Genomic DNA, 139,822 nt, shown 5'->3' with positions numbered 1-139,822 from the left:
GAGGAGGTCGCCAACGACCCTCGGTTGCGGCGACTGCAGAACCGCATCACTGAGGACGTGGAGGAGCGGTGAGTGCTGATATCTGGGGGCCGTGCTCTTCCTCGTGTTCCCCTACCTTTGCCTTTCTGGATTCAGGGAAGGTGCACAGAAGGAGTTTGTCTTTTCTTCATATCCTTTGTGGTCACAAGTCTTTCTACAGTCTCATTAAAAACAGATCACAAAAATTTCTCGTATTCTCCTTGTGTTCAGAGCATCATAGTTGAATGGACGTTTGTTTCAGGCTGGCAAGGCACCGCAAAATTGTGGAGCCTGAAGTGGTTGGAGAGAGTGATTCTGAGGTAGAAGGTGAAGCATGGCGTGTGGAGCGAGAGGACACCAGTGAAGAGGAAGAAGAAGAGATTGATGATGAGGTATGTTTGTAGTGCTGAACAGATGGGGCCTGAGGAAGTCCCCTAAGGCCGTATCTGGAATTGACTTTTGCAGAAACCTGTGAACATTGATGGGACTGGGTGAATGTTGGGACTTGAGTCACAGCCAGCTGTCGTGTGACCCCAACTTATGGGTTATGGGGCACTGGGGAGGTCACCTCCATGATGAGGTGTGGGCTTATAACCAGTGAGCTCACCAACACGCTTTCTGTATGGAAAAAAGAGGGAAGCAGAAGTGGGGCGGTTGGCTGAGTCTGTGTTTGATGTGTCTCCACCAGGAGATTGAGCGTCGGCGTGGGATGATGCGTCAGAGAGCACAGGAGAGGAAAACCGAGGAGCTAGAAGTGATGGAGCTGGAAGATGAGGGCAGATCTGGAGAAGAATCTGAGTCAGAGTCTGAGTACGAGGAGTACACAGACAGCGAGGATGAAATGGAGCCACGTCTCAAACCTGTCTTCATCCGCAAGTAGGTGACACAGCCGCGTGGGCCAGGTAGTGCACAGCAGTCACTGCTCCAGCTCCTGCATCAGGGCAGGGCACGGCTGGGTCTGAGTGGCAGCAGAGTTCCAGCTGGGGACTTTGGGCAGGTGCAGCACAACAGGAACCAGGCAGTGTGCTCCAATGTGTTCCACGGCCAGTGGCAGGGTCTCGCAATCGCCTTTGTGCATGTTTGGGGATTGAGTATGGTGGCTCTTGCATGGGCAGCATCAGAGAGGAGAGAGAGCCCCTGTACTTGGCCCTGCCATGCGGGGCGTAAAGGCAAAAGAGGCTGCAGTGCGGCAGCAGAAGTCTGCAATGGCTTATGGAAAGGCTGAAAGCTTTTGTGGTCCCTGCTCACAGGAAGGACCGGATCACAGTTCAGGAGCGAGAAGCAGAAGCCTTGAAGCAGAAGGAGCTAGAACAGGAGGCAAAGAGATTAGCAGAGGAGAGGCGCAAGTACACACTCAAGGTACGGTGGGGCGGGCTGGGGCCGTGCTGGGACAGCCGCTGCAGTGAGCTGAGCTTGGTCTCGGCTTCAGATCGTGGAAGAGGAAGCGAAGAAGGAGCTGGAGGAGAATAAGCGCTCGCTGGCAGCACTTGATGCTCTTGATACAGATGATGAGAATGATGAGGAGGAATACGAGGCTTGGAAAGTGCGCGAGCTGAAGCGCATCAAGCGGGATCGCGAAGAACGAGAAGCGTAAGTACTGCCTGCTGAAGGCAGGAGAGTCCCTGCAGTCCCAGGTCCTGCAGGGCAGTGGACAGCTGAGGCATTCTTTCTCGGGCTTTGTTTTGGTTGCATCAGGAACCTTTCTTGAGAAACCATCCTCGAGGCGCTTTACTCCATTAGGGAGTCAGTAGGCGCATTCCCTCAGAAGGCTCTGGGTGGCAGCAACTGCTCCATGCTGGGAGGGCACTGGGGGATTGCAGGGGCTCAGGGTTTCTCTCTTGCCCAGCATGGAGAAGGAGAAGGCAGAGATCGAGCGGATGCGGAACCTGACGGAGGAGGAGCGCCGTGCTGAGCTGCGAGCCAACGGCAAGGTCATCACCAACAAGGCAGTGAAGGGCAAATACAAGTTTCTGCAGAAGTACTACCACCGTGGCGCCTTCTTCATGGTGAGTGCTGTGGACAGGCCTGGGGCTGCGTGGGGCCACGTGCCTGCTTTGGGGAGCTTTCCCTAATGATATCCAGATAAGGGCTGGCCCTAGCAGCCACTGTGCTGCAGAAGTGACCGCAGTGATCTGAGATGCCTGTCAGGTCTGGTGGGCAGGGTGAGTAAAGACATGAGTGCAGTTGGTCAGGGACTTGCTGCAAGGAGCAGCTGTTCCAGAGCAGTTGGTTCTTGGTAGCTCTTCCCCACTTGTCTGCTACTGACACTTGCTGGAAACTTGCAAGTCAAGCAGCTGTGTCCTTCTTCTGCAGGATGAAGATGAGGAGGTGTACAAGCGGGACTTCAGCGCCCCGACCCTTGAGGACCACTTCAACAAAACTATCCTGCCCAAAGTCATGCAGGTAGGCGTGTGGCAGGTCTGTGTGTTGCCCCAGCTCCGCCAGTGCTGCGCAGCTGGGGCTCGTGCATGCCAAAGGAAGGAGCAGTGACATGACAGGGTCCCCACATCTTACCCAAATGCGTGCTCACAAATCCTTCCTGCCTCCCAGGTCAAGAACTTTGGGCGCTCAGGACGGACGAAGTACACGCACTTGGTAGACCAGGATACCACCTCGTTTGACTCTGCCTGGGGCCAAGAAAGCGCGCAAAACACTAAATTCTTCAAGCAGAAAGCAGCAGGTGTGAGGGATGTCTTTGAGAGACCCTCAGCCAAGAAGCGGAAGACCACTTAAGGGAGCACACAGGAGGGCACCCTGTGGCTGCCTACTGGGCAGAGAGGCACTGCTTTGTCAGCTGCCCAAGAGCCTGGGCAGGAACAGCAGGGACAAAACACCGCACCAGGACTCGTGCCACAATAAGCTGTTCCTCCATGTCCCTGCACTACGTCCTCCCTGTCGATTTGGTGGCATGACTCTCGACCTGCACTTCAGAGACTCAGCAGACTCCATCACTGGCTCTTGTGAAAGATGACTTCCAGCTATGCTGAGCAGCCTCATAGTCATGTCCCCATCCCACCTGCCTGCAAAAGCTTCAGCAGCACCAGACCAGCTGTACAGAAGCACAGCACCCCCTGCTCCAGCATCCCCACCTTCAGAGGAAGTAGCAGACACTTATCCCTGTCTGGCCCATACTATCTCTTCCTCCTACCTTTCCCCATTGTCATTTTGGATCTTCCTTTGGTTGGGAACAGCTGTGACACTGTCTCCTAATCCTGTTTCTGCAGGGCTTGGCTTTTCTACCTGTACAGGGGGATGGGATTGTTTTGATTAAAGCAATTGTTTTCTTACAAATTCTGGTAGTGGTGTCTGTGGCAGAGCAGGCCAGGCACTCAGCCACCCTGCTCTGGCCAAGTGCTTCTCACCTCAACAGAGCAGCAGCCCCCCCGTACTAGCAGCAGTGGACTTGACAAAGGTGTCCCAAGGGTGACACATCACTGAAAATCAGGGTTTCTGCCCACACTCAAGAGGTGGGCAAAGGCAGCAGGTCATTTCCAGCTGATCTGCCCAGCCTCCTGTGTAGGGACCAAAAGTCTGTCTTGGAGTAGCCCGACAACCCAGAAAAACCTGGGCAAGCTCACTGATGTGCAGGCAGGGACCGGCAGTCATCCTCTAATGCAGGAAACCTGGTTATCAATACCCTGAAGCCACGCATTGTCCCCACATTGTCCCCATCACCAGGTGCCCTCTGGCATTTGCCCAGCAGGGGAAATGCTCTGTGCTGCATGAACCACAGGGAGCCCATTCCCACTGGTGCCTTTATTCAATAAGTTAACATACATCATCTCCAGCCAAGGTCACGTTGCTGTTCTCGGAACAAGGGAGCACAGAGCCAGGGCAGCTCCACAGCCCACGCTCAGTTGGTGAGGGTGATCAGTGCTTCCACCACGTTGCCCATATGCTCCCGCAGACTGCGCTCTGCAGCTGCCCGCGAGATCTCCATCTCATTCATCTGCAGGAAACAGCCACAGCTCAATACAGCTCCGTACACAAAACCACCCTGCAAGCCAGGGTGGAAGGGGAGGCTCAGCTCAGCAGGGGACACCCCGCTGCGCACTTCTGCGCCATGGCTGTTTGCCAGGGAAGTGCCAGGCACTGGCTGCCCCTGGGATGTGCTGGCACCAACTCAGCTTCCTGCCCTTACTTACAATCAGCTCCAGATCTTCTTTTTTGATGGTGACTTTGGCCAATTCCTTCTCCCTGTAACCAGAGGCAGAACCAACCACCAGTGAGGGGCAGCTCCATTCAACCCCAAACCACAGCAGAATTGACTCCATGGAGGAGCACCGCACACAGCCCCTGGACCTCCACCCAGGGCAGACGTGCCGTGGCTGCGGAGGGGCAGCAGGAAACCGAGGCCGAGCCTAGAGCCGGGCGGGTGCAGGCGGCGGGGCCGCCTCCGGAGCCACGTGCGGGGAGCGCGGTTACCTCTCCTGCTTTGCCTTCTGCTCGCGGGACCGCCGGTCTCCAATCACCGACATGGCCTGGTGGAACGAGCACAGTCACCTCGGTGCGCCGAACCCGGCGCGTTCCCGAGCAGCCCTCCCCGAGCAGCGCCCGGCCCGCACCGTCTCCAAGTTGGAGCTCTGGATCTCCTTCTCCTCCGCGTAGTCCGTCACCCTTTCCAGGTCCGCCGCTCCGCTGTCATGTTTCCGCGGCTTCTCGGCCGCCCTTCCTCCCGCCCCATCGCTGCCTCCGCCAGAACCGTTGGGCTCAGTCTCCAACTCCAGCTCCACGTCTCCTTCTGCCGCCATTACACCTCCTCCGCGCCTCACTTCCGGCGGAACCAGCGAGAGCGGGGGGCTGCGCGGGCTAGAGCGGCAACCCCTGCGCCCGTGAGGAGGACAGAGCGCCCCGCTGCGGTCACCCGGGCCTACGCGCGGCCCCCAAGGCCTTGTGTTCCCACAGCCGCCGCACCAGGAGGCCCGGCACCGCCTCAGCTCCCCTCGGCTGCGGCTCCACGCTTCGCCCTGCCCCGTGCAAGGCGGCACCGCCCGTGGCCGGGGGGATGACCAGTTGTCAGCCTCTCCGCAGCGAGCAGATGGCGGGGCGGGTCAAGCTGACAATCCCCTTAATCCCATCAGGGCCCGGCCGAGACAGGACGGGTCATGGCGGGCACCAGAGTGCGCGGCCTCCTGCACTCATTCCCGAGCCAGGTGGGAGCTGGGGCTGGGGGCACTGGGGCGGGGGGCTCGCTTTGGTGCTGACCGTGTTCCCTCCAGCTGTGCTGTGGCTGCGGCCCTGGCAGAGGGCTGCGCGCCTCCACAGGCACCCGCATCCTCTACACCCTCCTGCACGTCCTGGCCTCTGCCGTGTGCTGCCTCATGCTGTCCCGCACTGTGGCTCAGGCTGTCAAGGAGAAGGTGAGCAGAGGAGCGGCAGGGGATGCGGGCCGCTGGGGCCGCTCGGGGGGTCGATGGGTGTGCTGGAGGTGCTGCCACACCCCCCATCCCAACCCCTTGCTGCTGTGCCCACAGATGCCGTTCTCAGGGGTCCTGTGCCAACACCTGCCCGGCGGCACGGACTGCACGCAGCTCGTGGGCTCCTCGGCCGTCTATCGCGTCTGCTTCGGCACCGCCTGCTTCCACCTGGCGCAGGCCGCCCTGCTCCTCAATGTGCGCTCCAGCGCTGACTGCCGCGCTCGGCTCCACAATGGGTGCGGGCTGGGATGGGGCCGGGAGCTGCGTGTGCTCTGTGGGGTTGTGGGGTGACACAGAGCTGTGTCTCCCTGACACCTGCTGCCCTGCAGGTTCTGGTTCCTGAAGCTGCTAGTGCTGGTGGGGCTCTGCGCCGCCAGCTTCTTCCTGCCTGAGGAGAGCTTCATCCAAGGTGTGACCCCTACCCTGCCCGGGCCAGTGCCCACCCGTGGTCCCATGGCCCCAGCTTCATGCTAGCATCATCACTGCCTTTTCCCCTGTAGCGTGGCACTATACAGGTGTCTGCGGTGGCTTTGCTTTCATTCTCATCCAGCTGGTGCTGATCACTGCCTTTGCACACACCTGGAATAAGAACTGGTGAGTGCCAGGGTGGGTGGGTGGGCACCTGCATGCTGCCAGCTCTGACCACTTTCCCGGCAGGCTGACGGGCGCAGCACAGGACAAGCGCTGGTACCTGGCTGTGCTGCTGGCCACCACTGCCTTCTACACCCTCGCCTCTGCTGCCTTCTCCTTCCTCTACAAGTACTACACCCACCCAGCCGCCTGCCGGCTCAACAAGGCACTGCTCACTGTCAACGGCAGCCTCTGCAGCATCATGTCCTTCATCTCCATCACACCCTGCGTGCGGCTCAGTGAGTACCACATAACATGGCATGGCATGGCGTAGCGTGTTGCCTGCTGCACTGAAGGGCTGGCTGCATCTCGGGGTCAGGAGGGTGGCTGTAGGCTCCCAGCTCAGCAGAAGCCATGGGCATGTAGGGTGTACGCAGCTCCCTGAGGCTCCCTCTGGCCCTGGGCTGTGCCCTGGTGCAGGGCTTTGGGCATGGGATCTGCTGAAGGGGATGCCTGGAACCCACACAGAGCCTCTGACCCCTCTCCTTGCAGAGCAGCCGCGGTCAGGGCTGCTACAGTCCTCAATCATCAGCTGCTACGTGATGTACCTCACTTTCTCTGCATTGTCCAGCCGTCCCCCAGAGAGAGGTGAGTGCTCCCACTGCCACAGGCAGCCAGCTGCTGAAGTGTGAGCCCGCTCTCACCTCAGCCTCCCTGCAGTGCTCTACAAGGGGCAGAACCTCACCGTCTGCTTCCCGGGCGTCCAGCAAGATGAACTGCAAACAGAGGACACCACGGTCGCCATCCTGGGGGCTGCCATCATGTACGCCTGCGTGCTCTTCGCATGGTGCGTGCGCCCACAGCGTGGGGGGCAAGGGTAGTTGGCTTGTCACAGCGCTGACCCTTTCTTGGCTCAGCCTTCCTTGCATGCACCCCATGGGGACTCTGTCCCTAGCCCATGGCATGGACAGCTGAGCTGGGGATGTGCCCAATGGCATGTGTAGATCGGCAGCCTGATGTCCCCAGGCCCAGCACAGCAGATCTGCTGCTGATGTAATGATCCCAGGTGCCAGATCCAAGGGTGGGCAGGGGACCTGGCGCAGATCCTTGTGTTACAGTTTTTCATGTCTCTCTCATGCACAGTAATGAAGCCTCCTATCTTGCTGAGGTCTTTGGGCCCCTCTGGATGGTCAAAGTCTACAGCTTTGAGTTTAAAGTGAGTACCCCCATCTGTGGCCCCTCCTGCCACAGACACCCAGATGCAGCACCCAGAGTCCTCCTGAGCCCCAGGTCCAGCCCAGGGCCAGGGTTTGTCCAGCCAAGCTAGGGACTTTTCTGTGCACAGCCCATCTATGCTACCCCCCTGCAGCGAGACAGCCCTGGCTCAGTTCAGATGCTGTGGTGCTGCCCAAGCAGGGGCTGTAGTGGGGATGAGTGTCATGGGTCACTGCCTTATCTCCTTTCACCAACTTGTTTCCCTGTCTGTCTCTGCAGAAACCCTCTTGCTGCTTCTGCTGCCCAGAGAAGATGGAGGAGGAGCTGAGAGGTGAGTAGAGGATGGGTGCCAGCAGGTCAGGGGGAGGCTGTAGTGACACACGGCCTTGGGTACCCGTGTCAGATGCCAGAGGCGTTGATGAGGGCAGTGTGCAAGAGCTGCAGCTGCCATCACCCTGCACTCCCTCAGGTGCTACTCAGGAACAGACACGTGAGCAAGAGGAGGAGCCTGCTGGAGGACAGTGTGTTTTCCAGGATGAGCGAGACCATGTGGTCTACAGCTACTCAGCCTTCCACTTTGTCTTCTTCCTCGCCTCGCTTTATGTCATGATGACGCTCACCAACTGGTTCAGGTAGGGCCTACGCTGCTGGCCACCCCACTGTCCTTGCTCTGTTTCCCTGTTGCTTATGTGGCACCCGCCACAGGCTGTCCCTGCTCTGTCACACAGCCAGGTCTGACCTGCTCCCTGTGTGGCTGCAGCCATGTCACCAGAGCAGACCAATGTCTCTGACGTGGCCATGTGCTGGGTGAGCCCTGCGCTCACAGGCCTGCACCGCCTCACCCAACGGTGCTGCCGCACGACGGGCTAAGGTCTGTGGGGCTGGGGTCCCCAGAGCAGGCAGGACATGGCCAAAGACATGCAGCTGCTGGGGCTGGGGGAACCTGCCAGATGCAGGTGATGCTGCATCCCACACATACCAGTATCTCCCCAGTACTCAGTGGCTGCCTCTCCCTGCAGCTACGAGACCGCAGTGCTGGAGACCACCTTCACACATGGCAGCTGGTCGACGTTCTGGGTGAAGGTGGCCTCGTGCTGGGCCTGCGTCCTGCTCTACCTGTGGCTGCTGCTGAGCCCTCTCTGCCTCCGTGGCTCCCCACAGCATCGGCGGAACAGCCCAGCCCTGCGCATCGTGCGGCGGCGACGCGCCCCACACCGCATCAGTGTCTCCACGTAGTCACTGCTGGGAGGGACTGTGCTTGGCCCTGTGCTTGGCCCTTGCCGTGCCGTGTGCCTGGGTCTTGGCCTCACCGGCCCCCTTGACTGCTCCTCACCCCATGGCTGAGGAAAAGATGTCATCTGAGCACAGGAGGAGGACCTAGGATGTGGAAGCTCTGCTGCACCAGCTCCAGGGACACATCCTGCACTGAGCTGGAGCCATCGAGGGGCCATCCCGAGCCTGCCCAGATGGCAAGCGCTCAGCTTCTGCTGCTGCACTCCCCTCCAGCCATGAAGGCAGCTCCTGCCTGTCTGCCACCCCTCGGTCACAGCCCAAGGCCGGCAGGGAGCAGCGCTCTGGTCCGTCTGCTGTCTGTCAGCTCACCTACCGGCAGCGTGGGTATTGTAAATAGCTCCATAAATACGTTTTTTAACATAAATCGCTGATCTGACTCTGTGCCGCCTGCTCCACACGCATGCAGCAGCCGTGGGACTGCGCACGGCCATTGCCAGCAACACCCCGGCGCCAGCCCCAGTTGTTGCAGCAGCCGCAGCTCCCGGGACCGCAGCCTCACCGCGCCGGGCAGGACCCTGCCTTCGCCCCTTCGGGTGTGACCGAGCGCAGCCCCGCGGAGCACGGACGGACACGTCCCATGGCAGCCGCTCGTGCCCAGAGCGAGTCGAGCGGGGCTGGGGCGCGGGGGGCCGTTGGGCCGCGGTATCAGCACGGCCGCAGGAATGCGGGCCGGCCCCGGGCCCCCGCCCCGCCCGCAGAGCAAACACGGCGGGGCCCGGCGGTACCGCGCGGTGCTGCGCCCGACGGGGGCCCCGTGCGGCGGCAGATCGGCCGGGTTTGGCCGCCTGTAGGCAGCGCTACGGGGAGGGCCCGACAGCGCAGCCCCGTTTCCCCGGAGCGGCGGTGTGGGCGGCTGTCCCGTTTCCCCTGGCCATGAAGGGGCGCGGACGGGATGCGGGCGTCGCGCGGCTGCAGCAGCGGCTCGGGGACGCCGCGCAGGTAGGGGTGCGGGGTTGGGGGAGGCTGCGGGCCGTGCCGGCGGAGCCAAAGGGACTCTCCCCCCCAGGAGAACGCGCGGCTGCGACTCAGCGTGCTGCGCTCCGAGGCCGGACAGTCCCAGCTGCGGGCGGAGCTGGAGCGGCTGCGGGAGGACCTCCATCGGCGGGCACAGCGACGCAGAAGGTGGCATTGCGGGCGGGGGGCGAGGAGAAGACCCCGGCCCTGGGCTGTGCTCCGGCCCTGCCCCGCCCCGGGGCGCCCACGGATGCCCGCCCAGGGACGGCCCTCGGCTGTCCCGAGGTCCAAGGAGGGCTCCGCCGGGAAGCGCTGCCCGCTCCGCCGTGCCGCGAGCGCCGGCAGCCGTCGGGAAGCCCACGCGGAGCCGCTGGCACGGCCCTCCCGGCCCGCTGCTACCCTCCCCCGCCCCCTCCACTCTTCGGTGACAGCGCGCGTCCCGGAGCTGCTCCAGCGCTTCCGGCACCCCGAAATGGGGGAACACGTGGGGCGGGAAGGACGTGGGCAGCCCCCGGTGCCGGCCCTGCCGTGAGGATGCCGTTTCTCCGCAGAGAGCAGCAGGCGCTGCGGGAGCTGGCGGAGGAAAACCTGGCCTTCACCAGCTACATCAGGATGCTGCAGTAGGTCGGGTGTGCAGGGCGGGAGGCGGCGCGAGGATCGGGCAGGACACGCTCCTCCCCCGGTGCCGACCCGGCCTTAGGCCGCCGCTCTGGGCAGGTCGACGAATAGGAGACTACGGGAGAGCAACGGCAGCCTGCGCTCAGCCCTGTTGCTGGGCGCCTCCGGGGGCCCCAGAGCGGTGAGCACGGCGGGGGGGGAGGGAACGGGACGGGACGGCGGGGACGGTGCCGGCGGGACCCCTCCCACAACCTGCCCTGCAGCTCGGGGGGCTGCAGCCGGGGACCTCCGGAGCCCCGAGTGTCGGCAGCGGCAGAGCCCCCCGGGAGCCCGTCAATGCTGACACCCCAACCCCGCCAGCCCAAGCCCCTGTTCGGCCCCGCAGCCCCCTCCCACAGCCTCCCCAAGTGTGCTCACAGCAGGTGAGAAGTAAACGCACAGGTGAGGGATCAGCTGCAGCCACCCCTCCCCGAGTACCATGCTGGGCACGGGTCCGGTGGACGGCTCCTTGTGCCCCCAGCAGAGCTCAGCCTGCAGCGAGGACTCGACGTCATCCAGTGACGCCGGTTGCCGGAGCTCAGAGGATGCGCGTTCTGCCAGCCCTGCTCAGGACACACAGGTGCAGGCCCTGCCCGCTGCCCCACCCGACCCACAGACTCGGGTGCCTCACTGTGAGATCTGCCACTCTGCAGGTCCCCCAGGCCGGTGAGGTAGAAGGCTGCTGCCATCCTGCACAACGCTGCTGCAAGAGGAAGCTCTCTGCCTTTGCACCGGAGGTACACAGCAAGTCCCCATCCGGCTCACACGGCCCGGCTGGAAGGGGAAGTGGGGACCCCCCCGGCACTGACGGTCTAACAACTCGCTCCATCTCCCAGGGGTCTGGCACGGGGGAGCAGCCCGTGGCCCCCAGCCCCGTATACCGGCTGGTGCTGGCAGGGGACAGCGGTGCAGGCAAGTCCAGCTTCCTGCTGCGCCTCTGCAGAAACGAGTTCAGAGGTGACATCTCCTCCACGTTAGGTACCAGGGCTGGGACAGAGGGGCTGGGACAGAGGGGCTGGGATAAGTGGGCTGGGGCCTGATGGCTGCCCCGGGCAGGGGTGGACTTCCAGGTGAAGGAGCTGCTGGTGGATGGGGAGCAAACCACACTGCAGATCTGGGACACTGCCGGGCAGGAGAGGTGAGGAGGGCAGCAGTGTCCTCAGCGCAGCCAGGTCTCTGCTGCAGGCCTGGCCCCGCATGGCCCTCACGCGGGCGGTGACACCCCGGCTCCAGGTACCGCAGCATCTCCCGCTCCTACTTCCGTAAGGCCCACGGCGTGCTGCTCCTGTACGACATCAGCTCCCAGAGCAGCTTCCTCAGCGTCCGCCGGTGGATCGAGGACATCGAGGTAACAGGAGGGATCCAACGGCTCCCAGAGCAGGGCCGAGCCTCAGGGCGGGCAGCTTTCAGTAGAACGGCAGGACCCCAAGCCACCCTTCGCTGTCGCAGGGCGCCGGGACCGCACTGCCGCTCATGCTGGTGGGTAATAAGAGCGACCTGCGGGCCGCGCTGCCGGAGACGGCGGGGGTCCACACGGCCCACGGACAGAGGCTGGCCACGGTGAGTAGCTGCTGCTGGGGGCGACCCCCGGAGCTGCTCCCCCGGCCTCCGATTCCAGCCGCTCTCTCTCCAGGCCCATAACTGCCTGTTCTGCGAGACCAGCGCCAAGGACGGCACGAACGTGGTGGAAGCCGTGCTGCACCTCGCCCGGTGAGCGGCGACCAGGGGAGTGGGGACCGCGCGGGCCGAGGGCGGAGCGCCGGGCTGACGCCGCGCCTCGGCCCGCAGAGCAGTGAAGAGGACGGCGGTCTCGGGCAGCGGCGCCCGCCTGGATCTCAGCATCCCCGCCCCGCGGGCCGCCGCGGGCTGCTGCAGGGCCTGACGCGGGAGCGTCGCCTTCGCGTGTCACCCCCCCCCATCCTCCCGCCGCTGTTCCAGGCTCTCACTACAGCCGCTTCCCACTGCATCCGCAGCGCTCCGCTGCCTTCATTCCGCCGGGCTCCCGCAGCAGCTCGCAGATCCGGCGCCGCGGAGGCCCCGCGGCACCGACCGTCCCCGTCGCGGGGCTCACCGCGAGGACGCCGACCCCCCGCCCCCCCCCCGCCGCCGGGCACACGTAGGAGGCCGGGCCTGCAGGTCTCCACGAGCTACTTTAATGGGAGAGCGGCGCTGCCGGGGAGCCCGGCGGGGCGGGGCGGCCCCGGGGCCGCGCAGGGCATCGCTGAGCACCGCCCGCGGGGCACCGCCGCTACTTGTTGCCCTCCTTCTTCTCGTCAGCCTTCTTCTGCTTCTGCTGCATTATCTCCGAGTCCCTGCGGAGAGCGCGGCGCGGCTCACACCGGTGCCCGGCGGGGCCCGCGGGGCGGTGCTGCCGGCACTCACCTCTGCTTGCGGGCGGCGGCCGAGAGCCCGTCGTCGCGCCGTTTGCCCTTGCCCGAATCGCTCTGCTTCTTCAGGTTCTTCTGCCGCGCCAGCTCGCGTTGGTTCCCGCCTGCACGGCGCGGCCCTCAGCTCGGCACGGGTGCCGGGCCCAGGAAAAGGCCCCGCTCCCCCCGCCCACCCCCAGCCCCGCGGTAGTAGAACGCGCAGCCGCCCCCGCTCCGGCCCCGCTCCCACCCCCGCCCCCCGGCGGCGCTGCGCCGCTCCCGGCCCGGCCCGCACTCACGGGTCATGGTGCCGCTCCCTCCCGCCCTCCGCTCCGCCGCCACGTCCCGCACTGCCCCCCCTTCGCCCCGCCCCCGCAGCGCTCTTTAAGGGAGCGCCGCGGCCAATCGCCGCGCCGCGCCCGCCCCCCGCCGCCCTCCCATTGGCGCGCGGTGACGGCCCGGCCCCGCCTGATTGGCCGCGGGCTACGGCCGCCGTTCCGCCGGCGGGGGCGATAACGCCGGGAGCTGCGGCGCAGGCGCGAGGAGCCGCGGGGCCGCGCCCGTGGGCCCGGAGGGCGGGGAGCGCTGCGGTCGCTCCTCCTCCGTGCGCGCGGGGGCGGCGCGGAGCCCCGGTCGCTCGGAGCGCGGTTCCTCGGGCGGGGCCGTTCCCTCTCTGCGGGCAGAGCGGCCGTGAGCGCGGCGCGGAGCCGGGCGGCGCGGCGCGGGTTCGGCCCCACACGCACCCGGAGCTCGGCGGTGGCCGCGGACGGTCGCGGGGCTCCTCGGCGGTGCGGGCGCGGCGCTTGGCCAGGCGGGAGAGCTCCGCGTGCACGGGCTGCGGGAGAGCCGCGGGGCTGCAGCGTCGCTGCGGGAGCGCTTCCGCGGTCCCGCCCCGCCCCGCCCCGCACCTTGCTGGCCGGGTCCAGCTCCAGCGCCCGCCGCAGCACGCGCGCCGCCTCCTCGTCGCGGCCCTCCTCGGCCAGCAGCTGCGGGGGGACAACGGGAGCCGTGCGCGGGGCGGCGGGAAGCGGCGGGGGGAGCCGCGGGGTCGCGGACGCACCTGTCCCCGCCGCAGCAGCGCGGTGCCGTTATCCGGGCTGAGGCGCAGCGCCTCCTCCACGGCCGCCAACGCCTCCGCGCCCCTCTGCAGCCGCCGCGCCGCCGCCGCGCAGTTGTTGAGGCACTTCACGCGCTGCTCCCGCAGCTCCTCTTCGTGCGGCCCGGGCGGGGACGCGGGGCGGCGGTCGACGCCCGTCCCGTCCCGCCGCTCCTCGCCGGACCCTTCGAGGGCGCTCAGTGCCAGGCGGTACGACAGCAGCGCCGCCGCGAAGTCGCCCCGCGCGAAGTGGACGTTTCCGCGCTCCCGTTTCTGCGCGCCCAGGCGGAGGCGGGCGGCGGGCGGCAGCCGCTGCGGGTCGGGGCCGTCGCGCACCTCCAGCAGCGTCACCTCGAAGACCAGCGGCGCCTCGGGGGGCACGTCGGGCTCCCTGCGGGACCGACACCCGCTGTCCCCGCGCCCCCGTCCCGTTGGCCACCCCGGCCCTCCGGTCCTACCTGCCCGCGCGGCCGTAGCCGTAGGAAGAGGCGGCGAGGAAGAAGCAGACCTCCCCGGCCCGCATGGTGGGGACGCCGAGTTCCAGCGCCTGCGGGCACGGAGCACGGGCTGTGCTCGCCGGGCTCTCCGCGCCCCGCGCCCTGCCACCTGCGCTGCCGACCTGCAAGACGTCGCCCTGGCCCGGCACGAAACTGAGCCGCGGGTCCCGCTCCACCAGACCGCCGTCCTCCAGCGCTCCCAGCAATTTCACCGACACCTCCTGGCCTGGCTGCGGCGCGCCTCCCCGCCCGTCCCGCACCACGCGCTTCCGCAGCAGCCGATCCTCTACGGGCAGCATCCCGTGAGAGCCGCTCCGGCCGCGCCGCAGCCCCGCACCCGCCGCCCGGCGCTCACCCGTCACTTCGCTCCAGCCCTCGGCGGCGAAGAGCGGCGCGAAGCCGTCGGGTCCCAGCGCCCCGAGCGCGTCCAGGCGCCGGTAGAAGAGCTGCTCCTCGTCGCGGCACGACGGCACCGCGATGGTGGTGTGCGGCATACGGAACCGGACGCGCCTGCCCCGGCCCGGCCCCCGCAGCCGCTCACCGGCCCCCGCCTCCCCCTCCGGGGAGCCGCCGGCCGAGGCTCCTTGCATGCCCGCCCGTCGCCCCGCCGCCTGCCCGCCGCCGCGAGCCGACCCCGGGCCGGGCGGGCCCGCGCTGCCCGCGTCTCGGCGGCGGCCGCCCGCAGCCCCCAGCCCGCTCCGGGCGCGTCGCCTCCGGCCCTGCAGAGCCGCGACTGCCCGGGGCCGCCCAGAGTCGGGGGCGCCGCCGAGCGCATCCCGCCGCGCCGTTACCTAACGCCGGGAAGCCGCTAAGGGGATTAGCGGTGACGGCAGCGCGTCGCGACGGCAAAAATAGCCGCTTCGGGACGAGCTCCGCCGCGGGAGTCCCGCCGGAACCGGGCAGGTACCGCCTCGGGGCCGCCCCGTCCCGCGCGGCGCCGGCAGCCACGGGGTGAGTGCGGCTGCGGCCGGCGGTATCGGCCCGGGGGTTTCGAGGGTATCGGGTCATCCAGGGCAGGCAGGAGCAGCCGCTCGGGGCGTCGGGACGGGGTAACGCGCCGGCAGGGGTCGGGGGGGCGTTTCTCGTTCCCTGGACTTGTGCCGGTAGGACGGCCTCGCGGGAGGGAGAGGCTCAGCGAGACGCGGCCCGGGCGGGGGATTCCCGCTGGCAGCGCCCGCCGGCGCCGGGAGTCCTCCTGGTTCTCCACTTTCCTCTTCGCGCCGCAGCCGCCACGATCCGCGCCCCGGTGAGCCCCTCGCTGCCGAGCCGGGGGTCAGGGGGTCGCCATGCCCCCCGGGCTTCCGTTGCTGCCCCTCTCGCACTCCGCACTGTGCCGGTGGCATCACGTCAGCGCCCGCTCTGGTGCTGCTGGCGGTTCTGCGATGGCTGCCTGGACGCCTGCAGGGAAGCTGCTCGGCAGAGGGGTTGCACTCGCTCTCTTGAGAGCCTCTCCAACCCCCGCGATTCTGTGATTCCAGAGTCCCAAATCTGCACCCCCACAGCACGGCATAGCAGGAAAATTCTCGTTACTCATTAGCTGGAGAAAAGCCAAGCTGAACATCGAGAACAAGGCCCTGAAGGCTCACTGAAGGAAACCAGACTCACAGTAGGAGGGTGTTGTTCAGCGAGCATCAGCCTGATGTTATGTTTAATGAATTTCCCAAGGACAGGCGATACTTTGGTTTAAGGGGGTCATTTTATTGTTTCACTTCTCCAAATGTACAAAAAAAAAAATTAGAAAATAACCCTACCCCCCACCCCCTCCCAAACCAGAAAACAAACCAGTCTGGAGAGCCCCACAGCAGTGCAGCTAAGAGGCAACAGGAAATTAAACAGAAGTAGACACAGCAGCTGGAGCCCCTCAGCCCTCATAGTCACTGGCTCTCCACAATCCAGAACTGGCCCCAGTCTGCCCAGTGCTTCCCCAATTCACACAGAGCACATCCTGACAAGACGGTGAGTGGGAACTTTACAAATCCTCCTTCGCCTTCTTCTTGGATTTCTTGGCTTTATCTTCCTCCTGCAGCACAGGAGTGCTGGTTGCCTCCCGCTTCAAGTAGCTGATGAAGTCACTCACTTCTCTGCCACCCTGCAGAACACACAAGGCAGTAAGACAGAGCCTGTCCTCACTGTGGACTTTGCCTTTGCTAGGGGAGAGTTTGGGTGCCAGCCAGGAGACCAAGCTAACTGCAAGCAGAGCTCTCTCTTGTGGGTCTGCAGCAGCACAGTCCCAGCAGGGACCACCACGTGTTCCCTGGGTAATGGGACAGAGTGCCAGGCACAACTCCAGAGAGACTCCACGTTATTTGGGCACCTGGATTCTACCTCATCACTTCACAAAGCCCCAGGAGTTGCATGCATGACACTCACCTCATACTTCTTTGGACTCTGCTTCTTGCCAGCTGGAGCAAAATAGATGGTGGGGAAGCTGGGGAAGAGAGAACAGGTGTCTGAGCTCATGATGTGCTGCTTTTTTCAGGCCCTGTCCTTCAGACCACCACTGAAAGGACCTGCACCCTTGCTCTAGTTTTACATGGCAACAAGAAAACCAGCTCTTAAGCCAGTGTATATGGCATCCAAAAGCCTTATCTGCACAGCTGGCTGAGCACAACTACAGTCAGGTTTGCTAGCTTTCAGAAAAGCAATTCCAGTGTTATTTTTGCACCACCAAGACCAGAATCACAGCAAATTCAAGAGAAAGGCTCAGTGAGACAAGCTTATAGGTATGGCAAGGACACCATAGGAGCAGAACAGATGTATGCAATTCCCTGTCCATACCCCCCTTCTCCCCAGGAACCTCCATCAGATCAGCAGAGGATGCTGGTCAGAGACAGAAGCCTGAACCCGTGTCTGCTGACACAGCGGTCCAACAGAAGCAGCACCTACCCTCTGACTTCATATGGAGAAGGCACATCGTTGGCTGTAGCATCCATTTTGGCAATGACAATATTGGGGTCTTTACTGAGCTGTTGGGAAAGCACATTAATAACCAACCTGCAGCAGTTAACAGCAAAACTATCGACATGTAAGGTAGGATTTCACAGGACAGCATGTACCGTGCACAAACAGTTGAATAAAATTTATTCTAAAGAGTTTTCTTCTGCTTCAGCAGGGGCACAGGGAACTAAGCTCCTCCTCATTCACTTGTATGCAGCACAGATCTCCCAAAGAATACCAGACTAAGTCAGTAGCTGCAACTCCTAAGGAATGCTGACCCCAGAGGCACTGTGTGCCACGAATCTTTGAGAAAGCAAACTGTGAGTGTAAGCAGTGCCCAAGTAGGAAGGGTACCTGACAGCCACACAGGAAAAAGTTGGTCAGATCTGCAAAGACGTGTTTACACCTGCACTGAAAGCATCATCTGATGGAAGGACAGCAGTGTCATGCAGTCCATAGTCATACCACAGTCAGAGCAAAAAGCCCAAAAAGGAACTTCTCCACCCAAGGACTAAATAAGGCAACACTGACAAAATATTACCACCAAGCCAGCCACCACAAAACCAGCTCAGTTACTGCCACGCTCCAGATCCTGCTCATGCACTTCTGCATCTACAGGAGATGGCAAACAGTGAAGTCCTCAGGAAGGCACAGTTATACCATTACAGTGTCAAGCTTGGAGAGACACAATATGCAGAACTCTTTAGTGCTGCAAAGCTGTCACGTACACTTGCAATAGAGACTCCGACCTACCTTCTCTCCCAGCTCTTTGTATTTGGGCTCCAGATTCTTGCAGTGGCCACACCAGGGTGCATAAAACTCTATCAGGACATCTTTGTCTTCTGCATTAACAATTTCATCAAAGTTCTCAGCAACCACCACCTGAAAGGGTTTGATCACACAAAGTTTGGACTTCTAAGTCAACAGTGAGGCTGTACCACGACATGCTATGGCCCAGAAAGCCTGGCCTCCCACTGCACTAGGCTGTGCACTTTGTCTACATAGCGAGCACCAGGCCGACCAAACTCACAGCTCTTCACCAAGCAGCATCTTGAGCAAGCAGGCAACAGCCTGTGGTAAGATACTGGCACCGCCTGCAAGTGAGTTTTGGACACTGTAACACCGCAGGAGAAAGGCAGAATAATTCATTTCTTAATCCCAGCAGGCTCCAGGCTAAAGAATGAGTTTAGCTGTATTTGCTGAGGTCATCCCAACCCATACACAAATAAGCAGTGCAGCTTCACTCCATTTAAGACCCTCATCTGATTGTAAAGCCACGGGAATGCTTTCCTTAGGGCAGATTCCAGTGGGATGAACAAGCAGTAGGAATTAAACCCTTCTCTTAAGCTGATGAGATGAACACGTAAGACCTTAGGAACTGAGCTGTTGTGACCGGCTTCAAAGCCGTTCCATGGGGGAGGCACAAGTCAAGATAACAGAACCCCTGTAAATCTCAATGATCCTGCACTTGCAGAGAGCATCCCGAGTGGGCTCGTGCAGGACTAACTATGCTGAGAGGAAAGCATGGAACCAAAACTGCAAGCTGAGTTTCTTCAGCTCAGAAGTGCAACATAGAAGGGAATGAATTCTTTTTCTATACCACACCACAGACTTCAAGGTGCCACAGCAGTGCACGTGCAGCAAGGTATGCTGGCATACAACTGGAAGCTGCTGCTGAGGTGTTTTTCATCACTGGCAGCGGCTTTCGCCTCCCTTGGTACAACACTCACCTTCACAGGGCCATCATTGTTTTCAGGGACAGGCTCTGATTTCAGGTACTTTTTCAAGTTGCCATCAAAGTAATCTTGCAAGAATCTCTCCAGAGCCTTTCCGTCACGGCTGAAAGCAAAGTGACATTTTATAGCCACCATGACACACACGGGATGAGAGGAAAACCTTCAGGGCTGATTTAACCTCCTTCCACCCACATAACAGATGCCACCTGCATCTGTGAGAGCACCACCCTGGGGCCAGCTTAGAACAAGCACAACAGACACCACTAGACTCTTGGCAGGAGCCTAGGTGCACATCTCAGTCTAGGTTTCAGGCCTTCAGAGCACCCTTAGATTTCTTCTTTTCCAAAGGAATGTACAGCTGTTCCCACCCGTGCCCTGTACCAAATCTTAATTCCTAGGCAGACATTACATAAAGTTACAGAATTAAGCTGAAGACATTTAAAGACAGGACAGGCTCCAGAGGGCAAGAAAGCACACTGGACAACTAAGAACCTTTCTGACCCAGCAGTCATTTCTTCCAGCAGGAAGATCCAGCTTTCCTATTTCCTCCAAGCTAATGAACAATTCCTTGGTCACAGCCTCCCCGAGTCTATCAAGCAAGAGGCAACACTGCTAACATGCAAAAACTTACGAGAATTCTTCCTGCATGACATATTTATCTCCTTTAGCTGTTCTGATGGCAACAACAGGAGCCTCACCCACGCTGTTGTCTAGACCGAATTCTGACAGCTCGTGGCCAAAAGTTTTCCGGCCAGCAACAGCAAATGACAGTTTGTGACCAGCATCCAAGAACTTCTTTGCAATCATCATAACTCTGAAGAAAAAAAAAGGAGACAAAAAGCAGAAAACAAAGCATGATTCCTTGGAACATTATCTCCCACATGAGATCACACCTTTCAAGTTGAGGAACACACCAGACAAGGAGTTCAATGGTGTGAGTGAAGCAATGCATTCCACACAGGAAAGTCCTCTAGGAACAGCGTTAAGAAGCAAAGCTCGTTTATTCTGAACACAGCCTGAGAAAACGTCAGGTGTACTTTTCTTTTTTTTAAACCCATCAGCTTGATCACTAAAGAATACAAAGGGTAGAATGCCACATAATCTTACCAAGGAAATTTCAGTTTAAAATAGATAATCCACTAGACATCCAAAAACAAGTCTCCGGGTTCTCAAACCAATGCCTTGAGCAGCAAGCACAGTACTCTCAGTTAGAAACCCAGCGGGGATTTTTCCACGGCAGAATAATTGCCAGGAGTGTAAGGAGCTCTAAGCTGAGCCACAGACCACCACCAGCACAGGGATCGAGCGAGAGCAGCCCCACGCCGCCCAGCCCCACGTACCGGTTGCGCCAGTAGTTGGAGCCCTTTGCATTCTTCTCATAATCCACATCGTAGTAGGCCACCAACAGATCTCTCCCCTGGATCAAGTCCTTGTTGTCTTCAGTCATGTGTGGACAGATACCAAAGCTATCAATGAGACAGAGGTCAGCAGCTTTGACTTCGCTCTCCGGATCCCATCACCTCCACAGTGGCCCCAATACAGCGCGCTCGACTCCCACCAACAGTGCTTAATATCAGTCACCACCATGACTGACACATTTTGCCCACTCACACACCGTATTATTTCCAGTCAAATCTCCATCTCTAGCCACAGCTTCAATTAACGCACCTGATCTAAGGTTTAAGACTTCTCAGGAAGTATGTATTTCTTTTGAACAGAAGCCTGGTTGCTTCAACAGAGAGAACAGATATCACCAACCCACCAGTATTTCCAGAAAGGAGGGAGACAGCCCAAAGGGAACGGTGTAAGCAAGACAGCCCTTCTGGACGCTAAGCACAAGTAGCAGCTAAGCTTGGTAGAGAAAATGAGCTCTGAAAAGGATGGAACCCAATTTGGGATGGACTCTAGCCTGCCCTGTCGTCCAGCAAGGAACCACTCACATGTTCTCCTGGATAAACTTCTTGATCTTTGCACTGGTGATTTTGTCTTCAGTGTAGCTGACAGTGCTCTCCTCAAACTTGTTTGCCAGCCGTGAAGGTCGGAACAGGACCACACCCCTGAGAGGAAGCAGATAGCATGAGGCCATTCAAAGCATTCCTGGGATGTCAAGGGGCAGCAGCAAGAAGAGATGAGGATTCAGCCTCCACTGACCACCCTCATTAACACCCACAGGCACGGCAAAGCAGACTGCTTCCTTGGTAGCACTACTGCACCAGATGTGCCTGCCAGGCTGTTTCTCATTATTCAGACAGGCCATGGCCTCCAGCAACAAGAAACTAGAAAGAACAAGCAGTGGGGATGCAAAACACCTGTTGAGATACTTCCCATGTGGAGGGGAACACTAATCCTCTGGATCCTGCAACCGTTCTATCACACCCAAACTCTTGCCAACGCGCCGCCGGCAGCTGGGAAAGCAGCAATACCTGACAGCATGCTCAGAAGGTTATTAACTGGAATTATTTTGTTCCAGTTGCCTTAAGAAAAAAATCTTTAAGAACTTACTCTCCATCTTCCTCGTACTTCTGCACCAACTGCTCCTCACTGGTGTGTGCAAAACGGTAGTTGTCTCTCAAGTTGTTGGCAGCTTTCATGAATTCAGAATAAGCGTCGCCAGAAGCATCTCTAAAGAAGCCTGCAGCAGAAAGGCAGATGGGGACCTCAAACCAACTCAGCAGCAGTTCCCGTGCAGCTCATCATGTCTCTACAGTGCACCAAAAGCTGTGTGCTGAACCAAGGTCCTCAGTGCACATCCAGGCCTCGGTCCATTCTTAGTGGAACACTTACACACTGCTTGCCTTCCACCAGCAGCGAGCTGCTCAACAATGAGAAATTCAGCTAAAGGAGAGCTACCTGCTGAGCACTGCAACTTCCATCTGCAGTCATATGTGACACTGTTAGTGGCAGCACTCGTAGCCAGTGGTACGTAACAGAAATAAGCTCAGGAGTGCTGCTCGATACTCGGCCCGCTCCATTTGTATGATGATGCCTGACCCGCACGAAGGAGAGCTGCTATTGCCACTCGTAAACCACGATCAAATGAGACACGGATGATGAATACCATCACAGCAGGATTGCTGGAAATCCAAAGCTACCTCTTGTCAGGCAGCCAAAAGAGCAACACGCTTAAAAAACAAAAAACCTACAGTCCAGGAGTTCTGAAAGAGTCAAAGAGCCACAGGAAAAAAAAGTTGGAGCGAATCCCCAGAGGTCACCAAGTCCAACCTCCTCAAAGCAGAGCCAGCTTACAAATCAGGTCAAGTCGCTCAGAACTTTTTCCAAACGAGTTCTGAAAGATCTCCAAGATTGAACGTTTTGAAGCACCTCTGGTCACTTGTTCTGGCTTTTCCTTCCTGCCATGAAAGGCTTTTTGCTCACACCCACCTGGAACTTCCCTTACTACACTTTAGGACACTGCCTCTTCTCTTATCACAGCACATTCGCAACACATCTTCCAGGGTCAGATGCAGTTTAAACTCTCACCCATTCTACTCACCCACTACAGAAGCATCTTTATCACCGATGAATTTCTCAAAATCAGCCACGGAACTGAGAGCCACTGAAGCAGGTCCCGCCTGTTTCTTGAGATGACTGACAATTCCATCTTAAAATAAAAGCGAGCCATTGAAGGGATCGATACAAAGCTTCACCAGACACTTTTCAAGTTCCCTAAAACAAAAGCCATTTCTGACAATTCTTCTACCAGCCCCCAAGCCAAGTGGCCCAATGGTGACACAATAAGCAGGGCATGAACTGAAAGTTTGTCATCAGCACCTTTTCTTCACCTTCATCACATTGAAAAACTCATCTTAGAAACACAGGGATTTTCAGAGCACTGCCCTGGTAAAAACATTTTCCCAACACTCTCCTGCCAAGAGCTGCACACCCATTACTAATGTGTCACAGAACATTGCACTGTGAGAAGTGATTCACTACATAAAAAACTGACCAGGAAACTGAAAACCTCCTCACTGCTGCAGGAGTGCAGAGATTACAAAGTTACTTGTAATAGGAAGTTAATGGCGTAAGATCTCCCCTGGAGCATTTTCCACGCACCACCCATCATGGATACCATGCTTTAAAGATAATCTGGAAGCCTCTTCCTATAAGGGAGAGTTTTAAGTGCTATTAAACATCCAGCGCTCTTCCAACAGAAGGAGTTCTGGGAAGGGCAAGGTGTGCATGTGAGTGCAATCCTTCTTTGTACCTCTCCATACATCTCGCTTTTCTGAAACAAAGACTGTTCTGTGTGGGCCTGCCTTCTAGCACTACTTCAGCAAGCAAGATGCAGACAGATGCCCACAAGCCCTCACCCGCCGTCCTGGGCCCATCATAGGTTCCTGACTCTTCTCCATCTCGAAAAATCTTCAGGGTGGGATATCCACTGACTCCATACTTGTTGCAGGTGTTTGAATTCGCTGTACAGTCAACCTAAGAGAAAAGAAATATTGCTACTCAACGATTTATCAACCTGTACACCCAAGCAAAAGCAGCTTTGCCACTGCACACGTTTTCACATGTAGCTTGGAAAACTGAAGGGCTTGAAAACTCTCACATGCTTTTAATCAGGGCTGGATTCCTTCCACATAAAATGTAAAGATCTGAGAAACACCTGTGAGACCCAAGTCTATAAGATCAGAAGCCAGGCCCAACATGAAACCAAGCGGCCCATGGGTGATGCAGTACACAGCCTGTCACTGAGACGTCAGCACTGCACAGCACACAGCGTGTAACAGCACAGCTGCGTTAAGAGGCACAGGAAAGATTTAAGGAAACACACAGGAAACTAAGTAGCTGCAACTTTGAGATGCCTTCCCCACTACAATACTAGAAAGGGTAGATTCTTGTCGTTGACGAGAGGCTTAACAGGAATCGACCTGTTAAGAATTTTTAGCATCTTACCAATACTGAAGGTTTCAGCAACAGCTGAAGCAAACAAAAGTCTGGAGGAATCCATGTCAACTTCCCATAAAGAAAGCATCAGACCCTTAATTAGCAAAATCACACAAGATTCCTGGAGGAAAAGGTGGTTCTTTAACAAAGCTCCTTACTGCGTAAGGCAAGGGACACACCGCAACTACTGAGTACAGCAATTCTTGGACTGAGACTGTACAGCTCCCCCCATTCGAGCCCTCTCCCAGCCAGCAGCACACGCCCATCTCACAGCCTCAACACCGGCCGCAGCCCTCAATATCAGACCGTTCCTGGCGCTTGAGTCTTCGAGAAGCCGCAGCGCATCACAGCTTTGAGCCACGGGCAGGTCGGCTGCACAGCCCGGCAGAGACCCTAACAGCACGGCTTCTCCACCCGCAGCAGCCATGAAGCCACGGGACTCGGGCAGAGCCGCAGCCGCCCCTCACCTTCACGAGCGGGACGATCCCCTTCAGTCTGGTCGCGGCCGCCTCGTATTCCGGCGCCAGCCGCTTGCAGTGCCCGCACCTGGGGGGAGGAGGAGGAGGAGCGTAAGGTCCGCCGCAACGCCTCGGCCCGCCCCGCCCCCGCATTCGCCCCCGGCCCGGCCCCGCAGCCCCGGCTCTGCCCGCCGCCCCTCACCAGGGCGCGAAGAACTCCACGAGCACCAGTCCCGGGCGCTCGGCCAGGCCGCTCTCGAAATCGGCGTCGCTGAGCTCCACCACGTCGGAGGCGCCTGCGGAGAAGGCGAGGAGCGGGAGGAGCAGCAGCGTGGCGGGCGGCGGCCGAGGCACGGACATGGCGAGCGGCCGTGCAGAGCTGCGCTCCCTCCTCGGCGGCGACGGCGGGTGAACAGGCGCCGGGGGCCGCAGGCCGGAAGTCCCGCCTCCGCAGCCGGATCTGCCGTGTGGCAGCTCCCCATTGGGCACCGCGCCTTACGTCACGAGAGCCGCGACCAATGGGCTGCCGAAAGGGAGGGGGGGGAACCGCAGCGGCCGCCCCGCCTCCGCGGGCCGCTGGGTCCCGGTGCAGGCCGGGCCGCGAGGGGGCGGCGTGGGGCGCTGGGCCGCGCGTGGTCGGCGGTCAGCGGTCCGCGGTTGGCCCGCTCCGCCCTGCCCGGGCCTCGGCGGGGGCAGAGGCGTCCATCCCTGCGGGCGCCGCTGCAGAAAAGCGTTTCGGCACACTGGTGCGCATCCCAGTCCGGCAGGCAGTCGCAGAGACTGCGCGCGGAGCGGATGATCGTGCTGGGCAAGCAGCGCCTCGGCTGGAGCCGGAGTTCGCGCAGGGTCCCTTCCTCAGCCGTGCTGTGTGATCCCGGGGCGGCTGCCGGAGGCACGGCCCAGCCCGATCCCGGCCCCGGCTCTGCGAAGTTGCCTGCGCTGCCTCAGCACTGGCGCCCCGTTAAGGGGTTTTAGGGACAGCCTGGCAAGCTGTGCAGCAGTTGGCTTTCTCTCGCAGTGTTGTAGTGCCCCGCGTGCTTTTCCAGGGGTGCTGGCGCGGCCAAATTTGTTTGGTGCCGCCTCTGCCGCTTGGCTCCCACCTCCCAGGAGCTGCTTCATGTCTACGCACTCCACACACACGCCGCAAGAAGCGGAGCAGGCTGATGCGCTGGGATCATCACCAGTTGGTCTGCATTGCTGCCCGCCACACCAAGAGCTTCATCTCCCTATACAAGTACAGCCGCACTGAGATCCGAGAGCCGCTTCCTCTCCTCATCCCAAGGATAAGCGGTTCCTGCTCAGTGTCCTCCCACAGCTGCCTTGACAGTGCGCATGGGACTGCTTGCTCTACAGCTCGGGGTGTGTTGGGTTGTGCTGCCAGCACAGAGCCTGCTGTACAGAAGCAGCATTTGTCTGGAGGTGGATGAGCAAGAACTCATCCACAACAAATCAGTGCTCAGCTCCAACCCAAGCCAGCATGGAGCAACAGCCCCTCCTCCTGATGCGTCCTATCACATCCTTTTCAGGACCTAATGCCACAAACCCGAGCCTTTGCCCCCAGCTCTCAGGCCCATGCACTGCTTTCTGCCACAGCTGGTCTGGCATCTCTGCTGGACTTGGTGGGACAGTCCTCAGCACCAGTGTTTCTGTTTCCCCATTTGTTTCTCTTGGGCAGGTGTCCTCCTGCACTCACCCTGTAACCCAGCAAGGAGAAACCCAGCTGACAGCAACTGTCACAGGCCTCACATTACAGAGCCATTTTCTTCTTGCAGTAGCTTTCCCCATGCTCTGCAGGCTGGATGAATGGCTTAGATTGATCCAGGATATCTGGAAGATTCCCACTATAAACAAGATCACCAGTGGAGCCTGCGCTGTGGTCTGGATGCTGATTGTGTCTTTCCTCTTGCAGAATGTTGTTGCAGCCATCACTGGTGAGTGCTGGGCCAGACTCAGCCACCGATCCCCCCGTACTCCCCAGACACCTCGAAGGGCGCTGCTCTGTAGGAGGAGGAGGACGCCTTCAGATAAACGAGGGCGGCCGGGCCGCTGCTCCCGCCGCCGTCGCTCCGTTACTCCGGGACCCGCTGCTCCGCGCCGCCCCGGTGCCGGCAGAGGGCGCTGCGGGGCTGCCCGGTAGCGCGGGCGGGGTGCGGGCACGGCCGGGCCCAGCCTACCCGCTCCAGCGGGCTGCCAGGGGGCTGAGCCGGGACCCGGCGCTGCGCACCGACCCGCTGCCGACTGCCCAGGGCTGGGCCCGGCCGGTGGGGGGAACGTGGGGCCGTGCTGAGGGGCGTCTGCTGGGCTGCGTGTGGGAAGCTGCGGCAGCTTTTGGATGCTGTCCACGCTGGGGATCTGTGCGGGGTGCGGGCGGGCGGGGCCGTGCCGTGCCGTGCCGTGCCGTGCCGTGCCGACCACCCACCGTGTGCCGCTGTGCTGCGGCTGCCGCAGACCCCGCGCTTGGGCCGCCCGGGCACCGAGCGGGGAGAGCCGGGGCTGCGGGACCGCGAGCCGCCTGCTGGTGGTGCTCTGCGGGCGGCCGAGATGCGGAGCCGAGACAGCTGGGAGCCCGGCTGCTCGCCGGGTCATAGCGCGCAGGTTTGCAAGGGAACGGCTGGCGCCTGGCCCCGCTGCCCGGTTCGTGCTGCTCCTCGGGCCGTGCCCAGCAGGAGCTCCTTTCCGCTGCCTCCTGCCCAAACCCAGGCCTCCAAGGGCTGTTCTGCGGACAGCAGCACTGTGCTATCCCCGAGCAGAGCTGTGTGTGTGCGTGAGTGCTGTGAAGGGCTCCCATCAGCAGGGGGGACACGAGCCCTTCCCGTGGATCACCAGGCTGGCGCGCTCTGCTCTGATGGTGCTTTCTTTCCTGCAGGCAGAAACAGAGACGGAGCCAGGCCCCAGCTTGGCACTCCTCTGCCTGCCTGCAGCTTGCTGTGAGAATCCCCCAGCAAACTGGTGATGTGCACCCGGCCCTGCTCCCTGCATGCCTGCAGCAATGCCAGGAACGTTTTCCCAAGTCTCTCCTGTCCTATCCTGCTGCTAGCTGTCCCCAGGCTTCCCGCCCCACGGCCACTGGGTCCCCTCAGGCCTATTACCCCACAGAAGCAGTGACCTGGGAAAATCCAGGGAGAGCTGCTTGAAGATACCTAGACCCATCTGTGTGCCTCTCTGCAGGCACAGGGCCGGGTGCGGTAAGGAGCAGAGAGAGCCAGGGCTACAGCAGCACATGTTTATGGGGTCTGACCTGGCTCTGTGCGTAACAGCGCAGGGACATGCTGGGCACAGTGATGTTATAAGCTATGGGGAAGCTGGGTTCCGCAGGGCTGGTGCTGCCTCGGTGTGGATCAGTGCCGGAACTGTGGCACTGGGGATGGGATGCGAATGTCCTGACCCTTTTCCAGCCGCCGCTCACAGTCGATCAGGTAGTTCACGCCGTCTATCACCAGCTGCACCAGTTCCACCTGCACCAGGAGCACAAAGTTCTGACTCTAGGCTTTGTTGGCCCCAGCCACCCCCCTGAGCCGTGCCAGCATCTGCTGTGTGAAGGGCACCTACTGCACCCATGGAGCACAGTGCCCCCAATCCCAATCCCCACTGCTGGCTTCAGCATACAGCTGCAAAGCTGTGCGCTGAGGTGTGCGCACGTTTTCCCAACTGCCCTTGCCAAGAGCAGCTCTGCCCCTCTCCCACCTCTGACTTCCCCAGCCGGTCCAGGTTGGAGATGTCAAACACATTGCCAGTGGCTGCTGTGTCCACACCGCCTGTCCCACGCTTCTGTAGCCGCAGGTTCTCCAGGATCTTGGGGAAGCGGCTGTCCTGGTGCCCAGAGAAGGTGTCAGTGATCAGCAGGACCATCAGCCACAAATGAAAGCTCCCCAGGGCTGCCCTCCCACACTCTGCAGCGCTCTGTCTGCAGCCCTACAGTCCCTGGCTCCAAGCAGATCCCACTCAGCACTCATGTGTCTGGCCCCTCCGGCTGCAATGTGGGCGCCATGCGCTGCTCTGCTCTCCTGTGTGATCCCGAGCAGCATCCAGGGCTGTGCCACACAGTCTTTTCATCCTGGCAGGGCTGGGCTCTCTGTGCCCACAGCCCCGGCTCCCCCAGCACCATCCACAGTCATTACCTTGCTGAGCAGTGGCAGCTTGATGTGGACACCCGCCCGCAGCCCAGTGCCCAGGTTGGAGGGGCAGGTCAGGATGTAGCCTAGCCTCTCATTCCACATGAACTCCCAGCCTCGCTCCTGGATTAGTCGCTCCACCTGGGTTAGAAGCACAAAAAGCAGCTCAGCCCCTAGCCCAACCCTCAGCGCGATGCTGCCCAGCCCTGAGGCTGCGAGGGACACAAGTCCTGCACGGCCCCCATCCGCAGGGCTGGCAAGGTAGCGCTGAGGTTTCTCACCTCCTTCAGGCCCCGGCAGAACCGCTCAAAGACGCGCTTCATGTTACCACCCTTCTCCATGGAGATGACACGCGTGTGGTCCTCCTCATTGATCCAGATCAGGAAGGTCTTCTCGTTGTTGTGCCTGCGACAGGGCAGTGCTCGGCTGTGCGGGGGCTGCTGCAGCCCTGTGCCCAGCAGCCAGCAGCAGCGGCCCCGCAGCGCCCACTCCCCTGCTGTTAAGGCGCTGCACCCTGTGTGCTGTGAGCACCCTGCCAGGCAGCGTGTGGCTGTGTGTAGGAGCGCTGGGAGCAGGAGGGAGAGGCAGCTGTGGCCGGGTAAGTCTGGGGGCGGGTACAGTGCGCAGAGCGGGGTGAAGCGCTGGGCATCGTCTGGGAAGCAGCTAGCATGCACAGGTTTTTGGCAGGAGAGGGAACGATGTGCTGCAGGGCAGGCAGGGCTGGCAGCAGGGCCTGGGATGGCTGCAGAGCCGCCCGCTGCCGTGCAAGGTGCTGCGGGTTGTGCAGGGAGCGGCTATCCAGGCTGCAGCCGGCGATCGGAAACCAGGCTGGGGGTGGGCACGGAGAACGCAGCCATGGGCACGGCGCTGCGGAACGGCAGCCTGGAGGCAGCGGGGTCTGTGGGGCGGGAGCGCGGGCGGGGACAGCAGGATGGAGAAGCAGTACCCTCCTCCTCCTGCGCTATTGGCGACCCAGCGCCAGACAGGTCCTCACCAGATGCCTCGGGCGTCGGGCCAGTCCCGGGCCATTCCTGCTGCCGTCAGGAGCGGAGACACCGGCTTGTCAAAGAGGAAGTGGTCCTGCAGGGACACAGCGCGTCAGCAGGGCACGTGGGGGATACCGGGGCACCGTTCCTCTGGTCCCCGTGCACCACACAGGAGGTGAACATCACTGCCTGTCCCAGTGCAGAGGCTGTGGGTGTGCAGTCCTCACAATGCCAGCGGGGCAGCAGCTGTGTGCCACGCACTCGCCTTTCCCTGGGCACGTGGAGGGACACAGGGCGGGAGCCAGAGAGCCCCATGAGCTGCAGGGCCACATTCAACTCCATCTTCTAACGAGCGGGGCCGTGCGCAGCCTCTGCAGCATGGGGCAACCGCGCTGGGGACAGTGCCCCGCTGCTGCAGGCTCAGGGTGGGGGAGGGAGAAGGGTGGGAGCTGGTGCCAGGATGGGGTCCTGCCGGGGCTGCCCGACTCACATCAATGAGCTGCTGCTGCTCCTTCTCTGTCATCTCGCTGAGACGGTAGTAGCGGCCCGACAGGTCCCCCGTGAGGCCGTTCAGAGCCTCCACCGTCACCTTCTCCACCTCCCTCCGCTCGGCGCGGGTGCAGGCGGGTGGAAGGCTCAGCCCACGGATGCTGCGCCCGGTCCGGACCCGGGACGAGAGCACATAGCGCTCATCGAAGTGGCCAAACTTAATCTAAAACAAACATGGGACATCGGCAGGCAGAGCTGCGCTGAGCATCGCTGTCCCCAAGGCACACCGCAGCACACCCACCTTGGAGGCGTCCAGGTCCGTGACGTGCTTCATGGTGCGGGGGTTGTACCCGTTGTGCCGCTCCTGGATCACAGGGTCAAACAGCTCTGCAAACACCTGGAGGGAAGCGGGACAGGGCAGCTCTTCAGAGCCAGCCATGCGGAGACCTTTGGGGGATGTTGCAGGTGTCCTATGGAGCCTGGAGCGTGGCAGGGCCCCGGCCATATCTCACCTCGTATGTCTCCTCATCACCAGCCACCATGCCGACCGTCTTGATGAAAGGGTGGCCTGGGTTGTCCACGCCGGTCTGGATGCACTGGTCCAAGGTCCAGCCGTTGGGGGTGGCTTTGTCACAGAGCCTCGCGTAGATGGCTGGCGTCAGGTTGCTGGCCATGCAGTTGTTGTGTTTCCGCAGATCGGGGTACTCAGCACTGCAGGAGGAGGCACCAGTGAGCCGCTGTGTCCAGCAGTTTTTTGCCGAGTCTGACTGGGTTGGAGCTCATTTCCCCGCTGCAGCCCACGGTGCTGTGTGTTACCCCATAGCTATGATGGCACTGATATGGCACCAACGTTCTCCTACTGAGCGGCGCTGGCACAGCACCGCAGTCCTCCCCAGTCCTGCAGAGCCTGGGTACGGGCAGGAGGTGTGGAGGGGACGTCCCTGGGGCAGCTGGCCTAACCCAACCGGGGCATATTCCATACTGCACACATTGCATTCAGCAATAAAAGCTGGCGGCAGGGAGAAGGAAAGGCTCTCATTATGAGAGCGTCCATCTGCCCAAATGACCACTGCATATCCCGAGGCCCCGATTCCCAAGGAGTGGCTGAGCATTGCTTACTGATGGAAAATCAAGAATATATTTCTTTTCTCCTTTTATTTCTGTGTGAGCTTTGTTCTTTTTTTTTCCTTCCTTTACACTGCTCTTTATCTCAACCTGTTAAGGACCAAAGCGCAAATTCAGTCACTCCTTCTCTTTCCTTGGGCGAGTGCAACACCTACAAACTTTTTTTCCTGGTATTTTCTTCCTCTTGTCTCCCTGGGCAGTGGGAGTGGCAGTGGGCAGCGGGTGCTGCTGAGTGGCCATCAGCTGTCATCCTACCAGCTCCCAGCAGTGCCTCTGCCCTATGGAGAGCCCCGCAGCAAGGTGGGCAGGGAGAGCTGTGCTGTTCCCGCAAAGACAGCATGGGAGCAGAGAGCAGCCCACAGTGATGGCTGCCACGAGGACAGGAGTCCATGAGCAAGTCTGGCTGGTGCTAAGGGTGCAGCTCCTTATCAGCTGTGTACCAGGGCTTGGTACTGGGAGTGCTTTGTGGCAGGCAGCCACGTCAGCCACAGCCCCACGTAGTGCCTGGGCACAGGGCTGCCAGCTCTGGGCTGTGCAGGGGTTGCTCTGTTCTGCACAGTGCAGGGCAGCTGCTCCTGCTGTGCCTCTGTCAGTGTTCAGGTCTGTGTGTCTGCATGCAGCCCTGGGGGCTCTGACCCCACACAGCCCAGACGCTGTGGGGCAGGAAATGGGCTGACCCTGATCTGCAGCTGGTGGGAACCGCACTGCTCTGGCGCAGTTTATTGTATTAGGGGGATGCTTTCTTCTAATCAGCTTAGCAGGAGGCCGTCTCCTGACCTCATTCCCACTTTAGCTGGGCTTTGTGCTTGTCCTGTGCTCACAGGGGAGTTGGCGGAGCAGGACCCGACCGCACTCTCCTTGGCCAAATCCCTCCCACTGGAGGTACCATTGTCTAGAGTGGGACAGGAGCAGCCCTCCCCAGGTCGGGAGGACTGGACGGTGGCCAGGGATATCTGGCCTCTCTCCCTCAGGGAGTCACAGGCAGCTCAGGAGGAAGCAGAGGTGGCAGGTGTGGACATGAATCTGTGGCAGTAATGCAGGAGCCAATCGCTGTCACCGCCTCCAAGCTCCTGGCCCCATGCTGCTGTGCAGAGCTTGCCATCCCCAGCCCTGAGTCTGCAGTCCCGGAGTGCACACTGGCCCTCTGCCTATGGCTTAGCTGTTGCTTGTGGCTTCCGGAGCTTGCAGAAAGAAAGGGAGGCTGGGCTCATGGTGCTGCTCCGCGTGGGGAAGCACTGGCTCCAGCCTGTCCCCTTGCATGGAGGTGTTTGCTCTGGGCAGAGCCAGTCCCAGGCTGGGCTGAGGCTGCTCCCCATCCTACGCACATATCTTTGCTGTTTGAGTTTTTCTGGCTCAAAGGATGCCTTGTTGCATGTGGGATGCAGCCTGCTCAGCCTCTTTTGTTGCTCCTGCTATTGACTGGATGTGGACCCATGTCTCCCCAGTGTGAGACACTCTCATAAAAAGCATTCACTGCTCAGAAAGGGACAGTTGGACTTGTCCCTTCCCTGCCTCCAGCACTGCCCAGTGAGCCAGGACTGCAGCTCACTCTGCTTCCCACCCTGCTGCCAGCAGACTGCATTCAGAGCCAGCAAAGGTTGCTAAGGCGAGCAGGCTTGCTTGCAGCCAGAAGGAGGCTGTATTAGGTTTAAGCATTCTCTCTGATATAAGCAGTCCTTAGCCCCACTGCAAAGGGTTCAGAGACTTAAAAGCTCCAGGATCTGCGCCTGCTGCAGTGCTGATTTAGCTCTGTCCTGAGCAGACCTTTCCCCAGAACAGTCCTGAATCGCAGCCAGAAGATTTGGGCAATCTCTTTTCAGCCTTTCCAGAGCACCCCAACTAAGCTGCATGGGGCCGGGATAAGCAGAACATCACAGGGAATGGCAGTGTTATACACTTGGTGCTGTGCTTACGCGCAGCAGAGCCCAAGCGGAGCTGCACAGGGAGCCAAGGGCCATGATGCTGCTCTCGCAGCAGCAGTCCAGGCTTCCTCTGCCACAAGCAGTAAGGTGGCACCACACTTGGCCTTTCAGGGTTGCTCTCGCCTTGGTTTTGTTCCCCAAACCCAGTTGCAGAGCTGTGCTTCATGCTGTTCTGTTCCCAGTGCCCAGTGCTGAGTTGCAGGTGCATTCCCAGTGGGGTCCCCAGCCCTGGAGGCCATGAGCTTTTCCAGCAGAGATGGAAGTGTTCCAGGGCAGCGCAGCAGAGAGGAGGCACCTTGCTGCCAGTGCAGCACCATGGCCCTCTGTACCTCAGGACAGGGCCGCTTGCAGTGCCCTCTGTGCCCTTGCACCAGGGGTTCTGCACTGGGAAGGAGACTGCTCAGTGCACAGCAGGTTTTGTGGGTTTGCTAGCGCTGCTGCACCTCCCACAGCTGTCTGCACTGATCCAGCAGCCTTTTCCAGTGCCCTTTCCAGCAGCACCAACTGCTGCTTCCACAGCCGCGGGAGTCACTCCCTCACCAGGCTCAGGGCGCCCCCCCCTCCTCCGGGTCTCGCCAGGCCGGCACGCGGCCCTCAGCATCCCCACCCGACGCCGACCCGATGTCTGCGGCCGCTCAGAAAGCTCTCAATGCAGCGCTGCTGGAGGGCCGAACGGGCAGCACCACGCGGCCGTTACCGTTCACTCCGTTTCCATTCCGTTTCCACGGCCCGGCCTGGCGCCGGCTCTCGGCACGGCGCTCTGCACGAGCAGCGCTCAGCCTGCAATGCAGAGCAGCACCGCGCGCTGCCGGCACGTTGTCTGCTGCAGGATCGCAGCAGCCGCGTGTGTTTGGAGCAGCAGCGCTCTGCCTCCTCTGTTCCGCACCTTCCCCCACACCGTCTCTGCCGGCAGCGGGACGGGGGCACCCGCTCCTCACTCCCCGACCACCGCCGGGCTGTGCCGGGCTGCTGCCAGCCGCAGCCCCTGGCAAGGAGCGACATGAAGGGCGCAACGTGAGAGCTTCGGCGCTGGTGCTGCAGCCTCGGCATTGCTCTACTGCTCTGACGCGACCAGCGGCTCCAGCAGAGCCGCGTCACCCCAGAAGCACCCGTAAGCCAGGCGGGGCACCGCGCCCACTCCAAGCGCACACCTCAGAGCTCATCTCTGTTTGAAACCGGCAGTGCAGCACGAATGGCCTTGGACCTCCGTTATCCCTCCGCCCCGAGCTGCGAGGGCGAGGCCCTGTCGGGAAGCCCCCTGCTCCGCGACCGTACTGAGCTCGGGCTGTGTGTGTGCTCGACATCCTCGCGGTGCCGTCCCCGCCAGACTGAATCCTGGTTCCCACCGCCCCGCGCTCGGCAGGACCCTTCCGCAAACCCCGGGCCACGGGGGTAAAAAAAAGCAGCGCTTTACCCCAGCTCGGCCGGCCCCGGGCTCCCCGTTCCCGACCCGGGCGCGGCGGTGCCGGTGCCGCCCCGCGGGCCGGGGGCCGTCTCCGCACTGCCCCAAGGTAGGCACGGACCCGATTCCGGGAGCCCCGCGCCCAGGCGCGGCCGTAGGGGTTGCACGGCCCCGCCCGACGAAACGGTGCCCTTGGAATCGGGGACGGCGGATCCCGCAATCGCGACGGGGCCGCGTCGTGCCCGTTCCCGGACGCCCGAGGCAGAAGGGTTTTGTCCCGCCGGAGGAGTCAGTCCCCCCCCAGCGGGGCGCGGCTCTGAGACGGGGGCTGAGTGACTCCGGTCACTGCCGCCCTGGGGCTCGAGATGCTTCGGGGAGCTGCGGGAGCCCCGCGCCCCCTCCCCCGGTGCCGCGGCCGCGGGAAGCAGCCCCCGTCCGCTCCCGCCCCCGCACGTGCGCCCCCGCCGCCCGCTCCCGGTACCTGGGCGGGTAGCGGCGCCGCTGCCGCTCACCGGCGCTGACCGTGTCCCGGGCGAGCAGAAAGCCGGCGGCGAGCGAGCCGGCGCCCACCATGGCCAGAAGCCCGGCGGAGCGGCGGGCGGAGAGAGCGCGGGCGAAGGTGCTGGCCATCGCGGAGCGCGGAGCGAGCGCGGCGGGGGCCGGCGGAGGACGTGATGGGAATGGGAACGGCGGCGGCGGGAGGGCGCGGGGGGCGGGGAGCGGCGGCACGGGGCGGGGGTGGGGGGGGGCACCGCCACCTGCTCGGGCCGCCCCGCCCCGCCCCAGGGGCCGCCGTCGCCTTCAGCACCGCGCGTCGGACAGCGCCTGGGGCCGCGCCCGACCGGACGGGACCCCGAGCACCGGGCGACGGGCATCGGCCGGCGGGGCTCCCGGCCCGGCCCCCGCGGGGACTTCAGGCGGGCGCGGCATAGCGCGAAGGCGCGGCCGGGGCAAAGTCCGCGCACCTGCGGCCGGGAGCGGCGGGGAGCGTGGCCTGGGACGCCTTGCCCGACGGCGCGGGGCCGGGTAGGGGGCCGGGCCGGGCGGGCGGTGCGGGGCGGCCCGGGCTGAGAAGGGCGGCCATCACCGCCGCTTTGCTCCTCCGCCGCCCTCGCACGCCGAGGACGGCCGGGCCGGGGATGCTGGCCCGCGCACACAGCGCGCTCGGCGTCGAGCGGCCCCGCGCTGAGCAGCACGCACGGCCGCTGGGACGGGAGCGGCAGCTCGGCACGGGTCGGGTCCCGTGGGACGGGAGCGGCAGCCCGGCACGGGTCGGGTCCCGCAGGCCGCTCTTGCAGGAGGGTCCCGGAGAGGCGGGCCCGGCGCGGTTGCCGTGGTAACGCAGGAGGCGGTGGCACCGCGGCGCCCGCTGCAGAGCTCGCGCCCACGTGCACGCAGCGCCGCCCGCAGCCACCAGGTGCCGCCACGCCGCGCCCGGCCGTCCCGCCCTCACGCTCCCATTGGCTGGCGGCGGCCGTCAGCGCGTCGCGATTGGTCGCTGGCGGCGTCGGCGGCGCAGGGTGAGCTCGGAGGCCGCAGGTGAGCGGAGGGAAATGGCGGCGCCCGGCGTGGCGCCCCCTGCTGCCACCGGCTTGGCGGGGCGGGGCGGGGCGGGAGAGAGCTCCGTGAGCGGGGCCGGGATCGGGGAGACCGCGCCGGGGCAACCGCTCCGGGCGGGTGGCGGGGAGGAAGGCCGAGGCCGTGCATCGCTGCCGGGCCCCGCTCTCCGGGCGGCGCCGGTGGGGGTCAGCGCCGCCCCTCGGTGCGGGCCCGGTTCCTCCCGCGGTTCCCTCCTCCCCTCCCCCGCCAGGACGGCCGCCCTCGGTCCGCCCGCAGCCCTCGAGCCGTCGACAGCGCCGTGGCCCGCGCCGAGCGGCCGTGCTCGGAGCTCTGCGGGCTGCGCTGCCCCGCGGGCCCCGCGGCGGCCGTTCCGTCCGCACCGCGCTCCACTCGCGCGGGGCTCCGCTCTGAGCCCCCACCGCGCCGATCCCGCGCACTCCTCCGCCCCCCTCGGGGCTCCGCGGGCCGCGGGAGCGCGGCGCGGGGCGGGGCGGGGCGCGCGGGGCGGGGCGTGCAGCGGTAGAGCGCAGCCAACCCGCAATAAAGGAGTGCTGGCATTCCCGGCATCATTGCGCTTCTTTACAGCCGTCCCTGCTTTAAAATCTTCAGGAAGTGCTGCTTTCCTCTCCGGTTCGCTGGTAAATCGTTATTTGTGTGAGGAGGCTGTGAATGCCCCATCCCTGGAGGCATTCAAGGCCGGGTGGATGTGGATCTGGGCAGCCTGGTCTGGTGGTTGGTGACCCTGCACAGAGCAGGGGGGTTGAAACTGGGTGGTCATTGTACTTTTCAACCCAGGCCATTCTATGATTCTATGATTCTCTTAAGCATTCTGATGCTGTGACGTGTCACACGTAACGATCCCATAAATCTGATGACAAAAGCCCTAAGAATAATGCCGTGAGAAGGGAGCGGAGCCACGCAGAGCTGCAGGCTGCAGGACAGCCACCAGGTCGCTGTGTTTGCTGTTACTGATGGGATGGTATATTTAGAGCGTGACTTCAACTTCTGAGCGCATTGAGCTGCTGTGTCAGTGTGGAAGGCTTCCTTTTAACGCAGCAGGTCCAAACGGTGTGTAATTATTAACTCTGGCTGCATGGGCATTTTATCTGAAGCGATTCAGCGTTGACGTGGCGCAGGCTTTGATAAGAGTGTGGCTTTCACCTTTTGTGTGTAATGAACCTTAATGCAAACAGTGATTGTGACAATGGGAGCAGCTGCTCAGGCACAGATCCTCTGCACACTGTGGGTTTGGGATGGAGGCTGAGCAGTGCGGTGGTGGTTTCATGTGGGGTTTTTTCAGTTCCTGCAGCAGCTGCTGGTGGTTCCGTGCCACAAGTCCAGTGTCAGTATCTCAAAGTGCCAACCATGTGCTTTGGTTGTACTCTCCCTTTCGTTAGAACAGCCTGACACAGCTGGGTTTGTCCCCCCAGGAGCACTGAGGGAATGATGCCTGGTGTGGCTTTTGGCTTTGGTGGGCATTGGGGTTTTCACTGTGTTTCAGTGTGGCATGGCACTGCCTCCAGAAACAGCCATGGACCAGAGCAAAGCAAAGATTATTATCTTATTTTTTTTCTCCTCTAGGCTGGAAGCAGAGAACTTGTTGCGTTCTTAGTTCTTGGGGCAAAGGTTTTCCTGCTGCTCCGTCCATTTTGTCCAGGAGGGAGGGGAGAGCAAACGATTGGAGAAAGCGATCCTCCTCCTCCTCTCTGCTTCATTAAATTCTCATCCACAGAACTGACGGCGCTCGGTACGGCCGCACCGTGCTGCTGTGCAGGGCAAAGGAGTGGCACGGCTCCTGGGGATCTGCTCCTGTCCGTGTGTGCAGCAGTGGGGCGGCACAGTGAGCACCTGCACAGCTGTGCTGCTGCGCTGCCGCCGACACAGACTGCATCCCGGCAGTAAGTGCTGCTGGTCGAGATGTGTGTGTGCTGCGTGCTCCAGGTGTGTGGGGGGGTGGGCAGCGCGGGGCTCTGTGCACTGCGTGAGCTGGGAGTGCGGCAGAGGAGTCCCGGTGTGGGAGGACAGCTGGGCTGCGTCACTTTGTCACCCGTGCCACCCTGTGTCACCTCACACTGCCCAGGGCTTCCTATGGCTGCAGAGCACTGCGCGCCTCCTCCTGTCCTTCTCTAAGTGCCCCTCTGCATGGAGGCACGCCTGCTTTTTGTCCCTATCTCCAAGGGGATTGCAGAGGCGATTGCATCACTGTCTGTTCCTTCTTCCTGTTGCCAGCCTGTTTGGATTCTTGCCTGTAGGCCGGTGGCGTCTGGGTACATCTCTGCTTTGTGGAGAACTGGCAGGGAGGAATGGGCACCCATATTGCGTGTGGCAGTGCACTCTCCTGTGGTGTGTGGGCTGCAGGGGTGGGTGTGCTTACAAGGCGCTTCAGCTGTCAGTCTGGGGAAGGCTGGAAATCATGTGAGAGCATGAGGAGCAGAGGGAGAGTGTGTCTCGTGCCTGTGCGTAGGAAATAAGCATGAGGTGTTTGCTAAGTCATCTTCTAAAGGCTGCACTTCCTGTGCTGGGACAAAGGGAGGAGGGAGGGGAGCTTTTCTCTAATTCACAGCTGAGGTAGCCAAGGTAAAGGGCAGCCACTCAGCATTCCTGAGTGTGCAGCTATGGGCAGAAGTGAACAGCCGTGTCCTTGCTTGTGGGAGGTCACACATGTGCATTCAGCTCAGCCGCTCGCATGGCAGTCAGTGCTGCTCCAGGGCACGCTTCTTTCCTGGTGTTTTTGATGCACAGTTTGTGTCCTGCTGACCAGACCAAGTGCGCACAGGTAAATCACAGCCAACCCTCCAACATGGGAGCCCCGAGCTGCAAACCTGCAAACTCAGCTGTTGCTGCTGCTTGCTTTGTGTCCTCTTTCCCCAAAGTTGTTGCTTTGTCCCTTTCTTTCCTCCCCCTTAAACTCACATGCCTCTCAGACAGCTCTCTCTTACTCTTTCTCTGTTATTGCAGGTCTTCTTGAGCTAAAAGGATGAAAATTGGCCATTGGAAGGCCACTGTCACTCTGCTGAGCTTCATCCCAACTTCTGTGTCCCAGCTGATGTCTCTGGGTGCACAAGGCTGTGAGTAATGTCCCCTGCCCCATTCCATGATTCAGACGCCGCTGGGAGCGTGCATCACTGTAAGGGTTAAACTCATTCCACTGAGCGCTGCCACTGCCCCTTTCCTGGCTGATGCCAGAGGGCTCTGTGCAGAGGAGCTCCTTGTCCAAATGGTTTTGGATCCCAGAGCCCCTCGCACCTGAGGTTCTCTCCTGCACACTGCTCCCCTTTGGCCTTGCCCTGTTGTGTGCTTCGTGCAGCACGGCCCTGGGCTCGCTCGCTCCCAGCCCCTGCTCCCTCCCTGCTCCCAGCAGCCCTGGCCCAGCCCTTCACTGCTGTTTGTGCACTGCGGTTCCAGAGCGGGATGGTCGGCCACCGGCGCTGCCATGTCGTCCCTGACGACCTCCAGTGAGGGACAGAACCCCACTCCGCGGTTTGTGGTCGGTTCCCGGGACGATGAGACAGACTTCCTGGGATCAAACACGAAGATGGATGAAATGGACTTCTTTGAAGATGATGAAGAGGAGGAGTCGGTAAGGAGCTGCCGGCATCCAGGGCTGTGCCTGCACTTCTGAGGCTGTGAGGGCTGCAGGGCCGTGGCCCTGGGCAGTGTGGCAGAGCCGTACAGAGGGGCAGTGCCGTTTCTGACATACTGCTGTGCTGCCAGACCTGGTGCCTCTCACTGCAGTAAATCCCAGCCTATTGGCTTGCAGGTCTCTTCCAGCTACAGCAGCATATTTCCTTCTCCTAGCAGCTTAACCCCAGCATTGCTGTAAACCTTTCTACTTCACCAGGGATTTTTTTGAGGAAAACTGTGGGAACTCTGAGCAGGGAACGAGATTTCTGCAGAGGAAGCATTTGCTCTTTTCTGTAGCCTCCAAGAACAGGCTGCAGAAAAGGAGAACCTTTTCCAGCTCCTGACTGCTTTTGGCTTCTGTTCAGCCCACCCTTTCAGTCCCCTCAATGGCCTCTGTAAGGAGCTTCTGTTTGGAGGTGCTTCCTTCATCCTTCCTTTTGGTGGGCTGAATGAAGGGACTGAAGCTTGTTCCCAGGGTGGGATGTAGGGACCTTGCAGAACGTTAATCAGCCATTACCCTGTCTCTGTGCAGCCTCTGGGGGCTCACACGGGTATATCCTGGAGCACAGTTAGAAAATGTTGGCAGCAGCATATACTGACCTCCTCCTTAGAGGTGAGGAAGTAGATTTTTCTGAAGACGGTATGGAGGAACTGGTGTGTAGCTGGGATTTGTTGCTGCACGACCTTTGGGCAGGGGCACGGCTGCGAGGCAGAGGAACTCTAACCTCTCATTCCCATGATTCATCTGGGACTTGTTGTTTCGGGTTGGTGATAGTTGGTGGTGGTGGGGCTTGGTTTGGCATGGGCTGAGCAGATTACTCTAGAGTGAGGTGGGATGGCCCTCACTTCATTCCTGAGAAAATCACCTGTCCATCCCAGAGAAGCAGTGTGCTGCCTTGGGTGCACTGAAGAGACATTTCCTCCTCTGGTTAGGAGGAGCTCCTCTTCCCCCATGTGGACACTGTAGGGTTCTGCACAGTGCTCTGCTGCACACATCTGGGAAGCATCCAGCGTCTTTTGCTATGAAGCATTTGCAGCTCATGTCCTCTCATGTCTGTCAGCTGTCTGGGTGAGGTCTGTGCCAGAGAACATGGTGTGGGCTTCTTCCAGCTCCGCTGCATGTTTGAGTCCTAGATATTTATTTCTGACCTTAGCATTAGTTCCCAGAGGAGGCATAATAGTGCCTGGCAAAGAAGCAGTGATGCCTGGCTGCTCCTTCATGACATCCACCAGAGCAATCTGTTGGGAAGCGTAAGTGTGCATGATCTGAGTCTAGCAAGAGCTGTGAGCACATCGGGTTGGAAGCAAATCCTGTGTTTGTTCCGTACTGCTGCACTTCCACTCTCTTGCAGTTTCAATTCAGTAAAGCAGCTGACCTATGCTAACCTGCTCTGTGTCTTCTCTTAGCCGCCTGAACGGCAGATTGTCGTTGGAATCTGTGCCATGACCAAAAAGTCCAAATCAAAGCCCATGACGCAGATTCTGGAGCGTCTGTGCAAGTTTGAGTATATCACAGTGGTGATTATGGGGGAGGACATTATTCTGAATGAACCGGTGGAGAATTGGCCTCCTTGTGACTGCCTTATCTCCTTCCACTCCAAAGGTAAAAGTCTGCAGTAGGCCTCATGCTACCTAAGGTCTGGAAAAGGGAGCTTCCGTTCATTCTTTCCTTCCTTTTCCTCCATTTCAGGATTCCCACTGGATAAAGCAGTTGCCTATGCCAAGCTGTGCAAGCCGTTCTTGATTAATGACCTTGATATGCAATATTATATCCAGGACAGGTAGGTGTCTGTGATCCAACAGAGCCCCTTCCTTCTTAGTCTGATTTCTCTTCTCAGCCTACTGTGCAATCTGCTTCTTCCGGACCACCAGCAAATGAAATGGAAATTATTTTAGCAAGGGATTTTAGGGATTGTTTCCCCATGACATGGAAGGGAGCAGATCACGTGTAAGCACGTTAACAACTGGCGTGTTTTGTCTTCTGATTCAAACATACTGTAAGCAGTGGCCAAATGAAGTCAGAAGAAGTGGTCTCCCAGAATGAAGCTGTCACTGAGACATAGAGACCGCCCTCTCAGTGGGCGAGCCAAGTGGTGGGATGGGATTCGGGGGCAGAAACTGGGAGCAGAAAGGCCAGGTCAGACCCTAGGGAAGATATGTTGGTGAAGCTCTCCAAGATGCTTTGCAGCCAGCTGGTGGTACAGCCAGCTTGCAGACATGTACTGCACTCGTGCAGCCAGGCTGCATTGGCTGCACGTGCGGGCTAATGCTGGACACCAGAGCTCCCACCACGTCTCTGTGATGTGAGCAGAGCTCCTACAGGTGCTGACAGGCACCCTGAAGTGTAACCCTTGTTAAAGAGCTGCAGTTTTCCCCTTTCCAAACTTTTCTATACGTTCTAACTGCTCCTGTCCTTGTCAGGCGTGAAGTGTATCGGATCCTTCAAGAAGAGGGAATAGACCTGCCCCGCTACGCTGTGCTCAATCGAGACCCTGATAGACCAGAAGGTAAGTGTCCAGGCTCTGCGGAAAGCAGCTTTTACAGACTTACAGTACAGTTTAAGGTGTCCTGCAGAGGCCAGGCACTGTTATCAGCTCATGCAGGACTGATTTACAAGTCTGGTGGCTTTTGAGAACAGAGGTACAAGCAGCAGAACCAGCTCACCAGCCAGGGCCGAGGGCTCCAGCTCTTTGCTGGGGCCGCTACCCCTCGTCCTGCTGTGCCACTGCTCTGCTTTATCTTCAGAGTGCAACTTGGTGGAAGGAGAGGACCATGTGGAAGTAAACGGAGCTGTTTTCCCAAAGCCGTTCGTAGAGAAGCCTGTCAGTGCTGAAGACCATAATGTGTACATTTACTACCCAACCTCAGCAGGTGGGGGCAGCCAGCGGCTCTTTCGGAAGGTGAGGGGATTCCCCCCTTTCAGTGTTGGGACCATTAAAGTTAATAGCTGTGTTGCATCTTTTTTCCAATCAGTTGTGCATCTGCCATTAGCAGTCTTGAAATGATTGTTTCCTCAGCTAGTGTACACGTATACCATTTGAGACTGTATACAGAGCTTCACTGAAAATGAAAACGGTGTGATCTTCTGGCCATAAGCTCTGTCATACCACCCTAGAAAGATGTAAAATAGGTCTGATAGTGAACCAGCAATGTGTATTATCACTTTCTTAGTAGCTATGCACTTTACTTCTTAGGTCTTTATCCTCACCGCATCCCTGTAGAAATTGGTGTCAACCCAGTGGTCTGTAGTAGCCCTTCTCCTCTTTAAAGCCCAAATGTACCTCCTGTCTGTCTTTCGGAGTCTGTTTTTCCTCCGTAAATGAGCATGCTGTGATAGCTGAGTGTTCTCAGAGATGCTCATTCAGTTTTCTGCATCTAGGATGAAACTTCTTCCATCTAAGAAAAGCAGCCCCGTAGTCTTCCCTGCGGTGCTTGTTCTGTGCTTTCAGATCGGCAGCCGGAGCAGCGTGTACTCCCCAGAGAGCAGTGTGAGGAAGACGGGCTCGTACATTTATGAGGAGTTCATGCCTACGGATGGCACTGATGTAAAGGTGAGGCAAAACTGGAGAGGCGCCTGCCTGCGGGCCTGGGATGGCTGAGGGCTGGCGGTCCCACTGAGCTGCCTCTGAAGTACCAGTGTGAGCCGCGAGGCGCTGCTGTGCAGCTCGGATCCCAGGCGGGGATGGGTGCTGAGGCCGCCTGCTCTTTTCCGCGCGTCCTCAGCAGGAGTGTCTCCCGGAAGGTGCGCTCCGTCTGGCTGGGTGCGTCAGCTGTGACCACCTCTCCTCCCAGGTGTACACCGTTGGGCCCGACTACGCCCATGCAGAGGCTCGCAAATCCCCCGCGTTGGATGGGAAGGTGGAACGGGACAGCGAAGGGAAGGAGATCCGTTATCCTGTCATGCTTACTGCCATGGAGAAGCTGGTTGCTCGGAAAGTCTGCGTCGCCTTCAAGGTCTGTGTGCCCGGGTCTGCGGGCTGGCTCTGCGGGAGCCTCGCCTGGCTGTGCGTCTCCAGCCTGCTGCTGAACCGCAGGGTGCTCACGAATGCTGTGTTGGGTGTTTCCTTGCGCAGCAAACCGTGTGTGGGTTTGACCTCCTGCGGGCAAATGGCCACTCTTTTGTTTGTGATGTGAACGGCTTCAGTTTTGTGAAGAACTCTATGAAGTATTACGATGACTGCGCCAAAATCCTCGGGTATGTAAAATTCGGGTTGTGCTGTGGGTGGAGCCCCCAGCAGAGTGCGATGAGTGCAGAGTCCTGATGATCCTGAGAGAGAAATCTGAGGGTGGTTCAGCCAGGGGCTTTTCTTCAGAAAAGTTGGCTCTGGGAAAAGGGATTCGTTATACCTGAGCCTGAAGGGCCTGCACTGCCATCAGCTGTGTACGAATATATGCAGATGCACCTTACAGGATATGCTCATCGTTGGTCACTAAGCCCAGCTGCAGTATTACTGGAGTGCAGTGCGTAGTGCAGTGATGTGGGGGGAAATCTGTGTTCCTTTGGGCAGTGCCCTAGCTAGCCTGTGGTGTGCTGGATGTGTCTGCACGAAGAAGAGGAGAAGCTCTGTCTGTGGTCCTCAAATCTTTCAGCAGAACCACCAAGCAAGAGGTGGTATCCAAGAAATGGAATTTCTTGTGAGTTTTACATTCTGCTTTCTTCCAGAAACATAATCATGCGGGAATTGGCTCCTCAGTTTCATATTCCCTGGTCCATCCCAACAGAGGCAGAAGATATTCCTATCGTCCCCACGACTTCTGGCACCATGTGAGTACCTGCCTTCTTCTCAAATGCCCAAGGCAAAAACTGTCCAACAGACAGATGTCAGCCAGCAGCACTGTGTTCCTCAGCTGCTATGTTGGGACTGAAAGAACAATAGGAAACAACTCCCTGGTGACAGCTCTGGTGTGTACAGTCACGTTTGTGCAGTGTACCTTCTGTTTCCCTAGGATGGAGCTTCGCTGCGTTATTGCAGTCATCCGGCATGGAGATCGTACCCCAAAGCAGAAGATGAAGATGGAAGTTAAGCATCCCCGGTAAGAGCCAAGGCAAGAAGGTGCTGCATTGCTGGAAAGTGAGGAGGGGCCATTTGCCAAATCAAGAAGCAGAATAGAAGGCCTGAATGCATGGAAGGCAGTGTATTTTCCTGGCTCCATTCTAGCAGACGCCTTCTGCTCAGCTGAGGGCGTCTCCTAAGAATCCGATCACCTTCTGTGTGAACACTGGGAGGAAGAGCCAAGTTCTGCTAGGGCCTGCAAGCAAAGTGCCCCACTAAATGGGAAGTTAGTGGCTGCCTCCTTTTCTTAACTGAGCCTGGAAACACTCATTTTTGTCATAATTTCTGAGGCATGGCGAGGAGCCACTGGGACTGCTGGTTCTCCCAGAAGAATGAAGTGTGAATGCGTACGTAGGGTTAAAAGTTGTAGTGCTGAAACAGCAGCTGCTGGATCAGGGTTCTTTGTTGTCTGTTCAGGTTCTTTGAATTATTTGAGAAATATGATGGCTACAAGACAGGGAAGTTGAAACTGAAGAAGCCAGAGCAGCTACAGGTGAGGGGAGTCCTCTCTGGGGTGACTGTGTGGGAGATAAAGGTAATTTGGTTCCCAGTGTGAGGCACTCTTCTGGGAGGATGTAAAAGCTCGGAAGGGTAGCGGACTTCTGCAGAAACACTTCTTTTCTCACTCCTCACCCACAATGCACTCAGCAGAGTGAAAGTGTGGTGGGAACTGCTCCTGGCTGATGGGGAGACTGCCGAGCTGGGAGCACCTGGCGCAACTTGCCCATCTGCTGTGGCTGCCTCCAGTGAGGGATGGCTGCAGGATGGGGAGCAGGGCAGTGTGAAGCACCTGCTTGGTTCAGCCAGGGGCTGGAGTGCAGGATGAGGATGGAGCAAACTGCTGTGCGAAAGTTTGTTCTGCCTGAGCTGAGCTTCTTAGGAAAAGACGTGTCTGTAAGCAGTGCGGGTGTGGACGTGGCGTTGGGTGAGGCGGTCTGGGGAGGCCTTGCAAGATGTGATGGTGAGTCTGGGGCAAAAGTGCTGGGTGTTTGAGGCGGTGTCTGCTCCCCAACAGGAAGTGCTGGACATCGCACGGCAGCTCGTGGTGGAACTGGGAACCCACAGTGACTGTGAGATCGAGGAGCGGAAATCCAAACTGGAGCAGCTGAAGAGTGTTTTGGAGATGTAAGGATTCATATATCGGGGCACTGAATTTGTCTCAGAGCTGTGGTTCAGCATGGGATGTAGAAGCTAATTGGACTGCTGAGGTTTTGGGCAGCAGTTCTCCAGAGCTTGGAATATCCATCCCCTGTTACAGCTGTACCTAAGAGGTGCCATCCTGTTAAAATTTTCCCCTTGGCATCAGAACTGGTGTTGATTCTTGTTTCCAGTGTGTCTGGTATTCAGCTAGACAACTTGAGACGAAGGTGAGCTTCTTTTGTTGTGGGAAAGAAGCTGGAGTACTTTAAGGAGCGCATTAATATGAAGCGTTTCGATACATTTTGAACAAATGCAATTTTAAAAAAGGATGTAAAAAATCAAACAAGAGGCAGCTTGGCAAAAATTAGAAGTTTGTGTCCACAGCTTTTGTGTAGTTGAGATAACAGGCAGTGTGGTGGTGGCTGTGTCTCACAAGCACGAGGTTTCCTCTCCGAGCTGTAGCTGGCGGGGCTGCAGTCGGGCACTGCCTGTGTTTAAGCTGTGTTTAAGCTGTGTTTGTGGAGCACAGAGAATGAATTTTTACCATGATTCCTTCCCCTGCCTTTCTGCCCAGTAGAGGTGTGCTTTACATTCACAGTGTGCGCTGGATTCTTTGTGATCCCAATAATTCATTCACTAAAGATATAAGATAGATAGAAATTAGCAAAGCATTACTAAAGTCACTCTGGGGTATGAGAGAGCAAAATGCTGTCAGCTGAAGAGCAGGCAAGAAAATGAGTATTTAAATTTCATTTGGGAGGTTATTTAGCTGTTTTTGGAATGTGCATTCTGGATCACAAGTGCATGTCAACAACGTTCTTATTCCATGGCAGTTGGTGCTTTAGCAGAAAGTCAGTGCATTTTTGCTGTGTGCTGCCTAGGGATCTCTGGCACAGGGAGAGTGAGGCTGACTTATTTTCACTTTTTCTCCTCACTGTGGCAGGTATGGACATTTTTCTGGCATTAACCGTAAGGTGCAGTTGACATATCTGCCTCATGGACATCCAAAAGCTGCAAGTGAAGATGAAGGTAAAGAATCCTGAAGTTGCTGCCTTGACCTCAGAGCCTGGTGTTTAAGAGTCTGTGCAGCTGTCTTACCTATGAAGACCTCAGGAGATGCAAGCATGATTAACAACTCATGTCTTATATTTGCTAGCAACATAAGAAGGGCTGGATTGATAAATAATGTAACGTACCAGTGTTCTCCAGATGGTGCCACAGGGCCTGCTCTTTTGTGTTCATGAATGTCAGCCTCTACACCTTCAGAAAGTTGTGTCTCCTACTTTGGTGCTTGCTAGCATGGTTCCTGGGGGACTCTGGGTCAAGCTTGTGCTGCTAATGCTTTACAGGGCTCTGATGGCAACCTCTTCTTCCTGTCCGCATCTCCTACTGCAAGCTCAGCTTTGAGATCTGATGTAGGGAGTTTCTCTTTGTCTCCTAGAAGCTCGCAGAGAGCCTTCCCCATCTCTTCTCCTGGTGCTGAAGTGGGGTGGAGAGCTGACACCAGCAGGAAGAGTCCAGGCAGAAGAGCTGGGGCGAGCCTTTCGCTGCATGTACCCTGGTGGCCAAGGTAAGCTTCTTACGTGCATGTCAGGTCCTGTGCTGTGGCTGTACCAGGCTGCTTAGCCCAGGTGATCACAGGTGTGAGGGATGCTCAGATGCCTGCGTAGCAATTGATGCACGACCTCTCTGTCCACATATGCAGCTGACTTCTGTCTGAGGTCTGTCCTAGTCTAGCAGTGTGTTTCTTGAACTATGAGCTCAGAGCTGGGAGCAGTGTCCACATCTTCTCACACAGTGTGGCTGAATACTGTGCAAACTGATCATGAGATTCCACCCAATATCAAATGACTCACCACTGCAGTGTTTGTGGAAGGTCAGACTCAGAGCTGCAGGAGCTGCTTTATCCTATTACCTGTATCTCTTCTCTGATTGTGATCAGCCATCACAAATAAACTTTTTTTTCCCTCATGCCACAAGGTGATTGTAGCTGTACAAGTTGTGTTTGGAAGCCAGGTGCCTCACGGCTGAATAGCTCTGGCTGTGGTTCTGACAGCAGCAGAATTGCTTTTGTGCAAAGAACAAATAGAAAGAGGCAATTCTTTTGTGCGGCCTCATTCTGCACAGGGATATTCAAGCTAGCAGGCAATTGTCAGATCTTTACTGGTGAATTCTCAGCCCTTCCTCAAAATGGGCTTTGCCAAGTTAACCTGAAGTAGCTTTTCAGGCTTCATGTGATGGCTAGAGCTGACTGTTTTGGAGGAGTCTAAATACTAGCTAGTGATTCTCTACGTACTTGTGTTATTGCAAGCAAGTTTGTTATCTGAAGTAGTGGTATTACAGTATGCTTGGCTGATGGTTTTTGAGGTGTCAGAATACTGTTCTGAGCCTGTTTCTGTTCCAGGTGATTATGCTGGTTTCCCTGGATGTGGCCTGCTCAGACTGCACAGCACATACCGCCATGATCTCAAGATCTACGCCTCAGATGAGGGACGAGTTCAGATGACAGCAGCGGCTTTTGCAAAGGTTCTTCCTCTCTTGTGCATCTGCTAACTCTGCTACGTTATTCTTTGGGATCTGCCAGTTTTAAAGGAAAACCTCTGGTGACAAGGAAGGATCTGTCCTAGGAGTTTCCCCTGTCTGTTGGAAGGGCAGTGATGCACTACGCTGATAGCAAGCGTGTGGGGCAGCACTGGAAGTGCGCTGTAGCAGCACGTGCTTGTGGCCTTCGATATGCTGCCCAGGGTTAGACTGTGACTGGAGAAGGAGTTGCTTACAGAGCATTGCTGGTATTTAATGTTGGAGCACATTGCTGAATATTAATTGCCTACAAAATTAGTTTCTGGGATGACTGCCCAGCCAGAGGGATTATTCTCTGACTGCCTGATTTACGAGAGGAATGAAATAACTTTGGGGCAGTCTAGAGTGGAGGTTGGGAAGGAGAGGGGCTCATCTGCAGTTAAAGCTTGAGCCAAGGGAGATCTTGTGGTCACCTGAGCTGTTCTTCAGGGCTGTATCAACTCCTCCCAGCAAACTGTGTTGGCTGCTCAACGATTGTCTGGACAGTTCTGGGGCCGCTGCAGGCAGAGCTGCTGTAGACAGAATAGCTCTATAAGCAAAGAGAATCACTGGTGATTGTAGGTGCTATGGCTGTAAAAATGCTCTTCAAGGGCAGGTGAGGTTTCATTCAGGCTGACTGAAGGCTGGCCATGAAGCTACCAGAAATGTTTGCTGCTTGGTTTGCACAGCTGAAATCTTGTCCTGTATTTTTTTTAGGGTCTGCTGGCCCTGGAAGGAGAGCTGACCCCCATCCTGGTGCAGATGGTGAAAAGTGCCAATATGAACGGTCTCCTGGACAGTGACAGTGATTCTCTAAGCAGCTGTCAACACAGAGTGAAGGCACGACTGCATGAAATCATGCAGAAGGATGCTGAGTTCTGTGAAGAGGATTATGAAAAGGTAAAGCATCTTCATGGCCTTGGGGCTTGCTGTGGTTTAAGATGCAAAGTCTGCTGGTGTGCAAGCAGTAGTTTTGTTAGTTTCAGAACAGCTCTAGTCAAAACTGCGTGATGTAAGCAGAACCCAGGAGGGGAAAAGGAAGGATCTGGGGAATAATAATGCCTACCCTTCTCCAAGTGAAAATGCCCCGCAGTTCTCCACTGTTCTGTTCAAATCATTACCATGGGACCTTTCTCTCCTTTTAAGAGATCCCAGTGCATCTGACTGCCATGAGAGTGCTCAAAGAAAATGTTTTTGGCAAATCTGTTTTGTAAATATAAATATGTGATAGGCTGGCATTTGGGGTTACCTGATTAGGGTGTAGTTCTCATGGCTTGCAATCCCATTTGCTGTGGACAAGCAGCTCACCTTTGCCAGATTTTAGATTCATACTCTGTGTGTGAGTGTGAGCAGACCTTTTGGCTACAAACCATTTTGCTGTCCTGTCAGTGTCTGATAACTGCAGAGCAGATTGTATCCAGCAAAGTGACAATAAAGGCGCTGTAGCTGCTTCTCCAACAAGTCCCTAGACATTTGTTCCCCCCAGATTCTGAGGTACAATTACAGAGCTGAAGCCTATTACCATTAACAGATATATTAATCACCTCAAATAAATACTTAAAACACTGTGAAACCCTTTGCTCAAGCACAGAAGCAAAGTGAGGCGGGTGGGTATTGTCAGCAGAGGGAGGTCCAGTCGATTAAGAGCAGTTGTTTGCTGTCTCTGAGATTGGTCCTGAGGCAGTTTTAAGGTCATCCCTAACTACCTCTATGATGAAGCCAGCTTATTGCACTCAGCTGGGAACACAACTGTTGCACTGAATCATAAAGCAGGGCAGCTGAAAAAGGCAGACATGCTGTGTTCCCAGTCTGTAAAGGTATTAACTAACCTCTGCTGGGATCTTCTCTCAGCTAGCACCTACAGGTAGTACTTCTCTGCTCAACTCCATGACCTTCATCCAGAACCCTGTGGAGATCTGTAACCAGGTGTTCACCCTGATTGAGAACCTCACCTCCCAGATACGAAAACGATTGGAAGACCCAAAATCTGCAGGTGAGAGTCACAGCTGAAAAGGGTCTGCAGCAGATTGATTGCTTCTTCTGTCTTCACAGCTGACAAACATCACTGTGGTTCACATATATGACTGTAACAAAGAAATTCTGGAGTGGAATTCCATATGTATGATTGATGCAAAGGCTCCTGTTGTGATTTCAGCTGCTGTTAAAGAGAGCTATAATGTATCTCGTGTTCAAAGAGAATGTAAGCAGCAGCACAGTGGCCTTGAGGGACTTGTCTGACTTTTTCAGGCATTTCCTAGAGAGGAGATGATGGCAGTGGGCAAGATTTTTTAGTCATCGTTTGGTGAGTTCTGAGAGCTTTCCTTCATAACAGCGCAGAGGTGTTATAAAGGCAGCGGTGGGGCATCCAACTGCTCTATGACAAACAAGCCTAAAGGCAGATGGTTTTAATTTCGCACATATTTCAGAAGTAGTTTACTGCTGCAGTTTAAGATACAGCTCAAAAAGGTCCAGTGGCTTTTCCAGGGCAAGATTCCTGTTGGTGACTGATAATAATCGGGGCACTTCTGTGCTGGAAGAAGTCAGTCATAGCTTCCACCTGAGATCTGTATGGAAGCAGTCAGAATGTGAACATGGTTTTGTGCTCTCTGGTGTTTAGACCTGCAGCTCTACCACAGTGAGACTTTAGAACTGATGCTGCAACGCTGGAGTAAGCTGGAGAGAGATTTCCGCATGAAAAATGGGCGTTATGACATCAGCAAGATCCCTGATATTTACGACTGCATCAAGTATGATGTGCAGCACAACTGTGCTCTGAAGCTGGAAGGCACAGCTGAGCTCTTCCGACTCTCCAAAGCCCTGGCAGATGTGATCATACCACAGGTAGAGCCTGTCCTGCGTGTGTGAAGGGTCTGTGCTGCCGCTTTCTGACCTTTCCACTGTCTCTTTTTTTCTTGTGTCTCCTACATTGGCTCTCGAGGCAGAGTATCATGGGTATCTCTCAGGTCTCTTACTATTTGCATAAGGCCAAAGCCATCTACAACTTACAATGTGGCAGTGCTTTCTTCCTGGATGAGGGTTCTCACAGCATCAGAATGATGAGCAGATGAGGCAACAGCTTTTGCATGTTCATCACAATGCATTTAGCACAGCTTTGGGATGAGTGTGAGCTGTAAGATCCCATTTTCCATGTGCGAAGTTGTACATGGCGACGTTTTCCATATTAAAGGGAAGCCTTTTTCTGGTGGATTCACCATCCCTGTCAAACTGGGGCTTGTTCAACTTGTAGAGTTGGCTTGCTTCTTGCAAAGGTTTTGCATATGGAAATGTGAGTGGAAGAGAGGGACAAATGCAATAGATCTCTTTATTTTGTTCCACCCCAGGCATAAATGTTTCATTTGTCAGGGATTGGCTTCTGACAACAAACGGGGCCCAATTGCTCTTGCACTCATGCTGGGCAGAAATGGGCTTCTGAATCTCTCCACACTGTTTCTGATAAGAAGCTGTTCAGCCATTTACAGCTCAGCTCTTCCAGTTTTATCTTTGCAAACAGCAGTTGTTGGGTTAATCCTTATGGCAGGTCTGCGTGTGCCACAAGAGGAGGTTGGCTGATGATATTGGTCCCTCTCAGCTGTTCTGACAGCCATGTCTAGGCAGATTGGGATTCTTGGAGGCTTCTCTGTTAACTCCTTAAATAAGTGGAAAAAAGGAAGAAGGTGCTGAGTGGCATTTCCCCTTCTGTCTTTCCTTACCTGTAGCGGTGCTTGTGGACAGGACTGTGGAAGTGCAGTTTCCTTTCTTCTGAGAATATGGCTCAAAGAAATCTATTGGGTTTTGTTTGTTTTCCTGCAGGAGTATGGAATTAATAAGGAAGAAAAACTGGAGATTGCTATTGGCTTTTGTCTTCCTCTAATTAAAAAAATCCAGTTGGACCTACAGAGAACCCATGAAGATGAGTCTGTCAACAAACTACATCCCCTGTAAGGACTGTGATGTATGCTGGGGAGGGCAGGCTCTGGGGCAGTGCGTGGGATCCATACCGAAGAGTGTAGTGGTTCAGAAGGAGGCACCAAGGGGCACACCAAGAAGGAAGCAGGTTGATGTTCCTAGAACAGGAAGAGAAATCCAAACGCACACTGAAACTGTTGAGAGTGAGGCTAGATGCCGAGGAAGTCGTTGCAGCTGGATGGTGGTGCCTTCATCCCTGTCTCTGCAAGGGGCAAATGCTGGTGTGATGCACCCACGTCAGCCCCACCACGTGTCTCCATTAGGACAGCAGAAATCTTCTGCTCACACTGCTTGTTCTGTTCCTGTTGCTCTTTAACAATTCCCAGTGTATGATTTCCTTCTATTGAGTGAGCACAAATACTGCTGTGTGGTAGATGTCAATCCATTGGCAGGCTGTGAATAACATGGGGCTGATTTTTGTTCAGGTACTCGAGAGGAGTGTTGTCACCGGGCCGCCACGTTCGGACACGGCTCTACTTCACCAGTGAGAGCCATGTGCACTCTCTGCTCAGCATCTTCCGCTATGGGGGGCTCCTGGATGTAAGTGTTCCAGCAATGCTCACAGAGTAAGCCACCCTGCTTTTTCTCAGCGGCCCTTTCCAATGCAGACGGCATGTATTTGCAGGTTGCCCCTTTAGCCAGCACTCTCAGTAATGATGTGCACCAGTGCTCTCTGACCAGCTCCATCGCTGCTGTGTCTGCATGCTGCAGCTTCCTGCCTTCTGGCGTGTAGAGGGGTTGTTCTTCCTCTTCCTGACACCACCTGCCTGGCTTGTGCAGAGCCACGTATTCTCCAAAAGCTATCCTTCTAATTTTGGATAAGTCTGGAGCACTTGCCTCTGTAAAAAGAGAGCAGTGTGAAGCGGTGGTGATGCAGGAATTCTTTCCTGCCTCCTTCAGCAATTTGTTTAAAAGAGTTATTTAGTTGCTGTTATTTGGAGACTTTCAGTTAATTCAAAGTCAAGAAATCAGTTTGCTTATAGAGGAAGCGACCTGGGGTTGTAAACGTGTAGTGAGCTCTGTACCAGGGGGAGAGAGGGCCCAGTTCAAGGGGACTATCTCATCAATCCAACTTCTTGTTGCACTCTCATGACCTGCTTCCTGAGGGAGTCAGCATGCAGACCTGAGAACCTGAGAGAAAGCTCTGCTTTAGGCTTCCTTGGTGTTTGTTTTGTTTTGTTTTGTTTTTTTGTCATTTCTCTAAAATTTTGAGAACGACTGTGCTTGGGAGCTGCTGTGGGTTATGCTTTTCTCCAGTCTGCATGGCACAGGGGCTTGCATCTGGGTGTCCTTAGATCTGCACGTGGGTTGGGTGGGGAGCTGTAGTGTCCCTGTGTGCAATTGCTCCTTCCTGTAAGCACCCTGCCCTCAGTGCAAGGCCATCTCTCTTGTTTTTGTCCTGACAATGCTGCTACCTTGTGGAGAGGCAAAGTCTCTCAGACCCATTTCACTGAATGCTGCAAGGTGTCTGCTGTTGCTTATTCCACGCGACTGTTTATGTGTATATATATATCAGGAGAACAAAGACCAGCAGTGGAAGAGAGCCATGGACTATTTGAGTGCTATCTCAGAGCTGAACTACATGACCCAGATTGTTATCATGCTCTACGAGGACAACAACAAGGTGAGGGATATAGCTGTAGGACAAAATCCTTCCTGCCGCGATGCTGGGCGCAGCCCCTGAGAGATAAGATCAGCTGGGAATCTTGTGATCTGAGCTCTCAGCTTGTGGATAAAGACAGCTGGATCATTGACACAACTGCTTATTTTTATTTTCTTATTAGTTCTTATTTTTAGGTGTGAGGCAGCGACCCACTTACTGTTTGTTACGTGTAAGCAGAACACCATCCTGAGCAGTAGTGCCAAACTTGCATAATTGATAGTAGCACTTTGAAAGCATGTCCTAAAGCAAAACAATTTGTTGTTTCTTAATATTAATTACAAGTTAACAATAGGAAACAAATTAAAAGCAATTTATATTTGGCTGTTTATTCAGAGTATTTCTAGAAAACGTCCAGAAATCACATATTCATAAACTTGTTTTGTATTTACTAAAAATCTACTCATATAGTTAGGGAACTATACACGGGTATCTTCAGGAAGAAAAGACAACCACTTAAAAATGGGTGGAAAGTGGAAAATGGCAGCGATGGCCATAAATAGTTCTGGCACTGAAGCGTGCATTCTGAATCCCAGATTCTGTGATCTGTGCTTCAGGAGGTTGTGGCGAGAGGAGCAGTGCTTTACTCTGCAAGATTCAGAATGAGAACGTCACGTTCAGAGGACAGATGTGGGATTTTAATGGTAGAACGGAGATCTTGAGTGGCAGAGCAAGTAGAGATGATGAAACTTTGGGTTATCATTAGTGCTGGAAGCTGTAAAAGTTCTGTCTGCCTTCTAAAAATAGGTATTATTTTAAATAATTATTAGAGACTGTTACGTAATCTTGGAGCAACTTGACTGAAGGTCTGGGAGGGAGCCAGTCTCTCCGCGTGCCTGTAAGTGGTCTTGCAGCAGAGTGGTCTCTGTTGCCAAAAGCTGTGCTTTAGTTCCACGTATATATACTAGAACCCATTCTGCTTTGGCCCCCTGGTGGCAGTTGGGACAGAACAAGAACGTTTTGAACGCCTCAGCTTTGTGCTAATGAGGGCCATACTTCTGGACCAGGCAGTCCCAGAGCCAGTATGTCTGTGGGTTCTTGTTGCCTCTGCCTTTCTTCCGAAGGGTGCTGTCGGGGTGCATGCTGCACCAGCATGGCAGGGTGGCCAAAGCCCAGACCGTGGCCTGTGCTGACAGCCCGTGCGGTTTTGCGTCCTCAGTTATTCCCCGTCCCTGCTGTTCACAGGACCCATCTTCAGAAGAGCGCTTCCATGTGGAGCTGCATTTCAGCCCTGGTGTGAAGGGTTGTGAGGAGGATGGAAACGTTCCCACGGGATTTGGCTTTCGGCCTGCCTCAGCGGAGGTGAGTGCGCTGTGCTGGGCGCGGGGCAGAGGGCTGCCCTGCACGGGGACGTGCTGCGTGCGCCTCTGCTGCGCGTCGTGCTGCCCTGCCGGCCGGCGCGGCCTGGGCCCCAGCAGCGTCTCTCCTCCAGCCCATCTTTGTGCCTGTGGACTCGGCGGGTCCCGTTTCTGCCTGGCTTTGCGGGCTTTGTAGGGCAGACTTTGCTGGAGGAGGAGCAGAGTGCTGGTATCTGACTGCGCTTAGCGGAGCTCAGAGATCCCGGCCTCAAGCAAACTCCCCGGGCAGTGCCTGGTACGAATGTATGCCTGCAGCTGTTGGTGTTCCCTACTGCAGAGTGAGGACAAGAAAGCAGACCAAGGCAGCCTGGAGGACCTCTCCAAAGAGAAGGGCGTGGATGAGCCCGATCGCGCCCAGCCGAGGTCTCCGCAGCCCTCCGAGCCCGTTGGAGTTCAGCGGAGATCACCTCTGATCAGGAACCGCAAGACGGGGTCAATGGAGGTAAAAGTGCTGTTCTTGTTGGTCTCATAAAGGTCTTCTGCTTCATTTTAGTTTCCTGAGATTCCTCTTCACGTAACAGTTTGAGTTGCTCCTGTGGACTGATTTGGGGAAGGAATTTGAGTTTTTGGGAAGGCTGGCCTAATGAACTCCCCATGGAGGAGGGGCAGGGAATTTATGAGGAAGAGCATTTTTGGTATCTGTTTTCTGGTAGGGAAAGCAGCATCAGAACATGAGCTGTTTGTTAGCTGGCTTCTGCCGCTGTGTCACCCGCGATGTGACTTCTGTATGCAGTACTTTGAGAGTCTGCCTTGGGCACTGCTGTGTTGAAGGGGATATTTATACGTTTCTGCTGCGAAAGAAGGAAGTCCCAGTGATCCCAGTGCTCTTAGGAGACAAGGAACTCAGTACAGGGATCCCTTACTGTTTCTGAAATTTCTACTGTTCCACATCCCCAGGCAAACGTGAAATGAAAAGTGAGCACACGTTGTCACAGTCTTAGCATAAGAGTACTTGTATGCTTCTTGAAAATTGTGATTTTTAAGCAAGAGGCACTTTTCTTTTTACTTCTGTACAAAACCACTTGACAGCAGTGGGTAACAAGGGCATGGCCCTGATCGTACTCTCTCTTTGCAGGTGCTTTCTGAATGTTCTTCCAAAGGTTATCGCCTCTTCAGCACTTACTCCAGGCAAGCTTCTGAGATGAAGCAGAGTGGCTTAGGTACTGTACTTGACCCGTTCCCAACCTGCTCATCTGTACCTCTGTACTCTCATGTGCATCTGTCTGTCCCTCCCTGTATTTCTCTGGCTCAAGTTCCTCATACGTCTCTCTGTGTGCGTTGTGTCTTCTTGTAGCGTTACTGCCTGGACCGCTGCAGAGCTTATCACTTTGTAATGACTTTGGTGCGTGACCTCCTCCTTCAGTTTGCAGCTACAGAAGATGCACTTGTCATCCCACGTAAAACCCGAGCAACAGAGCAACTTTCAGACTGAACTTCTGCTTCTGCGTTGCTCTCATTTGCTACATCATTTTTAAACTTTGTAGGAGGAGATGATTTCATGTGAGATCTGGAATACTTTCTGTTCTGCAGGACAGTAGTTTACATGCAAAGCTGTCTTCATGTAAGACTGTTGTTTTTCCAACGTTTTTTCCTGAAGATCTCTTGTATGAAGCAGATCCATCATCATCTGCTGCAGTGTTTGACAGCTCTCAGAGCTGGGATCCCCTGCTTAGCTGCTTTTTGCATGGTAGCCTGTGGGAGAAAATATTTTGGAGCAGCTGGTGTTCTCTGTTGTGTCCTTGAGAATACCATTCCTTGCCATCCTCCTGTAAACTGTGTCTGAGCTGTGGAAATTCTTCCTGAAATATTTTTGCTAAAGCAAAAAAATTTTTGGAAGGTGAATAGCAGTCTTTGGTGCCAGGGGGTTCTAAACAGAGAAACACAGATCCTGCAGAAGCCTAAAAAGCACCAGGGAATGGAAATGCCCAAGTTAGGCTCACTTTCTTTTTCTCTAGAGCCATTTTATTTTTTTTTTTTTTTTGCATTTGAGTTCTGAGGCATGGCAGCAGGTTTCCTTTCAGCATTTCTGTTACTGACTCTTCACTCTGTGACACAGGCACCCTGCAGCCAAGCGTTATCTGAAGGGCCTGGTCACTGCCCTGTCACTTCTGAATTAGCTGCTTCTTTGGAAACCAATTCTTGTCAATTTGATGGAATTTTCTTTGCTACAATTAGGAAATATCCCAGGTTTCTGTTTCGGAAATAGAGAAGACTACTACCGTACTGGACTTGACAACAAAATTTGAAGTGCAATCTCATCAGGTTTAATTTCAAGTTCTTGCCAGACTAGTCTCACTGGGAGGCTTTTGCTGATCATTCACCCAGCTGTGAAGCCCTTCAGATGGAAAATTTGAGGTGGGAGCTGAGCGAGCAGATCTGGAGCTCTGTCTGGATACTCAGTTCAGTCACCATTTTCCCCATGGAGACTTGTGGCTGCGTGCAAGGAAGGGTTGAGCTGGTATTGTGCTGCAGCACCAGGCTGCACAGTTTTGCTTATCAGAATGTCTGTTTCTGTGAATTTCTCTCAGCTCATCCCGTGGGCTGCTGAAAAGAATGATGCTTCTTTACTTGTGAAAGCCAAGCTCTTGAAGGAATTTTCAGGGTTCTTTTCCTGCTCTCTTTACAGAAGTCTAATGTCTTCTCCCTTTATGATCTGAGGTGCGCTTTGTCTTGGAGAAAGTGCATAGAACTCACAGGATCCTAAACGTTGCCTTCAATGCTTGTCTCAGCAGCTGTGCTGTGAGGTGATTCATTCAGAAGCTGCCTGCTGTTTCTGAGCTTTCCTGAAGCTCAGAGCCTGACCTTGCCGGTGTCTGGCTGTTGTTATCTCAGAGGGAACGTGTGCATCTCTTCAGACATTCCCTCGCATGTTGAGCCATTTTAGAAGGAGAAGCAGAGCAGAGCTGTTGCCCTGTTGCCATGTCTGCCAGGATTGTGTCTTTGTGGTAATTCAGAAATGCCTTGAAATGGCTGCTGGGAAGAAGCGAAGGCTGCAGCTTGCTTTGTCTGTACAGCATGCTGCTTTGGAGTATGCCTTGTTTTTCTGGATAGGAACAAGTGCATCATCCTGGACTGTCTGCAGTAGTGTGTGTACTTCTAGCTCTAGAAGCATGCGGATGTTTCAGTGCCTTTCTTTGCTTGCAGAGCACTTTGAAACAGGATAAAATCACTCCTTGCTGTTAAAGAGGTGATATATTGCCAGTGGGGCTGGCAGCTTTGTGCTGAGACTTTCACTCCTAGTGAGAGTGAAACAAGGGATATCCATTTTTAAACATCTGAAACATTGAATATACATCTGAAAGTCAAATATACAAAAATGATCCGGCATATTATGTTATTCCTTGTAAGCACTGCTACATCTTAAATCCAACGTGCCAGTATGGTGTTCTTTAGGATGTGTGCTTCTTTGTTTAATTTGGCTGCAGCGAGTTCACTGTAGACAATCGCTGTCATCCACAGAGTCATGCTTGTAAATTCTGTTTGTGTTTAAGGGTGCTAACAAAGTGCCTTTGTCTACTGTATGATTACAAACACTTGGCTGTCCTTAGTTTAATGATTGGTGGCACAAGATGGGAAATGAGAAAAATCTATAGTTACATTTTCATTTGCCAGTAAATGAGTCTTGTCTTTTGTTGCTGTTTGTTTTAAACCATGACAATATGGCTCTGAGCATCACGCTGGCTGCCACTTGACAAAATTTTGTTTGCATTCTGATAGATTCCTGTTTCACGCTGAGTCACCACTGAGCTTCCCTTACTGGGATTAGGAGAAATGTTCTCAGACTTGTGTATCAGTTACCCTGCAGGCAAGAGCTGTTTGCTCTTTGTCCAAGGACAAAACATGCTGGTCTGCCCAGTGGAAAGCCACTAGCAGTGTTACGGTGGTGGAGTCGCTTACTTCAGTGCATATGACAACTCTTTTTGTCAGCCTCCACAGTTCTGAGAGCAGATATCAGCTGAGACTGAGCTTACACATCAATAACCCAAAGCTTAGAATCTCCTTTTTTTTTTTTTTTCCCTGAAAAGACTCCAGTTAAAATGCTGATTTGTAGAAAAAGACGTGGCATCCTCCTGGGTGACAAATGGATGTGAGGCAGTAGCATGTCCTTCAACCAGAGAAGGCAGATGGCTTGCTCTCTCTGCCAGGTTAATAGGACTGCAGCCAGCAGGCTGAGGAAGGTGGTCCTTCCCCTCTATGCAGCATTTGTGAGACTGTGTCTGAAAGATTGCTGCCTGCTTTGGGCTCCCTGGGTGAAGAAGGGCATGGATGTAGCAGGCGTCAGCCCAGGGCAGAGCAGCGGGGGGGTGTGGAGCTGCAGCGTGGATTGGTGGAGACCTTAATGCTGTTCAACCACCTGAGCAGGAGATTACAGAGTCAGAGAAACAACAAATAGAAGTTGCAACACAGGGAATTCCAATTGCCTTGGAGGAACTAATTTTTCAGCATAAGCATGTCAAATATTGGGACAGGGAGTTGGAATCTTCCTGTGATCTCCTTCCTTGAAGGTATGCAGACTGGACACATCCTAGCAAGCTGATCCAAGCTGGAAGCCTCACAGGGTTTCCTTCCAACTTAAATCATTCCACGTTTTAGGACCAAGAGCTGCTTCCACGATAGGAAGAATTTATTTCTTTTAACAGTAATAACAGATGCACTGTTCCACTTAAATACCTGTAGGCAGTATGTCAGGCTTCTTGTTCTGGCAAATGAGGTAGAGCAAGATCGACCTGCTTGTTTCTGGAAGCCAGGTATGTGGGAGTACTGTTGTTTTTAGCAGATGGTATTTACAGAATGTAGTATCAAGGCGGTTGAACAAGGAATTTATAGACAATCAGTGGTTTTATCTTTTCAATAGTAAGTTGTGTGGTTTTATTTCCCTCACACACAAATGCTTTCTGTGGTTGAAAGAGTCCTGTTTCAAATACCCAGCCATTCCCCAGATACCACATAATGTCAGGCCGCTGTGAAAAATGCTGTGCAAACACCAGCGCTCACCGGAGCTCACATGCACTCTCCTGTGCATGAGAATGTAATGCATGCCTTCTTCCTCACCATAGGGTAAGCAGAGCTTCACACTGTGCGCCTCTGGTGCTTTATAAGGTCATTCACAGGACACTTGGGCTGACTCTGGAGTCAGTGCATGACCAAGTGGGTGTGAAAGAAAGCTCTCTTGTCCCATTGCCTTCCTTACTGATTGACAGTGTGATTAATCCTAATTTGCAGCAACAGTTTCAACACCCTGAAATTCATTAGATATAGCTAGCTCTTTCTTCTTCTGAGTGTCCAGCAGAAGAGGGACCTTCCAAAGAGAAAGGACAGGAGAGCAGATGTTGTGTGAAATGAGCATCAGTGATCTGCAGCCTGGCTTTTCTGACTGGAGTACTTGGTTTTGCTGACTGGTGTCAGGATGTTTTTCCTAGATTAGGTTGGAAGAGCCAGGGGGAAATAAACCATTGGAAGGAGTTGGAAACTTTCGATGAATATTGGCTACCTGCTGTGCATTTGGCACTGCTGAATTCAGAATGGGGAATACTGCCTCCCCATTCTTCCCCAGCGTCATGTATTTCCTGGGATTGCTTCTAAAGCGGGCAGTTTATTCCTCATTCTTCAACTAACACTGCTTTTCTGTAGTTGCATGGTGTGGAGATGTCATACTAACACCTTCCATGCCTTTCCAGGGTCACAGTGCACCGGGCTGTTTAGCACCACTGTGCTGGGAGGCTCCTCCAGTGCCCCCAACCTTCAGGACTACGCACGCAGCCATGGCAAAAAGTTTGCCAGCAGCCTGACATACAAAGACGGTATGTGTGTTCTCTGTGCAGCAGGTTAATCTGTGGCCTTTGGTGTCTCAGGGAGCTACAAAAGCAGAGACTCAGACTGCTAAGAAGAGCAGCACAGTCAGTTGTGTATACTCGCCTCGTCTACAGTAATGCATTCTGTTGTATCCCAAGAGGTTGCGATCCCTGCTAGGACAAGGCAGGGGCTGGCACTGTGTGAGGAGCTGTATGTTGATGTATGGTAATGCTGGTGTATAGTAGTGCTGGTGGCTGATTTTTCTCTGGCATTTCAATACTGCTTGCTGGTGTTGAGGAAGGATTATCGGTCTAGATATGAGATGGGTCTGTCCTGGTTCATGTAAAATCATCTCGCTTACCTTGTTGACCTTACTGGTGCTAAACCAAGGTTCTATTGAGAAATTAATCCTCAGTCTACAGAAGATGGGGCAACGTGATGTGCTGAGGGAAACAAGTTGAGTACTGAAGTCCCTAGCTGCGTGCTGGGCATGCAGAAGAACCTGAGATAGCTGTCAGAGGGCAGTGTAGTAGGTGTGATGTGCCTGCTGTAAGTGCCTGTGGAAGGACTTGGAGTTATTGTGAGCGGTCTGTAGAAACAGCTGCACAGGTCAGCAGGGCAGTCTGGTATTTGGATCATCAGTGCAACTGTTGCTTGGTGTGCATGGATGAAGGGATGTTGCCAGCTGAGGATTTGTCTCCAGATGGCGTAAGTGAATTATGCACTGAGAAGCAGAGATGCTGTTGCTACTTTCAAGGAATCTGGAGCACAGGAGAAGACTGAGGAGTTGTAGGGATGTTATGCACCAGTGAAAGTGTTCATCATGATCCCAGTAAGACTCTGTCAAGTATCAATTAGAGTAGATTGGGTGATGAATTGATTGAGAACAGCCCTGGAGAGAAGGACTTAAGGATACTGATGGACTAAAAATTGAATATTTGTCTGCAAGGTGCACTTACACCCCAGAAAGCCAACCACGTCCTTAGCTATACGAAATTGTAGAATCACAGAATGACTTGGGTTGAAAGGGCCCTTAAAGACCATCATTTCCACCCCCCCTGCCTTGGGCGGGGATACCTCCCACTAGACCATGTTGCCCAAAGGCCATCCAGTCTGGCCTTAAACTCTTCCAGGGATGGGACCCCCACAACACCCATAAAAAGGATGAAGGCTTAACATATCAGGGTGGAAAGATGTTACCCATTCTGAGATCTGTTGGAACCCCATGAATACTGTTGTACAGAGGCCGTGATGTACACTGGCTTTCTGTGCTGCTTTTCAGTGTAAGAGAAGACTGCACTGGTTTTCACCTCTTCAGGGAGCTTCTTAGCACACATCAGGCTGTGCGACAGAGACAAGGAGGGTGAGCTGGAAGGATTTGTCAAGCCTTGCTGCATAAGCCAGAGCTGCTCGAGGCAGCAAGTGCGGGCTGTCCGTGGGTCCCAGAATAGAAGCACGTGGTGTTTGGCACAGGGCAGGGGTATGAATACCACAGGAAATACTGAAAAGGCCAGCTAGGACACTGACTGATTTTCTTCCACTCTAAGCAAACACCATAGGTCCAAAGGCAATTACTGTTCTCACGGAAAACTGTGAAAGACTGCTTGTTCTGTACCCAGCTGGTACCAGGGCAGATTTTGTCCAGTCCCACCATTCCCTCTGCAGTGCTGCCTTTCTCTGTTAGCTGTGTACTAAGAGCGTGCCTGCAATTGGCTCCTGGCAGTCAAGGACCAGGGCATGTTCCTGCTGTGTTAGCCTAAATTCTACGTTCTGTGTCCTGAGATGCAGCTGTACACTCAACTACTTACAAGTCAGACTTACTTAACTAACGTTTGACTAACAGCCCAGAATTATTCACCTCGATGTTACATTTCATTTTTCATATTTCTCAGTGTGTTATAGCACTCTGTGTTGCCAGTGCTCTGTTGCAATCATAGTAACTATGAGTGTAGCAGAAATGCTGAGTCACAGCCCGCAGCAGTGATGGAGCACCTGGTGGAAGGCAGGGCCAGCCCAGAGGAGCTCAGGAATGTGCAGTGCACCTGAGTGACAGGAAGGGCTGGAGCCCTTCCAGCCCCTCTTAAGGGTTGGCAATGGAGGTGAGGGTATCTCTCTGGAGATCCCTGCCTACCTGGGGCCTTCCAGAGGTGAGCAGCTTCTTTCTTTCATTTCTGCATCCATGGCTGCTGCATATGGGCTTGTTCACATTTGCTGCAGCCAAAGGTTTTGCCACCCTGCTATTATTGCTGTACTTTCCATCACGTTGCAGTGTTACAGTGAGGAATTGGGAAAAACAAGTAGGAGGTAGAAGGGCATTTATCTCCTGAGGAAGGTAGTGTGGGACGTGAGGTCAGCCCTTGTTCTGGGCCTTTCCTTTTAAATGGGCACCAATGAAATGATGAACATTGGCACTGAAGCCAAACACCACCAGGGCTGAGTGCAGTAAGTGACATGGCTACAGCAGACACTGGGAGGATGTTTGCATCAGGGCCTTTTTCTCAGTCATCAGGCAAATAATCTTTAAAAAGTCTCCAGGCTTTGGAGCACACATTTGCTGGCATTTTTCATGGCTGTGATGCTTCAACATATGGCACATGGCTTGTGGCACTTCATCTAAGACTTGCTCAAGTGAAATTAAAGTGGCTCTAATTTCTTCAGTCTCTCTGCTTGGCACTGGAAGAGGGCTCAGGAATGCTTCAGTGGAGGGTTGTGTCCCAAGCTCAGGTTGAAGGAAGGTCTTCTGGTGATACTTTGAAGTTCAGTTGTCTGAATCCAGGGATCCAGTAGCCTATGTTGCAGCACCATCTAAACTGATGCTCTTGTAAATGCAAAAAGGAGATTTGAGAAGGCTGATGGTGGCTACCATCTGTGTGACCGCAGCACCAGAGCTCGCACAGTTCTCAGAGGAGACGTGTAAAGAGCTTTGCCATCTGATTGTAGATTAAAAAGAGGTAAAAAAAAAAAAAAACCTAGCACATTTTTAAGGCTGTTATGCTGCAAAGGAAAATTGAAGCAATTTTGAGAGCTGATTTAAGTATACTATGTGGCCAAGTCAGTGGGTGTAAATAGGGAAGCACAGTGTAGGGTGAGGAAGCATAATTGGTAAGTGAATCTCCTAACCTCAGTATAAGTGACAGGCATGTATAAAGACCACGTTGACCAGGTAGAATTAATGCATTAAATAGAAATGACATCCTTAGGTCCTGAGTAGTAGTGAAAGGCATGACTGGATGGGTTCTCCCATCAGACCCTGCATACAGGTGATCTATGCAGACCATTCTTTCCATAGTAACTGAGGAGTTCCCAGAGGGAATAAACTGAGGTGTGTGGTTTGGAGTTTTTTTTGGGTTGTGGTTGGTTTTTTTGTTTGTTTTTTTTGTTTTTGTTTTTTTTTTTTTGAGCATATGGAGACCAACCCACAAACTCATCTATTTGTGCCCCATCAGCAGGTACACAGAGCCCCTCTTTGTACTGACTTCTGATGTGTGATTTCTGTGAGAATTTGGTCTGGTCTGATTCACAGCCAGGGGAAGCCTGAGGACCAGCCTGACAGGTGTATCCCCAAACCTCTTCTGTACTGGCATGCTATGAGCAGCAGAACTGCAGAGATACATCTTCATGGATCTTCTCTTTGCTCCCGAATTACTTCATGGATTTAACTTTCAGATTCCTAAAGAGTTCTGCTTAGCTTGCATTTAGAGGATGCTTTGAGCTGCATTTAGCAGTGCCAAGGCTGTTCAGTTCTGCGAAATAGTCTTTTCTTTGGGCAGTGGTGGATCCTGAGGACTATAGCTGTAGGGTTTCAGGATATGTGGTGGTGCTGCTGACTGCCTGGAACAGCTATGTGGCTGTGAGTGTGGCCTTGTTGCATCTCTCACTGAACTGTGCTGGAAGTGTGTTGGGAAGTACGTGTTGCTGTCTGTGATGGAGGGAGAGCCACTGATGTCCTTGAAGAGCCAGGAGAGACGCTGACAGGACAGTGCAAGGGAAGCAGGGAGCTGACAGTGTGTGAGGAACCCAAGAGCTTCCCTCAAACCTGCAGGCAGAACGTGCCTGGGGTACGGCAGCAGTGCCAATGGAGGTGTGTTGGGGGGGTCCACAGGAGGTGCACCTGAAAGGGCAGAGGCAAGCATGTGAACTGGGGATTCCCTAGAGGCAGGCAATTAACTGAGATGATCTGTTTTTATTTCCTCAGAGCTCTTGTCTATGCCAGCCGTAAAACGATTTTCTGTGTCGTTTGCAAAGCATCCGACTAATGGTACGTTTGCTTCCTTGATTTGACGTTCCCTCACACTTCTAACCCCATGCTCACATTCAGTTCTCCTCTCTGCACATACTCTCAGCCTTCTTGTGGTTTCTTGCGTGTCTGTGTACCCGGTGTCCATGCTTCACCTTCCCCCATTGTCTCCTTGTGACTGGCTTGTTCATTCATCTGCTGTTACTGCTCAGTGGTTCCTGTACTGTTTGTGGGAGGTCCGTCAGACTGCATTTTTGTCCCAGATGAATAATTAAGAGCAGTGGCTGTGAATGGAATTCCTAAAGCAGCCTTTAAATCCACTGCTGATGTAAGGCCTTCTACAGTGCTGCCTTGCAGGGGGTGGAGGTTGTGGGAAGAATGCCGTTGGACCTGAGGTGTGTGGGGGGAATGTCTACTTCATATCCTAAGAGCACCAGCAACTTTGGTCCTCAGCTTCTACACTGCGGATCTTCAGGTCTGGAACAAGAAGAGATCCTGGAAAAGTGCAGTCTGTGATGGGAGGGTGGGAGGTGCCAGCAGCATTCCTTAGCACAGTGGTCTTAGGAGGCAACGAAGCTACCAGTACTCCTATCTGCAGACTGGTTTGTTAGGTTGGGCGCTTGGTTACTCCAGGCACGGTGGTGTTGGTGGGAGTGGTCTCACCTTTCCTGCAGACATTTTCCTGGGAATGGTCTCCAGAATATCCATCTGCTGTTGATGTGCAGTGCTGCCTTGGCCCTGCCACTTTCCCAAGCTAGGAGAAGATCAGCAGTGTGCCACACAGCGCGTCTTCAACCATCCTCACTCCTGTAATACTGGTAGCTATGACAAGGCTTGGTAAGGAAGAATGTCTGACAGTGCCTATGTTTATTCACTAGTAACCCATCACTGGAACTGTGGATCTCTTGAGGCTAAAGACCCCTAGCTCTGCTGTAGAAGATTCCTTGAGCTACTATTAATTATCCAAGCTGTGTGTAGAAGCTTTTGCAAACATTTGTTTCATAGCATTGCTCCTACCCATAACTCATGAGACAATTTAGAACCAAAGCAGATCGTGGAAAGATACTGGGTTAAGCATTTCCATCCTACGTGATCAGGGCTGCCTCTGAAATCCTGTTCTTAATAAATACAGAGAACTTCTGCTCTGCGTGATCTGTAAGGTGAAAGAAGTCCAGAAGACGGTTACAGAGACCAAAGTTCTGGGAAAGATGAAGGAGGGAAGGGAGGCTAAATGTGGTCTTACTGCTTCAGCTATCCAAAGAGAACCTACTTTCAGTTTGCTTGGTTTTGTTCTTCCCAGAAGGGGCAGCTGCTCAGTCTGCTTGTATGTCTGGGTGCCATCTGAGGAGATGTGTGTTAGCAGGATGTTCTATCTTGTCAACAGAACCAAGTGCCACCCTGCCCTAAACCATACTGTAAAGCAACTGCCCCCCACAGAAGTATAATAAAGTGAAACTGAGCATCAGGTTTTTCCCAAGGACCCAGTGGATATTTCTCATGGCAGAGTGCTTCTTAATCAAGAAAGCAGGTGTCCAGCAGGTGTGAGCATAAAGTTTGGCATAGATATAGCACTGGTTTTAATGGGAAAGGTGTTTAGCTGCATGAACCACTTGCCTGAGGATGCAAAAGTTATTCACAGCCCTGAATCTGGATATTTTTATTCTGAAGAGCTGCCTCTACTTGATTAGGTGGGATGGGTGAAAGAGAGCAGTGGCCAAGCACAGGATCAGGCCAGATGGTTTATCACCTGATTACATGAGTCTTGGCAGCAGGACACGAGTCTTGAGGCTGCATGAACAGGGGAGAAGACAGGCCTGTAGGTTAGGATCCTGTCTGCCATGCGATAGTAAGAACATCACAAAAGATTGCACAGGGCTCTCTTGAGAGTTTCGAGAAGGTACGTCAGCACTTCTTTTTTCCACACGCGCTAACAATGTGTTCTCAGTCGAGCCGTGCTGCCCCCAGCGCACCTCGCGCCGCCTCCAGACGTTCGGTGTCAGGTCATTTGTTCTCCCACATCTGATGAAGTGAGCGGCTGCGTTTGGATGCAGGACGCTGTGCTTTGTTGGCAGTTTGGATTTCTTGTCTGCTGCGAGGGTGAGTCTGGGACGATGTCCTTATGGTGCTGAACCTGAAGTGTACAGGACTTAGAACGTGTCCTGGAATTTTTTCAGTTGTCCGACTTCACTTACAAAGATGAAACCTCGCCATTCAGCCTGTGGTGGGACTGCCCACGTGCACTGCGTTTGGCAGAGGCTGGGTCAGGCGGGAGCTTGCCCTGCTGCCTTCCGATCTGGGGTACGTAGAACTCAGGGTACTCCTGTTCTTAGTGCGGGAGGGACCGGGCTGTAGTGCGTGATGTGGGTCGCCTCCTGCGCAGCAGCCCCGCTGCTGGCAGCTCCGTTTCCTACATCTCTACATTTTTTTCTGTTTCCCAGCTGCACCTCCCTGCTCCTCTCACTCTTTGTGGCCCCTTTCCTCCAGATGCGTTTGAGCACCACCACGTTGCCCAGTTGCTGCGCCGTTTTTCCTCTGACTGTGCCACGAGCCGGAACATCTGCCTGGATGCCACTCTAGCCCATCACCTCCAGCAGTGCTCCTACCACCTGCGCCTCTTCAGGAGCTGGCTGATCTCAGGGCAGGATGACTTGGAGTGTCTTTACGGTACTGCACGCTGCAGCTGCCTTAGTCCCGTGCTCTTAGAGCTGAGTGGGGACCACTGTCTGCTTGAGAATGCAAAGTATGCTTTGCTTCTAAAAAAAGGAAAGCCTTTCCCCTCACTGCATCCCTTACATCTCTGGATTGCTGCTGCAGCAAGGCGTGCGGGCTGTTGTACCGGCAGTTTTGTAGCCTTAGGAGCAGCCTTTCCACGTGGAGCCAGTGCTCTTTGTGTAGCTCTAACTCTGCTCTTTCCATCCTGGGCAATTGTTCATTGCCTTCTTCCTTTATCCAGGATAAGCCAATAAGCTTTCTGCAAATGCTGTTTTCCTGCCAGCGTGGTGTCCTGCTGATGTGATACACCTGCCCGGGTCTCAGTAGCGTGCTGCTTAGTGTTCCCTTATTGATGGAAGAACCAAAGGGCTGAGAGTGTGGAAAGAAAGGAGAGTAAGGAGGCACTGCAGCTGATCACGGGCAGAGTGAAGGAACGTGCAGTGGAAATTTATTTAGGGGAAGTGAGTGCTTATGGGATTGTGTTGTTTAGAGAGACCAAGTTAAGCTAGGGTAGACGCTGAGCTTCTGTGCGTCTGCATTGCATGGCATCTGTTTCACCTGTTAGGAAGTTTGCAGCGTGTCAGGTGGGGGGAGGCAGGTGATTCCAGTACTAAATCTATAAATCAGTTATAAATCAGTGCTTCTTGGCTATTTGTCAGCCTCTGGCACAGGTGGGAAATCTGATGCATTGAGGTCTCAGTGCTCCTAAGACAAGCAGGAGATTCCTCTCTGAGAGGGGTATCTGGCTGCACCATAAGACCTGCTCGGTGCATGTGGCTTGCTGAATGTGTGGTGTGATGCATGGAGTTCTTTTTTCATTCAGACCCATATGTGGCAGAGGCAGACATAGCACACCTTTTCGGGCAGGGAAGCAACAGGATCAAACATCTTCAAAGCCTAGAAAAGAGAATTTTTTATATACAGCCTGTTTATTCTTGATACAGCCCTTTCTACCGAGTAGGCAGCTTGGACATGGCAGTTGCTTTTCATCTATAATTAGGACAATCCTTGGTCTCCTAGCAACAAATACTAAAGAGGATCAAAACTGCTTCAAGGGATGAGATACTGGAACAAAGCAGACCGCTCCAAAGCTAAAGCTGAGCTTCCTCTACTGCAGATCTCAACCTTCCCATGTGAGCTCCAGCAGAGAGAGGAAATGAGTTCAGCACTTTGGGCAAATAAACTCCAAATATTGCAGTATGATGCTGGGTTGTGCCACCTATTCTAATGCAGCCGGGCTGATGAGCTCTGTGCATCAATGTAGTGAGTTTCCTATGTGGAAATCAGATGTCTGCACTCAGTAAGTTCTTTTTTTTTTCTCCTCAGCTTGACTGCCATTCAGAGCGCAGTTAATTAGTGACTTTGGAACCCCTGCTGGTGTTCTTCTTAGAGAAGTTTCTCCTGTCTTTGTAGCTGAAAGTCCAAATTTATCCTGTGTAAAACTATGTACTCCCCTCCCCTCCTCTCCTTCTTGGCTCTCAGGTACACTTCTACCTAAACAAAGAAAAGAAGCAAAAGACAGAAACAAGAAGATAAAAGTATGTACTTGGCATCCATAGCTGGAAGGATCAAGCCTTGAAGTGATCATTCTGGAAATCCATGCTCATCCAGTTTAGGAAAGAAAGGGTGTGAAGTGAGTTCATGTTGGTAATGAATAGCAGTGATAATGACTGCAAAGGTCAGCTGTGAGGAAACAGGAGCATGGGATAGTGAGCGACTGGGCAGTGAAACAGCAGGTGTTGTTCAGGGTAAATCCATGTTGGGTAACATGAGGAAACGGCCCCAACTTCACGTAGAGCTGACCATCACCACTGGGAAAAGGGAGACATCTGCAATGTGGGAAGGGTGGTTTTGGTGGTGGTGTGAGTGGCCTGGAGAGGAGCAGTGGGGATCTGCAGGTTGGCCTCTGCTTCAGCACAAGAACTGGGATGTTTCCTATAGACCAAATAGGAGGCAGCATAAAATAGGAATGAATTTTTAAAAATACCAAAAACAGTGAAACTCCTTGTAACTCTGCATGGGGGCGTTAAAAGTGCAGCTGAACTTGAGCGGAGACTGTGGAATGTCATGAAGAAGCTGCTCTGTGTTCAGAACAGTTCTGAGCTGTAAGGTCACTGCAGGCCTGGGGGAGGAGTCACCACATGCTGTCTGCTCTTGCATCCCTTCATGGATGTATGCTGCTGGCACTGTGGGCAGGGAGCCGCTGACCAGAACAGACCTTCAGGCTGACTGTGCAGGCTTAGATTTAGAAGGGCTTGCTAGCAGAAGTCCTAACTCGTGTGCATATTACATACATGCATACAAACACTTATGGGTATACATGGGGCATGCTGGAGCTCTGCCAGCAAAATACAGCTCAACTGACCAAGCATGTTGGAGGGGAACTTGCTGAGTGTGCTTTCTCCATACCCTTCAGGATCTGTGCTGAGACTGGGGCAGGTGTTCTTTGTTCCAGAGGAGCTGACGTACAAAGCTTTGGCACGTAGAACTTTGGGGATGTATCAGTGCCACTGCTCTGTCTCTTGCTTTCAGGATTTCCACTACGCAGGAACAGGCAACCTTTCCATGCCAACACAGCTCCCAGCCAGATAGCTGTGTAGTAACTTGGTAATTGCTGCCAATGAAAACATGTATGCTGATGTTCAGAACTCTTAGGTAAAAGTGTGATACGCAAAAACAATTGATTTGGGCCAAAAACACTTCTCACCTGAGCCTTCCTTGGCCTCTGTCTATCAGTACTATTGTTGGTGTCACACCTTCGACACTGGATCTTTGATTTCTTCTCTTTATTAGAGGTTTGCCCATGCAGTCCCATCCCTGTCAGTGCCTCCAGTGTATCTTGCAACAACATTGCCTTGCCCTGTCTTGTATTTAAACTACTTTCCGTTGTCTTTGGATAACTGGATAGCTGAGTCAACTTTGGTCTCTCTGAAGACAGATTCTGTTCAGAGCTGACATGAGCCTCCCTCTATGCTTCTCCAACGCCATCTCCAGTCTACTGGTCTTTAAAGTCTTTACCTCACTGCTTTCCTTTAGCTTTGTCTCGCAGGGTGCCTGTGAGAAAATAATGAATAAACACTCTTCCTTATTCAGGAAGGACTTTTCAGCAAGAGAAAGAACAACATGGTGATTTTTTTCTGTCTCACATTCCCTTGTTCTAGCCAAAGATTTGTTATCCTTCATGTCTCAATTAATGTTCGTAGGCACTTTGTGGTGTAGGTAACCCCCCTCAATGGCTAGAGGGTTCTTCATCTCCAGTAGCTGTTATGGTAGTGGATGCATGCAGCACTGCAAAGTGGTCATGTTCTGATCTGTGGCCTCCTTGCATGGCATGTAATCACTCTAAATACCATCTGCTGGCTCAGGTTCCTTGCCTCTTGCAGACCTGGGTTAGATGAATGCACTGGGGCAAAGACTGACAAAATCTGGAGGTGTCTGAAGGACTGGAGCAGTGACATTTGTAGCAGACAAGCTGGGTGCTCCAGGTTCGTAGGGGCAGGGACCAATTTTAGCCTGTCCGTGTGCTGAGCTGCAGTTTTGGTGTGTGCATCAAGAGCCATACACTTTTTTGCATTTCAAAGTAACTTTTCTTACCTGTAGGAACAGATCCAATTCCTTTCCTTTTTACATTTTTTTTCCTGAACTCCAAGGGAGGGAGCTTAGGACATGCAGAATGGGAAGCCTGGGCTTAAGGAGTTTAGAGAACTTTAAATAAGAGAAGCAGAGCAGGAGGAGTCTTACTCCCATATGCCCAGAGACACTTTTATTTCTTTCTTGCTCCTCTGACAGTTTCAGGCTGGCTTAGTGCCACAGAGCACTATCAGGAAGTTTGGATGAAGAGAAAAATGCTTTGCTGTAATCGCTGCTGACTCAATAGCAAAGAATTTATTGTGAGTGGTTGTGATTCAGCTTAGCTCTGAGCAAGAGTCTGTCAGATGTTGATACGACTTCTACTAATTCAGGGTTTGCAGACAATGAGGTCTTCTTTGGGGACACATGGCTCAAACAGCTGCGTGGGGAGGGGTATATTAGGTATATTAGGCTGGGAGGTTCTTTTCCCTGTCTTTGCAAAGGCAGCAGTGCACCATAACTGACCGATGAGCGGAGGGTGGTCTCTGTCTCAGGTTGGAGTTGAGACATCGATGCTGGGAGCCCTGGGAAATTCTGCTGACTTCACTCGAGTTTTGTTTAGCTTCTGTAAACTGTGGAACTACACCAGGTTTTCCCCCGTAACCAGATATTTTAGCAAAAGAGACACGGGCATTGCAGCAAACCTGGCTGCTGCTAGATGTTTCCTCCTCCTCCTTTAGCGTATGCCTGGATGCTTGCTTTCAGGCCTTTAACTGCATGTGGTTGCCTAATGGTGATTTGGTGATTTTCTTGGCCTAGAAAAGGTGACTTTAGTCCTGAGTGTGGCGGTGGTTTAGTTCCCAGACTGCCTTGCTCCTTACGCCGTGAGTAGTCCTGCGGAGACTTAGATTGCTGTTTACTCCATTCATTTTCTGATTGCGTTTCTTTCCAGGTTTTGAAGGCTGTTCCATGGTTCCCACCATTTATCCCCTGGAGACCTTGCACAACTCCCTCTCTTTGCGGCAGGTCAATGAGTTCCTGACGGCTGTGTGCAGGAGTTGCAGTGAATCACATGTTCAGTCTACTGCAGGTACTGATGAGGTGGGCTCGTCTCTGGGTAGGGCAGAGCAGAGCCAAAGCAAGCAGTTAAGGACTTCTGGTCTTTTACATTTTGGGGGCAAACTGAGCAACAAGCACAGTCACAGGTGCCTGTTCCAGGTGTTCTAACCTCGCAGTCCGCTGTGGGATCCAGCTCAGAGCCATCCTAGGCCACACACCTGAGGGATGAGTGGCTGGCCGGGTCTGTCTGCTTCTGGTCAGCGCAGCGATGTGGAGACAAGCTCCAGCTTGGGAAATCCAAGGCTCAGGTTCCCAGGGTCTGGGGGTAGACACAGCTCTGTATGTGCACTCTTAAACTCTTTCCTGAGTGCCTGTTAGTGGTTGCTGGGGAATGTAGACTCCTTGTGGCCATTCTGTTTTCTCTCTGCCTGAAAGTTATTGACCTGTGTATTTTTTTTTTTTTTCTTAAAGCTTTGTTTGATTCAATGATTGGCAGCCAAATACCAGGGGACCCCTTTATGTCTCAGCGAATTCTGTCATCATCTTCTTTCCCATTGCGCCAGAGGTCGGATAAGCCCCCTTGGTGTGAGTGTGCTCTCTTCTTGATCAGGGGTGAATGTGATGGAGAGGGAGGGGAGAAGAGGGTGGAATGGTAGAAGCCAGATATTGGTTTTATGCTTTGCCATCAATGGAACAGTATCAGAATGGGGAAGTAGGTAAAAGGAAATTTAAGTCATATGCCCTGTTAGAAAGCTCCCAGAGACAGATGGAAAAGGGGCTCTTTGTAGTACTGTGTATTACAGGGAAATCTGCTGTTCAATGGATAATCTCTCTAGGCATCCTCTGCTGAGTGCCACAGGACATGGAGAGTCTGAATGCACTTCATTTTCATCTCAAGTTCTGTGCTTCTCCATGACACATGGCCAACCCAGTGTCAGCATGTGGAAGCACTTCCTTACCCACCAGCCACATACATGCCATACTCAGAGCTCTATAGAGGATAGCCTTCCATTTAACTCTTCACTTGTGGGCTTTTCTGTAACCCCTTGCTTGTCACGGTCTCTGCTGAAGTGATGACTAGAGTTTGTCCCCTTTGCTGATCTGACTGCATCTTGAAGGGGAAAGACCCATCAAACAGTTCAACAGCAAACACCTTAACACAAGTCAGTGTTGCCAATGAAAGGCAGGTATGCTCTTCCCCTAGCTGTTGGCTCCTTTTGCCTGAAGAACTATTTGCTGAGCTGTCACTGAGGTCAGGGAACTGATCTGGCCAACAGCAATTGTTTAGTCCTCCCCCTTTTAATGGACTAGATATAATCTAAATCTGTTCTCTAGTTTCACTCACTGTACAGCATAAGGCAAGAACAGTCACTGGTGGAGAAGTATTTCTTTTTCCAGAGGCAATTGTAGTTCAGCATTCAGGGATTGTGTGTGGCAGGATCCAAGGGCAGTGAGGTTAGAGATGAGTGTCCCATAATAGTGAGGGAATGAAAGAAAGCTTTTCCACTCAATACCCAACATGAAGTTTTGTGTTGCTCTTTAATGTCAGTGTAGCACTGTATAACAATGTAAGCGTGGATTTTGTGCTTGTGATTTCATGAGCTGAACTGCTGCCAGAAGCACACCGAATAGCAGCTGCAAGCTCCTGCGAGGGTGCATGACACATAGGTGACCCTCACCCATTTCTTGTAGAACTGCGGGATGGTGACAGCTTGGGTTTGCTCAGGCTTTGGGCTAAAGAAATATCAGCTAAATGTTTTGTGATTTTTTCCTCCTCTTTGCAGACAGCAGTGGCCCTTCCAGTACTGTCTCCAGTGCAGGCCCATCCTCCCCAACCTCTTTGGACAGCTGCACTCGTTTCAACTTCGCTGAGAAACTTTCCGTCAGTCCCCCCAAAAATGAGGAGCAGCTGAGTAGCCAGTCCCCTGAACAAGAGAGGCAGCCTGATAGTGGAGGGCTTGGTGTGGAGGTGGGCATGGCTGGGTTGTCAGTGACGGAGCCCAGTGCCCCAGAGACCTGGAGTAAGGACCCAGAGCCAGGTGTGCTCCCAGAACTGTGCAAGAAGGAGCTGGCAAAGGAGAACTCTAACCTGGAGGAAAAAAGTATGGTGGAGGTGGAAGAAGATTCAGCTGAGGAAATGTTAGATCCAGTTAACATAGGGAAACCAAAGAGTGGTGCAGAGTCTGAGATGAGGCCAGCTGGGGAGAGAGTGAAGCCAGGTGAGGGAGATATAGGGGTAATGACTGGCCTGGATCAGTCTTGGCTGGCCAAGAACATCTTGGTGCCCTGTGAAGAGGAGCTTCTGGGAGAAGAGTTGGACCCAGAGCGTGTGAGTGAGGAACCATTTGTGGGCTGCAGTGCTCTATCAGACCAGCTTCTGTCTGGTCAGCTGTGTTGGGAACATCCGCTGCCTCTTGAGGAGAGTGTGGAGGGGCTGCAGCCACCATGTCAGGAGGATCAGCAGAACTAGCAGCTCACTGGACAGCACACTGTGAGCGCTTCTAGCCTGGAGGCAGCCTGGATGCAACTTCCTGCACAGCACTTCATGCAGATGGTTGTCCACGGAACAAGCCATGTCCCAAGTCCATAGGACTCCAGGTTGTGAAAGAGTCTGCTCTGCTCCTACACAAGCCAGCTCTTTGCCATCCAGCAAGAGACAGTACTTCATCTGCCATGTTAAACGAACAACAAATGCACCTCCATCGAGCAGGGATGTGGCACTGTGTTGGTTCAGCGTTTCCCTAGGGCTGTATGCTCACTGGGACAGTGGAGGATTGGTATTGCTGAGGCTTTTGGAGTGGTGAGTCCAGAGGAGACAAATGCTCCCTGGAGATTAGTAGGCCCACAGCCCTCAGGGAAGGCATTCTGGGCTCAAAGTAATTGGGTTCTTCACAACCATCAGCCTCCTCTCTGTTCCTTCTTTCTCCTTCTCTTGATCCCCACTACTGGCTGCCAAAAACTGATCCAGAGAGGCAGTAGAGGGAAGAATAGGAAAAGGAGAAAGCGTTCTGAGTGAGTTTGAGAAGGAGAGCAATGGGAAGAACAGGTTCAAGACTGCTACTTGCAAGAAAACCTCTCTCTGGAGTGGACTTGAATGTTTTCCTGATGCGCTGGGCTGACAGGAGCCAGGGATCCAGCCAGAGAGAGGGGTGCAGGGAGGACACACACGGGTTTTTCTAGTCCCCAAGGGTCATGTGAGGTAAAGCTTTGAACTCTTGGTGACAGAAATTAAGAGAAACTGCTATTTGAGCAAATCAGGATTATTAGAAACCAATAAGAAGAAAACTTTATTCTATATAAAATGAGAAATATTTAATACATATTTATGTAAATGAGTTGTGAGCGCAAGCCTGAGGGCAACGTTGACACAGCAGTCCCTGCCGCATCCTGAGTGCAGGACAGGGCTGTGCCTCTTGCGCCTCCTGTATTTATGGACAAGTCTGCGTGTTTGTCTGTAGCTACGATATAAGTTTTTGTGAAGCTCTGCCCAAAGATCTCTGTGCTGTGTTGTGATGTGTGTTCACAGTAAATCTCTGCTGTGGGTCTCGTGTCTGTCTTAGCTGACTTGTGCAGCAGTGTGCATGTGCCAGATCTTGCTGATGCTCAGGGCAGCAAGCCTTGCTGGTTCTCGGCCATTCTGGAGGAAGAAAAAACTGTGGTCAAGACAAGTCACTGCTGAAGTGAGTGCGTACACATGGGGTTTGCTTGAGAAAGCCAGATGCTTCTTTTCATTCTCCTTGTTTGAAGAACTGATTGTATGGGGGAAGAGGACCTGGCTGCCCAGGACCCACAGTGGTTGCTGTAGAATGAAGACTCTGGGTTAGTGTTTGGTTCCTCTCATGTTTTCCTTCTCACTGGTTCCAAGGACATCCTGTGTAATGTTTCCTCATGCCCAACAACTCTACCTTTCAGTTTGGGTGTTTCAGGTGATGTCCATTTGTACTTGAAATGCAGTAGATCTTACAGTGGCTTTGAGTGCAGCTCTGCACCAGGAGGAAACCCACGCCCTTTCTGCAGGGCTTTGTGCTGGGATCTGGGAGAAGGCCTGCTGTGTGCTCATGGAAGAGCTCTGGCTTTTATTGGCAGTATGGTATTCGGGTTTGGATGAGCAGCTTCCCTGGCCTGTGCCTAGCAGGGCTGAGGTTGCTAAGCTTTGGTGTGGCCTGGTCCTGAGAGTTGGCCGTGGGAAAGCTGGAGGTGGAGTGGCTCTCCAGATCCTTCTCAGGGCCCTCAGGCAATGCCTGTGCACTGCTGCAGTTCTGCCTTGCTGTGGTCCTCCTCTCAGGCCCACGAAGGGCCCAGCCGTTGCCACCAGCCGCCCTGAGCTCTCTGTCATGCTGCACAAACAGTGGTGCACTCCCCTCCCACTGCAGCTTCTTCTGAGATCTGCAGCCCCATCCCTGCCTTTTTTTTTTTTTTGCTCTGTATTCCTCTGTGCAGTGTTTCCTCCAAAGGGCTCCTGGGCAGCAGAGGAGCTGAACTGGTGCCCTCAGCCCAACCGGACTGCAGCCGGGCACAGCAGGAGCAGGTGGCTGCTGTCCTCGTTTTCAGCTGAGCAGCAGAAGAGCCCAAAAGAGTTACTTTCCCTTCAGAGGAGCTGTGCAGCAGGGCAGAGGTGTGCTGCTGCCATACGGATGGGCCTCATCATGCTGCACCAGCACCGTGCGCAGGCCCTGCTGCACGCCCTGCTGACCGCTGGCTCCAGGCTGGCACTGCCCGGCTGTGCCTCCCACACTCAGGGGATGTTTCCAGTTCCAGGGGAGCCGTGCCAGGCAGAGCAGCCGTTCCTGAGGATCAGAGGATGGACAGAGGGCTGCGCACACAGCTGTGCCTGCGGGCCCTCGGCCTGCTGCAAGGGACAGGAGACGGCTTTGGGACTGCAACAGTGAGCGGCCCTCCCCAGGAGGCAGATCTGCCCCAGCCTGGGCATCCCTTCTGCAGGGCTGAGGGCAGGGCTGGGCCACGGCAGCAGATGGGGAGAAGCAGTGCTGCACACCCCTGCCCACACCATGCACACTTAAAGAATGGTTTGAAACAGCTGGAAGTGTTCTTGTTCGCAATTAATGTGGCTTTATTATTAATGTGTTGGGCTCCTCTCTTGACAGTAGTTAGTTACAGAGTATTTCATATGGAAAAGGGCAAAAGGACAGAGGTTGAGGAACTAAATTCAAACAGAAATATGATGCTGAAGAAAAGAATCAGGGCTCTGTTTTTAAAACATTTAGCATAGAAGCTGGGAGCACAAGTTGCCATTTCAATACAGTTAAGACGTTCACTTTTTTCTTTTTTAATTATAGGTTTAAAATAGTATTTTGTACCTATTACATACAGGAAGATTACGTGTTGTTGCCCACATGCAGAAACAAGCAAAAGCAGAGTTTAACTGTTTCTCTCTGTAGTGTTCTATTACCTCTGGCTCTGGATGAGTTCTGCTGGCTCCTGCAGGCTGAGCAGAGTCCGACTCTTTACAAATTGGAGTTTATACAGTTCTTTTTCCCCATAGTTTCAGAAGATCACAAGGGAGAGAGAGGAACTGAAGGCAGAAGAAACTGCCACAAAAGTCTGAAAAAAACTGTGGAGTCTTGAGGACACAGAATTGAACTGGGGAAAGATTGAGCAGTCTGAGCAGCACAGCTGCAGAGTGCAGGAGCACAGCGTGCAGAGGGCAAGTGTTTGCACTGAATCATGTGCCAACAACTGCACTCCTGCTGGGAGGATGCAGGCACCTTGCAAAGCCTCACTCTTACTGCTTAGTTAGAATTGCTTCAAGTTCAAAATTGAGAAACATTCATATGTGGGTCTATCTAAAGTTAGTGCATCAGCTTTTATACCTAGCCGTGTGCTGAGAGATCCAAGGACCCAGTCAATGAAGAGGTCATGTTTATTTCTCTAGCTACCCGGCACTGGACGTTGGGCATTTTATTCCTGCAGATGGCTGCCATCCAGTCCCATTGACAAGTGAACCAGGATCTCCCCAAAGCACCGAAGGCAAAACCCCAGAGCAGTGTCTGGGAAAAGCATAAGTAGGTCCATTACTGCCTACAATTGCTTGCTTTACCTGACATTCATAGAAAATAATCCCACTGGGTTGCAGAGAATGACATTTATTCTGGCAGACACACTGTGATTCCATAGTTAATGTGAATATAGCCCAGGGATTTCAGAAATCCCCCAGTAAGTTCACACACTCCTACCAAGGAGTATGTTTGAAAGGGCTGACTGTCCCAAGGGAGAGGCTGCTAGCCATGGGCTTTGTCCTGCAGCTGCTGGGTTTCAGACATAGCCTCGCAGGCTGCAAGCAGAGATCCCTTCTGCTGCCAGCAAATTCTCCGTGGTCCTTTTGCTGTTCTTCAAATTGCAGCATCTAAGTATTTGTACTGAGAAACCTCTGAGCTGACACCAAGAGCACGTAGTGTACAGTTAACATGTATAAATTAAAACAGTAAATCCAAACAAAAAGCAGCTTAAGATCAACAAATAAATATATAAATTAAATGCAAAATAAACCCATTCCCTAGAAGCTCCATTTTAGTTCTAGGAGCAATTTTCTAAGCAGCATTTTCTTTGTGTCAGCTGCTAGAAAACAGTAGCAAAGAAAATGAAGTGTCCTAGGCAAGTACAGCCCATCGTCCTGGGATACTTACTGTGGAATCAGACCTCGGCTCAGGGCCAAGCACAGTGGGTGACGCAGCAGATGGAAATACTTGTATGCCAAGCCTTGCAACAGCGCTTTCTATCTCATCTCTCCTTCCTCAGAGAAGCACAACCTACTGCTGCTCATTTTGTCTTACAGAAAGTTAAAGTCATCCCTATCATAACATGGTCCAGGTTCTGGCAAAGGCTTCCTGCTGCTGCTGACGCAGCGCGCTTGAGCACCAGCACTCTCACAGTTGGTCCCCCTGCAGGGGCAGCCCCATGGCTGGAACAGGCTTGTATGCCAAGGAGGTTCTGGGTTCAGCAGCAACGGTGCCCTCGGAGCACACAGCTACATTGCTTGCCAGGGTGGCCATACAGCAAAGACACCACAGGTTGCCAGCTGCAACCACAAGTAGCTCCTCTGTGCTGGCAACACATGTACATCCCTGAAACAGGTATGGAGAAGCTATGAGCTAACACAGTCACTGATCTACTTCCCCCAGGTGTTTCTGCAACGAGTCCTTCCTCCTCATCCCACAGGTTCTAGTCTCCAAATCCTGGGTGTGCTTTTTTGACAGGGGCAGTTTAGGCAACAATGCTTGAATACAGCTAAGAAGCTGGGCTGTTGGCATACATGTAGCAAAGAAACTGCTGTTGCTTGCAGAACTGGCCCACATCAGCTCTACGGGCCAGACACTACCATCTCAGTATGGCATGCAAGTTCCTCAGCTGCCTCACCACACTCCTTAGTAAAACCTTTGGTTTACCACAGCAGGGAGGTTTCTCAAAGCTCATAGGCCAACAGAGGCCAGGTTGTTGCAGCCCTTCTGCTTTAGAACTGGCTGTAGTTGTGCGTTTGGATTCTCTCAAGTGTGACTGTTCAGGTAGCGGCCCCTCTGTGCCTCTGCAGATTAGCCACTTGGTGTGCAAAACTCAAGTTAGCAGGTTAGGAATGTGCTCTTCGCAGCAAAGAGCAACAGGCTGAGCATTCTCCTCTCAACCCAAGATGTCATTCAGTATGGCTCCCTGAGCACAGAGAGCCAGCATTGCAGGAGTCTGCAAGCATTTGGGACAGAAGCCTGCAGAAGTGGCCAGCAGTGGCCCTGCCCAGTTGGAGTACAAATCTCCTCACCTAGAACACCACCTGTATGCTCCCGATGGGAGATGGAAGAATGCCCTTCACTGTCACATGGTGATTGGAAAGTTTGACTTTCCCTCATTATCTCAGTCCATTTACTTTGCAAATCAGTTTTCTTCTCTATCTCCCTGCCCCCCAAACACCGTCAACATGCAGCAGCAGCATTTTAGCCCTCACCAGAAAGACGAGGGTCGTGGTGCTACAAGTTAAATGGCAAGGCAGCCAGGAAGAGAGTGGAACAAGCTCTCATAGCAGCAAGGCAGCCAAGATAGCCTACAGAAACTGTACAGGCGGCAGAATAAAGCAGGGAAAGTGGAAGCGCCCCTGGCCTGCAACTGCTCTTGCACAAAACTAAGCTCAGTCCAGAATATTACAGAGCCCTGCACTTCTTTCTCACGGCATCCAGTGCTGAGCTAGATGGGTACCCGATTGCCTGAGGAATGGGAACCATGTAAAGGATTAAACCAGAGAAGACCTGGACTGTGATTAGATGGTGTCTCTGATGTTGCATCGGTGATTGGAGTCGATGAATGAACGTGAAGTGGGGCTGGGAGATTTAGAATTCAATCTTACAGGCTGGGAAAGATTCGTCCTGCATCACAACAGTGCTGCTGCTTGCCAGTACCATGATGTTTAGCTCCTGCTGTTTCTCATGTGTCTGCTGGTACCATTCCCGTGTCACCTCAGTATCATGTGTTGGGATCAACGTCACCTGGGGAAAAAAGAAGCAGACGTGATTATCTGAGAACAACTGCAGTCATAAACATTGCCCGTAAAAGCCAAGGCTAAAATTTCTCATTGATTTTGGAACACTGTCCCCTTGGTACTGCTTGTTCTACTTAATGTCTTTCAGATGTCAGATTCTCTAAGGCAGAGCTGCTGCTTTACTTTATGCAGTACCAGAACAACGAGGCTCTGAGTTGGCTGCAATCTGGCAGTACTACCACAATAACACTGAAAATGGCTGCAGTACAGGGGAAAGCATCAGCAGCTCTCCAAAAACAGCCTTAGAAAGAACCATCAGTGTGAGAAGGGACAGTGCTGAATGTCACTCCTATTGGGCCGATTCTGGACTTCGTATACCTCCTGACCCCAGCGCGCAGCTCCAGGACTTTGAAATCTAAGGCTGCTTCATCTGACAGAGCACACACGCTTTCCTGTTTCTGTCTTCAGAAACAGTGCCCACCCTGCTGGATCTCCTACAGACCTGACTACATAGGAAACATGACTAAGAATACTTTTTTTTTTTTTAAATCACTAATGAAAGTTAGCATCTGTCAGTAATAAAGTCTTTGAGCAAGAAGGGCTAGCAACAAGTGCCACAGGACATTGTGATGAAATGTAGGCTGCAGTGCTGCTTGTTTTCACTCGCTGATAGGCTCATCTTGGAGCAGATGAGCAGGCACGCACGATCTCTAAATGCTTCCTTGGAACGACGCGGAATGGAGACGCACCTGATTGCACTCACATCATCGTGAGGGTGCCCTCCTCCTCTTAAGAACATTCTACAAAAACTGCAGAGCAACGCGTGCCCAGTACCGTTTGTACCCTCTTAGAGACTTCCTCTGAGCGTGTTTGTCACACGCCCTTTCTCTCCAGCGCTTGTGACACATGGAACATTACACGCATTCTTTGGCAGTCCTATGACCTACCTGCAGGTTCTCCCCCCACTGAGACTTCCCTTCCAGGAGCGCATCCAGCACCGCACGGCTTGGTTCTCCATTGGCCGCGTCATTCCCACTCACAACATAGTACGACGCCCGAACTCGTTTGAAGAACTCTGGATCTGTGTTCTTTCCGCTGCAGTGGTTGGGGATGTAAGCCAAGTCCACATAGACAGGCGGCCCCGTGGGCACAGGTAAACTGCTTTTGGGACTATTGGAAGCTTTGGAAAAAGAAAGCAGAGGCTATCAAAACCCTTCTGGAGTGAACAAACACAAATTCACACCGAGGAACACGGATTTCAGAAAGGTTTTTCCCTGCAGTTAAGATTTATCTGGGCTCAGAAACAATCTGGGTGGATTTCTGAGCCAGTGCTGGAAGGAAATAATGGGAAAGGGAGTTCTGCTGTTCTTTGAGGATGGACTAGGGGGCTCTAGGTTCTGAACTCTTTCCTGAAGAATGGAAGCAGAAGTTCCATTATTAGCTTTTGCAGAGTTGTTATCCCAATCAGTACTTAGTTCTAGCTTATTTCTTTTTGTTTAATAACCTACTTTTGCTAAAGAAACCTGTGCTTTGACCTCTGTATGCCTTTCTCATCTGAGGGTACTGCAGTGGGTTTTTTTTTGGAAGTTCCACTCTGGCTTTCTGCCATCCCTGAGAATCACTGCTGTTCCATGGACTCTAACACTTTCCTAGCAACACTGCTGCTACTTTTCTACATCTTTTCTTGATTTGCTGCTTCCTATATTTATGAGATGAAAGATGTTATTGTTATTGCACTCAGCAGTACATATGCATATATAGATACAACCCATGGAAGGACAGCCCCTTCTGTGGAGTCGCAAAGGCCTCTGTCTTCTGCTCTGTATTCTGGACACTTCATTCCGTGAGCATAAAGCTGCCAACACCATCCTGTACATCTCCTTGTGCTGCCTAGCTGCAGCACAAACAAATATCCGCCCATCACAGCCCCTGGTGTCTATTCCTCATCCCAAGTTTAGAGTTGGGCAACTAGGAGCACTTCTCTGAGCACAAAAATCCTGTATATTTGTCGTAAGCTTCCCTTCAGGCTTACACACCCAGGCACCGCATCTTTACTTTTCTTTCTGCATGGTGGTTTCAAGACACAGCCATTCTGTACAGACACACTGCTAATATCCTGCTGTAAGCTCTCTGTTGGACCTCGTTTCTGTGCCAGCTGTTCATGAAAGTCGGTGTTCAGCACCTCTTCAGATCACATTCCCTTGCAGAGCCCCGCAGCCATTTCACTGCTTCACCCACTACTTTCCTCTGACTGCCCACCGCACTGACAGACTGGCAGACTCACAGAACGGCCAGGGTTGGAAGGGACCTCAAGGATCACGGATCTCCAACCCCCCTGCCACATGCAGGGCCATCAACTTCACATTCAATACCAGCCCAGGCTGCCCAGGGCCCCATCCAACCTGGCTTTGAACACCTCCAGGGATGGATGAGGCATCCACAGCCTCTCTGGGCAGCTGTTCCAGCACCTCACCACTCTCTCTGTAAAGAATTTCCCCCTGACATCCAACCTAAATCACCCCTCCCTGAACTTCAAACCATTTCCCCTTGTCCTGTAGTTATCAACCTTTTCAAAGAGTTGACTCCCCTCCTGTCTGTAGGCTCCCTTTAGGTATTGAAAGGCTGCAATGAGGTCACCCCGCAGCCTTCTCTTCTCCAGGCTGAACAAGCCCAGCTCCCTCAGCTTGTCTTCATAGGGGAGGTCCTCTCCAACAGCTCTCTGTTTTTCCTGTACTGGGGGCTCCAAAACTGGACACAGTACTCCAGATGGGGCCTCACAAGAGCAGAGTAGAGGGGGACGACCACCTCCCTGTCCCTGCTGGCCACCCCTCTTATATCAGTCGCTTGGCCTGTCCACCCCCTTGCTGTCAGTGATGCCATCTGTCAGTGACACAAGTTTCTCTCACCTGAGATATATTTGCAACACACACATATGGGCTTTCTTTTCAGGTCTTCCTCTTTGGCTGCTCTTACTCAAGAGGAGGTGCCTGGTAAAGCCCCGACAGCCCTTCCTCTGCTTCTCCTACACCCTCTCTTTGCCAGAGTGCCTACAGCGATCATCTGCTGAGACCACAGCACATCAGCAGTGTTTTCATTTTCTCCGTCCTCCCAGGCACTGCCCTCCTGCTGGCTCATCTTGCACTCAGTATGAAGGATCTGGGGCAGATGATTTCCATGTGGCCTGTGCTTTGCACAGAGCCTGGCACTGCGGGCTCTCAGCTCGGAGACGATGCACTGTACTTATCACCCAGAACTGGGTTCTGAATTAAGTTTCCCAGAACTCTCTGAAGAGGTGGCTGGATTCAGCTCTACAGAGAGTCAGAGTTTACCTCAAGGCTCCAGGATTTTTGTGCGAGTTGTGTGACCACATCTTTTCTCACTGCTTTGATTTCTTATGCCTAAGAAGTCCTGTTCTCTGCTTTGCTACATTTAGCTTGCTGCGGTTTCTCAGCTCTGAACCTGAAAAGAAAATGGACATTTAGTGAAGAATCTCTTACCAGGATTTGATTTGATGCCATTAACAAGGCTCTTGCCAGGGTTGCTGTGACTGCTCCGGGCTAACTCATCCTCTGTGTGAGGAGGCTGCACCAGCACACCACGTGGTTTGGGCTTCTCTCCTCCATCTCTTTCTTTTTTGGCAGTGGCAGATTTTGGAGATTTGTCCGATGGCTGTTTCACAGGAGTGGGTGATCGTTTCCCTTTCACATCTAATTTACGAGCAGGAGAGGAAGATTTCGGTTTGCTCAAAGGCTTTCTCACACTCTTGCTCTTTTCTTTCAAGTCTTTCTTTGAAATTTTATCAGTTCTACTCATGCTTTGCTCATTCACTAACATATCAGGGTCTACCATGCAGACATCGGGGTGAGGTGGATGAGGATGGGGATCTACCATTGGAACAGGCTGAGGATCATGGCTGGACCTAGAACTGACATGATGAGCGCTCCCAACAGCTTTGTCCACTGGGAGGAAATCAGCATCTTCATCTGAGTCCATGTTGGCATCCGCTGTGATAGATGGACATTCTTCTGTCTCAGGAGGGACATCGGAGTCTGACTGGGAAGTTCCAGAATCACTCACTGATGTCGGAGGGGTCTCCTCCACTGCGGCTGTTTGTGCAGGGCTACTACTAGTGTGGGGTGGTCTTCCTTGCACTGAAGTGTGGCCTTCCTCCTGTGAGAGGTCACTGTCTTCAGAGAGCTCGTGAGGGCTCGGGTTAATGAATGAGGGCGACAGTTCTCCCTTCCTCTGCTTGTATTCGCGTGAGGAAACTTTCTGTCCGCAGTCAAAACTGCCTCCTAAACGTGTCTCCATCTCATGGGAAGCATCTCCATGGTCTTCTGTTCTTCCACCCCTCTGCACATCTGGGAAAAAGGGCTGGAAACTGTGTTCGGGGGACATCAGAGAGGAAGGACGGCTCTGTCTCTCTGTGTCCTCTTTGCCTGTGCATGGAGAAAAACTGCTGTCAGAATCAGGACATGTTTTGTCATCTTTTGCCTCTGCTGAATGGTATGTGCTTTGGAAAGCTTGCAGACTGGTGCTCACCTCTGTTGGACCATTAGCTGTGGTTTTATCGTCATGCTGATGATGAGGAAATGATGCCAATACATCAGGGAGGGATGTCAGTGTCATCGGCTGCTCTGTAAATGGTGCCTTCTGCTCAGGACTAGTTACACAGGGTTGCTGTTGTTTCTCTGCAGAGAACGATGCGGGCTGTGAACTTTGGTACTCTTTCCTGCATGGCAAAGTACTGCCACCCGTGCTACTACTGAGTGCAGAACCGTATTCTTCAGCTAACACAAAGTCTTTGGTTTCAGCTGCATGGGTATTAGCAGCACTGTCTGGAATCTGCAGAGGTGCATCCCAAAGGCTCCTGGTAGTTGGTTCTGCTCCGGCACTTGAGTATGCAGAAAGCATATGGGAATAAAAACTTTCTGCTGTAGTTGGTATTACAGGAGTTGTTGCTTCAGATGATGGTTCCTCTGACAGGCTGGAAGAGTCATCTTTCAGCTGCTCTTTGGGCACAGACTCTTTCTCCACAGCTTTGGAGAACAGTTTATCCTCTTCATATGGACTCAGCAGTGAGAACTTAGTTAAAGATGAGCTATGGCTACTGACCTTCTCAGAAACCTCCAAGTACTCACCTTTCTTCTCCTGGCCTGAGGACAAAGCACAAGGAGCCTTTAAAGGAAGAAAACTATCCTCTGAATGACTTGCTGAGGTTTGCTCGTGTCTGAACACACTAGATGTTTCGCTCTTCCCTAGCGGTGAGCATTCAAATCCAGAAGAGAAAGCCATCACTCTGCCCTCTCCTGCTGGGACCTTTTTGCATTCTTCTTTCTGCTTTTCAGAAGCAGACTTCAAATACGTGGCTTGCTCATAGCACTCCAAGACCACCTCTGTACTTGGATAATCTGTTACACAGAAATGTGATTCCTCTGTGGATTTTCCAGTATCCTCTTTCTTTTGCAAAGAATCTTGGCTTAAATGGCACATTTCTGAAGCCTGCTCATCTCTGCCTATGTCTGGCAGGTCACTGTAGCCAGCAACACGCGCCCCCAGAACGGTGGCTGGTGTAGTTTTCCTAATGCCATAATCCTCTTTCCACAATGGCTCGGAAGGTGACGAGGCAGTAGAAGTGGGTGAAATGGAGTCCTCACGCTTGCTTTGCAGAAGCAGTTCTGACACACAGAACTCCTCCTCCGCTGAGATGTGTGCGTAGACTGTGCCGGCAGCTTGGTCAGGGCTGTGGAGTTTGAACTCCTTTTCAGATCTCTCATTAGCACCTTTTTCTAACTCTGAGTCGCTCATGTTTTCTTCCCCTTGACCTGCTTTCTCATAGTATACATCTTTCAGATTTTGGCCTTTGGATTTCAGGGGTAGAGGTATCTGTTTCTGGCTAGACAAAATGATGTTCTTATCTGGACAAGCAGCATCAGTATGGGCTGCTGATTTTTCTTGATAAAATGTGTCTGTGGGAGAAACAAACGCTGTGGCTGCAGATGATGGGTGACATTCAGAGCCCCCTTCTCCTGGCAAAGCACAGGACACCTTCAGTTCTTCCTGCTCTTCGGGCAGCCTAGGTTTACCTGTTTCAGACAAGGGCAGGTACTTTTCGTGGATGTCTGCATACTCAAAGGCTGCATCTGCTTTATCTTTAGGGGATGCTGGAGATGACAACTCCTTCTCAGCAGAGGTATAAAGGCAGGATTCTTCTTCCTTTGCAGAGACGTGAAAGCTTTGATCTTTTTGAAAGCTTGGTGCTGTTGTTGGCACCTTGTCAGCGTGACCTGGAATGTCTGCACCCTCAGACGTGAAAGAGGAGAGTCCAACTCCAGATACAATTATCTTCTCATAGATGTCAGCATACTTGAAACTTTTTTCATCAGGGTAGGGAGTTGGTTCTCTTTCTTCTTGCTCTTGTCTCATAGAACTGTCATCACTTCTGGATCTGCAGACCTCTTCCTCTTGGGAAGGAGAGTCCAGGGGGCTCCTGGAACGGGACTCTGGAAGATATGCTACTGGGCTTGCAGCACTACTTTTTTGAGGAGGCACTTGTCCAAGAGAGGAGTGTGCATACTGACCTGACACCGCAGCACTTTCTTCTGTGGATGCTGCTACGTATTCATATGCCTGTCTTGTTGACTGCAACAAAGCAGATGCTGCTGCCATCTGCTCTTTGCTTCCAGTAGAGTCATAGAGAGCCTCGACGGATTTGTACCCATCCTCTTGCTTTCTATCTATTTCCTGATATAAACCACTGACACCTGTTTTTTTCTCTGCAGGCTTCGATGGGATTTCCTCCTGCAGAGGTGCCTCACACTGATCTACTTTGTAAGGCCTCTCTGTTTCTGGTGTTGTGCCAGCCTTCTCTTCCAGAGGGCTAGTTGCTCTCACCAGGGGAGATGCTGTCAGTGCATGGTCTAGTGACTTTGCATAGATATCTAGGACAGCTTTCTCCTCATCATCTAAATAGGAGTAATCTTGTTTAGATGTCAGCAACAGATCTTGCCTTTCTTTGCCTCCAGTTAACATTTTGCCCTGACTTTCCTCACCAGAGACATACTGAGAAGACAGATGAGAACTGTCTGGGAAAGAGATGTCAACAGGAGCTATTTTCACATTCTTTGTTTCCGCTGTAGGTTTGGTACTCTTCAGTGTCTCTTCTTTGTAACCACACGATTCCACATTTAAACGTTCTGCTTCTGCTTGCATTAGCACAGGTTTGTCTTTGGCATGGTGGAGAACCTCATCCTCCTCGCTGGGTAACTGCCCTGCTCTTCCAGTGTCTTTTCCTTCCTGAAGATACTCATATTTAGAGCCCCACGTTTCCCTTTCTGCTCTTCTCCAGGTGAGACTGTCAGGCTCTACAGGAGACAGAATCTCCTCTTCTGCCATTTTAGAAAGGGATTTTGTTTCATATCCTGGTGCCTCATCCAAGAATGTGCTCTCTCTCTCCTTATCGTACCTCTGCCGCCTTCCCTGAACAGGAAGCTCCTCCACTTCTTCTGGAAACCATACTTTCTTCTCATTGCTTACATCTTTCATGTAAAAGTCTTCCATTTCTGGAGATTTTTCTTCTCTGCCTTCCTTCATCCTGCAAAATTTAACATCCTCAGTAGAAACGCGTGATGACGTTTTACCCTCAGTTGGGCTAGGTTCTATGAGGTGTGAGCTCTTGGCATCTGGAGATGCTTCCTGAGAAAACAAGCCTGAAGTTCTTCCCCTAGATGTGCCTTCTCCAGTTAGAGAAAACAAACTGCTATCATCTGGAGACATTTCTTCACTGGAAGTGTCTCTGGCTGATGCGTCTCTCACTGGGGTACTTTCTGGACAAGAAAAAGATTTTGGTGCTTCTTTTATGAGTCCTTTGGTAGAAACTTCTGGTGATTTTTCATCCACATCTGGGCTCTGCTCTGTAAAATCCATGGGTTTCACAGCCTCTGAAGGGAATTTGTCAGTCAAGTCAAACACCACCTTCTCTTTCACAGGTCTATCCTCTGCGAAACCAAGAGATTTGATGTCTTCTGGAGAAATTCCCTTAACAAAAAGGTCTGAAGAGATTTCCTTGCAGGGACTCTCAGTGAGAGAAATAGATTTGGTCTCTTCTGGAGAAATGTCTTTAACTGAAACCTGGGAGGACTTTTCTTCTTCTGAGGCGTCTTCTGCAAAACAGAGCAGTTTTCCTTCTGCAGCAGCCACCTCCTTCATAGAAATCTCTGGTGATTTTTCTTTTCCAAGATTCTCTTCTGTAAAAGAAGCCAATTTGGGATCCTCTGGAGAAAATCGTGAGGTTTCGTCACTTTCAGATTTGGTTTGGTGTGTGAACTGTGGAGAATCCATACTTCCTACAGATGTTCCTGTGGCAGAGAAAGGTTCAACAGTCAAATGTTTTGAAAAGCCCATTAAACCTTCTGCCACAGATTTGGTTTCCAGCTCTTTTCCTGGCTCCAGAAACACATCCGTCTTGGGATGGGGCAGTACAGGCAGCTCCTCCTCCTCCCCTATCACCACTGTGTCCTGCTTGTGGTAGGACAGCCAGGGCAGCTCCTCCTTCCCCATGGGCGCTTCCTGCACCTCCTCCCCAGGAGACAGTGGCACATCACTGTCTGAATCCAGCTTGTGCTGCTCAGGTCCGGGTGCGTCTTTTTCATATTTGCACTTGGCTGCAGCCACCTCATCATCTCTGAGAGGTTCATCCTTGGCTCCTTTCACCACGACAGAAGTCTGGCCTTCTGACTTCTCAGCAGTAGCATCCGCTTGCTTTTCAAATAGCTCCGAATCTACTGTTTCTAGTTTTTCCTCCACTGGAGATTGGTGGAAAGGTGTGTGCCCTGCACTGGTGGGGCCAGACTGGGTAGGAGATGCCATTTTGACTGTACTATCATCAGGGCTCATGCATCGCTCTTCAGCCTCTGCAGAGTCAACCTGAGAGAACGGTGTTTCTTCAGCAGACAACGGCAGGCCTGAAGTTTGCATCACTTCTGTGGGGACGTTCATTAACACATTATCCGGGCATTCTTCGTGAGTAAACAATGGGGCACTGTAATGCCCTCTGAGTTTCTCAGGCATTTCAATATTTGGAGTCCCATCTTCTTCCTCTTCATCTTCTGCCTCTTCAGGAAGATCCTTTTTTTGAGCTTCCAGTTTTCTCTCTCCTTCTGCTAGTGCGTGGAAATCTTCAGGAAGCGGAGATTTAAAACATTTGTCTTCCTCCAAAGATGATGTGGGAGAGATTGTGCCAGCGGAGGGCACATAGTCGACACCTTGGGTTGCTTCAGTCCGAGAAGAAGGCATGCTGTTTACTGTGTCCAGAAGTAAAGAGCTTTTCCCAGTTTCTTCTGTCTGTGGTGCTGTTAAAGATGCAACTGATTGATCTTCTGCTACTGAAGTTGCAAAAGATGAAAGCTTATCACATTCTGTAATGGAGGTAGCAGAAGATATATGTTCCTCCTCAGCTAGAGGTGCTGCCACTATGTTTGTAGGGTATGCCAAGATTTCAGACTCCTGGCCAGCATAGCCTTTGGCTGCAAGGTCTGCAGCAGGCACAGCCTGTATTCCGTGTACTGCTTCAAAAGAGCCGGGGTGGTCAGGAACAGAAATGTCATATGCATTGACGTCGTACTTCAAGTGCGGGATCCTCTCTTCCTGTTCATCATGTATTTCTTCATCAGAAATGGTCTGCTCTGTTTCTGAGTAGCCTGGGATAGTTTCATCTTGGATGTATGAAACATGTTCTACTGCTGCTGCTGCGGGGACTGGCAGACTGCTCAGAAATGACTCCTCCTTTGTTACCTCCTTTCCAAGTAACTTGCTTTTCTCACCCATGTCACTACCTTCTTTTTCGTTTTCTTCAGTGGTCAACAATTTCTCCTCCCCCTCATCCTGATTTAGCTCATAGAAATCTTTCATCTTTTCCACTTTCTGTTCTGCCTTCATGTACTTTTCTTCCTGTTCTGCCTTTTCTAACATATCCTCTCTCTTTTCCTTCTCAGCCTTCTCTCGTGCTTCTGTCCCCTCAGTATACTCTTCACAGGTCTTTGTTTCTGCTTCCCTCTGTTTTCTGTCCAAGGAGATTTTCTCCTCCTCCTCCCTGTCTTCCTCTCTGAATGCAGGTGACAGAGCACCTTTTGCTGTGAGAGCTGTGTGTGATGGTACCTGTTCTCTGTCTAGCAACAGCTGAGCTTCCTTGTACTGCTCAGCTTCTCTCTCGCTGTATCTCATCTCAAGATCCTCATCTATTGTTCTTTCTTCATCCTCTGTTTCTTCAGCTCGACCTGCTTTTGGTTCTAGATGATGAACTGCTTTTTCCTCTGCTGGTGATTCTTTTTCCCTGTCAGTAGTAGCTGGTCCCTGATCAGGAATGTTTGTTTTCAAAATCAGATCCACTGCAAGTTGATTTGGATCCGTCACATCTGCAGGCTCTTTCATCTCTGTTTCAAGTGCTCTCCTAAATTTATCACTTATTTCAATATCAGACATTTCTTGAGTCACCTGCAAATTCCCTTTCTCCTCATGCTTCAGTTCCTCAAAATCCTTTGTAAGATCTTCTGGTGAAGACAGGACTAACCTCTGTTCAGCAATGGCAGCATCTCCTGGCTCCACCTCTGCTGGCAACTTCTCCACCGGTGACGTCTTCAGATCACTGAGTATTTCTTTTTCAGGCTTGACTTTGATCTTCTCAGTTTTGATTCTGCCTGGAACTTTTGCCTTGTATAATGTTTTCCTTACTTCAGGAGTAAACGGTTTTAAGTCTGGCTTAGACAATTTTTTGGGCTCTGGTTTGGTTTCTTTCTTTTTATCTTCTTTCTTTGAATCTTTCTTTTCCTCTTTCTTTCCATCATCTTTTTTAAAGTCCTTTTTCTCCTTCTTAATCTCTTTCTTTTCTTTATCTTTCTTCTCCTCCAGTTTGGATACTTTCTCTTTGAGATGCTTTTTGCCAACTTTGTCTTTTGCCATTTTTCTTTTCTCAGCTTTGAGAGCATCATTTGATTCTGTCTTTATCTTTTCATGCTTAACAGGTTTCTCGGGAATCTTCTCAGAGTGTTCTTTAACTTTTTTCTCACTTTTAATATCCTTTATGACTTCTGGTTTTACTTCTTTAATCCCCTCTTCAACTGCCTCCTCTTTCTTAGCTTGCTTTGTCACAGATGGCTTTGGGGAAGATTTAAGACTCTCCTTACTGTCTGTTCTCTGTTTAATTTTGGTCTGCTTGAGCACAGGTGGAGGTATTCCAGCAGTGATATCTTTCTGAGTAGCCACTGGGTACCTCAGAAAATCCAGGTGCTTGAGTTTCTCAAGACCTTCCAGTATCTTATTTTGAGGAGCATTTCCAGGAAACAGAACCCTTACAATTTTCTCTGTTGGGCTGGCTGGCAGCCACACCACCAGGGCTGTGATGGACGTGAGATAAGGAACGGAAATTTCACCTTCTTTCCCACTTGCGAGAATTATGCCAGTCTTTGCTTTACTATTACCAGCCCATTTCTGCATTAGAAACTGCATTTCCTTACTGTCCTTGACAGGATTCAGTACATACATGTCCAGCCTACCCACTCCCATTTTGTGGAAAAGCGTGATAGGTTCAATGGTATTGCTCACCACCCTGTAGAGGGGCTCTGATTTAATGCCAAGCCTGTTGAGATACTGCAGTGTCAGGCAAGCTTCTTCGATGCTCCTCTTTACTTTCATGGACGATTCTGGCATCTTCAGCTTTTCAGGAACATTAAAAAAAACCACCCCCAGCTCAGGAGAAATGAGGTTCTTCATCCAGTCGCTGTAGTTGGTAGACCCCTGGGACTGCTCCTCCTCTTGCTCAGCAACTTTCCTCTGCAGCAGCCCATTGATGCCAGGTAGGTTGTCCGCACCGATGTGGGTCAGAAGAATAGAATCAATCCTATCCAGGTGCCTTACCAGCTTCCAGAAACACGATTTCCTGTCAGAGCCACCATCCACAAGGATGTTAAACCCATTAACAGCAAAGAGAGCAGAATCTCCTCTTCCACCAGGGAATATGTAGCAGCAGGGCTTAGAAAGCTTCAAAAAGCCCCCTGAGGTGGGTGGCTCCAGAAGATCAAATGGAGATGGCACATCAACTGTTTCAGAGACATATTCTGCAAACTCAGACACCCCATCCATTTCTGGCAGAAGTGGATCGGGGTTCAGTTTCAGATTAATAATATCCTGAAATCGGGGGTGTCCAAGATTGCTCCAGTCTCCTTCTCCCAAGCACGACACAGTAAGGGAAGCCTTGATATCTGAATCAGTGCTTCTAAGAATCTGCGTGACCTATTGAGACAGGCACAGATAAATAAAGATCAAATACAGCTCTGAGACCAATTCAGCCCCTTTAAAAAAAAAAAAAAAAAAAAAAAAAAAGAAGCCAGTTAATGCAGAAACACCAAAGACTTCACAAGCAACTTACAGGCAGGAAATGCTGAGGGTACATGCAATATTCCATTACAAATAAACGTATGGGGCTACATTCTGCTCTCTTTTGAAGTTCTTCATGTTGCTGTGGTGTTATGCTTCCTGTCTGCCTGAGCTGCATGCTGACAAGACCTCCAGAAAGAAACCAACAGCAAGAACCATCTTGTCCTTTTTCCTTACTTCTTTCTATTCATCTTTGGATATCTGTCTCTATCTTGAGTTAAAGGTAACAGTTCCCTTTTTATTTATGAGTTCTAGCCCTGAGATGCCCTTTTAAACGCCATACATCATTGCCTGAACTAATCCTCATTAACTGGCTAGCAAACAATCATACAGCAGTTTGCACAGTTTTAGTACTGCGAGACTTTGAATTCTATTCAGATTCATTTTCTTTCCTGGAGCTTGTTTTAAAAAGTCAGGACTGCATCTCTGACATACAGGCCGTGGGACTGTACTGCGTGATAAGTAGAGCTATGTTTGATATCATTTCCAAGCTCCTTAGAGAAGGATTGAACTTACTGCTTACTCACCTCTGGGTCTGAAAGTATCTCAGCAAATTTCTGGTAAGTGAAGGTCCCTGTCTGCAGGACCAAGTCTCCTTCCTGGTCAGAGCTCTGACCACAGAAGATCAGTAGTTTGTGGGCTGATGAATCGCACACCAGCGAGCGGACCTGTTGCCATGAGACAGCACTGTCACTAGTTTGATTTGCATTTTAAAAAGTTATCTGTATTCTTCAGCGTACAGAAGAGAGGACAACCACACAGAGAGTGAAAACAGTTCCAGGTGATATTAACGTGCTATTTACAAAGAGCCAAAATGTAAGTTTCCTATACAGGGAAGGCAGTTCCACTGCCCACCTGACGCAGCTCAGTGTCACGTTGTAATTCACATTAGGAAAGTAGGCCAGAGTTAAAATGTTTGGCGTTACATTGCCATGTCAGATTGGTGCATTCAGACTCTCATCAAACTAGAATGCTCAGGGTTCAGAAACGTTCCACCCTGTTTGTTGGGAAGCTCTACGAGCGCCCAAGAAATAATTAACACCAAACAATTCTAGAGGCGCTGACTGCTCCAGGAAGCGGCTCCTTCCCACAGGGCTGGGACAGGAGGAACCAACTGCTCCTGTGTGTCTCCTTGTGTAGCAGTAATCTCTGCCCCAGAATACTGGCTCACAGTACACATCTCGCTGGCAAACCAGAACATCTGGTGTCATCACATCCTGCAGCAGATTGGCAGCGTGGCTGAGGTCGTGCTAAATGTGATCATGATCTTCTGTGTTAAACATCAGCCAGGAATCTGACACGGAGGAAATCCCCCAGCACCAGGTTCTTACCTCAGACACAATGCTGTCCACATTGGGGTTTACCAGGATCACTGTCTCCAGAGTATCACTCCGGTGATGGAGGGTTCTTTGGCCTAGAAATAAAACAGGAAAAGAGAAGCTGGTAAGAAAACAACTGTATTCCAATGTTTAAGCTTCTTAAATTTCACTTCAACGTGACTTTGATTGCAAAGACACAACTTACATTCCAGACGCAATTTAGTAAACAAGTATGACAGACCAAAGCAAACCTTTTCAGGTAACAAAGAAAAAAAATCTTAGTTATGGATTAGCATAATTTGCAACTCAACTCCAGTGTGTTCTGAAGTTCACTGTGCCTGATATGTCAAACCACTGGCTTGTGCCAGACAGCTGCACTCCACACACTGACACAGATTGATTATCTCACCCAAACAGAAGTATTTTCATAGAATCTATGAATGGCCTGGGTTGCAAAGGCCCACAGTGCTCGTCCAGTTCCAACCCCTGCTACGTGCAGGTCGCCAACCAGCAGCCCAGGCTGCCCAGAGCCACATCCAGCCTGGCCTTGAATGCCTGCAGGGATGGGGCATCCACAGCCTCCTTGGGCAGCCTGTTCCAGCGCCAATCCGCCCTCTGGGTGAAAAACTTCCTCCTAATATCCAACCTAAATGTCCCCTGTCTCAGTTTAAGACCATTCCCCCTTGTTCTATCACTACGAACCCACATAAACAGTTGCTCCCCCTCCTGTTTATACGCTCTCTTTAAATATCGGAAAGCCACAATGAGAAAATTTTCCCTCATTGCATACACCATGGAGAGGTATCTATGGATGTTATCCAAGCTTTAGTCACCACGAGGTTTTGAAAACCAGCTGATGAAGGTGACTGCCAACTCACCCTTCACTGGAGTGGTGCAGCACTGAAACCAAATTTCTTGTCATTAGTAAGTTTCTTTTCCCCTTAGTGAGGTTTTGTGTATGTGCGTGTTTTCTTTAAACCCACACTACTAGAAATGAACTGCTGCTATGAAAAGATCTGGAATTCCTGCTCTGCTGTCTCTCTCATTGCAAACAGGCACCCAGACAAGAATCTGCCAAAGACCAAGAGCCTGGTAGTGCAAAAAGGCACTCGGGATGGGAATTACATGGAGATTTGGCAAGATATTGACATAACCAGGGCCCTGATCAGTTTTTTTGTTTGTTTGTTTTGTTTGGTTTTTTTTGTGTGGTTTTTTTTTTTGTAAGAAAGATCAGTGCCTGCTGTCCTGAAAGGGAGGGTTCTCAGGCCCAGAGCATGCTCAGTGGTGCACATGAGCATCCTATCCTTCCAAGTACCAGGTACCAAAGCGCTCCAGAGGCAATGCCAGCCCAAGGGCTGCAGGCAGCCTTGGGGGACAAGAGCAGCTGCAGGAGAGGGGCTATCTGCAGGACTAACAGGCATTGAAATACTGCTGCTCTTTGCCATGCCTGTCATTCAAGCCTAAGCAGCTGAGCTATCACTGCTGAGAGGGGCAAACAAAGCAGGGTTTGTTAGCATTCTGCTCACATCCTCCCACCCCATAGAGGAGCTGCCCCCTTCATACTTGAAAGAAAGAGTTCAAGCTATGGAACCAGCAGCTGTGGCAGATGGAAGGCACAAATGGTGCGGGGCCACGAAGATGATTAAGGGACTAAAGTGTTTTCATACGAGAGGCTGAGAGCATGAATGTTGTTTAGGCTAGGAAAAAAAACTGGGGGAGGGGCAAGGAGATTATCAATGTTTATAAATAATGATGGTAGGGAATGAAGATAAAGCCAGACTCTTCTCAGCGGTATCCCGTGACAGAACAAGAGGAAACAGGCACAAATTAAGAGACATGCTGTTCCATCTGAGGACAAGAAAACACTTTTTTACCCTGAGGGTGGCCAGATGCTGGAATAGCACATACAGAGAGGTGCTGGAGATTTCGGTTAGGCTGTGGAAGAGTTTTCCTTCTAATTTTTTAGAGGAGAAGCATCCACTGTCAGCCCAGTGTCCACACATACAGGAATTTGAAACTGACATCTGAAAATCAGGACAGCAAAAGTCTGAGCTCTGCCCAGCTGGCTGCACTGGGCAGGAGAGGCCTGCAGGATAAGGACGCTGTGCCTCAGCCGCTCAGAGGCAGCCCGGTGACAATGGGAAGAGATCAGGCCAGGAGGGCAGCACGTCTGCACTGGGCCACAGCACAGCCTTTTCTTCCTGAATGCCTTTCAGACCTACAGTTGCATGGATGCAGGCATGGCAGCCAAGGGAAGGCCAGCCATCCCAAAGCCCTTTGCTGGCTGCTCCCTCAGTACAGGCCTGCAGAAGAAGATTTAAACACTTGGGCTGGAGCATCCTTCTTACAAAAACTACAACAGAAATTAGTGGTGTTGCAACCAACACTGCAGACAGTAACTGAAAACACCCTGGGCCATTGCCATTGTCCATTAACTAGATTAACTAGAGCTCCATTATAGTGAAATGCACGCCTGGAAATCTCACCGCAAATGGGAGAACCCCTCATCTATATTTACTGTATGGAAAATATTCTCCTAAAGCTCATGAGAACTGCCATCTTCAGCTTGCCTGGAACAAACACAGGAACACCCCTATCCGACCACAGATCCCCATTCCCTGCTCAGCCCTCTCCAGTCCTGCTCACTCATTGCATACGTGAAATGAAATATCCTCTCCACCAGAAGCTGTGAGTAAATTTCATTAATATTGAAATCTTTGTTTCAGATGAACCTTCACTTTATGCATCCAGACACATTCTAATTAGTGCAGTTATCATAATGCCCACGCATTTCCAGAGAACACTTCTCTCCATCATAGCCCTGCCAAGACACAAACAGCCCAGTCTTTGCCATTAGTTTCTTAAAACTTGAGTTTCCCTGGACACCCATCACTAATTCCCAGAACTCCTCTATTTCTGCTCCAGCCCTCAGGAAGAGTAAGAGCACAAGTATCAAAACAAGAATGACACAGAAGACTCACAGGGGTGGCATTATTGCATATTTCATATTATTCCCTATTATATTTCATCACAACACAGCCTGACTTGAGCTTTGCACCAAATAAAGACCTTCAGTTAGAGCTATACAGCAATATCAAAATTTCACCCCGATGACACAATTAACTGTGCTATTACAACGAACTGGGAAGGTTTAATTATTACAGAGTGCTTAATCTTGTATTTTTTGACAGTAACTTTAACACGAGATCATGACGACTGCTCCCTTTAGTTGCATAAGTTCCTCGCAGTCATTTCTAGATATAAGCAACTGAGTCATCTGCAAATTTAGCCACCTCCATTTTCATCTCAACTCCTTTTCTTATCATTAGCCTACCCACCAACTTTGTACTTAGTACAAAATCATGAAGCCCTTGTATTTCACCGCTGGATGTGTCACAGACTTGGATGTACATTTGTTTTCTGTCTCAGCTAGTTTCTGACTCCTGGCATCAGTTGTCTTTTACTCACACAAAGCGCTTGCTGCATATCATATGTAAAATTTCATACATAAATGCCTCATTCATGACCTCACTGAAAGTTTCCAAGACAGAGAAGGGGTATTCTCCTCTTGCACAAGGATCACATTACTTACTATTGCTCAGAAGTAATGCACTTTCATTCTGAAGGACTGCAGAATGCATGCATAAAGCTTTTCTTCTACACGGCAGCCACCTTTTATACAGAAGTCAGCAGGAACTGCCCACAATGCATTACCCAATAACATCCCAGAGGTGACGAGCAACAGCTAGGCAATAGCAGAAGTGCTAGAGTTATTTCCAAGGGGCATTTCAGGACCCGCAGGCTGTATTCAAGCAGAGGGAGGAAAAGTCTATTTTCTTTTTCCAGTTTTTAAGGAGGATATGTATGTGGTGTAGAATCAGATTGGTTTTGTTCCAGGAAACCAAGCACCAAGACCTTGGCACTAGTATGAATTATCCATCCAGGGACATCTATGCATGCAAAGAGAGACCATAAGAGAGTGAAGGTCCTGACACCGCTTTTAGTGCTCAAGCGAAGAGGACCATGCAGGGAGGTCAGTCTAGGCTGGAGCGCTGTGCTGCGCTTTAAGGTCACTATGTCACAAATAGATCGACCAAGAAAGAGATGATCCTAGAAGCAGAGTGACAGCCCTGGAGGCCCTTGTGCTGCCAACATAGATCCTTGTATGTAAGGCGTATCGCCACTCTGACTGAAAGCACCCAGAAGGCCTGTTGCTGAACAGCAAAAGTCGGGCTGGCCTAAAGGCTATCTAGTATAGCTGCAGAGCTGCTGCTTTGCTTGCTTTCACCTTTCAGAACATCACATCTCAGATGTCAACCTGTTGATGATAGTTACAACTCGGTGGTATGACATAAGAGACCAATGGTCAGGTTAGCATTCCCAGGTTCTCATCTCATCTTTAGGTAGAGCTCTAAGGAGGCAGCTTTCCAGGGAGGCTGTGGTGAACTCAGCCAAACCCCAACAATCTGTGTATAAGGGCCAGAAAAACGATTGAAGGATGGGCATACCTCTGATGCAGGGAAAGCTGAAACAGCTGGGACTGTTTAGCCTGAAAAAGAGACCTCGTCAGTGCCTGCAGGTATCTGATGGGGGCACGCAGCCTGCGTTACGCAGCTCATAGGACCCTGGTATGAAGGGGACGTAGACTGTTCATCTGACCATAGACACCAATCCTGGCACATCCAGGGAGCATTCTTTATTCCTCTTTACCTTTCTTGTCTTCCTACACCCTTCGCTTCCTTCACCCCTGGGATTATTTGGGATTAATAGGTCAGGTTGCGCCTGTAAAGCAAACATCAGTAGGCCCTAGATTGTTCTTTGGGTCAGTTCCTTTTGCAGCAAAGAGCTGAGCCTTGGGACACATCATCTTCCTGATGCCCTGTGAAATAAAGGTTCATTTTTGATGACAGTCAAAGCATACAAGAGGGTTCTCAGGGTGCATACATTTGCATAATTAACATGAGCTACTGTGAGCTGAAAGGCTGCCATTTCTTCATTCTAAAATGGCGCCGTAACACTGAGGTGAGCACTGACTCTCATTCTGCAGCTACAAAGCCTTCAACTGCAGCTCCTTCAGTGCTCACAAAAAAAAAAAAAAAAAAAAATCCAGCCCCAACTGGGGTCCATTCAGAGAAAATGAAACAATATATTCATTCACAAATGCTCCAGAACTGAAACAAGAGCAGCAAGCTGCATCTCCTTGGGAGAGAGACAGATTACTGAGCAGGATCCTGCTTCCTATCCCCTCTGTGCAAACACACCTCCTTACCACCTACTGCAACACAGACCCACCCCTGCGCAAGGAAACCCCTGCATCGTTCAGAGAGAAGAGTAAGCATTCTTTCTGGAAGCAATGTCCTAAGCACTACACCTGACAGGCACACGGCTGCTGAAGCTCCTTCCTCCAGCAAGCAAACAAAACAGCATACAGCCAGCATGACCAGTTCTGGCTGGAGGAGATTTGGAAGCTCTGCCAGCAAGTCAGATGGGCTCAGGAATTAAAAAAAAAAAAAAAAAAAAAAAAAAAAGAAAATGGGAAGATCGCTTTGGCTGCCAGCACACACACCAGCAACTGCAAAGTCACAGCTCAGTGCTCCTTCACCTACAGGCTGACTGCTTCACCTGGGCATCCTTGCTGTACTGCAGCAGTCACAGGTGGGAGAGCTGTCTGCCCTCAGTGCAGGCTTTGATGCTTCCACAGCTGTGAGCAGAAACAGGCAAACGGTGGGCTGCCACAGCCCCAAAAGCACAAATAGGAGTTTGTTATGGAGCAGCATGAGGAAAGCTCCACACAGCTATCCTGCTGCCTGTATGCTCAGCTCAGAGCATGCATGAGGAGAATCCTCAATACATTTAACAAGAAATCACTCCACAGAGGAGTGGGCTGAGAAGACCTGAATGCCTGGTAGGGCATTTGTGGTGGATTCCAGAAAAAAAGGATTCTGGGAAAATTCTATTTTAAAGAACTGTCATTCCCTTTTTGGGGAGCAGAGGGAAGGAGCTGCTGTAAGCAGAACATCTCTGCTGCAGTGCCTGGCCCTGTGCAAGCAATAGCAACTGCCACAAACATGGCACATAAAGCAAAGAGCCATATCTCATTCTCATCTGACCTTTAGAGGACAAGCAGGAGTCTAGAAACTGCCAGCATCAGCCTGGCTGAGCGAAGTAGGCAGCTTCTGCTTCTGGGAACTCAGCCACGCAGAAAACAGCCACCTTCAGATTGTGAGTTACGGCCAGAATGCATCTCCACGCAGGAGGAAGGGAACCTGGGCAGCTCCTCAGATGCTGAAGGACAGAGCACAGCTCACAATCTCCATTAGCTCCCACAAGCTGTAAATTAGAGCCCAAAGCTGACACAGCACTTATGTAAAAAATCATTTTACTAATGATCTGTTTTAACTAATATTTTAACTTCAAAGCGAAATACTAAGTTGTTCAGATTACAACAGAATATTTACTTGAACAAAATATCAGCTAAAATTACTGATAAAAGCAGTTACTTTTTTTTTCTTTTTCTTAAAATAGTAGCAATTGCTGCTATTTTAAGAATATACATCAGTTTTCACTCTCTTTTCTCTCAAAAATTTGAGAAAATTCTTCTCAGGATATTCTATTTATATACATATAATCCCACAGAAAATCCCAGCTCCTCTTTCTGTCCAAGAAAACAGCTGTGTTGGGTTCAGCACACATTCTGATTGAGAAGACATAATAGGGTCACCACACTCCACCAGTTTAAAACTCTGTTCTTTCTTACCGTGATGACTTTGCTCTCTGGGTCACCTTTCTATTCCTCCTGACCGCCCCTCGCACCCTCCAGTTCAGCACTGCCCATGCCTACAACCAAGGCAATGCCATCATCCCAGCCCCGCTGTGCTGCAGAGAAGCATTAAGGAAACAGGAGGAGCACGGACGTCTGTCTCCATCCTTGCATCCATGGAGGGACACAGCCCATGAGAAGGTGGCACAGAAGGCTGCGCTTGGCCACTTCCCTCGGGAGATCGGCAACCTCAGCATGAGCCACTGCCTGCCCAGGAAGGAGCAGGGCCTCCCAGCCCCTTGGCTGACCTCAGTCTCTTCTGTACACACAGTGGAAATGCTCACTGGCACAGAGATGCAAACAGGAGCATCGCACATCTGTGTCCCAAACACCAGCCCACACGGTGAGCATCTTTGCTCCTTCCTTCTGCAGCTCTAAGTGTCATTTAAGCTTTCTAGAGTGACTCAGCAGCTGAGAATGATGAGGTACTGGTATCAGATAGCATGAAGTACTGTATGTGTGAGGTTTTACAGAAGTTTCAGGATAGTGTAACTACCAGAACATGTATAGATATGATCACCCTACTCTGCTCAGCACTTGTCAGGAGACAGCTGGAGTGCTGTGCCCAGGTATGGTCCCCATAGTTCAAAACAGTGTTTGGAGAGACTGGAGAGGGACTAAAGGAGGTGCAGAAAGATGAGGGAAAGGCTGGAGAACCTGCCCATGAGGGAGGGCTGCAGGAGAAAGGCTTTTTCACCTTCAGAGAAGGCTCAGAGAGGTCCTCATCACCGCATGCACAGTACATAAAGGGCAGCCACAGAGAGGACAGATGCTGTCTTCACATACGACCACACAGAGAGGACAAACGGCAACAGCTACAAGTTGCACTGGGAGGGCTTTGGTCCTAATGAAATAAAACTTTTTTACAATGAGAGAAATCAATCATCGGAACAGCCTCCTCAGAGATACAGTAGAATCCCCATCACTGGAAGTTTCCAGGATGCAGTTAGATGGAGTGATAGATTGTCTCATCCCTTTTCCCACAAAAGGTTGGACCTGATGATGTTTTGGTATCCCTCCCAACCTCTGTGACTGTGACTCTTAATATTAGGACACCGAATCACATAATGAGAATCATGGCAGCACTGAATTAAAACCCCGTGAACGTGGAGCAGTCAAAGCGTGAAATGAAATGATTATGGTAACACTAAACAGGACAGAGAAAGGGGGGAAAAAAAGCCTTAGTCAATGGAACTAAGCAGTCATTAGGGTCAGAAAACAACTTGGTGAAAGAACTAGACAGCAACAGTTTGAAAACAATGGGAAAGCACAGCACATTAAATGAGTTACTGTCAAAACCAGCAGTGTGGAGATCAACACAATGCAAGAGGGGCACAAACTGGTGTGAAGGAAAGAAGAAAAGTCTGGAATTGTTTCCAGAAGGACCGTTGCCAGGTCTGTCAGGATGGAAAGCGTGGAGGCGCACAAAGGAACATTCAGGTTTCCACTGGTGGATCTAAATGAAGGTGCTTAAAAACTTCCCTTGCCATAGTGCCACTTCTCAGCACAACTGACAGTGCTTTAGGGTAAGGACGGGCTGTGCAAGAGGAGTGACCGCCTTCCGACAAAACACCAAGAAGATGAACCAGCAACTAAGCAAGAGATGGAAGGGAAACATTTAAGGTATGGCAGGCAGTTGCCATTTGCTACATCTCAAGAGATACTCTCTCCAGTCAATTGCCTGTGCTTTACTGTCTTGCCTGAGATATTTTCTTGCCATCTACAGCTCCTCTCCCAGGCAACTTCTATTTCTATACTGTGCCAGCTATAGCAACCATCTCACTGCTTTTTAATTGCACATACTGTCTCACTTTTATGCTAAAGAGCAATTTGATAGCCCAGCCACTTTAGAACTGCTAATTGAAGGCAGATGTTCACTTTGGAAGCAGTTGCATCTATTTTCAGAAGTTACCATTCTAACCATTTGTTAAATGTCCCTCAGCTGGAAGCTGCACCACAGTTAAGTTGCATTAATAGGTAAGATGAACATTTTTTTCTTCTAATTTGCCAGGTGCAGAATCAGCCTGGAGAGATGCTGTTCCCTGCAGCAGCATTGCTGACTCAAGCTCTCCCTGCATCCTTGGCTGTGAAATAATGCAAAGTATTCACATGAATCAAGAACGCAGCTCCGCATAATGGCATTATTTCCATCTGTGAGGAGCTGGAGGTATAGCTTATGAAATGACTCCACTAAAGCCCCACAAAGAAACCCAAGCACACCTTAAAACATCGCACAACAGTCATCCTCACTCCACCACCCCCGGTGGACTGATAGATGGTCCCTTTGAGGAGATGGTCATCCTAAGAAGCTTTTCTTCTCTCTCAGCTGACTGTATTGAAGATGACCTGCTGAATGCAGTCTCTATTTAAGACAGTTATGAAACCACCTGCAGACTGCACGTACAGCAGTGATAAAGCACCAAAGCCTGCTTTCTGCCAGTGCTTGAGTAAAAAGCACCCATCCTCTGCCAACACCCCTCCTAGTTGCATTTTGGCTCTGCACTCCTGGATCTTGTTACCACTTTGTAAATTCTCTGCATGATCTGGATTCCTGGGATTTGATTCACAGCATGGAGTACAGTAATAATGAATATGGTACAGAAAGATACCTTAAAGGTTGCAGCTTCAAGGCCACCAGTCCATTCTGTAAGCAAATGCAGGGCTTGCCTGTTCAGAACGGAGAAGAGAAACACTTGAGAGAAGCCAAGGAGAGCCTGCACTGAGCTCACTGAAGTCGCGCTCCATAACTGGAGTCCCTTCTTCTTAGTGCTACCAAGCCTAGCCACACCTTTCAGTTTGCAGTCTGCACTGTGCAATCAGGGACTGCACTTACAAACCTGGGAAAATAAGGAGGACTGGAGCAGACCTCTGAGATCAGGAGCACATTCATCTCAGAGCCCTACAACTTGTTTGGCTCTCTCAGAGCTATGCAGGCACAGACCCCTTCCACAGTCCCACACATCCCATTTCTTTGAAGACCGCCTTTGCTTTAGAACATGGATGAGCGGCATGAAAGAATCTTCCTAACAATTAAAACTCCCATGCCATGCAAATCTAGCAGTCGGGATCCGAGTAAAAACACCCAGTGCTTGTACTCACCAGCCTGAAAGCTGCTTCTTCAAAAAGATGCCACATACTTATTTGAAAGTAATTTACTTCCTATGCAATCTGTAGAGTGCTCTCAGTTCCCCCCCCTCCCCCCCCCCCCAGTACCACAGTTAACTCTCCCACTCTGTTTAGGAGGCTCTTCAGAGCACAGAAGTAGCCAGACAGGAGGTGAATCGCTGACTGTGTGCCCGCTTTTCCTCCAAGATCAATATTAGTACCTGATGACAGGCTGACATTTCCGAGGCAACATTAAAAGCAAAGATATTAAGGGCCTTTTCCTTCCAGTTTGTTCCTCAATTATTTAAGAATTTGGCAATGGCACTTAGCAGAGAATGGCACAAACATGATGGCCACATCCCAGTGAAACAAAGGCAGTGGAAAAGCTGTTCAGGCAAAATCTTTTAACTGAATCTCTTAACCTGAAAGTTGGTAGATGAAACAAAGAGATCTAGACTTGCCAGTTACACTTCCATGCCTTTTTTTTTAAACCACCATTTATTTGTCCCTATGGCATTTGTGAAAAATAGCACCCAATATTTACGGCTTTAATTTTTTCACTGGAAGTCAAAATAGACTTTTCTCAAGACTACCGACATGGAAATACATTCCCCAGTGCACTGATCAGTGCCTGTAGATCAGTTCTTCTCCTCTTTCAACTTCCCCTCCAGAGCCTCAAAGTTCACCAAACTCACAAAAACATTTCTTGTACTGAAGAATGCTAAAGTCACACAAAATCTTATTCACCCCAACCTATTGTGAAAACAGGGCACGAAGGAGTTTCTGGTTAATCTTGCAAAAGATTTCACAAGAAGGCCCATAAAAGACATGTATAGAGAGAGATGTGCCTGTTATCAGAATGTCCTGTTGAACATTAAAGCCTACCCCACCTCTGACTCACACTCTTCTTCCCATTTGAGATTCTCAGCCTTCGTCCCTGGAGAGGCACCATTCAAGCATTTATTTCTAAAGTCTCATTTCTATCGAAACACAGAAATTGGGGTGATGATGCTTTTTTGGAATGTACAAGTGGATCCAAACTGTATTCCCCACTAAAAAAAAAAAAAAACACCACACAAAAAGATGCTAACTGAACACTATACTATCCATTTGAGGAATTGACCCAGCAAGCTTCAGAGGCTGTGAATCTCTGAGCTTACAAATGTGCTGGTCAAGGACACCAATGCTCATATTTATTTGTGGATGAAGCCTAGGAGGGGCAGAGGCTTCCTTACTAGTCATAACTAGCAGACACCAATTGGCCGCATGCGAGGAGACGGAAGCACAGCCTGAGTGGCTGTAAGTGGTGACTGCCCAGATGGCAGCCAAAAAGCACCAACTTGGATCACCTTCCTCTCCTACCCCACAATTCTCACAAAATCTGTTGAAATTCATCACCTTTAATATTCTATCAAACAAGAAAATGCTTGTTCTAGGCAAAGACAAAGTGCATAAATTTGTAAGAGGAATCCACAGAACTCATCCAAGCAGCTCAACTTCACTCAACCTGTAACCGTTTCAAGATTTTTGAGAGTAGGAAAAACAATCCTTTGTTCCTCCCCCTCCCCCCCCCCCCCCCGACTCATTTTTAAATATGCACATAAAGCTTTTTCTCTTCCCTCCCATTCCCAGAGATGATCCATCAGCCCAGCAACTGCTGTCTCCCAACCCTTCCCAGGTACTTCTGCATAGCAAACACTGTACACCTAGAAGGCACACCCCTCCATTTTGTCACTACTTGTCACTGGAACTGGGAAGTTCCGGTATGTAAGCTAGGACATCTTGTCTTCCATGTTTTCCCATAGCATCCTCTTTTGAAGGCCTGCAGGCCTCTCTCTCCTACCCATCAGTGGAAGCCTGTGATAATGCACACGGCGTACTGGACTGCGCTTGCCAAGTGGGCAGTAGATCTCTGACACACACCAAGGTATGCTGCTGCGTCCTTATTCGGCTGTTTGTTATTCTTCTGTGAGATACAGCTATCCCAGAGTTACCATGTATGCTTTGCATAAGAACACACACATAGGAGCACAAGGCCATGTCCCACAAAAGCTCGTGCTGAGGAACTCCTTTTCCACCCTCAGCCAGGTGCCCAGCCTCCCTCCTTCAGATGAGGTCCTCTGCAGTACTGGTTTGCAAGCGCAGCTTGCTCGCTTTCATCGAGAACAACCCATGCTGGCTAATGCTCACTGTATCCGTGAGCTCAAGTCCATCACGCAGCCCCATTTCAGCTGAGAACATCACTAGGGAGCACAGACAGAAGGAAGAACGGCAAAATGATGCAATAGGACATTCCTCTTATGGATTATCTCATCAGGAACAAAACTACTGCAGACCGGGCCTCAACAGAGCAAAGAAAAGGAGGGGAGAATAAAAGGGTTCCTAGCTGCTATACAACCGCTGTTTGCTGAAGGAAACATAAGGACAGACACACAGCCTGGATGCAACTGACCAGACAGAGCAGTCAAGGAGACAGGGAGGATACTGACCTTATGCAGCAAAAAGTCCCCTACCTCATCGGAAGAAACAGGAACCCCCATCATTCTGGAGAAGCGCCCAGCCTGCAGGGCTGCTCACAGTGGGACCGGAGATACTGGGAATAGAAGCAGCCGCATCTCTGAGATCAGAGTTTAAACTGGAGCTTGTTTTTTCTGCAGTCATAAGCCAGCAGGCACCAGCTGCAGAATTTGCCGCAGTGTGTGTGCGTGTTCCTGCGTGCGCGAGTGTGCAGCAGCCACGCTCCTCCCTCCGAGCTCACTGTGATAAATATGTCCCAGCTCCCTCCTCTTTCTCCTTCCTACATCACTGCGAGTCCAGCCCGACCACTCTCAGCCCCCACACACAGCAGCCCTTCTCTCCTCTATTAAGAAAGCTTTTGTTGGCATCACTGCTGACTTTAACTGCTCCCCTCGGTCAGTGAAGTTCACCTCTCCTCCCTCACAGCCACAGCAGCACTCAGAACAGAGATCAGAAGATATACCGACAATCAGCAGCCTGGTATGCCCAGCCCTGCACCAGCTTCTCTCTCTTTCTCCAAGCACCGTAGATAAAAAGCCCTATTTTAAAATGCTTCAATGAATATCAGCCCTAGCGTTCAGATGATTTAATCCTTTAATGAGATGTTCATTAGGTGCAATTCGAAGGGATGCCAAAGATATACTACAAAAAACACAGCACGTGTGTCACAGCACTGATGATGCACCTTCTCCCCACCTTAAAATGGGAGAAGCTGCCCTCCACAGCGGGGTGGGGGATAACAAAGGACTGCTCCCAGGAAAAAGAAAGTACTTTGCTGTTTTCACTTCTAAAGCAAGAAATGCTTCCCTGTAGCCTGCTAGGACAAACACCCACTTCATCGCCGGCCACATCCCTTCTCTGCTGCCCTAGAAAGACTGCATCACATTCTAAAAGATCCTTCCTCCCCCACCCAGCTGCAAGTTTGGATGCTTTGTGGTTTCTCATCCTGGAAGAACACAGCTTGGAGCAGCTCAGAGCCAGACTTCAGCTACTTCAGCGCTCCTCACGTGTGGGCGTGCAGCACCGAAGGGAAAAGGAACCTCAAGAGCGTCCCTGGACCTCTCTTCCCTCGAACCAGCGGTGAGGGTTAACAGCCCTCCCCCTCCCGCTAAGCACCGGCCACATTTCAGCATCAGTACTGGGTACGGCGTCAGCGGCTGTCACCGGGCCGGGTCCAAAGGCAGCGCCCAGGAGACGCCTCCGCCGCCCTCTCCCCTCTCGAGGCGCCCACCGGGGCGGGGCGCAGCGCCGCACCTCCCGACAAGCTGAACGCCCCTCCAGATTTTCTTCTGGATTCATCTCGATCCTTCCTTCTCCGCGCTGATGACACGAGAGCAGCAAACAGCTGAGCAGCCGTGGAATTCAGCCGGCTCCTACACTCAATCCGCGAGCAGCCGAGAGGGGCGATGTCCTCACACAGACCGTGAATCCGAGCTCCACCTGCGGCCGCCTCGCACTCCGGCCATCGGTTCTCCCCCCCGCCCCCCAGTGGTCCCCCTCCACCACCCTCCTCCGCCTCCCAGTGAGGTGAGCGCACAGGGATGGAAAAGCGCATCTCCTGCGGACGGCTCTACGGAGATATCCGCCCGCACAGGCAGCGGGCAGCAGTCCCAGAGCGCCGCGCCGGGCAGCCCCCCGGCAACCCTCCGCTCCCGGGCACCCATCGCGCAGCCCGGGCCGAAGGGCTCTCTTGGCAGCCTCAAACAACCCCCGACCGAGAACAAAGCGTTACTGCCCCCAACAGCGCGAGGGGCTTCTCACGGATCGCAGCCCGCAGCCTCCACTGCCCGCCCGAGCCACGGAGCCCCCGGGAGGGGCCGCGCACGTACCATCGTCTCCCGGCTCAGCGGCGGATGCCCGGAGAGCCGCAGCGGCGCGGACACCGGCGAGCTGCGGCGCGCAGCTGCTGTGTCAGGGCGAGCCGAGGGAGGAGCCGCCCGGCCCCCACCCGCCCGCATTAACCCTCCGTGCGCTGCGCCTCTCGCAGAGGAAAACGCTGCGCTTCGGTGCCCCACGGCCTCGTGCCGCTCCTGTGCTGAGAAAGGCCGAGTTCTGATCGTGACAATCTGGGCAAACGTGACCGCTGGAACTCGGCGCGCCCCAGAATACGTGGCAACAGACGGACTCCTGCACACATTTATCGTCTTAGCAGAATATTCTCTCCCCCAGCTGCTCACACTCGGGCTGCTCCTCACTGAGCGCCCCAGAGCAGGGGCGCTCCCCACCTCATCTGAGGGTTTGGATCAATTCAAGTAGTACCTCGCGCCTTCCTCCAGCTGCAGATCAGCTCTAACTGAGGAGCAGCAATAGGAGCCTTCAGGAGCAGCATCCTCTTACAGCCAGGCTGGCAATAGCCACGCCAGCAGCACGCCCCCACTATCTGCTTGCTGGTACACCGATGTGACAATGACAATTCTAAACCCCAGCGGAGTGATGAACAGAACTTGAATGAGTAATGCAAAAATACCAACAACCTTACCTCTGCAGATTACTTCCAGCACAATGTTCAGAAAATTATTTAAACATCTAACTAAGAACCTCGTAACTCATCTCTTAACCACTACCAGAGCCTCCGGCTCATTGGACCTGCAGGGCACTACACAGAGGAACTTCCTCGTCCTTGCCCTGCTGGGCTCAGGCTATCGGTCCAGAACCAGAGGACTCCATGGCACAAGTTACACTTGGCACAGGAACTGCCAGTAGTGACTTTTTTTCCATAACAAGCACTGAAACTACTACCAGCGTCCTGCTTGCCTTACACAAGATCTTATTCTTAAATTTTAAAATTAAGAAAGCTGGAGAGATCTTACCCACCCTATAGCAGGAAGCCATCTCACTGATCTTCCAAGGGCTCTCAGAGATAATGGAATGCTCAGGAATAGAAATATCACTGAATTTTGTTCAGATTTAAAACTAATGAGAACCTTCTCTTGGAGATTTTGGCTGATGCAAATCATCAGCAGGTATCTGTGAACCTCAGGGAAAACTATCGCAGTGGAATCTAATATCTGAGACCAATGCATGTATGTGCTCTAAACAGGTAACACATCTTCAACCCTATTTAAAAAGGCCAAAGATTAAAACTCTCTCAAGGAACAAATTTCAGCTTCACATTGACAAAAACAGCCCCACGCTATGGGAGCTGCCAAGTTGTTCCATTACCGCCAGCACATCCCAGCCTTCTGCCTGACAGCTCCGACAGCAAAGCAGAGGCACCACCACCTGATGATGCCAGCAAACCTCTGAATGAAAAGCATGGAACTCTCAAAGCACTGAATTCTAACCTTTGTTAGCCCACATTTCGGCTTCTAAGGTCTCCTTACAGAAGGCTATCAAAGTGCCTCTGAGAGGAGAGGCAGCACTGCAGCTCTCTGTATGGAGAAGACTGCAGAACTATGCAAGGATTTGTTTGCATCTGCCCTCTTGGAGGATTTTTTCTTCCTTCCCACTTAATGACACACTGATTCTTTGCTTCCAAAAAACACCAATTTTTTTTGAAGACTCAGAAATCATTTTTAAAATCCTCTTCATTATCCTTATTTCTGCCCAGGTACAATGATTTTTACTGCTGTGGGGCTTTGCAAGGAATTTTTTTTTTTATTTACTTGTTCAGTTTGCCTGAATCTTTCTGTGCAGTTATTTCATGGCTCTTTCCAGCTCGCTTCCTTATTCACAGGTATTGGTACCTTTTCATTCTATATGATTGCTTACATTCTGAAGATTTACTTCGCCCTTTCATCTGAATTGTGTAACTGTCTGTCTGAAATGCAGTGACACCTTGTTAGTCCTCAAGAAGCTTTTGACCCCTAAAGCATTCTGTTCTTTCCATGCTTTGCAGGATTAGGCTACTTTTCCTTAATTTGACTGTAATATTTCCACCTCTCCAGTAGCTGAGGGCCTAGGGAGTGATTATCTGAGCTATTGAGAAGAGTCTGCTATAGACCTTGACTTGTTGTGGTAACTTGGGAAGTTTACACAGATGGATAACCCACGTCATCCATTACATTCAGCTGTTTATCATTTTCTTCAAATGTGTCAATTGCATCCTTAATGTAGATCCAGAAGGACTATAATTATCAGTCTCTTTTCCAATTTTTACTTTAAACAAACTCACTGGCCCTGCGAATTTTCTTTGGCAATGCTCTGGTCTCACTTGTCCCAGAAAATAAGGTTTTAAAAATGGTGATCCTAATTTAACTCAGCAATTCAAAAGCTTTAGGGAAAATAGCGGATGACCTGACTAGAACTCTCAATGGAAAGGATAAAGAGGTTTATAAAAATCAAGGCTGCAGAACTGGAGCAATCGTGAGCAGTACCAAAAGACCAGAAGGAACACAGGAGAAAGGGATTGAAGCAAATACTGGGGCACAGCAAGAACCAGCACGATCCCTGCTTGAGCAGAGGATGACTCTGCAGCATCCAAAGGGCAGCTTAATGCAGCAGAGAGGAAGGAGGTGCCAGGAGCAAGTCCCAGCCACTTCGAGAAAAGACTGTTCCAAACATTTCCAGTAAGTAGCATAAGCCTACCCAAAGAAAAGCTCACACCTTCTATGCCTGTGGCTCCTGCATTGGCTGTACTCACTCAGCAGCCTTTGTCAGCATTGGACCCCACTGCACACCCACAAGACTCCCACAGACCAAGGCACAGCAAAGCTTCTCACATATCTCAACAGATATACAGAAGAGAAGGAATAAACCAATCCAGCACTGGGAAATAACAAAGACAAACAACCAGGGCAACCTGAAAGACGCCCCAAGAGCCAAAATGTGGTGCAAGATCCCTCCCCTGCTCTTCCAGATAGGTTTAATTCCCTCAGATCCCATTCTTTCTCTGAACCAGCAATCTCTTGTAATAGGCACCAGCTACTCCAAGAAGGATCAGGTTCCTTCACAGTTCCCACTCTAAGGCTTGAACAGAGACCAAAAGGCTGCTAACATCTTTAAGGGGACTGTCAGTCAAGAGGCACTGACTTAACAGGTGCCATTAGTTATCTGTATAGCAGATGTCATGCTGCTTTACAGAGAGGATATTCGTAGGAACAGCTCTGACAAACTCACAATGGGATCGCAGGAGGCAAACCAGCAACAATCAGAGGCAACTGTGAAGATAATGCAAACTGAAGGTAGGAATCTGCACCTGGCAGCCAACCTCAAAGGAAGGCTGGAAAGAAAGTGCAATGGGTTTTAAAATTGCAATGTCACAGGTAGAACTTCCAGAATAAAATACACTTGGGAAAGGTCAGAATATTCCAAATGTACTTCCACTGTTGTTACTTGACTCAAGGCAAGGCTACAGAGGACTCTCTTAAAAAGGTACAGTTCTTATTAAACCATAGAATCATAGAATCACAAGGTTGGAAACGACCTACAAGATCATCTAGTCCAACCGTCTCCTCATCACCATTGCCACCACAAGCACTAAACCACATCACACAGCACGTCATCCAGGCGCCTCTTGACCACTGCCAGGGACGGCGACTCCACCACCTCCCTGGGCAGCCATTCCAGTGCCTGACCACTCTCTGAGAGAAAAAGTTCTTCCTTATGTCTAACCTAAACCTCCTCTGGTACAACTTGCGGCCATTGCCCCATGTGCTGCTCATTGCCTGGGAGAAGAGGACAAATCCCTCATCACCACAGCCTCCCTTCAGGAAGTTGTAGAGAGCAATGAGTTCTCCCCTGAGCCTCCTCTTCTCCAAACTAAACAATCCCAGCTCCCTCAGCTGCTCCTCATAAGACTTGTGCTCCAGACCCCTCACCAGTTTCATTACCCTTCTCTGGACACGCTCCAGGACCTCAACATCTTTCCTGTAGTGAGGAGCCCAAAACTGAATGCAGCACTTGAGGTGCGGCCTCACCAGTGCTGAGTACAGGGGATGCTCACCTCCCTGCTCCTGCTGGCCACACCATTTCTAATGCAGGCCAGGATGCCGTTGGCCCTCTTGGCCACCTGGGCACACTGTGGGCTCACGTTCAGCCGAGCATCAACCAACACCCCCAGGTCCCTTTCCTTCTCACACTTGTCCAGCATCCCCAAGCCTATAATACTGCAGGGAGTTGTTGTGCCCAAAGTGCAGGACCCGGCACTCGGCCTTGTTGAACCTCATCCCATTCACCTCAGCCCAGCCTGTCTAAATGCCTCTGAAGGGCCACCCTACCCTCAGGCAGATCAATACCACCTCCCAGCTTGGTATCATCTGCAAACTTACTGAGGGCACACTCAATCCCTTCATCCAGATCATCAGTAAAGATATTAAACAGGATGGGCCCCAGTACCGACCCCTGGGGGACACCACTTGAAACAGGTCATCACCCGGACTTCATTCACCACGACCCGCTGGGCACGGCCCTCAGCCAGTTCCTTACCCAAAGAAATATATATTTGTTCAGACCACAGGCAGCCAGTTTCCCCTGAAGGAGCCTGTGAGGGACCATGTCAAAGGCTTTGCTGAAGTCTAGGAAAACTACATCAACAGCCCTTTCCTCATCTACCAGACTGGTCACCCAGTCATAGCAGATGAGGTTGGTCAAGCATGACCTGCCTTTCACAAACCCGTGCTGGCTGGGCCTGATCCCCTAGACACCACGCACATGCCGTGCAATCTCATCCAAGATGATTTGCTCCATAACCTTCCCTGGTATTGAGGTCAGGCTAAAGGGCCTATAGTTCCCTGGATCCTCCTTACAGCCCTTCTTGAAGATGGGAGTCACATCAGCAAGCCTCCAATCCTCTGGGACCTCACCAGTTAACCAGGAGCATTGATAGATGGCCAAGAGGGGCTCAGCAATCACCCCCGCCAGCTCCCTCAGCACCCGAGGGTGCAGCCCATCCAGTCACATGGACTTGTGACAGTCCAGACGGAGGAGCAGCTCTCTGACTGTCTCCATCGGAATTGCTGATGGCATATTCTGTGCAGTGTCCCAGACTTCCAGATCAGGGCATGAAGAGCCCAGAGGATAACTGATCTGGCTGTTAAAGGCAGATGTAAAGAAAGCATTGAGGACCTCAGCCCTCTCCTTATCCTCAGTGACCACATTCCCTGCTGCATCAAGTAGAGGATAAGAATTACCTTTGGTTCTTCTTTTCCCGTTGATATATTTATAAAAGGATTTTTTATTGTCTTTTACTGCAGAGACCAACCTGAGCTCAAGTTGGGCTTTCGCCTTCCTAACTTCCTCCCTGCATACCTTAGCTACTTCTTTGTAATCTCCCCAAGTAGCCTGTCCCTTCTTCCAGAGGATGTAGACTCTCTTTTACTCCCTGAGTCTCAACAGTAATTCCCGTCTCATCCACACCGGTCATCTTCCCCTGCAGCTAGCCTTACAGCACTCAGCATAGCCTGTTCTTGTGCCTTTAAGATTTCAGTCTTGAGGAGCGTCCAGGCTTCCTGTGCCCCTTTACCCTTGAGAAGTGACTCCCAAGGGACCGTGCTACAAGCTCCCTGAACAGGTCAAAGTCTGCCCTCTGGAAGTTCAAGAAGGTAGTTTTGCTGGCCACTCTTTTGACATCCCCAAGAATGGAGAATTCTACAATTCTGTGGTCACTCTGCCCAAGATGGTCCCCAGCCTTCATTTCTCCCACCAGTCCTTCTCTGTTAGCGAAGACCAGGTCCAGCAGGGCACCACCCCTGGTAGGCTCTCCTACCAGTTGCGTAAGGAAGCAATCTTCCACACAGTCTAGAAACCTCCTAGACTGCTTCCTCTGCACTATATTAAATTTCCAACATATATCAGGGAAGCTGAAGTCTCCCATCAGAACAAGTGCTGGCAATCGCGTGACTTCCACGAGCTGCTCATAGAATGCCTCATCCAACTCTTAGTCCTGATTAGGCAGTCTGTAACAGACCCCCACCAAGATGCCGCCCCTACAGGCCTTCCCCCTGATCCTTACCCATAGACACTCCACTCTATCACTCCCAACCCCAAGCTCTTCTACATCAAAACAGTCTTTAATATAAAGGGCCATACCACCACCCTTCTTTCCTCGTCTATCCCTTCTGAAGAGCTTGTAGCCATCTATCTCAGCACTCCAGTCATGGGAGCGGTCCCATCATGTTTTGGAAATAGCAACAAGGTCATAATTGGCCTGACTCACAATCATTTCCAACTCTTCCTGCTCATTGCTCATGCTGCGTGCATTGGTATAGACACATTTCAGACGAGTCATCTGCCTCACCCCCTGCTCGAGCATCTTTCCCCTAGGCTCATCTCTTGAGAGGCCTGTTTTGTCCCCTTTCCCCTTCATAGCTAGTTCAAAGCTCTTTCAATAAGCCCTGCTAGTTCCTGCACTAATATATGCTGCCCCCTTCGAGATAGCTGGGTTCCACAGGCAGACAGCAGGCCAGGGGCCGAGTAAACTGCCCCATGATCAAAGAACCCAAAGTTTCTGGCTCAACACCAGCCTCTGAGCCAATTATTCATTGCTTGTGCTTTTCTATCCCGCTCGGAGTCCCTCACTGCCCCTGAAGGTATAGAGCAGAAGATCACTTGAGCTCCTGCTTCGTGGACTAAACGCCCTAAACCCCCCCTGAAATCTTTTTTCATCATGCATAGGCTTGTCTGAGTGATTTCATCACTGCCCACCTGAACTATGAGCAGCAGAAAATAGTCAGTTGACCTAACCAGCTTTGGGAGTTGCCTGGTTATGTCCCTGACCGGAGCCCCAGGAAGGCAGCACACTTCCCGATGGCCTGGGTCAGGTCTGCATATGGGGCCCTCCGTTCCTCTGAGAAGGGAATCACCCACCATGACCACCCTTCTTTCTTTACTATCAGACGCAGTCTCAAGGCATGGGGGTGACCGCCTGGCCCTGGGCTCTCTCCTAGGCTGATCCTGCATCACCCCTCCAGTCGCCTCCCTTCAACTTCCAGCATCTGGAACCTGTTACTTAGAAGGAGCTGCGGGGGCAGGCTAGGCAGGCCGGGGTGTCTCTTGTGACACTGAGTTGGGACTCTTTTCCAACCTTCCTCATCAGTGAGGTCTGACTGTGACAGGGTAGGGGTCCACCAACTGTCTGGGTTATTTTTTTCTTTTTCCCCAGAGCCCTTCCCTCTGGTAAGCCAGTGAGTCGCTCCACCAGTCGATCTCCCGCTCTCACTCCCTGATGGGCCTAAGTCTCTGCACCTCATCCTTTAGCCCCACCACCAGGCTGAGAAGCTCGTCCACCTGCTCACACCTCGCACAGGTTAAGTCCCATGTATTAATGATGATTCTTAGCATATATACAGTGGGAAAATAGAGTTGTTGAAACAAGCATTTTCTTTATGCAACATAGGGTAGCTGTCATATTCCTTAAAACATTAGACCTTGTAACTTGTTTTCACACAAATTTGAGTGGCGTTGTATGGAAGCTTCTCTCACAACAAATCTCATTCTGAAGACAAGCAATGAAATTCAAGAAAAACAAACATGAAGAGATACTCCAGGAAATAAGTCCTGAGATCACAGAACTGCTCTTCTAGGCACAGCCAAAATTGAAAGCCAGAGTACATATGCCCTCCAGAGCAGTGCAAGTAGATTGTGAACACAATAAGGGTTTTAACATTAATAGCTCCTTGCTGCTTCTATGGCCTACTATAGCCAAGAAAGAAGAAAAATACTTGAAATACTCTTTAAACAGATCAGAGATTGAACGGGACACCCTTTTCAGGCACCATTCTCTCCCACTATGCCCTCCTGCAGGATGAGATCAGCACTGCAGTGCCTGTTTTCTTGCAAGGATGCAGCTCAGATGAAATCTGAGATGAGAAACAAATGGAAGGAAAAAAAAAAATCAATAACCACTTCTGAATTATTCATCTCTATGAAACATGAATAAAAGTGCAAGTAAATCTCATCTTCAGAACAGCAACTTCATGTGAGTCTTCTTCACAGGAGTCAAATTGTCTACTGCAGATTTTCCTGTAAAATCATTAACATTCAACAAAATTTCAGAAGCAAAGCAGTATTGTTAGGTCAAATCTACACCAATTGCCCAGGTAAAGGCAAACTGACATCGTGAACAGCTGTAACCAACTTCCACAGCAGCCACTGCCAAAGGGAAGCAGACAAAATCCAGAACAGGCTTCAGTTTACAAAGCTATGAGTAGAACTGCTGAGCAGAGGTCATTTGAAAATCAATATATAACCTTGTTATGTCCTTTCAGGATTTGTTCCTGTCTTCATTTTTTGTTATTAACCATGAGAAATTCTGGTCTCATTCGTATCACCTGCCCCAGTAAGTCTAAGGGAAAAAAAAAACCACACTACTTTAAATGCATTCAGAGTACATACCACCAAATCCATTTAAGAAAGGACTGAGGTATGATGATCAGTCACTCACGTGCTACCATCTCAAGGGCTGACTGGTATAGACTTAGTATTTCTCAGCAATTCCATTTTTAGAAATAAATCAAGCAAGATAATACCCACATGCACCAGGATGAGAAGCACTGAAGAAAAGAAAGCAGTGACAGCACTCTTCCTTCACTTTGCATCCCCAACAAAGAACCAACTCTTTCCCAACAATTGCATCATTAATTCCTGTTTTCTATCAACTTTAAGGGTTAATCCCCTCTCCGGGTCAATTCAATCAGACCCTGGCACCTGGATTTTTTGTATCTGAAAGATAAAACAGCAGAACTGATTCAGCATAATGCACTACTTCCACACCCCACGAAGAACTCACTCAAAAATCAGCATCATGATGAACCTATTTACTCTTTGCCTCAATATATGCCATATGTGCTTTTAGAATTTGAATTCTACAAACCGCTGACGATGCTGGACCACAACATTCAGTTTTAGAAGCAAGAGTAGTAATTTACTACGGCAAGTTCTAACTTCAGAAACCAGTGAATTCATGACAGCAATTACTCCAACTTTGGTAGCCCTGATTTAAGAGACAGGAAAGATTGGAAAGTTCAGAAGGTAGGAAGAACAAATCTGGCTGAGAGTTTTGCCTACGTTGAATAAGAACTATCTGAAAGTACAAAAGGTAACCATGTAAATCTATTTTTTGTTAAATAATTACATCAGCACAATTTGATTTGTGAAGACATTCCGCTTGCACAGGGAATTCGCCCACTAGCACTGCAATTACAGTTCTGCTAGTAAGCTTTCCATACACACCAGCCTTAAACAGCGACCAAGGGAAGGAGAGGGATGGAGCACAACCATTACCTGCATTGGCCAGGATTTCAGTCACAGCAGCATCTCACTGCAGTGATTGCAGAAAGATCCTCACTTCTGCAGTGAGAGAAACTCACAGTGAACACCAGTGGCTGATAACCTTTTCTTTCTGGGGAAAACAGTAGAGAACAAAAACCTTAAAAGGCCTGCGCAGCAAAAAAAAAAAAAAAAAAAAAAATCACAACACTCAGACCTACAATCAAATATACACTGTTAAAGTGGGTGGGTTTTTTTTGTTTGTGGGTTTGGTTTTTTTTGGGGGGGGAAGGTTGGACAGATGAATATCCTTTCTTTTGCAGTTCTCTTAGTTTTCCGAAGGCTGAACTCAGGAATTGACTCATTTGTTCCCTTCTTGCTCCATACAGACTAGCAGGATAAGGCAATAAGTAAGAAATTACAGATGGAACAGGAGTGCAATGTGGGGCCCCTGCTGAAACACACTTGCTCTACCAAGAAATAAGGAAAAGCTGATTATTTTTTGCACTCCTGAAGTTTCCAAATCAAGCAGTGAAGGCCAGTTGCTACTTCAACAGACAGATGCTTCTAGACTCACTGCTTTCAATCACACCTGCTAAATCCATTTTAAGCTGCGTGATCTTCAAATACTGCGATAATTTCTCAGCATCAAATAGAATCCTCGTCGCCTCAGATCCCCGGATACAAAGCAACACCAGAACAGGAAAGGAAACAGTGCCTCCAGTCTGCAATTTCACGTATCTGCAGAGAGGAAAAGCAGCATCTGTTCTGGCAATGCCACAGTTAACAGGGCGAGGCAAAATCCTGGAACACAGCCAGCCTCAGGGACATCTGTTTTCTAAGGAGGTAGGAATTACGGCATTAAAATTACAATAGCACATGACAACAATTAATCTCACAGAAAAATAGGATTATCGGGGTCTTCCAGCACTGCTCCCCACTCCTCTGAATCTGTATCTAATGGAAAAATTTACTTCCTGAAATAGCAGCTGAGATCCTAGAGAGGATCACTTCAGGGGATTTCTGTTTTTTCCATCCAAGCTGGACGCAGCAGGCTGCCGCAAATACTGTGACTGTGCAGGCTGAGAGCCTGGCAACACTTGAGCGACTGCACGTTAATGCCCCCAGTGGCCCCTCTCTACACCAGAGCACAGACAGGTTACATTTGCTGGCTGTAAACTATGATGTCTTCTTAAGGTAGAAGATAGGCTCAGAAGTTTTGCTTGGTTTCTGTTTTTTCTTTTCTAGACGTATTAATGAGCATAGGCAGAGTTAGAGTTGAATGGCTCAGCTCTGCGCGCTCAGCCTGAGGAAGAGGCAGGCACAGCATCCTAAGCCACTTACCTTCAACTGCTAAGTGCACCACTCGGGTAAACAGGAATTGAGAGCAGCCAGGCAGAGGCTCTCCCCTCCAGCCCATGGCAATACTTGAGATTTTTAAAAGCAAAGAAAGATCTGAGGAACTGCAAACGGCTGAAACAGAGTGAACAAACAGCTGAAGTAGAGTGAAACAGACCAAGAAATCAGTCCACAGCTGTTGGAGCTGTCACGTGTTTGGGATTATTTTCTTGCTTAATCCTCCCTCCATTTTGCCCATCATTTTGTTTGCCTTAGCAAGTTCACAAGGGCTGGAAAAGCCACTGCAGGTAGGGGCTCCAAAGGAGCACACAGCCACAGTAAACTAACGATATGCTAACAGTTCATCAGCACAGCTTCTGTTACCAATCTCTAAATGTGAGTGATGTTAGAATTCCAGCAACATTCATACAGTCACCCAGAGCTCACATTAACTTGTAAGAATTTTATCTATTTTCACCATTTCTACAGAACACAAAAAATGTGGAATTCTCTAAAAAGCAGCAGACAGTGTTAGAGGTCACTGCACCTCTGGTGCTTACAATGCACACAACCACCGAGAGAACACTGCCTTTGTCAAGTTGAAGAGATGCCACTGTAGCACTGCAAAAAAAAAAAAAAAAAAAAAACAAACAAAAATCCCAACACATGGAACAGTTACAAGAGCACAGTCACCTCAAGTGTGAAGTCCATCTTGGAGGACTAGGTAGTCAGTGGTAGCTGTTCGGTAGCACATAGACCATTCAGACTGCTATCCAGTGACTGAAAGCTGCTAATTTTATCAAGTGAACAAAAGGGTGTCCTCTACAGCTTAATTTTTTTTGTTTTCTCTTTTTTCCTGTTTTTTTTTTTTTTTTTTTTTTTTTTTTTTTTTTTTTCCCCCACTGATATTGAGTGGAGTTGCACCCCTCTTCTTTCTTCTTACCTGGCTACCTTGCTCAGAGCTGCTAAACACTTATTTAAATAAGATACATGGTTTAACAAAGAAGTAGAGATAAGAGAATAAGGCCAGACAGTCAATGAAAGAAAAGAATGTTATTCTAGGTGAATACAGAGAATTTAAATGGGTTACACACTAAAAAGATAGCAGGAGTCTGCTGAGAAAAAAAAAAAAAATCTTACATAAGGTGCTAAAAACAGTGCCTGCAACCCTTGAAATGCCCGGGCTGTGAGAACCACAGAACTGGGTGCTCACCAAGGTCACACCACTCAATACGCAATGCTGAGCCCCTGCAGCCAGCTCAGCTTTCCAGCAAGAAAACTCCCTGAGCCAGTGATCATAAAATCCTTAGAGCTGGAAGGGACCTTTAAAGGTCACCCAGTCCAACTCCCCTGCAATGAATGGGGACATCCAATGCTAGAGCAGGCTGCTCAGGGCCTGATCCAGCCTGCCTTGAAAGTTACCAGTGATGGAGCATCCATCTCTGGGCATTTCACTGGCCTTAGCCAAGTTTTATGGAAGCTAGTCAGATTCCCCAGGATGCTGATGTCTGGAGTGCAGGTAGACACTTATTTTCAAGTTATGTCACTCATGAACAACAGCTGAAGATAAGAATTGGAAACCTTAGTTGTAGTACTTGAGCACAAAACAAGTCACATAAGCACCATATCATAAACAGGGTCAGCAACTATGGAGAAGCAGTAACATCAAGCAGCGGTTCAAATAGGAGAAGCCCGTATTCTGCTGTAGTTCTTATCTGATGTTGTTATAAGGGGATGAACTTTCCTCCATCCTTTGGGCACAGAGCTTCCTGAATCCCTCACCTCTGAGAGCATCAATGAGGAACTGGGACAGCACCGCATTATCTTCAGCGGTAGCAAAAGCGTGCAAAGTGCTGTGTCTATCAGTCTAGGTTTAGCTTAGATAAGCAAAATGATTAAGGGGTTTGAACAGGTGCCATAAGAGTCTTAGAAGTTCCAAACGCTTCAACTTAGAGAGGAGAGCTGAAGATTATAAAAATCAGTGGTAGGAGATCAGGTCACCATTACTCACCAAGTTCTGAAATGCCAGAGAAGAGGAAGCACTCAGTGAAGATAAATCAACTTAGAAAATTACCTCTTTGGACAGCAAGCACTGAGATTTAGCACCTTGCTACACATGCTATAAAACCACACTGTAAATTCAGTAAGGATTGAACAGATTTCACTAAAAAGAGTTGCTGCAGATGTTCTTTTAACATCCCAAACTCAAACGTTATGCATAGCAAGGGAGTATGAGGAGAAAAGGGCAAAGAAAAGCAGCTACAGTCATATGTTGTCCCCAAGTTATATCTCTTGTTGCTACTTCTGCAGGCAGAATACTGGGCTACATAGACCACCGATCTGATTCAGCGTGGCATTTCCCTTCATCTTTCTTGCTTTCAAAAAGCTGACCAGAATTTTCAGTTCTTGCCTTACTACCCAGTAAGAGAAGACGAACAGAATCGGGGCATCCATGAGAACTCACTCCTTTCACAGGAATGTTACTTCACGTGATGGAACCTGAACATGACTTTACTGAAGCTTCAGCAGTTGAGAACATGCAATACAAAAATACAGAACTGTCAGCTGCTGAAAGCAGTTCTAATGCTTATAGTAGTTCTGGATCAAGAGAAAAAGCACCCTTTACCCTTTCAGTCAGAACTCACCATTTGCACAGGACAGCATAAAAGCAAGAAACTAATGTTTCTGCATAGCAGGTTTGCAAGAAAGCAAAGTCCCAAAACACCGTTCGTATTTTCACCAAGCATGTTGCTGAGTATCGGGGGGAGAACCACAATGCAAAGCTTCTGAACACAGCAACATTTTAAAACACATAAAGGGAAAATGAAGATTATTCCTGTTAAGTTTCTTCAGATTATGACAACTTCTTTAATCCTCAAGTCAACTCAATGCTTTGCAACAGAAAAAAGCAGATTGAGATGTTAGAAATTCGGAAAAGCCTGGTGATGTTGTGTAAACACAGAGCTCTATGACACTTGAATCAGTTTTGATCCCAGTATCTCAAAGAGGCAGACTTGGAAGATATTAAGAAAAACTCAAGTGGCTTTCCTACGAGGAGCTGTGAAGTAAGCAAGGTCTCTTCAACCAGGAGAAATAATGAATGGGGGTGGGGAAGGTGTGTGTTTGTTGTTCAACGTCTATTAACTGGACAGTCAACACCATGGAAATATCTCTAATGAGGGGCTAATGACTGTGAAGGAAGCACAGCCTATGCATTAGGTCCAATACAAAAGGCTTAAAAGCCAACTCCTCTCTGCCTGAATGACCATTTTTAGATTGTTAAACTCTGCTGATTTCCGCACAAAACGTTGAAGTTTCTCCCTAAATTCAAGAAAGAGCTTAGTATTTCCCATAATCTTTTTACCAGCGCAAGAAAAGTATCCTCTCAACATTTCATTATTTCAAGCTTTTATTCAACCAAATTCAACATTATTCTTGATTGCTTGACTCTTAATTATGTTATTTATAAGGTTTCCTGAAGATTATCACAATACAACCTGAGAGGAAAGATCACTGGGATCGCTACACAGCTATTCGACATTCTCCAGCATGGCTCAGAGCAGCTGCTCTATTTCTGACAACAGTTCTGCACTCAGAGTAGCTGTTTTCTCTGAGCATCAACAAACAGCAAGCAGAAATAATCATTCTGAGCATTTCACTTTGCCACATGTCAATCTCTATTGGAAAGACAGTCCTGTTTTACAGAGAACTGTTAACATCCAAGGAGACAGTGCATATGGTCTTCAAGAACTTGGGGCAGCCAATGGCATTTGACAACAGCACAGAGGTGCACTTTCTCATCATGTCATCTGTGTTCTCCATAACACGAGAAGCTCATTAAGCAAGGTCCTCTGGAGTTGCTTCTATCACTTTCTATTCTATTGCTGCCAACTAGCACTACCCTTCTTGCCTTGGGGAAGGTCATCACTAGATCCATATTTGGTTTCCTGCTGTTCCTACCAACTATAGTTCTCCCCCACAAACTATGCTGTGAGATTAACCCAGAGCAGTAGTCATGTTGTTTGTGACACACAGAAATGAGTCAGCAGGTTACCGTACCAAAAAGCCCACTTCTGTAAGAAGGATTAGGTATTATTTTCATGGCTGCCTCAACACTATCAGTTCTTTTCCCCACTTGCTTAGGCCACATTTGAGACTTATTTGTTCCTCATCTCTGAAGAGATTAAAAACTTGTTAGAGAAATAACTGTGTTCTCTCCTCCTACAGAATGTTGCAGTTGCATTATAATTTCAGCTTCAAAATCCAGGCATTAACATTTCCAAACTGTATCTGTATTACGACTACTGTAATGAATTGAGAAACTGCAAATTGAAAAGCCTTGGACTACTCTGTTCACTGGACTGCTTTACTTGTATTCTATTACCATTCTTTATCTAATAGAATTTCCTGCCAGCAATGCCAAACTTACTGGTTGTTGGAAGCTTGTAGAGAAGAACTTTGCATTAAGTAAATGGCCATGAACCATTCTGGCTGTACAGTAACTGTTGTGCTCCAATGAGTTTTTTTCCTGAATACAGACATGAACAGTTATGGGATTGATATTCTGATATTAATATACATGCTTCTGAATAGTTTTATTCTCTAGAGATACTGCTAAGCATACCAACATAGAGGAGGTACACATACCTTACACATTCAAGGCTGAGGTCTTTCAAGTGGCATAAAAATTACAAAAGCATCAATTGGAAGGGATTCTAGAAGATCTTTGGTACAGCCTCCTACTAGAGAGGAGCAGCCACTCTGCCCTTCGCCCACAGTAGGAAGAAGCACACATGCAGTGTAGAGCTGAGCAATTCTTAATATTTAAAGCTAATTGGTGTAATTTATCTGCATCTGAATGATAATGACAGATATTCACATCTTCAAGTGGCTGTTACAAGACACACAGCAACAGATTTGCAGAAAGGTGCAACAGAAGAAAACATAGAAAACGTGTTCAAACTGAGGCAGCATGGCTAAGAAGGCTTTTACCACTGCAGAGAGCATTGCCTGATAGCATATATTGTGTGCAGTAAAGACAGTTCCCAGGCTGCATTTAGAGGTTCTCTAGGTTCATACCAGTTGTGACCTGCAGTTTCTGATTTTGCCATTGTAATACGATGGCAAGTGTAGCAGGGACAGCATAGCAGCAAAGTCGTAGGCTATAGTAGGTGACTGCAGCCACAGACACAAAAGTAAAGGAAAGAAGCTGCTTACCCTTGAAAGGCCTCAAGTAGGCAGGGATCTCCAGTAAGACACCCTCACCTCCACTGCCAACCCTTAAGCGAGGTCTGGAAGGGGCAGATCCTGGCTCCAGCCCTTCCTGTCACTCAGCAGTATTACATGCACCTGAGCTCCCCTGGGCTGGTCCTGCCTTCCCACCAGGTGCTCCATCACTGCTTCAGGCCATGACTTAGCATTTCTGCTACAGCCATCATTCCCATATTCTCCTACTAATTATAACATAACCACAGTTTCTTGTTACTGTCACCAAAAGTCTGTACGTACTTAAGATCCACCACCCATAATTAAATCCTGAATTACAGGCTAACCTTTCGGCCTTCTGGCCTTTCAGTATTCACCTTCAGCTGCATCATCTCCCACAGCAATCTTGGACTGTGTGGATTGTCATCATTCTCTACCGCTCTAGACAGTTCTTAGTACATTTTTAACTGTTGCTATTACCCACCACGCTTGTTCCTTTTGGGCTCAATATTCTTAAGCCCATGTATAGATCCCTCAGAGGAATCATTTTGCTGCATTTGAAATTGCACATTTACTGAATTATCAACAGGAACTTATGTAACAATTACACAAATCAACACAATGGAAAAGGCACTACAACAAATGTTGTTTGGAAGGACTGGCACAATAGAAAGGTGCCATAAAGGAAGGGAAGAAGATTGCTCACCCATATCAGAAGATTCCAGGTTCACAGGAAAAAGCTTCACCAAGGAAAGATCTCCAACCTGAGATCCTTCCCTGGTGGCATCAACACTTAAATGAGCCTTAAATGAGCCAGGCTGCACCCCTTCCTGTCCCATAACTGAATTGCCTTCAGCTGTGCTCCCAGGGCTGACCAGTCCTTTCCCCAAGTGCTCAATCAGCTGTGACTCAGCAGTTCCCATGCAATATACAAGTTTCTAGTTTGATGCAGCTCCAAACACCATCTTCCTGGCTTTTCTTGCCTTACACACCAGCAAGGAACTGTTAGAAAATCATACATCAGCTACACACATTTGCCACAAATCCAGTAGCCACCTATGGTAACTAATGCATGCCAGAATGTCTCACCTCTCTACCACTGTCAGCTTCACCACACAAGGAGTGGGAACAGCTGGAGGCCGAACACCTGTTTCCCATCCCACATGACAACTACAGCAAGAGAAGTTGTGCAGAGCCAGTGCAAATTAGTTGTCCTGTACAAAATTCTGCAGATGTGCACTGATGGAGAGGGGCTTGAAGAATGCACAAAATCATATCTAGTAACACATTAAGCTGTTGGCCTCCAATTCAGCATCAAAAGTATCTACAGACAATTTCAGCTTCGTCAGTGAAACCAGGCATGCAGAGCTGAGATTGTGCTGCGACTCACTCCAGACTGTTTAATATGATCCTGGTTCTTAGTGATACCACAATATCCAAAAGCAGCACGGTAAGAGATTTAATTTTTATTACCCACTGCTAGCAGGGAGTTCAGTAGCTCTAAGACTTACTGTCTTTTCCCAGGGAAAAGGCATTTGGCCACCAACTACCAAACTTCTCCATTCTTCTCAACCAGAAGGCTTCCAAAGCTGCCGAACTCCCAGACAGATGTTTGTTACACAAACCTCCTGCACACCTACCAGGTAACAAGCAGGTCCCTCAGGAAGGTGCCCACAGAAGCACGCCAACACCTTCCTGAAGAAGGAAAGTACCTTTGTTCACCAGGCCCACATCAGACAAACAAAGCGTTTCAGTAGGATCTGTTGTGGGTCCAGACACTTATCTGCTTGGGGATGGCTGCGCAAACAGGAGTAAGCTAGGACAGAAATAAATAGCCTTTAGGTAAATTGTTGCATGTCCCGTTTCAGCTCACTGAAAACATTGGCAGTTCTGCCTACATTGTAACTAACCCATCTCAGCTACAACAGCCCTATTCACGCAAAGTGTGTCCAGAATTCATGCCAAAAGTTACTCCCACAGTGCGCAGAAGCAGAGCTGCTTTCCTCTGATTAGTTTATTCAGCTTGATAGAAAAGTGTGTGTTTGTCACACCACTTTTGAAGGGCAACAGTAACTGCACTTCAATACATTTAATATTTTGTTATAGAGGAAAACAGTCACAGAAACATACTGTTTGAACTGTATCATACTACAGTTCTCATACTCCTCAGCGGAAATGGTCATCTCAGAACTCATTTTATATTTGAAGCCAGGCTTGCAGAGCTGTTTTTACATATGAATGCTTCTTTCAGACAACTTAAATTCTTCCGTCAGGATTCAGTACTTGTATAATCAATAGATATTAAGATATTACAATCACAAAATAAACAAGAGTTAGGCACAGTAAACTACAATAACAAGAGAGAATAAATAGAAGGCTTACCCTTATGCTGAGCTCACCACAAAACACCAGAAAGAGGGACCTCCAGACAAGATCCTTTCCCTCTGGTAGCCAGCTCTTCAATAGGTCTAGGAGGGGGGGAGCCTGGCTCCACCCCTTCCGGCAGCAGAGGTGAATTGCCTTCACCTGTGCTCCTCTGGCGGACTCATGGCTCACCTCAGGTGATCAATCAGAGGTTCAGGCCGTGACTCAGCAGTTCCCATACAGCACGAATACCCTGAATGACTTCTGGTTATCAAACCTGCCTCATTACTCGTGTTCACCCTCTAAGGTTTACATAGCTATGCAGCACAGACCTTGCTGAACTCAACCAGCAATCTGCCTCCACTGTGGGAGGTGACTATTTACATCACAACTTCTATCTGCCCGTTCCTCTCGTTAACTTCTGCATACTGAGACCTTACTTTTTAGTCTATGGCCAATAGGATTCCTTAAACAGACTTCAGGAACTTTGTCTTTCAAAACACTTTGACAGGTAGACTAAGCCACTTACCTACATTTGCTGACCCCTCCAGAAAGCACGCTCTCTACAACTACCTGAAAGGAGCTGTGGCAAGATGAGAGCCCTCCTCTGCTCCCAAGTAACAAGCAACAGGGTTAAAGGGAACGGCCTCAAGTTGCACCAGGGAGGGTCCAGGTTGGACATTAGGAAGAATTTATTCTCAGAAAGAGTCAGACATTGGAGCAGGTTGCCCAGAGAAGTTGTGGAGTCACTGTCCCTGCAGCTGTTTAAGGAAAGGAAAGTGTATGGGAACTGCTGAGTCACGGCCTGAACCTCTGATTAATCACCTGAGGCGAACCATGAGCCAGCCAGAGGAGCACAGGTGAAGGCAATTCAATTCACCTGTGCTGCTGGAAGGGGTGGAGCCTGGCTCCCCCCTCCTAGACCTATTTAAGAGCTGGCTACCAGAGGGGAAGGATCTCTTCTGGAGATCCCCCTCTTGGTGTCTTCTGGTGAGCTCAGCCGAAGGGTAAGCTCTTCTGCTTATTCTCTTTGTGATCACTGTCTACCTTGCTTGATTCTCTCAATTATATTGTGATTGCAACATCTTGATATCTGTTGATTAAACAACTATATTGCGATTATAGCATCTTGATTATACAGAAAGATATAGCACTCGGAGATATGGCTTAGAGGAGAGTACTGGTGGCAGATGGATGATTGTACTAGATGATTATAGAGGTCTTTTCCAGCCTTAATGATTCTGAAATTCAATACACTTGAAAAGCAGGATTTCTCTTTGTAGGAACAGTGGTGACTATTCTCAGGTGGGCACTAATTCTGTTCTTTATTGTTATTGTACTGATTTGATCAGCAGAATTTACAGCTGGTTGACAGGCTTGTGATCCCCTGGATCCCTCCTGAGACCTTCTTTATAGTCTGGCATTGCATTTATCACCCCTTGCTCTGCAGGAAAAAGAAAAGTTTCAAGTGAGAGGATACACGCTGCTAATATTAATCTAGATACTTCAACCCTGAGATAAGAATTTTGAGTGAATGTTCTTCTCCAATATGGCACCATGAGCATATCTGTACCATAACCTCTGTCATAATTGCTTCCAATTCAGACAGATCTTCAGCTCTTTACAGATTGATAAGTTTAATTATTATTAAAATGCTCTGTATTATAGAAAATCAATGTTTGTACTGCTTTGCAAGGAGGGAGACTTCCATTCTCCATAGTAAGAAGAGTAACAGGTAAGCTAAGAGACCGCTCAGTTTAGGTTCCTTCTTTCAGTTACCCACTAAGAGAACAGTTTTCCCATCTGGAAGATGTATTCATAAGGTCTGTAGGCTCATGCTTCTATTCTCAGTACTAATTTTTAGTTAAATTTTTTGCATCTAACAGATCCTTAGGATTGTTTTTCTTCTTTAGTGTTTGTATACAGAATCCTGGACAAATAACTCATTATATGAATTTGTCATTCTAAATCAGAGCCAGCTTTATTCTACCTCTTTTCAAATATGAAATAAAAGATAAAAGTTAATGTTGATAAAGTAAAAAAAAAACTGACCTTTGACTTCTGAAGAAAACTGGGCCAGATGCCGGGTTACAAAGAGTCGCAGCTGCTGATTCAGATCGCAGGACAAAGGGTCAATATTCCAGGAGCGAATTCCTGCCCAACAGAGAAAGAACAGTGAGCTGTCGTTACAGTGGCTACCGAAAGAGGGGACAAAAGTAAACACGACATCCAGGAAGAAGCAATGGCCTTCCCAGGGAAGATGGTTAATGCTGAGAAAAAGTCTTCAAAAGCAAAGGGCCATAAGTTGTTTCCCTTCCATAAAACACCTACACCTGCAGTACATGCATCAAGCAACTCTTTTTACAGCCTAGGTTTCGCATGAGTGAAACAGAAGAACCGTGAAGGATAACAGCTAAATTGCTCTAGTTAGAAGTTTATTAACTTGCTTAAGCGAGTTAAACTACTAAACAGCTCAGACACATCAGCTTCTGTGCTCTTAGAACTCGAGCATCCTTCCAGTCACAAAACCCCCCCGACCTCAGCTCCCTCTGCCTAATCACACACTCAAAGCCCCTGATCCTACTGAGACCCTTTGGGTTCGTTTTTTAATCTACATAATCTTTGTAAGCTAATCGCTTTCATATCACAGCAGGAAACAGTGTCTGCTCCCAGAGCAAGTGGCACCACGCCATGCTGGGAAGTCACCTTCAGACCTCAGCATTAGCAGCTCTGTGTTCTGAATGACACCGAACACCACAGATCAGAACTTCACAGGCTAATAAGGAGCACTTTGGTGGCGCAATACTGCATTGTGGTGCCATGAACAATAATGGAATTACACTGTGAATCACTGTGCTGGCCTCTTACACTGCTGGCTGCAGAAGCACAGCTGCAGAAGGCCGCTAACACAGACTTCTAAGAGTTAAACAGAACAAGGATCTCAGCCCTAGTGTTTATTTTTAAGGTCTGTGTTGAGAGTTATTCCACCATTTTCTGAAGACGTTCCCTCTCTTACGTAAAAAGATGACCAAATATCTGCCTTTTTAAATTTTTTTTTATTTTTTAGGAGTGAAGCATGTTTTCACATATACTGTTTCCAGTTACTGCAGTTCTGGTTCTCCAGCACAGTGATTTGATGTTGCACAAGAGCTTCTGAAGGCTGTTGGTGGAAAGCAGTATCTTCTAGGTTACAAGCTAGAGTGTATCAGCTTGTTCACCACAGATGCAGGATGGAATCAGCAGGTCATCGCATTGCACTTCAATAGTCTCAAGAATTCACAGCAACTCAAGAAAATGTTTGTCTTAGGATTTTCCCCTGATGACAGCTGAAACCATAGAGTAATAGCTTCACAGCAGGGTACACAAAACAAACAAATAGTAAGTCCTCTGAACATCCAGAAACTTACCACCACTTACACTGTCACAGAACACCTATTTCTTTTTGACTGCATAGGATAGGAACAAGTGAAACACACAACAAAATGACAACACAACAGGAAGGAAAGAGATGAAAGGACTGTTCTCCTATGAAACAGCCTTAGAAAGCACGATGGATTTAATCAGTGGCCAACGCCTCTTAATGCAGTGCTTGTGAGCACTCCCACCCGAGCTGAGCATGGCAGCATGCTGTGGGACACATCCTGCTGACTCGAGCTGCTGTGTCAGAGTTCTTGAGTCCTACTGCAGCAATTGATGCTATTTGAGGCACTGCTACTTCCTCCAGAATACAGACAGATATACTCCTTCAGAGCAAGGAAAAAGGTAATTCTTTTTTCACTCATTATTGCCACAATTTATACAATGTCTTTTTTTCCCCTCCAGGCAGTCTAAAATCACTTCTAACCTATCCCCACCTGTCACAGTTTCAATTTATGCCGTTGTACAACAGCCAGAACAATGTCCTTGCTGATTACCATCCTACCTGCTGATGCAGGAGCGCAGACTATGCCATAACAAGGTTTCCAAATGTGCATATTTTTCACACATGCACAGCTGGGTAACGTACCATGGGTCTCATCAGTTTCCCCTCTCTTTCCTTATACCTTTGTAATTTTTTTTTCCCCCGTTAATTTCCTGCCAAGATAATTGGGTTTTAAGGTTTGGTATTTTCTTATACTCTTTCTAATATTGTTTCAGAACAGGACAAAAGTTACAAAGGAACAGAAGAATCAGACCAGTATTTGTGGACATCGTTTTAGAATAGGTATTCAAGTGTTTCACAGATACAGTGACACTGCATCAGAAGCAGTAAGGGCAGGAACAAGCAGGTTCCTGCAGCATCTAATATGCATTATTCAATTTATCTGAATCAAGCTGTAAGAAGAAAGTGGGGAAAGTGCACTTCCTGGTTCAGCCTGAGAGAGGAATACATTCATTTACACTTCATGAACCTCATCTGGTAGGCTTGGTGCAGGCAGGGCACAACAGCGAGAAGAACAGAGGCGACAAAAAAACTGTTTTATTCTTAAAACAAATCTATAAATAAAAATCCAGACGTATAGCATGCAATGTTTCGGACCAGTTTTGTTTGCCATCAAGTAGCTGCTGCGAGTGGATGCTTTCCCATGCGCAAACGGCCCTAAGGCCAAAAGCATCTGCAGCTGACAGGACTCGACAGGCGTCTGCTGACTGCAGAACGGGGCACGTGCTGTGCCATTTAAGATCTGCGCCGCAAAATATGCATTTATTTTTCCTGGTACTTAAAACCAATGCATCTTAGAAATGGGTGAGAAAAGGGAGAAGCACATACAAACTTTCTGGGGGTATTACTTCATTTTTACAGGTGTAGGGCACCGCTTATTAGAACAGGACACCGTGTCTCCCACCTTTGAGGCGCTGATGTCACGATAATCCGTCCTTTGGGAACCATTAGAAATCTCCATGAAGCCGCAGCCTCCGCCCCACCGGCGGGTCCCATCCCTTCAAATAACACCACCTCCTCTATATAGAGACCTATCCCCGCCGGGGCCCCGGCACGGAAAGCACAACAGCAGAGACAGCACTGTCCCCGTGCAGCAGAGCCGGGCTGCTCTTCGCCCTCCCGCGGGTCGCGGTCCCACGGGCGCTCCGCAGTCCGCGCTGCCGCTGCCCCTCGCACTGCGGTAAGCCGCCCCGCAGGGCGAAGCCCGCAATTAGCCAAAGTTTGGGCAAGACGGGGACGAGACCCGACCCGCGGACCCACAAGAAAGGTGGGAATCCGGAGATGTACAGAACGGGAGGAAAAAAAAGCGAACGTTTGCGGTCCGAATGTCCGCAGCACTCCAGAGTGCCGCGCCCGCGCGAGCTCCGCCCGCCCCGAGCCGCAGCGCTCGGCTCCGCGCGGTGCCGCCCCGCCTAACGGAGCTCTCCCGCTCGCCGCGCGCATCCCGTTCCCCCACGCGCGCCGCCGCCCCTCCGGGCGCAGGGCGAAGCCCCGCGGCAGCGCCGCAACGGACGGCGGACATCGGCACCGCGCGGCCCGCGGGCACCGCTCCTCACCTCGCTCCAGGGCGCCGCGCAGCGCCCCGCGCTCCGGCTCCGTGCCGACCTCCCCGATCACCACCAGCAGCGCGTGCCTCCGCGCCTCCCTGCGGCGCGGTCCGCCCGGCAGCCAGGGCACCACCGTCTCCATAGCGACCGGTCCGGCCGTCGTCTCCATGGTAACGCGACGGCCGCCGCTGCAGCGCGCCGTGACTGGCGCGCGGCTCTTAAAGCGCACCGAGCTCCTCCCCAGTTGGCTCCGCTGCCGCGCGGCGCCGCGCTACTGCGGCGAACGGGGGCGTGGCCTGAGGGGCGCGGCTCTGAGGCCGCCCCAAGCGCACGGCGGGCGGCGCGGCGCGCAATTTTCTCGTGGGCTCTTCTCCCGCGCCGAGTCCGGCCCGCTCGGCGGAGCCTCGTCGGTTCCCTGCAGGCCCGGATGCTCCCATACGGGCCGCGCGCAGCCGGCCGCCAAGCGGTCTCTGCGGCTCCGGACCGGGCCCGACCAAGCGCCGGTGCCGAGCTCACGACATTAGAAGTGTAATCCTGGAGACGGTTCAGTTTACGTCGTTGGTCTGACTGGGAGAGAGTCACACAAACGTGGAACTCCCCAGGGAATTCTAAATGTCTGCTGCCAGGTAACCGTAATACCTGCAGTAACACCACAGAAGCCAGCAATACTAAGGGATGCTCGGGCTTGCCCCCAGAATTTACATTCCTTCTTTCTTCTCTGACCCTCCGAGGTAAGCAGAACAGTGAGGTCTTAATCTCTTCTCAGTGACTCTTTGCCCTCTTCAGTTACAGACAAACCTGTTGGCACGTGAGATCTACCTTCCAGAAGCGCAAAATAGAAGAGGAAATCCTCCAGTTTTTGCCTGCTCCTCATGTAGAACAGTGGTTGTGAGCGGCCTGCTGTGTCAATGGGGGCTTCATCACCCAGGATGAAAGGGAGGGTACAGGTGTAGGTGCGTGGCTGTATCTCAGCAGCATGTCAGTCAGCCACAGCTCTAGGCTGCTCGGTGCACTGTATGGGAAAACTGAGCAAGCAGAGCATGAGACTTCATGCTGAGCACATGAGAGGCACCTGAAAGTAGCTTCAGGTAGAAAACTCTGCATCTCTTCTGACAGACGGATAGCGATCCACATTGTGCTAGCAGAGTAGCAAAACAATCATTGTAAAACAAGATTCAGATCAATAATAACCTGCAGTGTTTCTTAAAGCAGCACCAGGTTGCACCCCCCGCAGCCTGCGAGATTTCCACAGAACTGAGCTGCAGCAGAGAAGTCTGATAGCAGGGTCCAATGCTGCTGTAGTCCCCAGTGACCCGCTATTACAATCATGAAGATTAACATAGTGATAAAGAAGTGTCACAGCAAAGAGACTAGCACAGACACAACAGTGTTTCAAAGGAAAAATATTCACCCATCTCTGAAGACCTGGGCTCCCAGGGAAGACTCCACAGGGGACGGATCTCCAACCAGACATCCTTCCCTAGTGGCATCAGCCCTTAAATGAGGCCTAAGAGAGGTGCAGCCAGGCTGCACCCCTTCCTGTCCCACAGCTGAACTTCCTTCACCTGTGCTCCCAGGGCTGACCGGTCCTTTCCCCAGCTGCTCAATCATGGGTCAGCTGTGACTCAGCAGTTCCCATACACCCACTGAACCTGCCCTGCAGACACAGCCAAACAGCCAAGGGTTCAGAGGGTGGAGCTCTGACATACCTATGTGAATCTGACAGTCTGTACTGTAATGAGCCTCTGTGAGAAGATAATCTGGAGGAAAACCCGTCATTGTTCCTGTGGGCTAGTACAGATGTTACCAGCTTACGGAACTTTCTCAAACTGAGGTGTTTACTCATGAGGTTCTCTGGCTCTCAACAAATAAACCAAGGGATGATGCAAGAAGTCCTTTGCACACTGAAATGCAGTGACACAGCTGGACATGATCTATAACAAATAATCTTACAGAGTTAGTGCATCAAAATGGAACAGTTTGTTTTCTGTGTGTTGCAATTTGCTCAACAGTGTTAATTTCATTGTCTCAAAGGACTGCATGGAAGCAGGTAAATTTGTGAATAAAGGGAAAAACCTGCACATAAATACCCAGAGAACAATAAATTCCGTTTTGAAAGTAAGACTTGAAAGTAGGATCATGAAGGGCGAATATGAAGATACAAGATTTTCAGAGATTTTTTTTTACCAGCCTTCTGTTTTCAGGTGAGTCAATCCAATACTTGCTGCTTATTTTTGACATGGTAGCTTTCCAGAACTGCAGCTTTTCTCTGCAGTGCAGAGAGGCTCCTCCAGCTGGCTTTCTGCCAAAGGAAATGAAATGGAGGCATGCAAACCAGGAGTGAAAGCTTACAGAGAATATTGAAGCACGGTACTGGAGCAATGAGGATCTCTTGGGAATATTGTTTACAACCAAGAGCCATATTTTATAATGTGATCTGTTTGCATTCTTTAGCAAATTTTAACATCGTGGCATTTCTGTTGTTTTCTGATGTGCTCAGATCTCTCTATGATCACAACAGAAATGATGTGGCTGTGCAGTCATAGTGCTGTTACGTTTCATCAGCCCTACCATCTGGTAGTGAAAGGAGGGATATCTCCTGTAAGAGGTTCTTCTTTATTTCTGAATTCCACATTTTAGGCACACCTATTAGATGTGCAGGGAGATTAGTGTGCAGGTTTTGCTCTCATGTGCTCCACAGTCACTGGCACTTCTATAAAGTGCCACAAGTTTCCTGAGCTGCGTGTAGACATCATGGATCCTGACAAGCATCAGGTGCTGGCAGAATGACAGGCAGCAAAAACAGGGAGAAAAAAAAAAAAAAAAAAAAAAAAAAAAAAAAAAAAAAAAAGTAGTGCCTTTGAACATTAGAAGGCAGTGGCTGCTGTAGAAATAGATCTGAAGACTAGACTCAAAATAGCATAAATAGAATCTTAGTAATATCAAGGAGAGAACAATCTATATAATTTCAGTTTCTCAGACCTTCAGCCTGGAATGATGATTTTCTGTGCTCCCTAGCTAAGAATGTCTATGTGAATATGATTATTTCTGGGAACCAGAGATCTATGGCAGCATCTGAATAAGGCTAATGTCTTTAACCAAGGTAAAATATGAATTCATCTTGGGTGAGACCTTTCTAAATAGCAGAGAAAAATAGGTGACTTCTTAAAAGGACTTTGTACAGGCCCTGATCTCCTGAAGGAATCACAGCTGTCCTTGGAACAGAAAAGCCTAGCTTTGATAATGCTTCCTTGTTGGGATGAAGCTGTGTTGCCGTCTGTACTATCTCTTCCATGATATGCTGTAAAATACAGAAGGAGAATCGGAGAGATAAGCCCATCTGATTTTTGCTTTTCTTCAGCACTGTGGTTGATTTACCAGAACAGTACTGCTTTTCTTTCCACTTTTGCCTTCTGAAGGCTTTACAAGATGCTGAATGTCTCCTGCGAAATATGGAACAACTGCATCTCTGATCAAAATTAGGATCTGACTGCCTATGAAATTGTTGCTGTGTATTCATTGTGACGTTTCTTGTGATCCCGAGCCTTAGAATTAAAATATATGCCTATGGTAACTGTTGACTTATGGCCTGACCCACAATTGAGCACCTGGGGAAAGGACTGGTCGGCTCCAGGAGCACAGTTGAAGGCAATTCGGTTATGGGACAGGAAGGGATGCAACCTGACTGCACCTCTCTTAGAGCTCATTTAAGGGTTGATGCCGCTGTGGAAGGATGTCTGGCTGGAGATCCCTTCTTGGTGAAGCTTTTCCCTGTGAACCTGGAATCTTCTGATGCAGGTGAGCAATCCTCTTCCCTTCCTTCATGGCACCTTTCTATTGTGCCAGTCCTTCCATCATCCCACCTTTGCTGTGTTGCCTTTTCCACTGTGTTGATCTGTCCAGTTGCTACAATCCTATAGCACAGCTCACAGTAAGGAGCTGGAGTCTTACATTCATGTATCCGTTTTACATTACTGTTTATAACTACCTCCCTTTTCCTTTGAAGTTTGATAGACACATAGTGTCACATGTTACTGGTTGGTCAGGTCACAGGAGGTTCTGGAATACTCTCCTCTGAGTTTGAAGTTTACCTTTCCCAGATTGATGTTAGCAGGGCACCCTCTATGGGCCGTTGTTGTTCTGTTGTTTCTATTCAGAAGATGATTTAACGTCAAAAACAAATGCCAGGTTGATAATCCTTAATTATTAATTAAGCTCTGGCACGAACCCAGAGTGCTAGATGGCACTGCTGTGAGCTGGTATGAGGATAGAGATGAGAGAGCTGAAAAAGAGCTGAGAAGGAACTCTCAGTGGCTGCCATGTCCTTTAGGTACAGGGGTGATTCAATGACAGGATGGGGCTGGGATGAGCGTGAATTGTCTGCTCTCCCTGGATGAAGGGGATGTAGTTTCCTGGGATGACAGAGGCCAAATTGGCCTAGCTGTTGTTGACTGTCTGGGGTTCTTTTGCCTAGGAAACAGAGTCCCAAGGATGCAGTACGCAATGTACGATGTCATATGCATTCAGAGTCTTTAGGTTCTGGAGTGAGCCCAGATGTAGAACTGAATCAGCTCTTCTAGAAGCCCTTCTCCCATGTGCCAGAACGTCTCCAGGGATCGCTCTGCTGTCGGCTGTGTCCCTTTGCCAGCTGCGTTACGTGAGGGGCTGTAGGGACACACAACGTCCACAGGGGGGCGCTGTGGAGACGCGGTTAGGATAAGAGGGAGCGCAGCGCGCCAGTCCGCGGGCTGTGAGCATGGACAGACCCGAGCGTTGCGCGGCTCTCGCTCTTCGGAGTCACTCACTGAAGCAGAGCCGGGCCCTTATCTCGCAATCCGAGAAACCAGAGATACAGCGCTGAGGAACGCGGCGGCCGACCGGGCCCCGCCCCTCTCCGCCCGGCAATCCCGGCCTCGAGGAGCGGCGCGGGCGGAGCTCAGCGCGTTGCCGCCCGCTGATGTCAGCGGGGCGGGGATGTGGCTCCGGCGGCCCTGCTTCAGCCCGAAGAGGCGGTTCCGGCTGCAGGCACCCGGCTGCGAGTAGGTAAGGATGGCCGGGGAGGCGCCGCGGCCTTTTCTTTCCGCCGCTCCGCCCGACGGGAGGCGGTTGCGGCAGTTCCGTCTCCCGCCGAACGCGGCCCGACCGCCCCTCGACGGAGCGCGGCGCTGCGCCCGTCCTGCCCATCAGCTCCTCCTGCGGCCCGGCTGCTCTCCTCGGCTCCGCGCACGGTGCGGCTGCCTGAGGCGCGGCTCCTCTGCGGGGAGAGCGAGGAGGGCTCCGTGCGCGCCGGCAGCAGCGCCGCGGGACGTGCCGGGCGATGGCGGTGCCGCTCGGCCCGTGACGTTGCCTGGGCCGGCCGTAGTCAATTCATCGACAGCTGTTTGGGTTGGCTCCGGGCGCTTACCGCTGTGAGAAGCTCGTGTCTGGCTCGGGGTTTGCGGCGTTCGCGTTTGCCGCTGGGCTCGGGCGCTGGGACCGCTGAGCGCTGCGCAGCGTTTGCTCCCAAGGCGCCGGCCGCTGTTTAATTCGCGTGGGAGTAACACCGCAACTGGGAAAATACCGAGCGCTTAACCTAGCTTTTCAAAGGCAGGTGATGCGTTTACTCCTATGCTAAGCTGAGGTATCTCGTTAGGTACCTTATTTTGTATCTAACTCTGACTTGAAGTCAGGATGTAGCGTTTGGTGCTCTGTGTGAATGCTGCGCTCGGGTCAGGTTAGGAGTGGAGGCTGCACTGATGGAGATTCACAGTGAAAGAAAGGAGGGTGAGGACCGAGAGACTTGGATCTCATTTCCCATCCCCATTAGTAGACTACATGGAAAGAAGTTCAGAAAACGAACGAGAGAAGGTAGCTTCCACTTTCTGCTGCAAATTCTTACAGATACACAGAATTCAGAGACAATAACGCAGGTACGAAAAATCAGATAGCCTTCATGAATGAAGTCTCATGTCAGGTGCATTTCATCTGAAGGGAAAAATAAGCTTTTATCCTATTTAGATGAAGGTGGCCACACCCTATTCCTAATTTATGCTAAGGCTCAGGAAAAAAATGCAGGCTGCAAACTGAGGGGGGGGTATTTAGATCAAAGGTGCATATTGTGGAGAAAACAGGTTGCTTTTCTTCACAGCATAAAAAAGATGGGGAAAAAGACAATACAGTTTTAATTCAAAATGGGAAAGCACAGTCAGCTTTCAAACTAGCTCTCACCTTTGGCATTTGCTAATTTGACTACTTGGATCGTGCTCTGAAATGTATCCCACTGATTTATACAGACGTATAGAACTGTAGAAAAAATGAGGCTGGGAGGGAAACCCAGAGATGATCTGGTCTAGCTACCTGCTTCAGACCAAGGACAGCTATGTCTGCTTGTTACTACTTCATAAAATAAAAAAAGCATTATTAAATGTTAGACTGCATGACCTTTGGAGCTTCATTAGCTTTTTAAAACATTTTTATTTTTGTTTGAATCTTCTGTGTTTAATTTCAACCTATTTGCAGTTGTTGTAAACCTGTTTGCAATTCTCCTGTGAATATGAAAAATTATTTGCTATTAATGTTTTTCTATTTGAAGACTGTTACAAAAACTTACTCTTCTGACATCCTGTCAATGGATGTAATGCTCAGCTTCGGGCTCATAGGGGTAGATTAAAAAAGAAATATTTCGCACGTCTAACGTATGCACGCTGTATAGAAGTTTGCATGGTGTCTGCGCCTCTTGGGAGCAGCTTTGCAGTGATACATCACTTTTACAGGAACTGTGACCCACTCTGACAGTTCTTTCCTTTGGACTGCTGTTATCTGTGCTGTACCTTATCCACTTTCAAGACCCTTTTTTTAGTTTTTCTTCCACTGCTTACAGTCCCTCTCAATTTCCTGTTGCTTGTGAATTAGTAAGTGTACTTGCTGTTTTATATCCAAGGTAATAAAAGAAAACAATGAACAGAGTAGGAGGTAGCACAGTTGTTTGGATCCTCATTCTGATGTACTTATGGTGGCACAGAAGTGTTGATGGCTACTTTCTGAAGATGGTTATTCAACCAGTTTTATTCTTGTATTACAGAAATTTCATGCATCAATTTTTGCTTATTAGCACCCCGTATAGATGCAGGCGAGTAACTTTTAGCGGCTTTTGTCTGCAAGGCCCATTGTTCTGATGTGAAAATAAAGTAGGTTTTACATGCCTTTTCTTTATGGAGGTAT

At 51.2% G+C, this 139,822-nt stretch overlaps 9 protein-coding genes across 9 annotated transcripts in view; 4 read left to right on the top strand and 5 right to left on the bottom strand.

Annotated features, from left to right (window-relative positions):
• MFAP1 (microfibril associated protein 1) overlaps positions 1-2,751 on the top strand; it is a gene marked incomplete at both ends in the record, with an annotated part of 3,067 nt that extends 316 nt beyond the window's left edge. The window contains 8 exons of the mRNA XM_079540965.1: positions 1-68; positions 281-410; positions 707-894; positions 1,269-1,377; positions 1,448-1,608; positions 1,865-2,024; positions 2,332-2,421; positions 2,569-2,751. The exon at positions 1-68 is cut by the window's left edge and continues 152 nt beyond it. Of these exons, the coding sequence (XP_079397091.1) occupies positions 1-68; positions 281-410; positions 707-894; positions 1,269-1,377; positions 1,448-1,608; positions 1,865-2,024; positions 2,332-2,421; positions 2,569-2,751 (1,089 nt within the window). The remainder of the gene's footprint in view (positions 69-280; positions 411-706; positions 895-1,268; positions 1,378-1,447; positions 1,609-1,864; positions 2,025-2,331; positions 2,422-2,568) is intronic.
• Positions 2,752-3,759: 1,008 nt separating this feature from the next.
• Positions 3,760-4,769, bottom strand: HYPK (huntingtin interacting protein K; the record flags this gene model as incomplete). The annotated part of the gene is made up of 4 exons (XM_079540969.1): positions 3,760-3,967; positions 4,164-4,215; positions 4,444-4,499; positions 4,584-4,769. The coding sequence occupies 4 exons, from the start codon at positions 4,767-4,769 to the stop codon at positions 3,872-3,874; spliced, it is 390 nt and encodes a 129-aa protein (XP_079397095.1). The 3' UTR covers positions 3,760-3,871.
• A 354-nt stretch (positions 4,770-5,123) lies between these two features.
• Positions 5,124-8,456, top strand: SERINC4 (serine incorporator 4; the record flags this gene model as incomplete). The annotated part of the gene is given in 13 exon segments (XM_079541081.1): positions 5,124-5,171; positions 5,238-5,378; positions 5,493-5,671; positions 5,765-5,844; positions 5,936-6,029; positions 6,093-6,304; positions 6,558-6,653; positions 6,726-6,852; positions 7,149-7,221; positions 7,500-7,547; positions 7,549-7,551; positions 7,701-7,852; positions 8,240-8,456. Coding segments are annotated over 13 exon segments (1,470 nt in total).
• Positions 8,457-10,001: 1,545 nt separating this feature from the next.
• LOC306950720 (ras and EF-hand domain-containing protein-like) lies at positions 10,002-11,838 on the top strand (the record flags this gene model as incomplete). Its single annotated transcript, XM_079541080.1, has 7 exons — positions 10,002-10,087; positions 10,185-10,266; positions 10,961-11,102; positions 11,181-11,262; positions 11,358-11,472; positions 11,574-11,684; positions 11,758-11,838. 7 exons carry the CDS (start codon positions 10,002-10,004, stop codon positions 11,836-11,838), a joined length of 699 nt encoding a protein of 232 aa, XP_079397206.1.
• A 425-nt stretch (positions 11,839-12,263) lies between these two features.
• SERF2 (small EDRK-rich factor 2) lies at positions 12,264-12,808 on the bottom strand. The gene is made up of 3 exons (XM_079540734.1): positions 12,790-12,808; positions 12,507-12,615; positions 12,264-12,436 (listed from the first exon to the last, which is right to left on the bottom strand). Exons 1-3 carry the CDS (start codon positions 12,794-12,796, stop codon positions 12,373-12,375), a joined length of 180 nt encoding a protein of 59 aa, XP_079396860.1. The 5' UTR covers positions 12,797-12,808; the 3' UTR covers positions 12,264-12,372.
• Positions 12,809-16,052: 3,244 nt separating this feature from the next.
• On the bottom strand, positions 16,053-24,464 carry PDIA3 (protein disulfide isomerase family A member 3; the record flags this gene model as incomplete). Its single annotated transcript, XM_079541203.1, has 13 exons — positions 16,053-16,172; positions 16,454-16,511; positions 16,970-17,049; positions 17,774-17,902; positions 18,751-18,859; positions 19,388-19,570; positions 20,097-20,222; positions 20,697-20,813; positions 21,259-21,388; positions 22,250-22,357; positions 23,067-23,184; positions 24,114-24,192; positions 24,307-24,464. 13 exons carry the CDS (start codon positions 24,462-24,464, stop codon positions 16,053-16,055), a joined length of 1,515 nt encoding a protein of 504 aa, XP_079397329.1.
• Positions 24,465-27,442: 2,978 nt separating this feature from the next.
• On the bottom strand, positions 27,443-34,770 carry CKMT1A (creatine kinase, mitochondrial 1A; the record flags this gene model as incomplete). The annotated part of the gene is made up of 9 exons (XM_079540857.1): positions 27,443-27,559; positions 27,789-27,914; positions 28,223-28,357; positions 28,498-28,621; positions 29,211-29,296; positions 29,693-29,914; positions 29,993-30,088; positions 30,204-30,402; positions 34,622-34,770. The coding sequence occupies 9 exons, from the start codon at positions 34,768-34,770 to the stop codon at positions 27,443-27,445; spliced, it is 1,254 nt and encodes a 417-aa protein (XP_079396983.1).
• Positions 34,771-39,133: 4,363 nt separating this feature from the next.
• On the top strand, positions 39,134-74,902 carry PPIP5K1 (diphosphoinositol pentakisphosphate kinase 1; the record flags this gene model as incomplete). The annotated part of the gene is made up of 30 exons (XM_079541046.1): positions 39,134-39,280; positions 40,732-40,927; positions 41,015-41,105; positions 41,746-41,831; positions 42,070-42,224; positions 42,774-42,875; positions 43,117-43,278; positions 43,398-43,519; positions 43,988-44,089; positions 44,272-44,358; positions 44,796-44,871; positions 45,394-45,503; positions 46,462-46,547; positions 46,960-47,088; positions 47,923-48,044; positions 48,795-48,977; positions 49,929-50,070; positions 50,695-50,918; positions 51,888-52,015; positions 52,469-52,583; positions 53,560-53,667; positions 54,889-55,005; positions 55,339-55,503; positions 56,137-56,221; positions 60,740-60,862; positions 65,050-65,112; positions 67,576-67,755; positions 72,326-72,463; positions 72,904-73,017; positions 74,217-74,902. The coding sequence occupies 30 exons, from the start codon at positions 39,134-39,136 to the stop codon at positions 74,900-74,902; spliced, it is 4,344 nt and encodes a 1,447-aa protein (XP_079397172.1).
• Positions 74,903-80,762: 5,860 nt separating this feature from the next.
• Positions 80,763-132,791, bottom strand: MAP1A (microtubule associated protein 1A; the record flags this gene model as incomplete). Its single annotated transcript, XM_079540683.1, has 7 exons — positions 80,763-80,918; positions 81,859-82,091; positions 84,409-93,196; positions 93,868-94,008; positions 94,672-94,754; positions 129,206-129,307; positions 132,632-132,791. The coding sequence occupies 7 exons, from the start codon at positions 132,789-132,791 to the stop codon at positions 80,763-80,765; spliced, it is 9,663 nt and encodes a 3,220-aa protein (XP_079396809.1).
• Positions 132,792-139,822: the final 7,031 nt, after the last annotated feature.

Source organism: Tetrao urogallus, assembly GCF_951394365.1.
Source record: "Tetrao urogallus genome assembly, chromosome: 11".
Taxonomy (NCBI): domain Eukaryota; kingdom Metazoa; phylum Chordata; class Aves; order Galliformes; family Phasianidae; genus Tetrao; species Tetrao urogallus.
This window is presented reverse-complemented; position numbering and strand designations above follow the sequence as displayed.

Bases quoted from the DNA above. Each gene is read 5' to 3' on its own strand.
- SERF2 (XM_079540734.1), bottom strand. The intron at 12,437-12,506 runs GTGAGTGCCGGC...CGCTCTCCGCAG, and splicing joins GCCGCCGCCCGCAAGCAGAG to GGACTCGGAGATAATGCAGC.